General features: G+C 37.3%; 1 protein-coding gene, 2 long non-coding RNA genes and 2 pseudogenes across 8 annotated transcripts in view; 2 read left to right on the top strand and 3 right to left on the bottom strand.

Annotated features, from left to right (window-relative positions):
- LOC112743979 (subtilisin-like protease SBT1.1) overlaps window positions 1–755 on the bottom strand; it is a 3,286-nt gene extending 2,531 nt beyond the window's left edge. The window contains exons 1-2 of one of the 6 annotated variants that reach the window (XM_072214823.1): window positions 393–745; window positions 1–254 (exon numbers count right to left, since the gene is read on the bottom strand). The exon at window positions 1–254 is cut by the window's left edge and continues 715 nt beyond it. In XM_072214823.1, coding sequence (XP_072070924.1) covers window positions 1–249 — 249 coding nt within the window. In that variant the 5' untranslated portion in view covers window positions 250–254; window positions 393–745. The other 5 variants (XM_072214827.1, XM_072214825.1, XM_072214826.1 and 2 more) reach the window with 5 other exon arrangements.
- Window positions 756–17,706: 16,951 nt separating this feature from the next.
- Window positions 17,707–20,279, top strand: LOC112740594 (uncharacterized). Its single transcript, XR_003171243.3, has 4 exons — window positions 17,707–17,857; window positions 17,921–17,983; window positions 19,938–20,036; window positions 20,143–20,279. It is a non-coding gene; the product is annotated as an uncharacterized lncRNA (long non-coding RNA).
- Window positions 20,280–29,067: 8,788 nt separating this feature from the next.
- On the top strand, window positions 29,068–37,497 carry LOC112743978 (uncharacterized). Its single transcript, XR_003813730.2, has 4 exons — window positions 29,068–29,377; window positions 29,524–30,133; window positions 30,247–30,353; window positions 36,149–37,497. It is a non-coding gene; the product is annotated as an uncharacterized lncRNA (long non-coding RNA).
- Window positions 37,498–39,908: 2,411 nt separating this feature from the next.
- On the bottom strand, window positions 39,909–52,938 carry LOC112743123 (protein NRT1/ PTR FAMILY 5.4-like; annotated as a pseudogene).
- Window positions 52,939–57,832: 4,894 nt separating this feature from the next.
- On the bottom strand, window positions 57,833–105,721 carry LOC140178711 (protein NRT1/ PTR FAMILY 5.4-like; annotated as a pseudogene).
- Window positions 105,722–144,179: the final 38,458 nt, after the last annotated feature.

Below are 144,179 nucleotides of genomic sequence, written 5' to 3'. Positions count from 1 at the left end.
CATGTTGGTTTCATATACATAAAGAAGCTGAGGAGGTAGAATCTCTTGTTCTTGTTCTTCTTCTTGTGTTGAAGATTCAGAAATGAAATCAATGACCGATTCAAACCATGGTTTTGTGATGTCTTGAGAATGAATTGAAGCTCTAATTTTGGTTCTGTCCATGTGAACAATGTAGGTCTTTTGAACCATCATAGACATTGAATTTGTCACCATAAGGGCAAAGAATATGAAGAGTAATCTAGAAATCATGATGCCTGACAAGAAAAACAAAATCAAATACTTAGGCATAAGAACATATGATTTAGCACTTAGCACAAGAGCATGAGAAAAACTGTGGTATAAAGAATGCTAATAAGCACTGAAAAAGTTAGAAAGATATAGTGGAAACTCACGTAATACAGATGTCTTCGTATGAAGTTGATATTTAAAAATCGTTATATGATTTGACAAGTCAATTGCATGTGAGTTTACACCAAAGATTTAACTTTCTATATATATGCTTATTGCAACTAAGCAATAGAGATTACTACCTTTTCTTTGCTTTTGTTATACTCACGTTTGTAAACCCTGAATTAGATAATAATGATGTGAAAAACTTTATATGCATTACTGATCTAATATATAGAAACAACTTATGTTATGTATCTTCGGCAAATAGCATAAGTTTCTAAGAAAATCGATTTGTACCAAGATCTTGGAACATTATGATTAATTTTCAACACATAATAAATGAGCATGAACGTTGCTCACATGCAAAGTCTAATAGACTCTTGCATAAGAAGGAATAGTCATACTGGTATAATGAAAGCATTTATGCGCCTTAGTAGACTTTTTCAGCGCTTATTTTCTTAGTATATCTTTAATGTTATTTTCCAACTTTAGAGTATATATATGATATGATTACTAACAGGCAGCAACAAGTCTAACTGTCTAAGTGTCCATGTGCATTGGCTACTAAAAATAAATAGAAGTCTCTTTCTCCACTTCTACTGTTAGATCACTTTTTCCATTTTAGGAAACTTTGCTTGGGATTATTAGCAAGTCTTTCAAATCATTATGTAGAAAAATGTGTACTTTGTGCTTTGAAGCATTCCATTGGTTGAATTTTAAGTTTCGGCGATGAAATTATATGTTGGTTGAGAATATATATTCTATTGAAGGTTTGTGACAAAGCATCACATCAAACTTGTTATTATTATGTCATTGTTTTAAAGAGTTTAATTTTAATACACTGACCGTGAAAAACGTGTTATATAGTGGTGTAATCATAGTCATTCTCTTGAATGCTATTCACGCGGTCAATATAAAAAATAGTTATTTTTACTAATATATAGTGTTATGTGATTAAATACACATATAAAATAGTTTTACACTAATAGAGCAGCAAAATTAAATTCTTGTTTTAAATTGTGGAGCATATCATGTTATGCAGTCGTAATATTATAGATGCAAATGAAAATATTAGGAGGCTAATATTTTTAGTAAAAAAAAAATGAGAAATTGGTTAATATTGGCTTAAATACAAGACAATCACTTTACAATTACATTACTACACCACAATTACTCCATTGTTATATTCTTAAGCACGCATCTAATAAGTTAATTGTGTAACTTAATGGAAACAGATTATGATTACGTCTCAAGTCTCAACATAACAGACATTGCAATTGACCACCACAGATCAAAGTTTGAGTTACATAATTTTCACATTGCAACAAGTACAATATTCACAGTTGCAGCACAGCTATAACTACATTCATATGTAGCTAGCCGCAACAACAATGTTAAACAATAGCAAAATAACATTAAATATTTAAACGTTTAAGTCAAAAATTTGTTCGATTCAAACCTACTACAATTGTATTTTTCTTTATTGTTGTGTAATCCATACGGGTAAAACCTCCCCAACTTATGGTTGGAGCCTCTAACACTTAGCCCATAGGACACATGCATGTAATTAATGTAGTTATAGGAGGCTTTGAGAAAAATAAAATTGTGACCTTCTAAAGAGGTATAGTGTATTGATCGTACATCAATCAGTTGTGATACTCATAAAGGTACACACACCTAACCAATGGTACATATATTTAATTTATTATAATTATGTTATGTACATACCGAAATTCAATCATTAAATTAATTATTCGTATAAAATATATATTAAAATATAAAATATATATTAAAATAAATTAAATATAATATATATTTATAAAAAATATATAATAACTAATTTAATAACTAATTTTGTAAACATATAACATTTTTCGATTCATTATTGGACAGTATGGAAAGGTAATAACAGATGAAGCTGCTATGGTATGACGACCTTATTATTAACCTTTCCCACATTTATTTCAAAGTTTGTTGAGTCACGCGGGTGCTAATTTGTTTTAGTCCCAAGAAGGGTTGTGGGGCTAAATAGCTTTTGGATATTGGTATAGTATGGGTTGGAAGATAATGAATAAATAATAAATGGGAAGTTTGATGGTGGCATTAGTTTTGGTGGTTAAAAGTGGCATAAATTTGACCAACAAATAAAATATTTATATATGGCAAGAAAATTAAATCTAAAATAAAAATGATTCTCTCTCTCTTATAATTTTTTATGATTATTTTTATCAAAATAGTTTCTTATAATTATTTTCATAATTATAAAAAATAATTTCAAAAAAGTAACACCAAAATAATTTTATAATTATATTTATAATTATTATTTTATTATTATTATTTTTATTTTTGAAAAATAATTTTTATAATTATTTTTACTAAAATAATTTTTTATAATTATATTTATTTTTAATTATTTTTATTGTTATTATTTTTAGTAATTTTTAAAAATTAACACCAAAATTATTTTTTAATTATTTTTATTATTATTTTTATTTCTAAAAAATAATTTTTTATAATTATTTTTTTTATAATTTTGAAAAACTAACACCAAAATGATATTCTTCCTCTTGGTGTTAGTTTAAAAATAATCATAAAAAATTATAAGAGAAAGAATATTATTTTAGTTTTAGTTTCCAAAATTACAAAAAGAAAAAATAATTATAAAACAATTTATTTTGATAAAAAATAATAATAATAAAATAATTAAAAAATAAAAATAATTATAAAAAATCATTTTAGTAAAAATAATTATAAAAATAATTATAAGAAATTATTTTTATAATTACAAAAAAATTATAAAAAATTATTTTGATAAAAGTAATTATAAGAAATTATAAGAAAGAGAGAATTATTTTAGTTTTAGATTTAATTTTTTTGTCATATGTTAATATTTTATTTGTTGGTCAAATTTATGTCATCTTTAGCCACTAAAATCAATGCTACTATAGAACTTCCCATAATAAATATCTACAACGCTTTCTTTAATTTGTTCACTTATATACCTATCATTGATGATGTACATTATTGTAATTTCAAATGCCATTATTGCCAAAAAGCATTAGTACTATTTCTAGACATCAATTGATGTCAAAAAACTTCTATTTGTACTCTCAGTTTTTTATTTTAAATGAAATTAAAGAGCTGGACACAATTCAATACATATGCCGGTACTATTACTAACTTAAATACAAATATGAATCCGAAAAGACTGAATAAATGAAACCGAGTAAAGGACATTTGATTAAATTCATGTATATAATAAGCTAGTATTTATCATGTGTCCTAAAACTGCGTTTTTTTTAGAATATAATAAGATAAAATATTAAAAATAAGATATAAAAGATAAAAATATAATTCGGTGATAAATTAAAATAAATTATAAAAATTTAATTTGTTTTTATTTTTTATTTAAAAAAATTAAAAATAAAAATATAATAATAAAAAATATAATTATAAAAATTAATAAAAATAATAAAAAATAAAAAATAAATTATATCTTTTGTTAATGTTTTTGTGTTTTTTTTATCAGAATAGACACAAAATATATTAATTTAGTATTTCTAGACACAATGTATTTGTTTGAACTTTATTAAATTAATAAAAAAAGATCTTTTTACAATGAATTTTTTTTTAGCATATTTGGTAAATTTTTAGTAGTAAAAATAAAAATATTAGAAAAATAAAATTTTTTTTTGAAAAATTACAATTTACATTTTTTTTAAAAAAATTCTTTAAAAAAAATATTTTTTACATAATAAATAAACAAAAAGTACTTTTATATGGTTATACCCGAACATAATTGATAAATAAAAAAAAATCTTTTTACATGAGATATTCAATATATAAAATTATTTTTACCCTTTTACAAGATTTTTGAAAAAGATAACTTAAAAAAAGATTTTTTTTAAACGCTCACCCAAACAAGCTCAATATCTCTGTGTATAATTTTATATTTACGTGTCTTTGTTTGAGTGTTCTATCTCTATAAACAAATGTAACTTAAAAATACATGTTAAAGTTATAAAATAAAAAAAAATCATTAAAAATATAAAAAGTTAAAATTTTAATGTATTTATTTTGTATTTATTAAATAAAAATATTTAAAATTTTTTATTAATAATAAATTTATCATATATTCTCAAGCTACATATTAATTAAATTCATATAATAAAAGGATATTCAATTAATAATTAATTGAATTGCAAGGGAGTAATATGGTGTGGCCTTTATATAGTTGAAACGACATAAATAGTGGCCATCTTTATATCAGAGACATTCATTACTGTGGCGTACGACAAAAGCTACTATGTGTGTGTATGCAGCCTTATCCCGTGTGGGAACAAGATATTTTCACTCCAAAAATCTGTGAACATTGGTTCACCACTCTTCAAATATGAAGAGTAATTTCAGGGATAGGAAATGATTCCTTGATACTTTATAGCTCGATTTTTATTGTGTATTATGAGTTATAATTTAGGGTAATTTACCTAAATAAATAAATTAGGCAAAATATTTACTCAAATACACAAAACTGAATTATGTTACGTGTATGTACAAAAATTATTTCTATGTAATCCGTGGCAAGCAACTACGGTTTTTGATTTATACATAAACCGTGACTGCCAGAGACTAATTATAAGTATTCTTTGTTGTGTGTAAACCGTGGCAGGTTCCAACGGTTTACGAAGTGGACATGGAAGGCATAAACCGTGGCAGGTTCTCACGGTTTATGAAGAAGATGCAATGGTGATAAACCCTCGTGGGCTACGACAGTTTATGAAGGAGCAATTAGCGCCATAAAACCTTGTAGGTTCCCACAGCAGAAACGTAGCCCACCTACAATTTAATTGAAATGATGTCAAAACAAAGAATAACACATGATGTTCAACAATTTATGAACCGAAAATAATAAACCCTACCTGGATGCAAGAGAAAACCCGAATCCCTCAAACCCACTGGGCCTCAGAGTGGGAAACCTCCAGAAAATTCAAAACTGTAGCGGCCCAGCCAAGTTAACAACGTTTCTGTTTGTCCCACGACAAAGATATCTATACAACCAGGCCAGTGCAGCCGAGCCCCAGCTATATCTACCCAAGTCGTCCAACGATGCCAAATAAGGCAACCAGCGAAGGTGGACCCGGTTTGCATTCTTGTCCGCAAACAGCTGAGACGACAACAGCATCAGAATATAAGCACGTGCGTATATACGCACGGTCTCATCACTAGCATCTGCTGGGAGAACACGGAACCTCTCATGGAATCATGTGTAGCACACTGTCATCTGCTTTACTTTACTCTGTGGAGGTAACTCCCCAAACAACTCCCGGAACCACACCCATGCTGGTCTACCGTGTTCCATCAGATTCTCAAACTCAGTCAGGCACCCACTAACGGGCGCACCATCGATCGACAAACCCAGCTGATATGCCACATCTTGCAAAGTAATGGTGCACTCACCAAAGGGCATGTGGAAGGTGTGGGTCTCAGGACGCCACCGCTCAATAAATGCGCTAAGGAGAGGCTCATCAACCCAGAACCACTGACTGTTTAGCCTAGCCAAATGAAACAAGCCCGCGGTCTCCAGATACGGTATAATCCGGTCATGTAAGGGCATATTCTGTTGTCTCCTAACGGCGCTAATAACCCTACTAGGCTGCAAAATGTGGGTAACAAAATCCCTCAACATACAACCATTACTAATAACATCAAACATAATTTAAAAAAAATTATTATTGGTTTTATTGATTCTCTTATTATATTATTAACAATGCAACTACTAATACTATGCACTCATGTCTCATGATAACAATAAAAATAAAGTAATAAAATATTTTAACTAACAATAATCATAATAATAACAATATTTATATAAATACTATTAATCAGAATAACAATAAAAATAAACATAATAAAATATTTTTACTAACAATAACCCTAATAATATCAACATTTATATAAACAATATTAATAAGAACAACAATAAAAATAAAAGAAATAAAATATTTTTACTAACAATAACAATAATAATATCAATTTTTATATAAACAATAATATTTTTACTAACAATAACCATAATAATATCAATATTTATATAAATAATATTAATCAGAATAACAATAAAAATAAACATAATAAAATATTTTTACTAACAATAACCCTAATAATATCAATATTTATAATAATAATAATAATAATAATAATAATAATAATAATAACTAACCTCTTCGTCGATGTATCCTGCCACGTGAGCAACGCCATTTAGTCGGTACAACCGATTCTCACCCTCCATTGGCTCCACCACCCACTCCTCGTTCAAACCTTCAAAGCTTTTCCCAAATCCTCTCATCACAACAAGCTTCAGAATTTTTTTGGTGAGACAAATGATCCGTGAGGAGCTTCAGCGGATTATGTATTTATAGCCCCTAACACATAAACCGTGGGAGGCTACAGGGATTTCTGTTTATTGCGCAATCTTCATAAACCGCGGGAGGCTATAGGGTTTTACGTTTAATGCGTGTTCTTCATAAACCGTGGGAGCCTGCCACGGTTTACGCCTTCCATGCCCACTTCGTAAACCGTTGGAACCTGCCACGATTTACACACAACAAAAAAGACTCATAAACCGTCCCTGTCAGCCACGGTTTATGTATAAATCAGAAACCGTGGTTGCTTGCCACAGATTACATAGAAGTGATTTTTGCACATCCACATAACATGATTCAGTTTTGTGTATTTGGGTAAACATTTCATCAAGTTTATTTATTTGGGTAAATTGCCCTATAATTTAATTTTATTTATTTTTATTCTAAGTTTATAATAAACTATTTTAATAATTATTATTCTAATTTAATGACCAATAATTATAACATTAACTTTATTAATCAATCTTATACTTATAAAAATATTAATTTTTATATCTCAAAAGAAACCAGAAAATAAATTTTATTTCATGTTTAATATTTTATATTCATAAAATTATTATATACCTCTTTAATATATACTAATAATAATATATAATTATTTATTATTAAATTAAAGAATTAAATTATTATATTATTAATTAATAATCTTTTCTTAACTTAAAAACATTATAATTAAATAAATATACTTAAATTAAGGGATAAATACGTTAATCTCTTAAACACAATTTTTAAATTGAAATTTTATAATAAAATATTTTTTATTTTTTTTATAGAAAATATCGTGATTAGTTTATTTCAGATCATTATTTTGAGATTTTGTTTTATGATATATTGGTATGATTTTATTTTGATGTTTTTTTATTTTTCTTATACCTATAAACACATATTTTAGGAGCATACAATTATTAAAAGAATTATTTTTAATAATATTAAATCTTTTCAAAATTTTGTATATAAAATTATAAATAGAATAACTTTTAATTATGATTACAAATAATGAAAGAATTAATATATATATATATATATATATATATATATATATAAACAAAAAATTATGTTATCAGTATAACTAAATGTATAATTAATATATGATTATAAAATAAATAATATTTTAATTTAATATCAATTAAATTGATAATTAGGTTTATTATTGGAATGAATGTGGATGCAAAAAGATCAGAATTAATTAAAAATCATTTGTATTTTCACCATTTCTATGACACTTTTAAATTATTAATATTGAACAATTAAACTCTTTAATCAATTGGAACCTAATAATTTGGATCATAATAAGTGTAATTATAAACTCTTAAATAAAACTTTTCATTTGAATTTTGAGAATAAAAAAATGTTTGAAATAATACTAAATGTATATTAATATATTATATAATAAAATTAAAAGAACATGTATATTAATATATTAGTATGTGAACGGTAATATTTATATATGATTAAGGTTACGATGCGTGTATTAATATTTTAAATCAATTAATTGAAGTAGAGTATATGATTATATTATTAAAAGAAAGATAATATTTTAATTTATTATTAATTAAATTAAACGTAATTTATATAAATTAGGAAGATTTTCTGGTATGAAAGTGTACTTTTTATTTGAAAGAGCAGAATTCTATGTACGGTCCGATAATGAGTTTTAGTTTTATCGTCACGTGGTCGATAAAGGACTAAGAAGCCCATCAAAATAGGAAGTAAAAGACATTAAAAGCGGTAGCTTATAAGATTCTCCTAATATTAGCTCTAGCGAGTTGGGGTGGCTTAATAGACTGACAAAGCAGGAACAGTTAGAGCCCATTAAACTGCATGTCCAGTAGTGTAGATTGTGCAGGTATGATAAAACCATTCAGTGAACCAGTAAAACCTAAACCATTCCTCCCCAATTCTGAAGCCCAAACCCTCGAAACATTGCCAAACCCTAAGCCCTTATCACAGACATATTTTCCCAATTTTCCAATTCCTTTTCTTACACCAAATACTCCCTTAACCTAAAATAATAATAATAATAATAATAATAGTAATAATAATAATAACTTTCTTCGTTTTCCCCCTAAAACTTCAACTGTTCCGGTCCATTCGTTGCGCTATGTTCAATACTTAGTAATAGAACCGTTAAAATGGGCTAAATCTATCGGATCAGTCCGTTTATCTGTTTAAATGGGCGGGTTTGCCTCTAAAATTAAGTTCATTTAAATTTCGGGCTAAATGGGTTGAACCCGATTAATCTAAAAAAATGACGGGTTAAACGAGCTAGTCTGCGAACTAAACGGGTGGTCTGTTTAATTTTTTTTTACACTTTTTTTAAAAAAAGTAGCACTTTTAGCTAATATTTCTCCTGATCCGACCTGAAAATCCGACCAATCAACTAAAAAATATTATTTTTTAATGGTTTTTTTACCTAAAATTGGTATTTTTTGTCAAAATATTTTTCAAAAAATAAAATAAAATGATAAACGGGCTGACCCGTTTAACCCATCGGACTGACCATAAACGGTCTGGGTTAGAAAATTCTGGCCGACAAATAAAGCGGACTTAAACGGGCCAGCCCGTTTAACCCGTGGACTTAACGGACCGAGCCTAAATAGACCGAGTTAGCCCCTTTGACAGCCCTACTTAGTAGACGCTTTAAAGTATTTAAAAAAGTCAGAACTTTTTATTTATTTTAAATATTAGAATTTTAATTTTATTTTTACAAAAAATTAATTATTTAGAAATAGGTAATTTTATCATTTTTTAATGATATCAATATTCATTAGTTTATAAAAATTTGTTTTAAGATAAATAAAGTCAATATTAGTATTGGTTTGAATTGGTTTATTTCAATGAGAAAAGTACTTTTATAAAAAATAAAGTAATTTTAATAAGTTTTAAATATATTTTGATACATCTTTAAAAAAAATATTTTTATTAACAAAAGTAAATTAGTGGTTTTTTTTAAAAGCCAATGATACCTTACCTTAAAAAAAATCGGAAGCAAAACATGTTTAATACTTCAATTTTTTTTAATTTATCTAAATGTAAAATAATTTTTATCTAGTAAAATAATTTTTTTTTAAATAATAAAAAATTATGTTTTTTTTAAATCAATCCAACCTTACTCTTAATGTGTTTAATATAAAAATAAAATATTTACAAACTATGTATATTTCCTAAAACTTAATGCTTTAATTATATCTTTAAATTATATATCTTAATTTTGTGCTAAATAAATAACTACGTAATATTATAAATATGTATAGATAAATATATGTTTCAATTCATGTGTTTAGATTACTAACTAATTTTTATGCACTGTATGCAAAAGAATTTTATACGGTCCTCTAAATGTATGAATCTGATTAAATGATTGTATAAAAAATTTTTTATTATCAGTCCATTAAAATAATTTATTTTAAGATAATATTAATTTATTCAATAAACTGGTTGGACACAAACTATATTTATGGCATAAAATTAAAATTTAAAATTGAAGGTAGTATCAATTTGTTTGAAAAAAAAATATATAAAATACATTTGTATCTTATATAAAACCCAAAGCTTTTTGACAACCCTAATTGCGATAAACTACATGCTCCAAATCATTAATAAGAGATTAATGAATAACTCAAAAAATAGTATAAATATAATAAAAAATCATTCAACAACGTCAATAAATAGCCACTTTAATTTCCTTAATAATAATAAAAAAAAGCTTATCAAATCATGTATAAATCCTAAAGAATAAATTTTAACTTTATCCCTAATCATAAAACTTTTTTCATTTGATAAATGAATGACTTGATTATATTAGTATACAACTTCTAAAAAACTTAAATTAATATTAATGTGTTTAACGTAACAAAAGTGTTTTCGAACTAAATATAAATTTTAAAAAGAGTAAATATCATTTTTGGCCTCTGTCTATTTTGAAAATTGACTACACGCCCCCTAACCTTTATAAATTACCATATCGGCCCTTATTCATATACTCCGGGATACCAATTAGCCCTTGAGTGTGTTTCTCCGTTCAAAGTCGACGGAAAAAGCTGAGGTGTAACATTCAGCCTGTGACGTGGCGTTGTATCATCAAACGTGGAATACTCTGTGGGTATGTGGACAAATAAGCCCCTACACACTCAGCAAAGCGACGTCGTTTTGCTTGGAAGGCCTTTGGCTCGTTTGGGGTGAAATCCCATTCTCCCCATTTCTGAACCCTAACACTAGTGCCTGAAGCATGAGCGATCCAGAGCAATCTTCAACCTCTAACACATGCCGTGTCTGGAGGAAGAATATGGTGGGTTCGAGTAGCAATGCAAGTGAGGGTAAGAAGGCCAAGTTCTAACACCCTAAATGCAAGTGTGGCACCTAAGCAGTCATGCAACAGTCTGGGACAGCCAAGAACCCAGACCGAATCTTCCTGGGTTGTTCCAACTATGGCGTAAGTTTGCATCCATCTTCAGTTTATGTAATCAACTTCATATTATGTTTAACAAGTTGTATTCACTATAATGGCGATTGCAGATGGAGCAACGTCACTGCAACTTTTTTGTTTGGTTGGACGAACTGATTGCTAAATGTTTTGGGCATGAAGATGACAATGATGTTCAAGGAAGAATGATGATGCTGGAGAATAGACTGGAGCAACTGGAATTTAAGATTGAGGATGAATATGAAGGAAAATAAAAAAAATGTAGTAATACCCATGGTGTATTTGTTATGCTGGCAACGGTAATTGTGTTAACAGCAATTGTGTTTGTAGTATTTTAGGGTATATTGTGTTGCTGTAAGTGATGCATATACAAGGTTAAGAGTTGGGTTAATTTACTCTGTAATTGTAGATTCTAAATGAATTGAATGTGAATTTTTGTTTGTAATAATGCAAAGGCTGAACCCATGATAACTCTGCACAATGTTGTATAAGGTAAAAGCATAATGTTTATATTCATACTGCTAAGCACAAAGGCTATTACATATTGAGCTAAAATCATCAGCACATGTCTGAATTCACAAAACAAAAAACATGTTCTAGTAGTGTTAAGTGTATTACTTCTTATAACTTGAAAACCAAAAAACTTCACACCAAAATATTCATAACTATAACTACAATTATGTCATTTCTGAAATCTTGGTGGCCTAAACCCATATGTTGGCTTGAATCTCTGGGGTGCATTTAGGCCTGGTGTGGGGATGAACATGAAGGGAGTTGTGGCAGTCCCTGAGCCAGTTGCTCCTTCAGTTGGAAGTTGCTGCTGAGTTGATGGTTGTGAGAATGGGGTTGTTGCTTGCTGTAGAGGTGGCTGAATAATTGGGGCTGTGTCCTGCTGCATAGGTTGCTGAACTGTTGGGGCTGTGGCCTGCTGTTGAAGGTGTTGAACTGTAGGTGCTGGAGGTCTAGTTATTGCTTGCTTGGGTCTGAAATTTGGCCCGTGGTTGGGTGCAGTTGGGGTAGCAAGGTTTGAGGGCTTAGTGTTGTAGTCCACACCCTAAACCACATGAAAACAATTCAATTTGTTGTATATGCTCTTGGGCCAATTAATTTTATAGTCAAAGGGCATGAATCTGTAAAATAACATTACCTCTACTGGTGGTTGGGCAGAGTGTGAAGATTGAGTATCAACCCTTGTCTCTTGTTGGATTGATTCAAGTTGTTGTATATGCACCAGGATCAAACTTCCGTAGATCCTCCCAAGCAGCCTTGTTCACCTTCTTCACAAGTTCCATTGAGTCTTTGAATTCTCTCATTGTTGTGCTCTTAGCAGCCTTCCAAACTAGCTCTTTTGTGTGCTAAAGTGCTTAATGAAGTTTTTCCATATATGTAAGACACAATTCCTATGATGGGCTTGTGGCATTACCTCATGCAATGCCTTAGCCAACCCCTGCAATAACAATTCAGCCAACAGTTGAATTAACAAGTAAGTACAGAACACAAACCATATAACAAAAAGAAACACAAAGAAGGAAGTAATGTAACCTTCTGCTGGTCGGACATGAAGTTTCACCCATTGGCAGCCACAGGACCAAGATCATCGTGCAGGATTGAAAGAAACCATTTCCAGGAATCAGTGTTCTCAGCTTCAACTACAGCAAATGCTATTACAAAGAAACTATTATTGGCATCCTGCCCCACAGCTGACAAAAGATGACCACCAAAGTACCCTTTTAAGAAGCATCCATCCAATCTGATCAGAGGACGACAGCCCACCTTGAAGCCTTTCTTGCAAGCATCCAGTGAAATGTACAACCTATTGAACAGTGGACGACCCTCCGGTTGAGGAATTACATCAATCATACCAGTGGATCCAGGATTGCTTCTGTGAATTTCATTTAAGTAGTCATGCAGCTTTCCATACTGTTCTCGCTCCTTTCCAATTGCTTGCTCTCTAGCAGCTTTCAAGGCTCTGTATATCATCCTATAGTTTATATGGACATTATAGTCCTGTTTCATGTGCTCTAGTGCCTCTTTCGGAGTCATTAGAGGTTGAGTTACCAACCTTTTTACCAATTTACTTGTCACCCAAGCTCTATCAGCCATGTTACTGCTCAAATTCCTACCACAGTTGTGCTCTCCAATAAATGTCTTAATTTGAAAACTTAGACTCTGACTATTATGAGAGCAAAACACCAGCCATGGATAACCCTCCTCAGCACACCTTGCTTTAATCCTCTTTGGCTCATTCTTCAAATACATAAGCTCCTTTCCCTCATATACAAAGTAGTCCTTAAGTGCTTGCTTGAACATTGCCATGGTCTCAAAGTGTTGTCCAACCTGAAACTGAACCTCACCATACTCTGCATCCTCATTGAAATCAGGATATCTTGCCTTATGCTCCTCATCTGAGTCAGAAATTGGGGAGTTAAATGTCTCAGACTCATATTCATATGGCTTATCTAGGTTTGAGTCCAATTCCTCAGCCACTGGATCTGAGTTGGGCTTATCCCTTGCCTCATCATTTGGGTGAACCTCACCTGGCCCATTACCTTGATCTCCACTAGGCCCACTGTTTGGCTCATTGCTTGCTTCTTGTTGGGATAGAACATGTTTTTTTTTTCTTCTAACATACCTTTTTGCCTTCTTCTTCTTAGTCCTAGGAGACATGTCCTTATCAGCAAAACTACCAGGTGGCACATTCTTCTTCTTTTTAGGTGTCTGTTGTCTACCACAACTCTTCTTCCTAGCACCCTTTTGTCCAACATCCATTGCCTCTTTCATCCTCACACTAGGCTGCTTCTTCCTCACACTCTTCCTCTGTACATTAACTTCCTCATCACTACTACTACTATCAGATTCGAATTCAACTGGAGGGGATTTATAGGGTTCGTCTTCAGTTGTCTCATATCCGTCATCGGAAGAAGGTGAATCAACCTCAACAACATCAGGTCCATATACTGGTTGACTAACATCATGCTCAAAGTAAATAACCAGCGAATCCGACTCCACATTCTCCATCTTTTTATCACACATTTCATTGATTTTCTTATCTCCTTTAAGAACATGCAACCCATACTCTAAATCAAGGGCACTGCCATCATACCAATACATCTGTTTGTAACTTGTATACCCTAAACCCTTGAACATTTCCTCCAAATCCTTGAAATTAACATAATCTATGTCTAATGGAGGAAATGTCTCAACACTTCCGTCGCGGTAGTACAGTGCACCATCTTCATCCCGTTCAAACCAACCCCCATGATGAAAAATAGGGACTATTTCATATGACATCTATTAGAACAACAATGTGCAATAATTAACAAAAACATGCATTAGATAGCGACCAATCCAAATCATCATTAACAGAGACCAAGTTCAGTAAAAAAAAAATGGACCAACACAAGCTAACGAAGCTTCAAGATTAGATAGCGACCCTAACCTTTGTTGCGCCGTCAGTTCCTCCGTCTGCAGCACCGTCAACACCTCCCTGTTGGAAGTCTCTGTCAGCTTGCTTGGAGGGAAACGTTTCGTTCTCTTAGGGTTTCTTCGTAATTTTGAGGAGAGAACGAGGGTGATGTATGGTGATTGAGGTCTGCACAAGGGGGAGAATGGGATTTCACCCCAAACGAGCCAAAGGCCTTCCAAGCAAAACGACGTCGCTTTGCTGAGTGTGCAGGGACTTATTTGTCCACATGCCCACAGAGCATTCCACGTTTGATTATACAACGCCACGTCACAGGCTGAATGTTACACCTCAGCTATTTCCGTCGACCTTGAACGGAGAAACACACTCAAGGGCTAATTGGTCTCCCGGAGTATATGAATAAGGGCCAATATGGTAATTTATAAAAGTTAGGGGGCGTGTAGTCAATTTTCAAAATGGACAGGGACCGGAAATGGTATTTACTCTTTTAAAAAACTTAAAACTGTCATAAACCACGCGCTCTAAATTTATAGATATAATTCAAAAAATATAAATAATATCAATTTATTTAATATAACAAAAATGTTTACCAGCAAAATCTATGCAATAAAAATTAAATTTTTAAAAAGAATAAATTATGCACTTTCTATAAAGTAGGAAAAGGAGCAGTTTAAAATTAACTAAAATCATTATGGCTTTGTTAAATATTAAAACAAACAACCTTAAATCTGCGTTTTAAATACTAAAGTTTTAATTCTATCTTAAATTTTTTATTTATAAAAAGTATTAATATTAATATCTGATGTAATTTTTAAAACCAACTTATAACTTAAATGATAGTACATTACATATAAACTTATATTTGTATTAACGAAAAAAATGATCTAACAACAAATCAATTAGTGACAACAATGATATCTTTAATAGCTATTAACATAAATATCGAATATTTTTGAAGTAATGTCTAATATGTTAATATTAATAAACCTTAATTTGTTGGATAAAATAAATAATTTTATAATAACATAATATAAATATTAAACACAAAATTATGAAAATTGGTATTAATTTATACATCTTGAATATAAAATTTAGTAACTGTACCCTTATTAAATCCTCAAATTTTAACTCTATCTCAAAATATACTATAAAGTATATTAATTCTTAATAAATAAGTGATTCTATAATATTATAAGTTTAATTACTAAGAAATTGTTTAAGATAAAATCCAACGAATATTTGTTATATAAAAAATAATAATATAACGTTACACCTAAACCTTTAACCCTAATCATAAGTCTTTCACATTTAAATTTTTCTTGTAAATAATCAATTAAGTAATATTATGTACAACTTACAAAATGTATCAAAATAAAAACGATAACTATATAATAGTGTAGTTATAATTAAAAATAGTAATCATAATTACATATACATTGAATCTAAAGGGTACGTAAAAAAATAATAATCAATATATCTATTAGTTACTATATAATTATCTAAACAATACAAACAATGCATTTATTTTATTCATTAATTAAAAAGCTTACAAAGGACTAATTTCTATATCCATTTATTAATATAATTAACCAAAAAATATTAACTGTTTAATTTAATAATATAATAACTCAAATAAAATTAATTCAATTTAACATAAAAACGCCATACAATGCAAGTATAGTTTTTTGTCAAGTTTGCATTAAACGAGGTTCAACCTGAGATCTCTTAATAAAAAGAGAGGCATATACCATGGGAACTAAAGTTCATTGTCAATGCATTATTACTTTAAAACTAATCACAATAACATATTTTTTTGGGATAAGTACTTTTTTCGTTCCCAAGGTCTGGGTCAAAATCAAAATCATCCCTGATCTTTTTTTGTTATTAAAATCATCCCCAACGTTCAAAAACGCTTTAAAATCATCATTTTTTAAATTTTTGGACCAAAATACCCTCATCATCATCATTCTCCTCTTCACCTTCCTCACCCCACCACCTCCACTGCCACCATCACCACCACCACTACCACCACCACCACCACAAACACAAACACAAACACAAACACCACTCCCTCACTCTACTCCGGTAACCCCCCACCCCCCATCCCTCACCCACCCCCTCACCTCCTCACCGTAACCCCCCACTCCTCACCTCACCCTCCACCCCTCACCCACCCCCTCACTCCCTCACCCCTTCACCGTAACTTCCCACCCCTCACTGCCTCCCATCCCTCACCCCTCACACTACAAGAAAAATACCCATTCAGCCACACTTTTTTTAAGCTACATTTGAAAAGCGTAGCCTATTCATAGAATAGGCTACGCTTTTCTCCGTGTTGCCTTTTTATAAGAGAAAATGATACACAAATGCGGCATCATTTAAAAAGCGTAGCCTTAGGTATTATAGAAATCACTTATAAAGCGTAGCTGTAGGTTGATATCTATGGGTTCACTTTTTATATCAAAGAGAACGCTTTTAAAAAGTAACTTATTTATTATGTTTTGGGTGCGTTTTAAAAGTGATGCCTAATGTATGTATGGCAAATCCCTAACACTTAGTAAATTTTTTATTCCCCTTTCAATTTCCTCCAGAAGAACACACACCCACGAGACACTTTGCGCATAGCAAACCCTCTTCCCTCCAGAAGCACACCCTTTTGCCATTCTCACCTTCGCACATAACCCTCATCTTCGCCAACCCTTTCGCACACAACACACCCTCAAATAAACTCAGCAAAAATTTGCCCTCACCCAGTCACCCTCACTCACGCGACATACACCCTCATCCTCACTCCACCCACACACGAAAGAGGGAAGAAATCTGAAAGGGAGAACGGGAAGAAGAAGAAAAGTGAGGGAAGGAAGGAAAGGACGACGCCGGCTAAGGCTCTGCCGCCGTCGTTGTCGAGCGCCAGTGAGAGAAAGAGCTCGAGGAAAAGAGAAAACGCGATGGAGGAGAGAAGAAGGGGGTGCTTCGTCGCCACTGAAGCTCCATCGCCGTTTCTAGGGCTTGTTGCCATCGCCGTTCTGCCACCGTCGGGGCTGCTGTGCTGCCGCCGAGGAGCTCGAAGGGATGTCTCGCCGCCGTCGTGCTTTGTCGCCAAGCTGTTGCGTTGCCGCTCATCTCTTCTTCACCGTCGCCGCTCATCTCTTCTTCACCGTCGCCGCTCATCACCAACGTCGTATCCTCTGTCACCAGGTAAAATTCTCTGTTCTGTATCCTCCATTTTCGCTCATTCTCTAACTCGCTCTCACTTTTTAGTTCGAAAGTGGGTATGGTTTTGATAGTGATGATGAACTGCAACGGCTAATTAAGATAGAGAAGGTATGTATCAATTTTCAATTGGTTCTGTGAATTTTTGGGGGTTTTGGGTTCGAATTTTAGGTTTTCAATTAGTTTAGCATCTTAAGGAAAAGAGTAAAACCTCTCCCCGATCCCTAACCATTTACGAAATTGACCTGGCGCCCCCTCACCATTGAAAATTAACAACGCGGTCCTTAACCATTCTCTCTGTGTGACCAAAAGGACCCTCTTACCGGTACTTCCGGTTAAGAAGGTCCTTTCAATCACACGGAAAGAATGGATAAGGACCGTGTTGTTATTTTCTAATGGTGAGGGGACCGGGGAGGGATTTTACTTAAAATTGGAAAATAAATAAAAAAAGCATTGTTTTAAGTTTTGTATCTAATGCATTCTGCCATATTTTACATGTGGACGTAGAGCAAACAACATTAAATTTAATAGATAGTACGAAATCATTAACAATAAAACTTAACACAAAAGTGATAATTATTTGGGTTGATTAAGCATTATTATGTCTTGGATTTAGGATTTTAAGAACGACATGTATGTTCTATATTGTTGAACCTAAAAAAAAAAAGTTAGTTCAAGAGTATTATTTCATACACCTTTTTCTAAAAAAATTAAACTGCTTTTCTTATTAGTGGAATTAAATTCATCAACCATAATTTTAATAGTAGGGTTACACGTAGAGACTAAATATTCTTTTTAGATTTTTAGAAGTAATATTTGTTTTATCCAAATGTTCGTGATATGACGAATTAATTTTAATTTAATTTTACGTATTTTAATTTTGTTTATTTAGTTACTAATTGAAATTTTATGTCAGAGGATTTAGAGTTTTCTTTATTTAACCTTTTTTTCGATTTAATTTTCAAACCAGTGAACAAATTATATTGAGGTATTTCTTTCTTGTTGCATCAAGAAATTGAATAAAAAATCAACTGATTCTCTTTGTATTCAATTTCTTGATGCAACAAGAAAGAAATACCTCAATATAATTTGTTCACTGGTTTGAAAATTAAATCGAAGAAACTCACTCAACTTTAGGTTAAATAAAGAAAACTCTAAATCCTCTGAAATAAAATTCCAATTAGTAACTAAATAAACAAAATTAAAATACGTAAAATTAATTCGTCATATCACGAACATTTGAATGAAACAAATATCACTTCTAAAAATCTAAAAAGAATATTTAGTCTTTACATGTAACCCTACTATTAAAATATTTAGTCCCTAACCATCTAGAAAAGGACCTGGTGTCCTCTGACCATTAGAAAATAATAACACGGTCTTTATCCATTCTCTCATGTGATCGAAAGGACCCTCTTGTCGGTTTTCGGGTAAAAAGTAACCGGAAGTACCGGCAAGAGGGCCCTTTTGGTCACACGGAGGGAATGGTTAAGGACCGCGTTGTTAATTTCCAATGGTGAGGGGGCGCCAGGTCAATTTCGTAAATGGTTAGGGACCGGGGAGGGGTTTTACTCTAAGGAAAAATTAGTGAAAAGAACAGGTTTCACACTAAAATATTTTGATTTATGTCTTGGTTCATACGCATTCTTTGAACATAGTGGTTGCTTTCAATTTCTAGCTTCAAGTTATATTCCTCTTTGATGCTTTTCAAATGCTTTTTTTGGTTATTTTTCATAGATGCTTTGAATTTTAGTGATAATAGCCAATTAAAATGTGTCAAAAAATAACAGCAAATGGGAAAAAGGGAAAAACTTGGTCCTAGAATGTATAATACTGTTATTTGATGAAGCACACTGGAAATAAGAGTTTTATTAGCCGAGTTTGAGTCAATTACATTACATATGGATAAAAACAGCTGTATAAATTCTTTGCCTACGATTACTACTACAGTACTAATTTGATTCCACCAAAGCATCCAGAAATTTGATTCCTTGCCTACGATTATTACTACAGTACTAATTGTCAAGCATTTTTTGTGTTTTTGTTAATTTCTTTTTCTCCAAAGCGAGCTTGATGCAGCTGCCACCAAGCTGCAGAAGGTTTATAAGAGTTACCATACCAGAAGAAACTTGGCAGATTGTGCTGTGGTGGTGGAGGAACTATGGTTAGTTTTTCATGAAAACATGCCTTTTTTTGTTGGTGCGCCCTAGGTGTTTGATTAAATTTCTATCTTATACATGTAAATAATTAAATATTTTTGAATGATGAAGGTGGAAGGCATTGGATTTTGCTGCTCTTAAAAGGAGTTCAGTTTCATTCTTTGATGTGGAGAAACAAGAATCTGCTGTGTCAAGGTGGGCAAGGGCAAGAACAAGAGCAGCTAAGGTATGTTTTTTTCCAATTCATCATGATTAAATTCCAATATAAAAATCAGGCTGCAACTAACCCAACCAACAACACTAACTTCATCTAGTTCTCTTCTTAATCTTAATTAATTTGATGTGATGTTTTCTTATTATATATAGTTCTACATTCCTAGTAATCTTAGTGGAAAGTAATTAGCTGAAGTTGCTGATTTTTTGTTGAAAAGTGGTAGTTAATTACTGCACTAACCTAACTATATCAGCTTATAACTTTCGAGAGGTAAAATATCTATATAAAGGTATTGATGCTTTATTTGAATGTATTGATTTTTGTTTATCTATATAAAGACTTGTTTTTGTTTTTGAATGTTGGATGATCTGTTTTGTTATGGTAAGAAATATGCATGCTGAGATAGAGATAGGAAGCCTGCGCATTTTGTTAATAATGTTGCTGGTTTGATTTATGAGCTTATTGATTGTGTGCTCCTTCGGGTGATTTTGCACTTGAGCTGTTTGATAAAATGCGCAATAGGCTTATACATGTAAAATCCAAGTTTGTTAGAATGCAGAATTTATTGAAAGGCTAGAAGCCAAGTTTTATGATTGAATTAATTGATGATACATGCTAATGATTATTTGAGATGATGCTGGTCTATTTGTTATATATGATGCAGTAAATTGATGATAATATATGTGAATTGTTTGAGTGATTTGTGGCTGGATTGCTATGTTGAGTAATGCAGAAATTGTTGATTTCATATGAGTACGCTTAAATGTAAAAAGTGACAAAAAATAGTGATTTATTAATCCTGAATACTTGGAGCTGATTTAATCTTTCCAACAAGTTACAATAGGTAAAAGAAAGTTAGAATGCAAAGTTAGAGTGAGTGAAAAGCTAGGAATCAATTTTTGACCTCTCAAAACCCGAGGTTACATGTTGCAGAATTATGCAGTTTTGGGCAGCAATTTGTAAACAAAACTGGGAGCAATGTAGCCACTAAAAATGAGTGAAATTATTTTTTTATGAAACCTTAATATGTCTAAATTATTTTTCTAAAATTTCAGAATTTTTCGATGTGTGGTTTGGGAGATATGATTTTTAGAAAATGGTCATTTTCTGCAGAAATAATGCTGTACGAATTCTGGAACAGCAACTTCAAAACTATATATCTTAATACTCTGAAACTATTTGGAGGTGAAACTAAAGAGGAATAAAATATTAGGATGTCTAGTATTTTATGTCCAAATTTCAGGACAATTTGAATTTTATAGAGAAAGTTGTGTCTTCTGGAAGCAGGGCTGTTCACTGCTGCGACAGCACCCTTTTCTTAAAACAAAACCATATTTTGAGAGGCATAACTTTTTCTAGAGAAGTGAAAATGCTCTGGGACTTGAACTGGGTGAAAGATGGGTAAGTCTGGTTCAATCACACCAAACTTTAGGAGAATCCAACTAAAGATGGATTTTATATGATTTTTCTAAATTGGTTACTGCTTGCTGTTTTTCTAAAGTGTACTAAATCAGTAGCCGGTTTTTAAAAAATCATATAAAATTAAATTCTTAGAACGCAGTTGTAAATCCAAAACCAAAGTACACTTTAGGATTCCTATTTAAAATAAATAATAATATATTAGGATTTCTTTTGTCCTTTTTTTTATATGTATAATATATTAGGTATATGTATAATATGTTATGCCTCTTATATTTACATATGGTTAAGTTAATTGCTATGGCTAAAAATCATATGTTGTTGGCTTTATTGACACTTTAACACTTGAAGTTGTGTTGTTATGGCTGAAAATTGTTTGTGCAATTCTGGTTGTTGTAATTCTAGTTTTGTGCACTTCTCTTTACTAGAATTCTTGTATTTTTGCACTTTTAAATTTGTGCCTGGATTTGTGCATCTGTTTATCTTTGTCTATTACCCGTTTATCTGTTTATCTTTTCTCCTCTGCTTTTTCGCAAGACCCTTCATCATACCCTATCATCCTGGTGCTAGCTTCTGTTCCTGATGTTGCCATCACTAATCCAGTGTGCTGATACATGTGTAAAATTCTCCCTGTATCTGTGATTCCCTTATAGCATTGTATTCAGTTTTGTTTTGAATTTTTGAAATAGAAAACTAATTATGATTTTATGTATTATTCTTGACATTTTCTTTTTGTTCAATAATTTTCTGTTTGATTATGAGTTCTCACACTTCTCACATTCACAAGCTAAGCTAAATTGATATACATTGATATCACCGGGTCTTTCACCCTTCTGATTAATTTTTTTTTTACTTTGGCTCCCTAACTTTAATTATTTAACCATTTTTCTTGTTCTTATTCATCTTTTTCAGGCAGCTAACCTCTGTGAAAGGTTCGAGCAACGCAGACACGTGGTTCGTTTCTCATCCAACATTGCATTCTTTTTAATTAGTACTAAATTAAGACTTGAAATATGTTGCATTTGACTACTTCCTACTACAATACTTGTTATTTGTCATAGTGCGTACGTATTCTTAATTTGTATGTGTTGAATTATGAAATTGAAGTGATCAACGTGACAGGATTTGTTAAATGGCATTTGTGCTTCCAAGAAAAGCAATGCTTGATTTAAAATAAATGACATTTGTGCTTCCAAACTTCATTTGCAATTGCATTTTGCCATAGCTATTACTTACTTTCCTTTATTTAGTGAAGCTTTCATGGCCCAAGACATTGGTCAATAAGTGGTTCAATATCAAGTGCAAAACTAATAACTTTCAAGCAGATGAATAATATTATGTTGTATAAAAAATTATTAGAATATTATATATATATATATAGAAAATTAAAAAAAATAAAAAAAATAATAAGAGACCTAAGGCTACACTTATATAGAGTAGCTATGATTATACAGAAAATTAAAAAAAAAAAAGAGGGACCTAGGGCTATACTTATAAAAAGTAGCTATGGTATACAATGTGGCTACGCTTTACAAGTGATGTAGTAGCGTTGAAAAGCGTAGCCTATTCTGGAAGAATGAAAGATGAAAAGCGTAGCCTTTGGTCCTAGACAGCATCACTTGAAAAGCGTAGCCTATTCCCAAATGCCAAAAGCGTAGCCCTTGGTGCAGAAAAGCATAGCCTTTGAGAATAGGTAACGGGCGAATATGAATCACCCCAAAAAGCGTAGCCGTAGCCCAAAAAGCGTAGCCGTAGCCTAAGGCATCATTTTTTTTTCACTTTTGGCTACACTTTTCAAGTTTACCTGAATGGGTGTTTTTCTTGTAGTGTCACCTCACCCTCCACCCCTCACTGCCTTCCCCTTACCCACCCCCTCACCCTCTCACCGTAACCTCCCACCCCTCACTGCCTCCCTCCCACCCAGTGACGGACCCAGAAAAATTTAGCAGTGGGGGCAAAAATATAATAAAATTTAGGTACAAATAGTTTTTTTTTTTTACTTTTTACAATACTCAATAAGTTAAGGACTAATTCCTTGTGAATTTAAGTTTCACCGACAATGAATTGTTACACATACGAGATAGAATTTGAACCTTCAATACTTATTTAAGCGGACAACTAAGCTATCACTTGACCAATCCAAATTAGTTTAAACATATTTAAAATTTTAAATGAGAACTATCTATACATATTGATAAGAACTAAAAATATATATACAATCACTTATTATAATATTTAAAATAATAAAAATATAATTTCATACACACAGTATAATATTCAAAATAATGAAAGAAAATAATTTATAATGACTTTTTTAAACATGACTAAATATTATTTTTTATATATTTTTAAATAATTATTTTACTTTTTATTATTTCATATTTAATTATCAAATCTACTTATTATAGTCTTTATGGTATAAATAAATTTTTTAACTAAAATAATTACAATATATTAACATATAGATAATATATTTTTTTATCTTAAATAATTTTTAGAAAATTACTAATAATTTAAGTGATATTTAATTAAAAAACTAAATTTTAATTTAATTATTAATTAATTAACTAATATAATAAAGTTAATTATTACTATTTTTTGAGTTTATTTATTTATTTTTTATACTAAATTAAATTTAATAAAATATTTTTTTAACATAAAATACAAAAAAATTATTTATATTTTATTTTAAGATATATATATATATATACACGTGTAAGTATTAGTTTTTTTTTTTTTTAAAATTGTGGGGGCAAATGCCCCCTCTTCTATAAGCATGGGTCCATCCCTGCTCCCACCCCCTCACCCCACTTCCTCATACCCCTCTCTTCATGATCATCATCATTATCAACAGAAAATTCAGAAAATTCAAACAACATGTACAACAAATTTTACAATAAATTCAGTTCACAGGAGAAGAAGAAGAAAAAGAAGAAGAAGCAGTGGTGGGGTGGTGCGGTGCGGTGCGACCGGCGCAGCTCGTGGCTCCATGGGTGACGGCGTGAGGTGCGGATCTGGCGGCGAGGCGCGACGGAGCACGTATCGGGCTGAGCACAGCGCGACGGCGGTGCGACCGGACGGCGTGGAGTGCGGCCCCTTCCCCTCCGATTTTCTTCTCTGCCCCTCCCTTTTTCTCGCGGACTCCCCCCCTTTCTTTCTCTCTTCAGTCCTCACCCCCTTTTCTTCTTTTTTTTTTTTATTTATTTTATAATTATTTTATTTTATAATTTTTTAATAATAAAAGGTAATTTAGTAAAAAAAAATTAGAAGTAGAAAAGGACGATTTTATAACGTTTTGTAACGTTGAGGATGATTTTAATAACAAAAAAAGATCAAGGACGATTTTGATTTTGACCCCAGACCTTGGAGACGAAAAAAGTACTTATCCTTTTTTTTTCCAACTATTCTTTTAACAATGAAACTTTTGCTTCTCTGATCCACTACTCTCTCACTTATCAACTTTACCCAGTAAACCAATATTTCTTTTTTTGGTTTTCGACTTCCTTCCAAGCAAAAAAAAATTTGTTATTATCCAAGAGATAGAAGCTCACTTAGTCATTTTTTTAAAAAATTTGTATCAGCTATGCACATTAGCCACATAACCGTGCCTTAGCTCTGATTTTGCAGCCTCTAAACCTTTAGTTGCCCTCTATGTCTCTATGGGTAATCAACAAAGCATCCTCTAAATATAAGAGAACTATCTCTTCAACATTAAATAAAATTAGAGAGCATCTTAATATTTTTAAACAAATCACAGTCACTCATATTATTTTAATTTACATCTCAACGGACCACATGATTAGAATTTCAGACTTTCAATAAAGTAACTACCAGTCTACCATAATATACCTAAAAGTTTTCCTATAAATTATATTACAATCATACATAATTTCTTTTATATCAAAGAATCCAATTATTATTGTATCATAAATTGGGTAATGTTTGAGGTCACATATTTAGAAGATAATTCTAACAAGATAAAGTTTTGTAATGCATCTAAGAAATATAGTTCACAATTTTTTATACAATATATTAATGTCTTGATATATTTTTTATTTTTATCTATTAAATTTATCTCAATAATTAGAGAATTATTTTTTATTATATTTAATAATATATCATTAATTTTTAGCTGCTACTCAAAACCATATTATTATTATTAGGTTTAATTACTCTGTTGGTCCCTATAGTTTCGTGAAATTTTTAATTAGGTCCATATATTTTTTTTCTTTTTAATTGGGTCCCTGCACTATTTTTTTTTTCAATTAAGTCCCTCTTAGTAGTAATTGGTTTAATTTTATAGGGATCCAACTAAAAAAAAAAAAATTAGTATAGAGACCTAAATAAAAGAAAAAAAAAGTGTAGGACCCAATTAAAAAAAAATTGGTGCAAGGACTCAATTAAAAAGAAAAAAAGTATAGGGACCTAATTAAAAATTTCACGAAACTATAGGGACCAATAGAGTAATTAAACTTTATTATTATTATTATTAAAAAATATAAAATTATTTTATATAAATTAAATATGTTTATGATAAATTTTTTAAAAAATATATTTTAAACATAAATACAAAAAAAAAAAAAAAATTTCATACATTAATTACAATAGAAGATGTGCTACCTTAGTACCTTTAGCCAAAGAGTAATTTATAGGTCCAAAAACTTCCAATCAATTAAGTTTTACTTTTTACCATTTTTTTTAAATCCCGATCAGAAAGAAATTAAAGAAAAATAATAGAGGAATGCTAGGGAGCCAGCAATTTTTGGGATTTATAGCCATCAAATAGCCATCAATGAGATTTTTAATGATGTGAGATTAATGTGAGATTTCATCCAATGACTCACTCTTTTTTTATGGTTACATGCTCCCCTAAATTTTTCCAAAATAATATTGCCGCCCCGGGAGTTGTTTTTCCCATGCTTTTTCAGGGTAAGCTATTTTTGGATTGGTCTCTATAGGTGCTTTCTATTTTCATGCAAAGTTGTTCTGATTCCATAACTCTCCCCAATCCGATCCCCATCCCCAAATTAAAACAAATACTACTACTATGCATGCTAGGGATGTCAATGGGGCAGGGCGGGGGCGGGGGATGCCTCCCTGCTCCCCATCCCCGCCCTCAGATTTGCTCTCCATTCCCGCCCCATTTCCCACCGTGGAGGAATATTGCTCCCCATCCCCATTTCCACGGGGCCCCATTTCCCGCGGGGACCCCATTCCCCATCTACATAATAGTTTTAACTAATTATTAATTTTCATATGAATAGAGTTGTAAGTATCTATCTTATACAAAAACTGCAAGATTTTATACAAAAAGTCTAAATGATACGATGCTGACTTCTCTCGAAATAACGCAATAGGGGGACGCCACGACGAGTCAAAGGACAAAGCAGTGGACGAGGTAAGAGACGTGGCAATAGAGAGGAGAATGGACACGACGGCAGAGTTATGAAAAAGAACGCCGCAAACAGAAATTACGACGTGATAAGGGTGATGGCACGGTGAGGTGTGACGATTCGGTGAGAAGGGTGACGAGGGGGTGACTGCAGAGAGGTTAGATGGAATATGGACAGCCTTAGGGATCTCTAAATTGAAGAAGGGTTATGCAAATAAAGATTAGGAGTTTTGTGTTTCTATATATGTGTGTGTGAGAAATGACTAAAAAACATATATGAGAAATAAACTATTAAGAATAATTTAAGGAATTCATAAATTTCGGGGAATAGCGGGGACGGGGCGGGGATCCCTGCTCGGGTCCCCACGCCTGCTTCGGGGAAATTTTGTCCCCCATCCCCATCCCCGCGGAAAAAATTCTCCACAATCGGATCCCCATTCGGAACAGTCCCCGCAGGGATCCCCGCGTCTCGGGGAATTTTGCCATCCCTAATGCATGCCATCTCCATCTATCTCTATAAAACACTTTAATTTGAGTCTTCTTAGTACTTTTAATTTATTTATATTTTGTGGCTGCACCTAATACACATGCACCCACCTAGCTAGGCTTATGAATTATGATATATATCTGGGTTGTTGCTGTATCGTGTATATATAATTTCACTCAAGTAGTGTTACTGCTACGTACTGTACGTAATGCATATATTGTATATTATTTTATATCTATGAATTACAGTACTAGCTATTCCTGCATGAATTAAATAATTTGGTTAAGTGTATATATAAGCATGATGATCCAAGTAGTCTAAGTTGTTGTACATCATTGTTGTAGATTTTTTTCATCATAAAACCTATGTAGCTGTGTATTTTATAGGACATCATTTCCTTTCTCTTTCATATTAACACTCTAAGTTTGACCAAACCCCTTCCATCTTTTGACGCTCTTCAATTATTGCTCCATCCCTGAACAACTACGACAAAAATCTTTTACAATAATTACAACAAACTTAAATGCCAAACTTTTTTCCCCCAAAATAAATCTCACCTTTTCTTTGGGTTTTTAACTTTTTACGCATAAAAATTAAATTTAATTTTAAAATATTATCAATATAAAATAATTATATATATATATTTAATTATCTTACATTGATCATTTAAATAATCGTTCAAAATAATAAATATAATTAAACAAAAATTATACCATTCCTATACTAAAATTAAACTAAAAAAATTACTGCATAAAATAATAAAAATAAATAAAGAAAAAATATTTGGTATATTAATTTCATAGGCATGCTTTGGGATCTAACGAATAGGGGTGGCAACGGGGCGGGTAGGGGCGGATTTTTGCTCTACCCGACCCCGCCCCGCCCAACAGAAAACCCGCATCAAACCCGCCCCGCCCTACCCGTGGGTTGTAAAATATTAAACCCTAACCCGTCCCTGCGGGTACCCGCTCCGCCCCTACCCGCTCCTATAATTATTAAATCCAACAAATAAAATTAAATTTTAAAATTATATAACCACCATTTATATACATAATATAAATTAAAGTACAAATTTATATATGATATAATATTATTAATCATTTTACTAATTATTTTATATATGTTACGTATATTATATATTAAAAATATATATATTTACATATATATTATATATACCAGGACGGGTTCAACCTAAATCCGACTCCGCCCCACCCCACACAAGAACCCGCCCCGTTAAAACCCGCCTCGGTGCGGGGGCGGATAATTACCCGCTCCGAGCGGGTAGGGGCGGGTGAGTACCCGCGGATTCGGGTAGTGTTACCACCCCTACTAACGAATAAACTTTGATGAACCTAGCACTCTTTTTAGCATTCTAGGAGTCACTTTCAAACCATAGTACAGTCTTGTCTCCTTAATGGCCCTACTATGTGTTTTATTATATTTAATCTAATTGGAGCCAATTAAGAAAAGGTTGTAGGTCATTATCATCAGTCTATATAAACAGACTGTTCATTTGTTCAATGCAGTTTCTCTATTTGAGAATCTTTTTCCCCCTGTTGGTTTGTCAATTCCTTGTGGTCCTTATTACCTTACTGCGTCACACGCAATCACCCCCATTTCCCGGTCCTATATTTTCCCCAGATCTACCCTCACTCAACTCCCAATCCTTCACAAACACACACACTCGCTCCATCTCCAACCTCTGCTTCAGATCTACCTCAATGGGTGGGGAATTATGGTATGAATCATCACCGAAAAGGGTTCCAAGGAGGGTCTGGTTAAGGTTCCAAATCTCAATCGGCGTCCTCGTGGGTGGAAATCACACCTCCTCCAGGTTTTGCACTCGCTAATCATCTCTTCTTCTCCACTTTCCGGCTTTCAAATCTTTCAAGAACTCTTTCTTGTGTTCAGTCAATCAACCGAACTCCGAGCTTCCTTTTTTTTTTATTTAAATTTTTCTTTATTGGTGTTATACTCCAGATCCTGAAGGGGTCCATAGCGAGGCGCGTGTTCTTCCGCTCAATCATGCTCGCCTCCGCCATCTCGATCGTTTCTCTGCTCCGCGCCTTCTCCGCCTTCGACCTGCCTGACTTAGCTCCGGTGACACTGACCTACACCGACTGCGTCGCCGCAGGTTCCGAAATGCGTTTCGAAAACGCCACTCTCAGAGCCGCGTGCTCAGCACTTTCTGGAGCTCCTTCTACTGCGAGAAAGACGAAAACTTGACGGTCAACGTGGTCAACGACCTTATGAAGAAGCAACTGTTGGATTGCGGAGCCAAGAGCCTCTGCGTCGGAGAAGGTTCGGCGATGGCCGTCGCCGCCATGAAGCACATGGGATTCTCCAGCGTTACCGGTGTCCACAGGCACCGGTTCTTCTCCCTCAAGCAGAAGAAAATCGTGTACGTGCTCAATTATCAGGACTAAAAACTAAAACAAATATATACATTGCTTTTCTATTTACACTCCTATCCTTTCGTTGGTATTTCATTTTCACAAGAAACTGATGAGTGGGGTTTGTTTTCTGTGTTGAACAAGCGAGCCCACAAGCCATCTTCAAGGATCCATTCAGGAGGGGAGAGAATATTCTTGTAAGTCTTTTTTTTTTTCATTTTCTAAATAATGCTGGTTTCAATTATTGGGTCAACTTTTCATTAATCTTGTAGTTGAAAAATAAAATAAATAAAAATTGTATATTTTTAAGGTTATTTGTGATACATACACCCCAGCTGGAGAGCCAATCTCTACAAACAAGAGACACAATGCTGCCAAGATCTTCAGTCACCCTTATGTAGCCTCTAAAGAACCATGGTATATATAGTTTGCAATTTAATTTCCAGTATTTTTATTTTTAAATTTTGTTAAAAAAATAGATGTGAAAATAAAAATATTAATTTATTATTTTTACTAATTTTTTTTCACAAAATTTAAAAAACAAAAACTAAAAATGGCCTGAAATATTAAATTCCCATGCCACTTCATAAATATTTTCATTTTAAGTTCTTGAAACCCTTTTTAGATAGGAAAATTATAAGGTACATAGATATTTAATTTTAATGGCAAAAATAGGGACACTTAGTGTGTGTTTGGATTGTAGTTGGTCAAATTGGAGTTTGAATAAAAGTGATTTTATAGAATTGATTTTGGATAGAAGTAAGTTTGTGTCAACATGATTTATGTTTGGCAACTCTTTATCAAAATTGATTTTGATAAAATAAATATTGTTTAGATAATATTAGTTAAAATCACTTTTAGATAGATAATTACTTAAAAAGACATGACATTAAATTATAATATTATTTTTTTATACATGTTTAATTTTTTTTTATATTTTTTTCTTATATATTTTTTATATAGTATATTTTTAATACTCTTAGTACTCTTTTTTAGTACATTATAATTTTTAACTATCATTATTATTTATGATTAATTTTTTTATTTAATTTATTTTACCTAATAGGATCAATAAATTCTATTATAAAACGATAATAATAAATATAATATACAAAATTATAACTATAAAAATATATAATGTCAAATAAAAAATTAATAAAAAATATAAATAATAAATAATAAAAAAAGAGTTCATATAGAGAGGAATAATAAGAATTCTATAAATAATCTAATAACATGTATAAAGGATAAAGTTGGTAAAAAAAATAAATATTGAAGGTATTGGCTAAAAGTACGTTAGTGCAACGGAGAAGCTAGAAATGATTGCTTCTTGTAAACGTGATTTTATGAACAAAATCACTTCTGCGTTTCTAGAGAAGAAAATTAGCCAAAAATTTTTAAAAAACTCTAACGTGCTTTTTTTCTTCAAACGTGGTTACCAAACACACCCTTAGTTTTTTTCTAGTTTTTTTCTAGTGCAATGATAAGTAGCTTCACAAAGTATTAAATGGCTTAAAGTTTTACAGGAGTTAATTATCATTGCTAGTTCGTAGATTTGCTGACTTTCTCACATAGTAATAATCAATTTTTTTTCCTATTTCCGTGGGAGGTGGGAGGATCATAGTAATTAAACAACTTTAAATATTATTTGAGAGCCAATGAAAAACATTAAATTTTTTATACCAAAGATCAAAGTGTATTTTTTGTTTACAATTGCCATGCTATTTGTTATATGTAAAATTTTTTGCTTTGATATAACTTAAATAATTGTTTTAAAGATTATTTTTGAGGGAAAAAAACATTTGTTTTATCTCAGGATTTAACAAAAATTTTAGTTTTTTATCTTCATAAGGTAAATAAATTCAAATATTCAATTTTAATTTGAATATCTTAAATCATTTTAATTTTCTTATTTAAATATGCATAGCACATTTTTACCATTTAAATACTTTTTTTATTTAATTTCCTTAAATAATTTTTTATTATTAATTTTACATGAAAATATCATCAATTAAGTTTCTACCATTTTTTTTAATCCAAGGTTTTGAAAATTGAACCGGTCATCGAACCGCTCTAACTATTGGTTCATTGGTTTATAAGCTCAACTGATTCAACCGTGGCTGAAAAAATCGTTTTATAATAAAATAATAAATAAAATATAAATAAATACATTAAAACATAATTATAGTTTAATATAAACCTTAAAATGTTATCCAAATTAAAGTACTACATAAATCAGAATGTTATGATCGGATTCAAATACAAACTAAAAAGTCAAATAACAAAATAAGACAACCAAACATAAAATACCAACATCCAACACAAGATAGTGAAATAGGGATGAGGCGAAGGAGAATCTTTACTTCTTCTATGGATCTTTCATTCCTATTTCACTATCTTGTGTGATGTTCGCCGTTGTTCAATGCCAACTCTCCACATTCTTCATCAAACAAGCCACCACAATGCAACGTTCCATACTACTAAATTTCAAAATCCCTGCCGCATCACTTCAAGGAGCAATTGGAATTGTAATTCTCCTTTGTGTTCCAATCTACGACTGTGTTTTCGTCCCCATTACTAGAAAATTCATCGGCCAACGTTTCGGCATAATGTTTTGTCAAAGAATCGGAGCCGGCCTTATTCTGTCCGCACCAAACATGGTTGTCTCGAATTTTGTAGAGACCAAAAGAATTGGAGTCTGTATTCAACGTAATCTTATGGAGAATTCGAAGCCGACGTGCCAATAAGTATACGGTGGCTTCTGCCACAATATGTTATTAATGGCACGTCGGATGCGTTAACAGTGATAGGATTTCAAGAATTGTACTACAATTAGATGCCCGGAGGGAATGAGAAGTTTGGGAGCGGCAGCACTCTCCGTTGTTTTTGGACTCGGAAGTTTTGTTAACAATGGGATTATAGTTGTTGTGGTTGCAATCAACTTAAGATTTGGGGATAAATGGTTGCAAAACAATCTGAATAAGGCTCATTTTCATCACTTTTACTATGTGCACTTGTTTATACACAAAAGCATTAGAAATGCGCACATAAATACATAGGTTGATAGCACTTAACCCAACAAGAACCCAATAAAAGTGATGAAGATGAGCCTTATTCAGATTGTTTTGCAACCATTTATCCCCAAATCTTGAGCTGATTGCAACCACAACAACTATAATCTCATTGTTAACAAAACTTCGGAGTCCAAAAAACGGAGAGTGCCGCCGCTCCCAAACTTCGCATTCCCTCCGGCATCTGATTGTAGTACAATTCTTAATCCTATCACTGTTAACACATCCGACGTGACATTAATAACATATTGTGGCAAAAGCCACCAAATACTTATTGGCACGTCGGTTTCGGATTCTCCATAAGATTATGTTGAATACAGACTCCAATTTTTTTGGTCTCTACAAAACCCAAGACAACCATGTTTGGTACGGACAGAATAAGGCCGACTCCGATTCTTTGACAAAACGTTATGCCGGAACGTTGGCCGGTGAATTTTCTAGCAATGGGGACGAAAGCTCGGTCGTAGATTGGAACACAAAAGAGAATTACGATTCCAACGACTCCTTGAAATGATGCGGCTGAAATTTTGAAATTTGGTGGTATGGAACGTTGCATTGTGGTAGCTTGTTTGATGAAGAATGTGAAGAGTTGGCATTGAACAACGACGAACATCACACAAGATAATGAAATAGAGATGAGGCTAAGGAGAATCTTTACTTCTTTTACTTGATTTATTGTGCATAGCCTCCATGGATCTTTCACGTTGCTTGAAGCTTCATCTTTGTCCATCATCATTGCCTTGTCCAGAAATCTATCATAATGATTTCAATTGTTACGATGAAATGATGGTGAAAACTTAGGTGCAGTAGTGAAACTAATAGTTGAGAGTCGTTAAATAATTTGACTGAACGGTTTTCAAACCGTCAATTTCACGTAGTGAATTAAATTTAGGTGCAATAATAAAATTAAAGTTGATAGTTGATAATCGTTAAATGATAATTTAATCAAATTTATCAAATTATCTAACAATTTTTACTATCAACTTTTAAAATGAAAATGTACTACTCACATGAAAAATTTTTTATACAAAAATATCATTAAAAATAGACATATGCATTAATATATTTGACTAAAAATAATTAATATTTATATATATACTAATTAAAAATTATTAAATAAAAATTTAATTAAATATATAAATTATTTAATGATTATTGATTATCATCTTTATATTCGAGTCACTTTGACTTAAATTATTTAATATAATACTTATACATTTCTTACCTAATATTTTTATATAAAAGCATTTCATAGTATAAGTTATGAAATGAAAGAAGATTAATTCTATTGGTAACTACTTGTAACTTCCCATGATGGTTCTCTAAAGAGGCTGATATTGTCAACAAAACCATTCTCTGCATGCATGCAATTCAAGAATAATAAGAATTAAATTAATAATTCTAAGAAGGTAATAATTTAAAATTATTTTTTTTAATTCAATATCTATAATTTTATACATGTAACATGTATAATTATATATTTATTACTTCTAAAATAGTAAAAATTGAGAGATTTTAATTATTTTATGCAAATTTACTGATCGAACTTACCACTAGAATTTACTTAAAAATTTATTTATATCATAGTTAATAAACGAATTTAATCTCCTTTAGACAATGAATGTGCTTTTAGTCGGAAAAAAAATAGAGAGCAACACTCCTTAAAAGTTAACTTGCTATTAAAAATAAAAATAAAATATAAAATAAAACATCCTAGACTTTATATTCTAAATCATAAATCCTCGATTTAAACCATTGATATAAAATATAATAAATAAAAAAATGAATATTATCACTCCTTTTTTGATAATGCCGCTTTCTTTTTTTAGAAAATATATAATATAAAAAAATCACATTTGGAGTTTTGGATTGACATTAAAAAAGAGAATAGAATTATCATTTTTTAAATAAAAAGTTAAAATTTATTTAATAAACAAATAGTACAACACCCCTTTTATTCAATAAAAAACATTTTAAGATAAACAGTATGAATAATTTAAACTTAAAAGTATGTGCATAATAAATTTGAGGAAAAGTAGTTACCTGACTTCAAAAGTGATAAGAACAAATATAATTTGTATATATAATATAAAAATTGATTTACCAAAAGACAAATGAGAAGAGAGGATGATAGTGGTGAAGCGATCAAGATATGAATCAGCAATGAAGCTACCAAACAAAGGGAAGAGTAACAAAACTCCATTCCAAGTGTTTATATTTTTTGTAGCTTCACTTAGAGACTCATCAAGTTCATTTGTTAATCCTGTTATAGCAAATGACTCTGCAAATTTGACAACTGTTGCAATATATATTCCACACACAAATTATTTCTTATTGCATTGTAAATTAATAGTAACTATAAACTCTTATTATTTTATAATAACTGTTTAAAAAAATATATAAATTTTTGAGACTAGTAGAAGTTTATTATGTAATTAAAAAATTACCCTAAAATTTTTTTATAACTAGAATTAATACTAGATTTTTTTTTAAAAGATTTACAAAGTCTCATCATAATATATGATTAAATTAAGGGTATATAAATGGAAAAAATATTTTGAAATTTAAAAAAAAAAATGATCAAACAGAGTGTCTCTTATCTTCAAACTCATGAAACTAAATGTAAGAAAAAACAAAATATAGTGAAACAAGAAAATGAGAATTATTAAATTTGTGTATAATAATAAACTTACAAGTGATGAAGATGGCAGCAGGCCATCCACCCTTTTTTGTGGTTTTGGAATTCTTACTGTCATCCATAGATTTATGCAAGTAATGAACATTGGAGGGTGTTATATATTATATACAAGTGGGTGGTGAAAATTGACGTGATATATAAAATTTGGTGAAATATGAAAGTGAATAATATGATGAAAGTGAAGAATAATAGAAAACCTACCTAATTATGCAATAAGAACCAAATAGATGCCTTGAAAAAGCATTTCCTATATAAGAATTTTCTTCTTCTTTTAGGTATGAATAATAAGTGTACGTATTTGGAATTTACCATAATAATAATGTTCCGATCGAATACGCTTTTTATTTATTTAATTTCGATGGTTTACATCTCACATTTCATTATGGCATGTATTATATGTATGTGTTGATTACATCTTTTTCTATGTCATGGGGTGTCCGAAGTTGACCAAAAATGAGGCTTAGATAACAATGTCACAGAAGAGTGAAGACATCATTGTCTCCAACATCAAAAGAACCCTTGCCAACTGATGCGCCCCATCTATGTTTAATTTAGGAGATTTTATCACTATTTTTCTACATTTATTCACTAAAATAGCATAGTTTTGTATATTCTCCTTAATTTGAGTTTAAGTGTGAAAACATGCTTTTTAGGCTCTTAATTTGTTAATTTTAATTCACCTTTGATTCCACTAGATGCCTTGATGTGTTTGTTAATGATTTCAGGTTGAAAAAGCTAGGAATGGATCAAAGGAGTGAAGAAGAAAGCATGCAAAGTGGAGAAATCATGGAAAATAAGGATTTGGGATGCATTCATTGACGCGCACGCGCACGCGTAGCAGACGCCACGCGTGAAATGTGAGGTCGCCAGGCAACGCGTACGTGTGGAACGCAAATTGCCAAGCGACGCGTACGCGTGACCCACGCGTACGTGTCGACGCTCGCACGTCGGTGTTTTTGGGTGACAAATTTCTAATCCCAACACTTTTGCATTTCATTTTTATTTGCATTTTATTTTTAGATCTTTTAGGATCTTTTGTTGCATTTTCTTATTTTTGCATATATATACATAATAAGCTTAGCCAAAATAATGAAAATTTTCAAGATTTCTATCTATAGGGCATTGACATTCCAATTGATTTGAGTAAAAATCTTTTATTGAACTTGCTTGAATTATATATTGTGGAACATGTTTTGAGCTAAGAACACAAACATGTGAGTTTTGAGCCTAATTGCGTGGTTACATCTTATAACCACTTATCTTTCTTCTTGTGTGCATTAATCTCTTTCTATGATTGTAATTTTTGATTTGTTTGATTCTTTATGTCCATTATTTTGTGTAGACATGCATTTGTATGATTGAGGTCATCATTTTATTTAGCCCACTTACCTAAATAGCTTACCTTTCATCAACCATTGTTAGCCAACTTTGAGCCTATGATAAACCCACTTGTTTTTAATTTTAGCACATTACAAGCCTTGAAGCAAAAAACAATAAATGTCCTTTATTTGGATCTTTGATTAGCTTAGGCTAGTGAGTGTGTATCATTCAAATGTGGGGAAACTTGGGATATTGGTTGAGGGGAAAAAAAAAAGAAGAAAAGTGGGTGTGTTGTAATTTTTGTTGAAAATATAGGTAATTGGGTATATACTCATGCGTTAATTAAATGTAAAACTATATGCATTGATGCTTTTGTTTGTACTTTATTGTAAAAAGAAAAAAAAATGAAATGAGAAAATAAAAGGAAAAAAATATATATATCAAAAGAAAAAAAATATAGAAAAAGAAAGAAAAAGAAAAGAAAAAAAATAAAAAGGGGACAAAATGCTCCAAAGTGAAGCTCAATAATAATTAATGCATATGAGTTGTGATAAGAAAAAAATGCATGAGTATGTGAAAAAGTGAAGAATGGGTAGTTAGGTTAGCTTTGAATTTGTATAGGTTGCTATATAGGTTATGTGAGAAGTTTAAGCTTATCAAAGATTCAAATTTCAAGCTCACTTGACCATATACCTCTTACCTTGACCCTAACCCCATTACAACCTATGAAAAGACCTCATGATAATTGTATGCATGCATGAAATAATTGTTAATTGTTAGATGAAAAACAAATCTTGGAAAGCATGATTAAGGGAGAATTGAGAGAATCGACCCTATACACTTGAGCGATTAGAGCGGATACACATCCGGTGAGGGTTCGATTGCTCAATTACATGTTTTCACCTACAATCATCACTTTTCTTGCAAGTTTGCAAAAATCTTTAATAACTCAATTCAATTGTGGTTTGGCTTGGTTGATAATACCTTTAGCCCTTATGCTTATATTGGTTTTCTTGAGAATTGATTTATTTTGACCAAGTAATTGCATTCATTTAGATAGTTGCATTTAGATAGTTTACATTGAATAAATAATAATACCCTGTGTTTCTCTCTTGATTAAGTATGAGGACATGTTTGGTTTAAGTGTGGGGAGATTTGATGCGCTACTATTTGGTGGTGCATTCTATGCTTAATTTAGGGGATTTTATCACCCTTTTCCCCCATTTATTCACCAAATAGCATGGTTTTGTATATTCTCCTTAATTTGAGTTTAAGTGTGAAAACATGTTTTTTCGGTCCTTAATTGTTTAATTTTAATTTACCTTTGATTTTACTAGATGCGTTGATGTGTTTGTTAGTGATTTCAGGTTGAAAAGGTTAGGAATGGATCAAAGGAGTGAAGAGGAAAGCATGCAAAGTGGAGAAATCATGGAAAATAAGGATTTGGGATGCATTCATCGACGCGCACGCGTGGAATGTGAGGTCGCCAGGCGACGCGTACGCGTACATGACGCGTACGCGTGGAAAGCAAATTGCCAAGTGACGCGTACCCACGCGTATGCGTCGACGCTCGCACGTGACTTCATTAAAGTGAAACCGCTGGGGGCGAATTCTGGGCTTCCTAGGCCCAAATCCAACTCAATTCTGAGCCTATTATATGCAGAAATCAAGAGGAGTCAAAAGGGAGGGAAGTCATAATTGAATTTGGAGGGAATGCTTTAGTTAGTTTTTAGAGAGAGAGAGAGAAGCTCTCTCTTCTCTCTTGAATTATGATTAGGTTAGATTAGGATTTTTTAGATCTAGGTTAATTTCATGCTTTGATTTACTTTTCCTTTATAAATTCTTGTTCCGCTACCTTCTCTTTCTTAGATTAGTGATTTAGTTCTTGTAATTCTTTACTTTTATGTTGATGCACTCATGCTCTTCTATTTTCCTTTAATGTAATTTTATGTTTGATTTCTTTTATTGTTGATTTGCTTTATTGTTGTTAATTTCCTTGCAATTAGTAGTTGTAGATTTATATCTCTTGTAATTTGATTTTACTTTCCTTTTATGCCTTCTAAGTGTTTGTCAAAATGCTTGGAAGGATGATAGAGTAGATTTTTCTCCTCTAGGCTTTGGTTGAGTAATTAGAGACTGTTGAGTTATCAAACTCTTTTGTTGATTGATAATTGAAAGTTGCTAGTTGATTTGAATTCCACTAACTCTAGTCTTTCCTTATGAGTTGAATAGGACTTAGAGGATTTAGTCTGATTTATCCACTTGACTTACCTTCATATCTAGAGGTTGACTAAGTAGGAGTAATGGACAATTCTAAATCACAATTGATGATGATAATGAGGATAGGGCTTCTAGTTCTCATACCTTGAATTAAATTGAATGATTTTTTTTTTCAATATTCTGATACGGACGCCGAAACGTCATTTGAGTTACTAATTTTGACGATATTAACAACTCTACTATATCGACATAATCTAGATCGATTCATTAATATTAGTGAGGTTAACAATTTCAATATGATAAAAATAGTTATAAATCCATCTTAGTTATAAAAATATAAACTAGATCTTTTACTACTCCTAAGAGAACCTAAAAAATAAATACAAAACTTATATTATATTTAAATCAATTTCACTTCATAAACAAAAAGGATAAATATATATTTATAGTAATGAAAAGATGAAAGCTTTTATAACTTATATAATACAAAATTAATATATAACACAAATTTCATATATTAAATAATAGAAGACTTATATTTCAATTCCTTATTATAATTAATTAATATACTTAACCTATTAACTCAAATTGCTCCTATATTCGACACTCTTAAATGTCCTAATAACTCATCTAAATAACAAAAGCCAAACACCATTACTGATCTTACACATGCACCTTTTTGTAGATAAAACTACTAGAGACCAATAAATAAACACCTAAGCTTAGAGCACTTAACCCATCCAACACCCAATAAAAGTAATCAAGGTGTGCCTTATTCAAATTGTTTCCCACCAACCATTTCCCCCCTCTTTTTGAAGTTATTTCCACCACAATATCAATAATAGCATTGCCAACAAAATTTCCAACCCCTAAAATGCTTAAAAACCCAGCGGCGCCGGCGCTTCTCATCGCCTCCGACATTTGAGTATAGAACAATTCTTGAAGTCGAACCACCGCAAACGCATCGGTGACGCCGAGAATAGCATATTGAGTTAGTAACCACCATATACTCATCGGTGAAAAGCCTTCAATAGTATTATAATTATTCTTGTGTTTGTTAGCCGTATTTACTCTTTTGCTCTCCACGAGTGCCAAGACAACCATACAAAGTGTGGAACAAAAAAGACCAATTCCAATCCTTTGTAAAACCGTTATGCTGGATTGATGTCCGGTGAATTTCCGGACAATTGGAACGAAGACTCGGTCGTAAAATGCGACGGCAAAAAGAATTATAACTCCGACAACGCCTTGAAGTGATGCCGGAGGAATTTAAAAGTTTGGTCCGATGGAACGGTTCATTGTGCTACCTTGCTTCACAAAAAATGTTCCTAGTTGACATTACAACTACGAACATCAAACAACTTAGCCATATAGGAATTAAACGAAGGACAAGCTTCACTTCTTCAACTTGATTTAATGTGCACAACCTCCATGGATCTCTTGTGTTCTTGGCAACATCATGCTCATCAATGATCATTGCCTTGTCCAAAAATCTGTCAATAAAAGAAAAAAAAAAAAAGAAAACCTACAAATCATATTTGTTCATACCAACTCTAATAATACACATTGGATATGGTAAAAACTTAGGTACAGTCAACTTCATGTGAAGTTGATAGTTGAAAGCTGTTAGATGAAAATTTAGTCAAATCAGTCAAATCATTTAATAGCTCTTAGATATCAACTTCACGTGAAATCGACTGCACTTGAATTTTCACAATTGGATATATAGTCATATTAGAGCTATTTCAAAAAGAGTACATTATTGCAATATTACTATATATTTTATTTCCTATGAAATAAGATTTAAGTTTTTTTTTAAGTTTGATTTTTTTTAAAAATATTTTATTTCGTTTTATTTTTGTCTTTAGTTACATTTTTTTTAATATCACTTTTTATTTATTATTATTTTTTATTTCTCTTATTATTTTTTGCAAATTTCACTCTCAAAACAATATAATTACTATTGCAATTACTACAATTACGATTGTTGCTGTTACCTAAAAGAAGATGATAATAAAAAAAAAAGTTTAGCTAATATGTTTCTTTAAAACACATGATAAGGTTATCAATAATAAAATATTTTAAATTTTGGGCCTTCTTTTTTGTACCTTTTCATTCCAAGGAAGAAGAATACTATTGCTATGGCCCACATCCCAGGTAGGAGCCCAATGCCCAAAGTCCATCCAAAATTGTCCTGCAAATAAACCATGAAGAAAACGGAGGAAATGCATGCAACAACTATGACCAAATGCCACCAATTGAAGAATGAAGTCTTTGCATTTCTTTGATCTTCTGTTTCTTCATCAAACTGATCAGCAGCAAAGGTTTGAACACATGGCTTGTGGCCGCCGTCGCCGACGGACAAGACATAAAGAGATATGAAGAACAGGGCCTCATGCTTCATTACTGACACTGATAGTGTTAAGACTGTTAACAAAATCATGCCCTGCATCCATGCATATATATGTGATATTTATGATATCAATCATGTTAGGTATATATTAAATTCAGTCACTAAAATTAGTTATTAATATAAAATATATATTGAAATACAAATATACATTAAAAATAAATTAATAATATATGTATTCATAGTTTATACACAATTATATTAAGGTTTAATTATTCTGTCAATCCCATAGTTTCACTGAATTTTCAATTAGGTTCTTATACTTTTTTTTCGATTGATTGAGTCTTTATACCATATCAGGTTTTATAATTAAGTCTCTATTGTGATAAAAATGTTAGAATTAACGGAATATTCTGTTAAGCAAAACGAATATGCCTAATACTTGACTGAATATTCTATATAGTTTAATAGAATATTTCATTAATTTTAACATTTTTTTTTACAGTAGAGACTTAGCTACAAAATCTGATATGATATAAGGACTTAATTAAAAAAAAAAACTTAATTAAAAATTTGATAAAATTATAAAGACCAACAAAATAATTAATCCTTACATTAATAACTAATTTTGATATAGAAATAGTATTTATATATTTTTCTCAATTATGCTACTATACACTCTTTATATTAGATACTGTCTTGTCTTGTCATTGGTATTTTTTTTAACATCCAACATACACACATTTACTTTGCTTTGTTAAGCGTTAACTAAAATAAAATTTAAATACATAATTAACTAATAACAATTGTATTTTTATACGAGTATCAAAAATGTTTGATATCTAATATATTATTATATTTTATTAATTTGATTTAAGTTTTATTACGTATTGATATGTTAATAAAAATAAATATTTTTTATATTCACTAATCTTTCAAAAAAAAAAAACATATACAATGTATTTTATACTAAATTCATCAATTTTTCGTATTCAAAAATATATTTATTTTTTTTACTATAATAAACAAATAAAAATTTAATAAAAATATTTTATATTAAATTTAACTTTTTTAACAAATTCGTAATTCAATTAAATGTATCGATATAATATATTTTGTGTGTGTATCTGTCAAGAATTTAGTTTCTAGATAATATTAGTATTTTATATTAATATATGTTTTTGACCACGTTCGGTATATCGTTGAACATTATTATAATATGCTATAATAATATTTTTCTTTTATAAGAAAAATATTACCTACCATTGCAATTTATTATCTATTATTTTTAAATAGTATTTAATGTATTTATTTATATAATAAATATGTTGCGGCCCAGCCCATCTGGTCGATATCACTGCACCTTCGGATCCGGGCAACCGCTTTGCGGGGTGCTCCACACCCGGACCTTGACCTGAACATCCCGTAGGAGCCAGCTCGCCTGGTGACGGCTAGTAGAAGGAAACTTTGCGGAAGGTGGGTCTCTGACCATGAGGGGCCCACCTCTGACACGGTATATATGGGGAGGGTCCTACCCCTCCCCAAAGGTACGTCACTACAACTTTTCACTTTTTTCCACCTGCTCACCACACTGACTTGGGCGTCGGAGGGTCTTTGCAGGTGGCACCCCCCTCAACGCATCAAGTGCTCGCAAGGTCGTCAGCTCGAACTATCCATTCCCAGGACTCAGACCAAGGCAGGACCCATCTTCACATCTGAACCGTCCGGTAACCCGACGAACCGAACATTGGCGCCGTCTGTAGGGACCTATGGATTTTGTTCTGGTTCCTAATGGGGCTGACGCCGGAGCCGGGCATGGAGGGGAAGGAGTAGATCTCAGAAGCAGTAGGGTAGCTGCTGGAGCCACCACTCGTGAGGGCACCAGGTCCCCCCCGCGGCGACCTGAGGGACGCCCCTTTAGAGGAACAGACAGTGATAGCGCCAGAATAATACAAGAGCTGCGCCATAGGGTGCAAAACCTGGAGTGAGAAGTGGCCAACCGTAAAAGTCGTCAGAGGAGAGAGGAGTCTCTGAGGAAGTCACTCTAGGCGCACCCCGACCCCCCGGTCAGAATCAGAAAGCTTGGAAAGCAGAGAGGTACCAAGGAGGCGACGAGATCCCCTGGTCTATACCCGGTCACCGACAATAGATACCGAAGACGAAGACTGGAAGGCCGGCAGGGAACGAAGAAGAAGGAGCCGACCACAACAAAAACATCACGCGGAAGGGGCAAGGAGAAGCCGGCCTAACAGGGAGCGCAGTAGGGGAAGACCGAGACGAATCCGGCAACCAGTGATCATGGGGGCGACCCCCTTCCACCACTCGGTCCTTGGAGTTCGGCTGCCAAAGCACTTCGACAAGCCGACTGACATGAGGTATGATGGTACCCAGGATCCCCAGGAACACCTAATAGCATTCGAGGCCAGGATGAACCTGGAAGGGGTAGCCGATGAAGTAAGGTGCCGCCCTTTCCCGGTAACCCTGGCTGGACCAGTGATCCGATGGTTTAACGCCCTCCCCCAGGGCTCCATAACCGCGTTCGCCGATATCAGCCGCGCCTTCCTGGTCCAGTTCACCACGCCTATCGCAAAAGTGAAACACCCGATTAATCTGCTAGGGGTAAATCAACGAGCCGGCGAGCCAACTAGGAAGTACCTGGACAGATTCAATGACGAGTGCCTGGAAATTGACGGCCTAACCGATTCAGTGGCCAGTTTGTGCCTAACCAACGGGCTGCTAAATGAGTATTTCAGAAAACAACTTACCACCAAGCCTGTCTGGATGATGCAAGAGATTCAGAGTGTGGCTAGAGAATACATCAATGATGAAGAAGTGAGTCGGGTCATGGCAGCTAATAAACGGCAGCACGCATACTCTAATGCCCACCCACCGGGTGGTGGGGAAAGGGCCAAGGAACACTCCAGAGACGGGGTATTGGCCAAGACCTCAAAACCCTTCCCCCGTGTTGGGAAGTTCACCAACTACACTCCCCTGGCGGCTCCAATCGTCAAGGTCTATCAGCAGATCGCCAACAAGGACATCTTGTCGAAGCCCCGACAACTCAAGTACAGGACAGGAGGAAACCAGAACCTCTATTGCGATTATCACAAGGGTTATGGCCACAAAACCCAAGACTATTTTGACCTGAAAGACACCCTGGAGCAGGCCATTCGAGAAGGAAAGTTAGCTGAGTTCTCCCACCTTATAAGGGAACCAAGGAGGAGGGACCGGTCAGTAGAGGACAAAAGCTGTGCCGTAAGACAAAGACGGGAACCCGAAGAGGATAACGAGCGCGGTCTCATGGTGGTAAACGTGGTGATTGGGAGAGACGTCCCTCTCAGATCGAAATCGGCTAGCAAGAAGGACGCCAAGGTCTTGGCTATGACCTCTGGCCCCGCACCGACCTCCCGGCGGGTACCCTCGATATCCTTCGGCCCCGAAGATCAATGGTTTGATGAGGTGGAAGAGAACCCACCAATGGTGATCACGGCCCGGGTGGGCAACGGCCTAGTAAAACGGATCCTGGTGGACACGGGAGCCGACTCCAATATCATATTCCGCAATGTATTTGATGCCCTGCGCCTACGGGATACCGACTTGAAGGGTCATCAACACGGCGTGGTAGGCCTAGGCGATAACTTCATCAAGCTAGATGGTGTAGTTTTCCTCCCGGTCTCCATTGGCGGAGGCAGGTGGAAGAAGTCGCTAATGGCGGAGTTCGTTGTCTTAAGGGACTCCACGGCCTACAACCTCATCCTAGGAAGAAAAACCATCAACGACTTTGGGGCGGTGATTTGCACCAAGTTATTGGTAATGAAGTTTGTAGCTGATAATGGATCAGTGGGGACCATCAGGGGTGACCTGGAGATGGCAGTCGCATGCGACAACGCCAGCCTCTCCCTGAGGAAGAAATCTAAAGAAGCATCCGGTGTCTTCCTTGCCAACCTGGACGCCAGGGTTGATGACAAACCTAGGCCGGAACCAGAGGGAGATCTTGAAAAATTTAGGGTCGGCGACTCAGAGGACGAGTTTACCTTTGTGAACAGGAATCTACCCCATGACTGGAAAGAACCCCTGATAGAAATGATCAGAGCCAACGGCGACTTGTTCGCCTGGACTCCGGCTGACATGCCGGGTATAGCCCTCAATTCATGTCGCACCAGCTGGCCGTGAGGCTGGAGGCGAGCCAGTAGCTCAAAGGAGGAGAAAGATGTCCCAAGAAAGGGTGGAAGAGGTGGCCAAACAGACGGCCAGCCTACTGGAAGCGGGCTTCATCCAGGAACTGGACTATTCAACGTGGTTGGCAAATGTGGTCCTCGTTAAAAAAACCAATGGAAAATGGAGAATGTGCGTAGATTACTCCGACCTCAACAAGGCATGTCCCAAGGATTCCTTCCCCTTACCCAACATCGACGTTCTTGTTGACGCGGCGGCAGGTTACCGGTATCTGAGCTTCATGGATGCCTATTCTGGGTACAATCAGATACCGATGCACCGGCCAGATGAAGAGAAAACGGCGTTCATAACGCCAGGAGGGACATACTGCTACAAGGTGATGCCGTTCGGGCTGAAGAATGCGGGGGCCACATACCAAAGGCTGATGAACAAGGCCTTCAGGGACCTCATCGGCAAGACGGTAGAGGTATACGTGGATGATATCTTGGTCAAGACCGCCAGGCCCGAGGCCCTCTAAAGTGACTTAGAAAGCGTCTTCGCGTCTCTTCGCCAACACGGAATGAGGCTCAATCCGCTGAAGTGTGCCTTCGCTGTCGAAGTCGGAAAATTCCTAGGGTTGATGATAACGCAACGAGGGGTGGAGGCCAACCCGAAAAAGTGTGAGGCAATCCTACAGATGAAGAGCCGGGGAAGTGTAAAAGATGACCAAAGGTTAGCAGGTAGACTCACCGCACTGTCCCGTTTCCTCGGCGCGTCGGCGGCTAAAGCTCTACCTTTCTTTAACCTAATGAAGAAGGGGATCGTGTTTGAGTGGACACCGAAATGTGAAGAGGCTTTCAAACAATTCAAAGAGATAATCTCGGCGCCACCTGTTCTAGCGAGGCCTAAGAACAGAGAAGCGCTGTACTTGTATCTGGCAGTAACCGACGAGGCCTTGGCGGCGGTCTTGGTGCGAGAAGAGGGGAAAACCCAGCAGCCAATATATTTTGTGAGTAAAGCACTACAAGGAGCGGAGCTAAGGTATAGCAAGCTGGAGAAAGTGGCATATGCGCTCCTGACATCGTCGCGCAGGTTGCGGCAGTACTTTCAAGGACACCAAGTAATCGTCAGAACGGATCAGGCAATCCGACAAGTACTGTAGAAACCCGACCTGGTAGGTAGAATGATGACTTGAGCTATTGAGCTCTCCTAGTATGACTTACAGTATGAACCCAGGCACGCGATCAAGGCTCAAGCCATGGCTGACTTCCTGGTAGAAGTGACAGGAGACCCCGCCGGGACCCCGAACACACGGTGGAAGCTTCATGTTGACGGAGCATCTAACCAAACGTTCGGAGGGGCAGGAATCATCTTGGAGAACCCGACTGGAGTTGTATATGAGCAGCCCATCAAATTCGATTTCCCGGTCTCTAACAATCAAGCAGAGTATGAAGCCTTACTGGGAGGCCTAGCGCTGGCAAGAGAGGTCGGAGCGACCAGAGTGGAGATGTGCAACGACTCACAGGTCATAACTTCCCAGATTAATGGGACCTACCAGGCCAGAGACTCACTGTTACCGAAGTATCTGGGGAAAGTCAAAGAATTGAGCAAGCAATTCGAGGAGGTCACGATCCAGCACGTTTCGAGAGAACGGAAAACACGGGCGGATCTCCTGTCCAAGCTAGCGAGCACAAAACCAGGGACTGGCAACCGATCTCTGATTCAAGGTTTGATAAAAGAACCAGCAGTGGTCCTATAGCTGACCCAGTCAGAACCCTCTTGGATGGACCCGATCATCGACTTCCTGGAAAAAGTCGAGCTCCCCAGTGACGAGAAGGTGGCCAAAACAATAAGACGAGAAGCGGCCAAGTATGCAATCATACAGGGCCAGTTGTTTAAGAAGGGGCTTAGCCAACCCCTGCTGAAATGCCTGCACCCCAACCAAATGGAGTATGTCCTCTGGGAAGTCCATGAAGAATGCTGCAGTCACCACATCGGAGGGAAGGCCTTAGCTAGGAAGCTCATCAGAGCCGGGTACTACTGGCCCTCCATGATGGCAGATTCTAAGGAATTCATAAGAAGGTGCAAGAGATGCCAGAAAAATTCTAGCTTTCACAAAGTGCCAGCAACCAAACTCAGCTTCTTCACGACTTCCCGACCTTTCTCACAATGGGGAATTGACCTATTAGGACCCTTCCCAGTCGGGCCAGGACAAGTCAAGTACCTGATACTGGCGATTGACTACTATACAAAGTGGATAGAGGCAGAGCCACTGGCCAGCATATCCTCAACGAACTGTCGAAAGTTTATATGGAGACAGATAATAGCAAGATTCGGCATCTCAGAAGCTATCATCTCGGACAACGGGACGCAGTTCGCCGATAAAAAATTTGGAGAATTCCTTGCCAGTTTGGGGGTAAAACAAAAGTTTTTGTCAGTAGAGCATCCCCAGACCAATGGATAAGTGGAGGCTGCGAACAAGATCATCCTGCAGGGCCTCAAGAAGCGACTCGACCAGAAGAAGGGAGCGTGGGCGGATGAACTGGCCTCGGTTCTCTGGTCTTACCGCACAACCCAACAATCCGCCACCGGGGAAACGCCCTTCCGACTCACGTATGGGGTAGAGGCAATAATACCCGTGGAAGTCGGGGAGCTGAGCCCACGACTACTCTTAGGGGTAGTCAAAGAGGCCGTGGAAAAGGACTTGGTGGATGAAGCAAGGGAGATGACCCATCTATCAGAGATGGCGCTAAAACAAAGAATGGCCCTGTGCTACAATGCCAAGGTGCTCAAAAGAGAGTTCGAATAGGACGACTTGGTCTTAAGACGCAACGATGTTGGGCCGCCGACGACAGGGCAAGGAAAACTGGCGGCAAACTGGGAAGGCCCTTATAGGGTTAAGGAAGTGCTCGGCAGCGGCGCGTATAAATTAGAACGGCTGGACGACAAAGAAATACCCAAGACATGGAACGTGGTTAACCTAAAGAGATTCTACCCCTAGCAGCTGAGGCACGCCATATGAGTAAGATTCCTACCAGTTTAACCACACCAGTAAGATTTGCATTACTGTATGTGAGATCATTAGACTTACGATAATTGTTTATGCTACCTTTAGTTATAAGCTTGTTTATGTCATCTTTAATTGTTGCCTATACTATCTTCGCCCCGTGTTTACGTTATTCAGATTTATCATACGTCGTTGATTTTTCGAAATTTATCAAAACGGAAAACCGGGATTGATCACCCCAATAACCTAGAACATTAAAAAACAATCAGGCGACTCCTACGACTACCAAACGATGCGCTTAGCGACCAATAAAACGGTAAGAGACATTGACGATAGACAAGTCATTAATTACATATATGCCAAAAACGGCAACCAAGTTCACCACAACTATCTTAATACACTAAACGGCAGTCAACTAGCCAAAAGTATATAAAATCTATATATTACAAAAAACGAAGTTCAAAGGCAAGACCAAATCACTTCTTCGGGATGTCGACAATTTTTCCATCCTTGATGGTTTTGAAGACGCTAACAGCTGAGGTGTCGAAGTCGGGAGCCAACAGCTTCACCTGAGCCTTGAGGGCCTCCTCAGTCATCAAGATGGCGCTCTTCCCTTGCTTGACAGTCTCTTTGTACTTTCTCATCAGTTCGGTCGCCTCATTCTTAGCCGCAGTTGCCGAGGCCAGGGCCTCATCATGCTCCTTTTCGACCTCTTTTACCTTGCCCTGAGCGGAGTTGAGCTGACTCTCCATGGTCATCTCCCTCTCGGTAAGCCGGGCAACGGCGACATCAGAAGTCTTAACCTTCTCCGTAGCAGTAGCCAGCAGCTCCTGAGCAGTTGCCAATTGCTTCCGAAGTAACTCCACCTCGGCCTTGTACTTGTTATTTGCTTCAACAGAAGATTCAAGTCTATTCTGCAAAGAATACGTTCCCGCCAGGGTAAACTCCGCCTTCCTTGCTATCGCGGCTCCCCGGAGCAACGTGCGATACATCCATCTTGCCTACCCCGGAAGATCCCCACCATGGAGGAAGTCCTCTGTGCCCGGGAGCAATTGGGAATCGATAAAGTTTCCGGTATCAAAATTCTTCTCCATCACGGTAAGAGCTCCCTCCGGGCTAGAAGACGGTTTCCTTTTCCTGGGATTATCCACTATTATCACATCCGGGTTCTCAACCTCGATCTCTGGCTGAGGTTTCGGTCCACCACTAGTACCGATTACCTCACCATGAGAAGGTTGGGACTGAGCCCCAGCGCTTGCGGTATCCTGAGGAGGATTCTCTTGATTATCTGCGGCTTGGTGGTCAGAAGCCGTCTCCTCCTCGATGTCGTTATTGAGAAAGGTGTTAAATAAAGCTTCAAGACCAACTTGCTCGCCAGCCATCGACACTGGTAAAGAGCACGAAAGCTCGTTAGCTAAAAAAAAAAGAAGAAGAGAAGGGAAACTCACGTATATAATTCCTAGATACATTTTGGTCACCCATGAGAAGATGGGGGTTAACATTATTCTTCCCAAACACTGCTAACAACACGTCGGCAACCCGTTTATTCTCTGGAGATAGCCCTTTATATGTGACTTTAATAAAAGCGTTCGCCCCTGCCCCAAAACTCCAATAGGTCGGGATGCGACGCACCCACTCCAGCGTCAGCCAAAATGGGTGATGACCCTCTAAAGGGCGAACTTTGAAATACCTATCTTTGAACCCATGGTAGGAGTCCTCAAACAACCCAAAAATCCTCCGACCCTTGGCAGATCAGAAAGACATGAAGCCTTTCTTCGCCTTCCCCTCTTTAGAGGGATTCGTCAAAGTAAAAAAAAAAACAAGAAAACCTCAACGGAGACCGGCAACTCCAAGTACTCACAAACCATCTCGAAGACGCAGATCGAAGCCCAACTGTTCGGATGCAACTGGGACAACGCCACGTCACACCAATTGAGTAGCGCCATTTGAAAGGGAGAGAAGGGAATGCAAACTCCCACTTGAGTAAACATTACCTTATAGAACCAGATCCAGTCGGCAACTCAGGGGTGGTGCAGGTTTATTTGATAAATCCGCTCATGTGGGGCGGGGACAAAGACCTCGTAATGGGACTCCTCGTCAGTCCCACCACACAGGTACTCAGCTTGCCGGAACTCAGTGAGCTCCTCTAGATCCGTTTGATTGGGAGAATCCTTCACATCCGAAGTCACCTAGGCGTACCGGTCGTAAGCTGCTCTCGCAGCTGGTGCCCGTGCAACATGACGCTGGGCCATACCTACAGTGGGGGCACCACCCGGTTAGACTAAGAGATCGGGAGATCGGCACCATAACCAGAAAGCTACAGTCTACCGATCAAAAACTAACAATTTAGCTAAACTTGAGCCTACGCAAGACAAAGCCTAAAAGACCAACACCCTAGAATGGTAACCCCCTAATACATCTACCTAACGCTAATAGTATCTACTACGCAATCCAGCTTAGAAGAACAACACACACGCACGGAAATGGCACAATTACAAAGAAAAACTAAACAAGATGAAGAAGAGGAAATGAAACATACCTGGATAATTGCGTTGGAACGAAGGAGCCGAAAGGATTAAAAAGGCTGGAGAGAGAAAGGGAGACTGCAGCGGCAAATTGGAACCAGCAAGGAGAGTGATGAGGGGATGCGATGGTAGCAAAATGAAAACCAAATGATGAATAAAGGAAACTGAGGGGATAACTGATGCATGAAGAGGCGCGAAAGACAGGGGTAAAACAGTCATTGCGCGCGAGGTTTTGAATTTCCCATTATGAGCATTTAATGCTCGGCGCGAGAAACGAGGCGAGAAGCGGAGCACCCCTGCAACGAACAAGCCCACGCGCCCAGGAAACGCGCCCCTGTCACGATCAGTCAACCAACCGACACCTCATGTGAAGAGGAGCAGAACGCACCACCTACGGCACTCGCGGCCCCAACTGGCGCGTTGGGAGCACTGTTGCGGCCCAGCCCATCTGGCCGATATCACCGCACCTTCGGATCCGGGCAACCGCTCTGCGGGGCGCCCTGCACCCGGACCTTGACCCGAGCATCCCACAGGAGCCAGCTCGCCTGGTGATAGCTAGGGGAAACTTCGCGGAAGGTGGGTCTCTGACCATGAGGGGCCCACCTCTGAGACGGTATATATGGGAGGGTCCTACCCCTCCCCAAAGGTACGTCACTACAACTTTCTACTTTTTTTCACCTGCTCACCACACTGACTTGGGCGTCGGAGGGTCTTTGCAGGTGGCACCCCCCTCAACGCATCAAGTGCTCGCAAGGTCGTCAGCTCGAACTATCCGTTCCCAGGACTCAGACCAAGGCAGGACCCATCTTCACATCTGAACCGTCCGGTAACCCGATGAACCGAACAAAATACAATTATTTTTCTTACTAAAAAATATAATTTGTTTTATGGTATTTATTATTACATTTTGAATTAAAAGAAACAAATTTAATTCTTGACGTGTTTTTGACTTTTTTTTTTTGTACAAAATAACATATTATTAATCGTATGTAAAAAACTAAATTGTGAAGATATTATTCATTAAATGTTACCTTGAATTTATTTGATTTTTAAGAAATTTATGCATGGATTATTATCTTTCTTTCATCTCTTTATTATTATTATTATTATTATTATTATTATTATTATTGATAATTTGTTACATGATCCTATGCTACATCTCGTTTTGTGTCTAGAATTGCGCAAGAATATTTGAAGTGAATCATGTTATTATGGTAATGATGAAACCATAATTATCTTAAAAGGCGATGGAAATTTGAATAATCATACTTAGATGTATATTAAAATTAATTATTAGTATAAAATATATATTAAAAATAAATTAAATTATATATAATTATATATAAATTAAATATATAATAACTAATTTTTAGTGTGCAACATAATAATTTTAAAATTTAAAAGATTGACGAATAATAAAAAAAAATTAAGGACTCTCTTAAAAGATAAAACGAAAATACGTACAATAAAGAAATTGAAGGAGGAGATAACGATGGTATTGAAGCGGCCGAAATAAAAATCGGCGAGAAAGCCACCAAGTAAAGGGAAGAGGGAGGAAAACTCAATCTATGTGTTCACATTCTTTGTTGCATCTACTACTGACTTTTTAAGCTCTTTTGCTATGTATGTTATCAAATTTGCAGACGACAAACCCATCGAAATAAATCACTCCACAAATTTCACACCTATCCATACTACAAATACCCATAAAATTATTTATTCTAAAAGTTTAAAATAATAAAAAATATAAATAGTTATATTTTTTATACATTTTTTAATTATGTAAAATATATAAATAATTATATTTCTACTATGTATAATTATTAAAAATATAATAATTTATAATTTTTATTAATTTAAATTTTTAAAAAATACTAATTTTATGAAATGATATCACTTTATTACTAAAAAATTTAGAGTCTAATTTTTATTATTCCTAAGAGAGAAAAAAAATATCATTGTATTTCTCTATCTTTGAGTCTTTATATTTTTGTCTCCAAATACAAATAATTAAATACAAGTTTTTTAAAGAAAAAAGAAGAAAAGAAAAGCTCACATGTGATGAAGATGGCAGCATGCTGATGCGTGAGCATCTTATCTATCTTTTCCTTGTGAATTTGCATTTGAATTGTTAAGTTTAATCAAAATTTAAATATCTTTTGGCCACTATGGGTGCTACTTTGAGTTATGCACAATTCTATTTATTTCAGGTAGCATTCAGATGGATTTGACGGAGTTTTGTAGCAGAAAAGAAAGAAAGCGAATGATGCTGTTAATCCTGACCTCCTTGCACTCAAATAGGAATAACTCGAGTTACAGAGATCCAATTGACGTGATTCTAGCGGCGTTAGAAAGCTAACTTATAGGGCTTTCCAACGATATATAATAATGCACACTTCTTCTCCAGCAACCTCTGTCTCCTCCACGTTGAACTTGGCCCCTGCCAAGTTCAGCGTGGAACTTGAAAGCTCCCAGGGAAGCACACGCCACATCCCACGCTGAACTTGGGAAAAGCCAAGTTGAGCGTGGACTCAAGGGGACATGCTAAAAACCACACTGCCTTCTCCACACTGAACTTGGAAAAAGCCAAGTTCAACGTGGATCCTCAATATCAAAGTGGTCCCCAGGCTTTCATACAAGCTGCGCATGAAAACAAATTAATTTTGATTAAATTTATATTTTATTTTAAAATAGGAAAAGATATTATTTTAGTTTTAGGAAATATATTTTACATTAATTATTATTAGATATAAAAGGGAAAAGAATCAGCCCTTCGGGCTCTCTCTTCTCTTGAACCTCATTCCGCAATTTACAATTTACCAGAATCCTTATTTTCTCTCTGAACCATGAGCAACTAAACCTTCATTGTTAAGGTTAGGAGCTCTATCTATTGTATGGATTGATACTATTATTTTTCTATTTTAATTCATGTATTGATTTCTATTTCAAGAATTATTTTCGTTCTTTATCTTATGAATTTGGGTGGAACTGAAGTATGACCCTTGTTCTAATTGAGTTCTTGTATAACTTGGAAAAGCTCTTTACTTGAACAACAGCTTGAAAACAATTTCTCCTAAACTTCTAATTATCTGGACTTAACGGGACACGTGACATATAATCCTTTTATATTTGGGTAATTAGAGTTTCTGTGGCACATAAACTAGAATTGAACTTCATCCTCTAATTAGAATTAAGTGACCAAGGAATTGGCAGTTGATGAAAATTAGAGTAGACTAAGAAGGTCTAAGAAATTAGGGCTTAGTCATATATAGTTTACCATGAATTGAATCTTGCATGATTAAAATAGTTAGTAAGAAAAGTCAATCCGGAAAATAGATATCTCTGAAGTCTTAACTGTTTTTCCGTATATTATTCTTATCAATTTACTGCTTGCTGTTTTAATTTCTGAATTACTGTTTAATGCTTTTGAATACTAAAACACTCTTTTCTGTTTGTCTGACTAAGCCAATCACTCAACCATTGTTGCTTGATCCATCAATCCTTGTGGGATCGACCCTCACTCACATGAGGTATTACTTGGTACGACTCGGTGCACTTGCCAGTTAGTTTGTGGTTATAAATTTCGCATCACATGCCAGCTACCCCTTTTGGTGGTTTCAGCGGGGATATTGCTGCCGTCGTTGGCCACGGTGGTGCCCTTAGTCTAGGCCATAACTATCACATTAAGCAATACAGTGTGTAGTATTATTTAGACTGTGATTTTATTAATCTTAAGAAAAAAGACAGATAGATCCCTGACTTTTTAAATTTTTGACAAATACATCCCTAACAAAATTTAAATACAAAAAAGTCCCCGACTTTAACAAACGGAGGACAATTTAGTTCTTCCGTCTATTTGCCTCTCATACACCAAACGGAACTGGCTGACGTGGCTGAAACGGTGTCTAGGTGTCCGTTACGGTGCCACGCTGGAAGGGGAATAAAGTTCGAAGGACAAATAAGTCCTTGACGTCATTTTGCAAATAAAGTTCGAAGGACAAATAGGTCCTTGAGAATTTAGTTTATTATACTTCTATTATGCTTCTATTATGAGAATTTAGTTTATAAAATTATGCTTGTATTTTGAAATCTAGTTAAGTTGTTGTATTCTGTAATTTAAATTATTTGTATTAAAATTGCAGAAATTGGGCTTGTTCTGTGTCTACTTTTTTTTTCTTAAATTGCATTAGTTCAGTTTTAGTGCATTTGTGTATTATATTAGAATTTGTTAAATTACATTAGTTCAGTTTTCATCATACTAGTGGTATTAGTTAGCATCAGTTCATTTATGCATCAAATTAGCATTAGTCCATTTGTGCATCATTCATGTATTAAGTTAGGATTAGTGCATTTGTGTATTATATTAGAACTAATATTTTTATCCATAATAACATTACGAGAATAATTTTTTTTTAAAATTATAGTTCACTTTGTTCTAACAGTATAAATTATGCATGACACAAAAGATTTATAAAATCAAACTACTTTTACAAAAAAGTCGTAAGTTGACAAAAGTCTCTGGCTAAGAAGATCAAGATATCTGCAGAAAAAAATTAAATAATAAGATTTTTAGTTATTATTTTTATATGAAAAGTCTAATTTTTTATTAGTAATTAATTTTAACATTCGTTATCTAAAATTTAAAAATAATTTAATGTGTATACTTTTACATTTAAAATATTTTAATTGTAAAAAAAATATCAGATGACATATTTTGATTTGTCAAATTACTAATATAAAATATAATTATATATAGAGTAAAAATAGTAGAGAGAAATAGAAAAATGGAGAGAGGTAGATGAGAGAATTTAGGAAAGGAATTTATTAATTTTGAAAAAAAATATTTTCTCTAAATTTTAATAAGAGTGTCATGTGACACATTTGATTATTAAATTAGATAGTAATATATAATACATAATATAGGTATATTTCAATTAGATATTAATATGTGATACATATAGAAGCATAATGAACTAAATTCTCAATGACCTATTTATCCTTCGAACTTTATTTGCAAAATGATGTCAAGGACTTATTTGTCCTTTGAACTTTATTCCCCTTCCAGCGTGGCACCGTAACGGACACTTGGACACCATTTCAGTCACGTCAGCCAGTTCCGTTTAGTGTATGAGAGGCAAATAGACGGAAAGACTAAATTGTCCTCCGTTTGTTAAAGTCAGAGATTTTTTTATATTTAAATTTTGTCAGGGATGTATTTGTCAAAAATTTAAAAAGTTAAGAACCTATCTGTCTTTTTCCCTTAATCTTATGTAAAGCTATTCTATTTATATCTTCAAGTATCGAAAAAAGAAAATTCTATTTATATTATCAATCTCAATTTGTACGAAAGAGCATAAATTGAATAATTTTTGCTTAAAAAGATACAAGTGGGTTGCAGAATCCATTGATGATATAAATTGATGAAAAACAAATAAATTTTTTTCATCACATAAAAATAACAAAATACCGGATCAGCAACTTTTCAATGACTAATTAATGCTAAATTTAAATGTGTTTGTACAAGTATATATTTTAAGGAAAAAAATATCATAATAATAGTATATTACATGGTCATTAAATTAATGACGATTAGTAATATATTTAGGATTGTAAAGACTTAATTTGGTCCTTTAAATTTTAGAGTCTTTTAAAATTAATTCTGTGACCTAGTTTAGTCATTTAATTTTATTTGACCTAAAAGATTTTTTTAAATTTAATTGTAATTCAGTCTCACACTGAATTAATTACATATACATTTTTATCTTATTTTTTATGTTAGTTTGTTCTACAATAAAATCTAGTTTTACAAATAAATAAAATTCAACATCAATTTAATATCTCACTAAATAGAATAAAAACTTAATTTAGGTCTTCAAATTTTATAAACCACTCCATTTGATTTCTCAATTTATTCTATTAAATTTAACGTTGTAATTCATTATAGTTTTCAAACACTATTTTGTGACATCATTGTGAGGTGTGAATGATTGAGGAATTATTTAATAGGCTTAACTATCATCAATTTCATATAAATATAGTTTTGCGTGAGTCTTCATTATGTAATAATGAGATAGTTTAAAGTCCAAAATTTAGATATTTTTCTCTCTCTCCAGTTTATAGTGAGGAGGAAATATATATATATATATATATATATATATATAGACAAATAATTCTTCTATTTTTATAATATTAAAGAACAATAATCTAATCTTTTTGTATCTTGTTCTAAAATTCTATATTTTACATGACTATTTTAAAGACTAAAATTTATTTTTAATCTTAGTCTGGGTTCAAATAAAATAAATAATAAGAAAAAAAATATGTTTTATTGTATAAAAAAAAAAAAAAATTCTAGAAGGGCAAATGCTTACTCTGCCCCACTAGAAACAGAGGAAATGCTTAATATGGTTTACAAAAAAAATATTTAATTGTCTTCACAAGAAAAAAATAAAATAAAAATACTTATTTATTTATTTTTTTCTACAAAATATATGAGCCTTTTTTCAGTACTATCCAACATTACAAACACATTGATACTAATTCAGGTTGACTACACTGAATTAGGGTTAAAAACCTTTTTGTAAACAAAACTCTTGGCAATTCATAAATAAACACAAAGATTAAGAACACTTAATTCAACTAGTAACCAATAAAAATAATCCAAATGTGCCTTATTTAGATTATTCCCAAACCATTTTCACCAATTTTTGAAGTGATTGCCACCATAATAACAATAATAGCATTACTAAAAAAGCTTCCAACACCATAGAGAGTAATGTAACAGCCCAGACCACCCGCTAGTACGATATTGTTCGCTTTAGTACATAAGGCCTTACGGTTTTATCTTTGACGATAGGAATGATAGCTGAAACCCCCTACACTCACTCGTCAAAACACGTCATACGAGGGAGACGTATCCACACCCTTATAAGGCATGCTTCGTTCCCCTCCCCAACCGATGTGGGACCTTACAATCCACCCCCCAAGGGAGCCCAGTGCCCTCGCTGGCACATCGATCCAGGCTCCGGCTCTGATACCATCTGTAACAGCCCAGACCACCCGCTAGCACGATATTGTCCGCTTTGGCACACAAGGCCTCACGGTTTTGCCTTTGACGATAGGGATGATAGCCAAATCTCCCCACACTCACTCGTCAAAACGCGTCATGCTAGGGAGAGGTATCCACACCCTTATAAGGTATGTGACGAGAGAATTATTGCCGGTTAGGAATCAATCAAAATAAGAATCAATTCGTTGGTAGCATAGTCCAAACTAACAATGAATTCTCAAGATCAAATATTAAATCAAATACAAAATAACCGAGAGTAATTAACTCCCGGGTCGTCTTCCCTAGGAGTTGCAATGAAATGTCATGTCATTGGCTATAAGAGAGCATGGGATGGCAAGAGAAGCAAGTAATATAAATGGCAAGAAATTAAATGAGCATGCAAGGAATTGAAGTCAAAGCAATAAGAAACAATGAAAATAGAAATTAAGTGCTAAAAGGGGCTCTTGGTGAGAATTGGAAAATTTAGGATTCCTATCCTAGTTATGGACCATAAACATGGCAATTGTGTGGAATTAATCCCAATTAGTCAATCCTACTTGAGAATTAGTCAAAAGGGCATAATTGATCTCAATCCATAAGTCCTAGTCAACTCATTAGTTACTTAGTGAAAGACTAGCGTTAATGGAAACCAAACCAATTAACCATTCTCACATAATGCGGAATGGACATCCACAACTCAATTCCACCCAAACACCCAATTTCTCAACCAAGAGTGCGAAAACTAAACATGCAAGGAATTAAGAGGAAAGCAATAAAAGTCAAAGCAATTAAAGCAAGAAAAGGAAACTTCAAATGTAAGAAACCTCTTGGCATGTAATTGAGAGCTAAGGTTACCTATCCTAGCCATTAATCACAAACATATGATGATTATGAAGAGTTAATCCTACTTAGTCAACCTTACATCGAAGATAAGTCAAATATGCATAGTTAATTTCAATCCATAAGTCCTATGAAAACACTAAGGATCACATAGAGTCAATGGAAACCAAATCAACTAACTACTCTAATGTATCAAATAAGAATGGACATCAATGACTCAAGGATTACCAAAGTAATCAATTTCAAGCCAAGAGTGTAGAAAAACTAAGTGAAAACTAAGCCAAGCATTTTATCAAATACTTGGTGTACATGAAAATAAAATGATATTAAATTGTATTAAAAATAAAATCTAAAATACCAAAAGCAAGAAAATGACAATAACAACTAAAGAAAGCAATAAATGACATGAAAACATAAATTTGTATTAATTAGAACTAAAATAACAAAAGTGTTCATAACATGAAAATTGACATAAAAGAAAAAATAACAAAAGAGATGAAGAAGATAAAGACAAGAAAGTATAGAAACATAAATGAAACTATACTAAAACAAGAATTAAAGTGCTGAAATTAAAAGGAAACTAAGCTAAAAACCCTAATGCTAGAGAGAGGGGGGGGGGGAGCTTCTTTCTCTAGAAACTAGAGAAAACATCATAAAAACTAAACCTAATTGCCCCCTTCATTCAGCTTCACTTTGGCCTCATATAGCTTCAGAAATGAGTTGAACTGGGTTCTGGAGGCCCAAAAAATTGCCCCAGCGATTTGCATTAATGAGCTCATGTGATTCGGGCCACGCGTATGCGTCGCCTGGCAAAAATCCATCCACGCGTACGCGTGGGTCACGCGTACGCATCGCTCGCAAATCCCTCTTGTGCGTACGCACGCATACTTGTGCTTACGCACGGGTGCTGGAACTTCCAAACTCCATTTCTTCATGGTTTCTTCCCTTTTGCATGCTCTTTTCCTCACTTTTTCAACCCATACTTGCCTTGGAAACCTGAAATCACTTAACAAATATATCAAGGCACCAAATGGAATTAAAGTGAATTAAAATTGACTAAATTAAGCACAAAAGAGCATATTTTCACTTTCAAGCACAATTTAGGAGGAAATCTCAAAAGCATGCTATTTAGATGAATAAATGTGGGTTTATGTGATGAAATTCACTCAAATCAAATCAAAATATATTGTAAAATATGGAGTCATCAATTTTTTCACACTTAAACCAAGCATGTCCTCATGCTAAACACAACCAAAGGAGATGAATGAAGGGGAAATAATTTGTTTAATGCAACTACCTACATGCATGCAACTATACTAAATGCTATCTATATATGTCTACAATATGCTTCCTATTGAGTTTGGTAAAAACAAACAAAAGAATCTCAATCAATCCAAAGTAAAAACTTAGGGCCAAGACAAAGCAAATATAACAATATGATCAATGTCCAAAAGATTCGATTTGAAATTTCCAAAATTAAGTTCAACAACTTGCAAGAAGATACAAGATAAGCAATGAAAACATAGAATTGAGCGATTGAACCCCTCACAAGATGTGTTTACACTCTAGCCGCTTAGTGTTTAGGGCTTAATCACTCAATGCTCCTTTAATCATATTTCTCAAAGATTTGCAAGTCGTCTAACAATCAACTAATATTTGATGAATGAATGCAAATATCATGAGGACTTTTGTGGGTTGTAATGGGGCTTAGGTAAGGGTAGGATTCATATGGTTAAGTGGGCTAATAGATTGGATCTTTGATTAGCTCAAGCATCCCATCTAATCCTATATATCATCCTATATTCATAATAAAACAATCCTAACTACCCCTTTATCCTTTTCTCACATTCACTCATGCATTTTCTTTTCAATTCAACCACATATTCATCTCTTATTTTCATTATTCTTATTTGTTTATTTATATATATATTTTTTCTTTTCTTTTCTTTTTCTCTCTTCTTTTTTATTTATTTATTTATATTGACAAAGAGGAGATGCATATGCTTCTAAGTAATGAATGCATGAGTATTTTCCCACTTTTTCAAATATTTTCAATGAACACCCAAAACACTAACTACCAATGTTTTCCACAAATTCCCCCCACACTTGATTAACACACACACACAAACTCAAGCTAATCAAAGATACAACCAATGGGCATAATGGTTTTTTCACTTAGGGTGAATGATGTGCTTATAATGAGAACAAAGGGGAATTAAAGGCTCAAAAAGTGGTTTACAAAGATAGATGCAAGGGTTGGCCATATGGGTTAGTGAGCTAGACAAAGATGGCCTCAATCATACTAAATGCAATCCAAAACAACAAATATAGGACAATATAGACTAAAGCAAATCTAAGATCACAATCATAAAAGGAGTCTATAACACACAAGAACAAAATTTGTGTTTGAAAATATGCAACCACACAATTTAAGCTCAAATCTCACTTGGTATTTGTTCAAGCTCTTTTCTATGTTCCATAAAAATACTTCAAGCAATTTCAAAAATACGTTTTCAAATCTAATCAATGGAATGTCCAAAAAGAGATTTGTTGAAAATTCTTTGTTGTTTTACAAAAAACTTATTTACTCTACCATGCAAATGCCAATATTTACTACCATAACACTATAAGCACTACGGAAATATATACAAACAAATCAAACCAAGTGCAAATAAGAACAAAAATGGAAAAAATTGAAGAAAAAGGAACAAAAAAGTAGAATGTTGCAAAGTGTCTGAGAAAATAAATTTTACCCCCCTTGAAGTTAGCGATCCTCCCCCACACTTAAAAAATGCATGGTCCTCTATGCATGCACACAATCCGAAGGATGAAGGGCTTTGAGGCTCCACCTTTAGCGGGTGGGCTCCGGTTGCTTTGTAGACAAAGAAATAACAATTAAGGAAAGGTAAGATGTGTGTGGTATGATAAAAGGCAATGCCTGTATTCTAAATGTGCGCACAATGTAAGACCCAAAACCTTTGAAAAGTCTTATTATGATCAAGTCTCAAATCATATGGTTAATTTCAGAAATTATTTTATTAAAGGTAATTAAGGCAAGTTTTGATTTATTGAACTTGAGATAAGTTATGATTATTATTCAATTTTATAATTATTGGATTATTTTCTATATTTAAAGTATAAGGTTGATGGTTATGAAATAATAAGGATTTTATATGATTTGGATTAGATAAGTAATATTTTAAATATTATTACTGCTATTTTGGAAAATGAAGAAATTAAGTATATTATTTCTAATTTTTAGATTTGGGCATTTTATTGAAAATAATTTGTGAAATTGATGAGAAAATAGTATTTTCTATATATAATTAGTGTTGGATTTAATTTGGGTTTCAATTATTATATTATTCCCAATTTTATGTGAAATTACCCAATCACCCCTAACCCTAAGTTTCAAAATAAAACCCTAGCTCCCTCAAACCCACGCAGCTGCAGCTGCTGCCCCTCTCTACCCTAAACACACACACTCAGCCATATGAAGAAGGAAGAAAACAGAATTTGAGAGAAGAGGCAGAGGAGGGGTGAATCAGAAACACGACCCACACCCACGAGACATTGTTGGCCGAACGGAGGAGAGGGGAGATGAGGAAACACGGCGCTGGCGGGGCTTGCATCATGGAGGATGAGTGAGCAGGAAACAAACACGAGAGGGAGAGGGTCGCGCCGCCACGGTCGTCCAGGAGAAACGCCGGAGGAGAAGTTGCTGCGCTGCCCAGAACCGCTGCCGTCTTCGCGGGGCTTGGGTTGCTGCGGTTGCTCCTCGCCGTGAAGCCCGTCGCCATCGCGCCTTCTGCGATCAGCCTCGCCGTTCTGCTTTCCGTCAAGTCCATCCCGCTGCTGATGTCGCCGAACCAGGCAGAGGAAGAGGGAGACTCTGTCGCATCGTCACCGCGCCGGGCCGCCGCACGTGAGGAGCCGGGCTGTCGCTGCCTTTCCCGTCGCAGAGGAGAGAGCCCAGAGGAGAGATAGAGGTCGCGTGATGTTGAGGGTGGGAGATGCGGGCCAGTGGTGCGTGCAGGAACGCGACCCACTGCGCAGAGCTACCGCCGCCGTTTCTGCCGCCGGCAAGCCTCGGTTAGCACCGCCGAAGCTTTTGCCCGTTTCTGTCGCCGGAGAACCCCGCTGCCATTGCCAGAGAACTCTTCCGGTAAGGGTTTTAATTGAGGTTTCTGACTTTTTGGATTTCGAGAAGGTTTTAATGCTACGCGATTTTTATAGTTGATCCATCGGAGCTTCTGGCCGCCGCCGGAGCTGTTGCCGGGCTCGTTCAAAATCGCAGCTGCTTCGTTTCGCTAGTTTAGTAAGTATTTATGTTTCAAAAGCCTCGCGTTAGTATTCTGTTGTGTTCAGTTAATGAATATGAGTTTTGATAACATGGGGTTGAGTCTTGATTATTGTATTTTGTGATTAGTGTTGCTATAGTTATTACGAAAGTGGCTGGGAGCTGAGGTTTTGGTTGCCGTCAGTTTGGGTTGAGACAAAAAGGACTCTGTGAGGCGTTTGGGTTATGGAATTGCGTTTTGAGGTAGGGGCGCTTTCCAAAAATTATATTTTATATATTGGAATTATTACATATGGATACTGATGTGAGAGAATGTGTATTTGGTGATTGTATCGGCCTTATGTATGGTTTGATTTGCCTCGGTTGATTATGAACGTCTGTTGATTGAATTGTTGTGTGGTTTTGTGAAACGAAATGCTTTTGAAGTTGATTCTTTTAAAGCTTTGAGATCGAGTTTAATCCGTTGGAAATTGATTTGAGTTGAATGGATTTATTTAAGAATGTGAAAAATAGAATACACTCTTGAATTCAGCCTGGTTTGCTTTAAATGATCTGGTTTGATAAATGACTGTTGCTGAACCGTTTCTTTAAAGCTTTAGAAATGAGTTGATTCGGCTGATAACGATTTGGTTTTTGAAAACAGTTTTCTTGAAATATGGAATTGAGATGACTGTTGGATTTTTGGCTTGCCTTGGACTGATTTTTGAAATTTGGGCTGTTGAAAGGGATTGTGGAATGGTTTCGTTGGGACCCCAACCGGGTGGCAAAGTCCAAGTTTTAGGGGAGGTACTGCCAAAATTTCTATAAAATCCGAGTCTTTATTGAAAGGTTGTTTGGAAAAATGATGAGTTAAAGACTTCTACTATTTTATTTGAATTATCAAGAAAATGATGATTCATGCTTTTGAAATGAATTATTAAAGAGAAAATTGTGATTTAGTCTTGCTTCTTAAGAAAAGCATTGTATCTCTTTTGGGAGGACGTTATTTAGATGAAACTTATGTTTTAAAGCTGTTTTAAGTATGACAAGGGCTATGCCTTTGAATTTGACTTGAGGGTTTCAATTAGAGGAGTTTCAATGACTTTGAAAGAACTTGAATGTCTATTGACAAGTTTCATTTTGAAATATTTTGAGAAAGGTTTTAAGTACTCTTTGAATTCTGAATCCTTGCAAGACTAAAACAATTTTGAACAGTTGAAACGCTTTAGAATTTATCATGGGGGTTGAAGCTGGTTTTGCCTAAGTAAAGGAAACGGTTTTGAAAGAAGTAACTGATTACGTGACTCGGTTTGGCTTAGATCCTATTTTATTACTCAAATATAGAAGCCAAGGTTTTTAATGATTTTAAATGAATTTGGCGAAATGAGTTATGCTATTCTCCCCTAAGGACTTGAGACTCTGCCAAGGAACTTTTATTATAAAATCCCATTGTTGAATGGGTGATTTTGAATATTTCAAAGAGATCTTAAACTTGCCATGGTTATGGAAGTTTTGGAAAGAGGATGCCGAGAGTGGCATTGTTTTCAAAGGGGAACTTACTTTAAGTAAAAGTGGCTAATGAGCCTAAGATGATTTGAGAAATGAGATCTTTAAAGCCAAGGCTAAAAAGAGTTGAAACTTGATTTCAAAGTGAAATGAATTAAGAAACAGATTTATGGCTTAAATGCTGATTTCATGAATTTGATGATTTTGAATGATGGAAGTGCTGTTTTATTATGGGCCGGAATGGCTGTGTATGATTATGAACATTGGCTGGTTCTGAATTGAACCGTGAGCCGGATGGCTGAGATGGATGTTGATCTATGGCTGAGAACGAATGCATATATGCTGAGATATTGATAATTGTGATCTTGCACTTCTACTATCAGAGATGAGGGTTTCCCTGGAAGGAAGCAGTGGCTAGCCACCACGTGCTCCAGGTTGAGACTCGAAGCTCTTTTGACCCTATGTCGTAAGTGTGGCCGGGCACTGTGAAAGCCCCGGATGAGCTCGCACCCGTAAATATTCACCAGTGAGGGTGATGGATATGGATCATGGTTATGATCAAGTTTATGATGGGTATAACTCGAGTTGGGGATGCATGACAGAGGGACAGTCCAATGGTTAGCTACCAGGACTTGTCGGGTTGGCTCTATAACCGACAGATGATATCATCAGCCACTAGGGACAGGCATGCATCATATGCATCTATGTGACATTGTTTGGGTGTGCATATTGTACTTGGTTTGCCTATGTGATTAACTGCTAATTGTTCTACTTGCTGTAACTGTTTGTTTGTGCTTAAACTTCCTATCTGTGTTTGCAACTGAGACTCTGTTGGATTGTGGTGATTTGGTTGATGGTTGGATTGTTTGGGCCTAGGGCCGTGGTTGAATTGAGATGGACCGATGATTGGTTTCGGTTTTGTGTTTCTGGTTTAGAATAAAATATGACAGGCTATTTTGATTCCGCATAGATAATCCGTTTTGAAAGGCTTTTGAGTTTTTGAGAATTGAACGGTTCTTCTTTCAGAAAAGATTTTCAGACTTTACCTTTATTTTAAACCGTTGTTTTTGAAAAGGAGGCATAAGACGGTTATTAATCACTAGTACGGTTTATCTTCACGTATCCTATTACAGTAATTCCCAAAAATCCTCTACTGAGAATCCTTTCGAGGATGATGTTCTCACCCCCCCACATTTTCCCCCTTTCAGGATATGGGCGCAGAAGTCACGAAGAGTTTATTTAGTTATTGAAATGCTCTGTATTGCTTTAGTTATTGTTTATTGTACCCTCGCCTTTATCTTGATATATTCTGTAAGAGGGATAGGAATTGTATTGGTTAATGCTTGTAATAATATTTATATATATGTAGGTATATATATATGGATGTACTCTTTATGAGTTTTGTAAGTTGTATGGTATCTATAGATGTATGTTATCGGATGAAAGTATTTTTAGGAGCGGTTTCACGGTTTAAAGTTTTAAACAGGCTCATATTTTAATATTAAATAGTATAAGTGTCGTCGTAATGTCCGAGCTATCAGAGTAGTGCAGCCGGAAGCGTGAGCTTTGGTAGTTAGGGTGTTACACACAATTTAGAACACAACACATTGATCGGGTAAAACAATAACCACAAAAGCAAAAGAAATAGCATGTTCCTCAATTAAGTTGTCTAGGTTGCAAGTGATGAATAAGCAACAACTAAGATACAACAACCTAGGTAACCATAACTAAAGTGAATTGAGTATTTGAGCTATTGGAATTGAAATTGTGCAAGTGAAAGCGCAACAATTAATAGAAAGTGGTACAATTAACAATAACCAATTCAATGATGAAAAGAGACTACTTATTCACCCTTAGGAATAATGAAATAATCACATGTATAAGGTGCTTGTCACAAAAAGTGACAAGTCTTGATAAGAATCAAGTCAAGTCGACTAAAAAAAATGCAAAGCATTAACAAGGAACAAATACCTTGTTATGTGATTATATTCACTAAAAACCATGCTGAATAAATAGTTCAACTCAATTCACTAAATTCATTATTCACTTATAAAAATTTCACCTAATACGCAACATGTAAATGTGCAAATCCAATTAGGTGTTAGTAATTTAAGGCAAAGTATAAGTGCATTGATGAAATTTAATCAAGAAGCAACCCAATCAAATAACAAGCGAACACTTGCAACTTATTCAATTAACAAACAACTAAACTAAGAATAATATAATTACTAAAATGAAAATGAAATGCAAACAAAATAAAGTAAAGCAAGCAGAGAAGAGGGTAAAAGTAAGATAAGAGAGATGGAAGGAAGAAGGAGAGAAAAAGTAGAGAGAAGAGAAGAAAAGAAGTATAGGGGGTGAAAACAGGGGTGTGCATACGCATAAAGGGATGTGCCCCCGCCCAGGTCAACGACGCATATGTGTCGTGGACGCGTGCGCGTGGTGTTGTGGAAATGTAAGGCGACGCGTGCGCATGGGTCACGCGTACGCGTCGATGGGAAAAAATTAAAAGGTTGTGCGTTCGCACTATGCGTGCTAACGCCGCGACCAGAGGCCTTGTTTTGAGGTGTGCGTGGGTACAGGGCTGTGCCCACGCACAGAAAGCCATTTTTTTTAACATGGAGCATCAAAATTGCCAGCTATCACGATGTTTGTACGTACACACACAGGTCCGTGCGCACGCACAAGGCGCAAAAAGAGGGGGATGCGGACGCACAAGGTGTGCTAACGCTCCCAACAGAAGGTGCATAAGCTGGTGTGCGATCTCACAGGTGGGTGTGAGCGCACAGAATGCGAAACTTAGGGTTGTGTGCGTACGCACAGGTGTGTGCGCACGCACATGCTCTGTTTTTATCAAAAAAATTTTAATGCTCTAAGGCTGGACTTGACATCCAAAATAGCTTTTTAACCCTAAAACATATTATTCATCAAAAACACATAATCTAAACTAAAATTTAAGCAAATTAAGCTTGAAATTAAACTAACTTAAACTATCTACAAGAGACAAAATGCAATAAATTGAAACTATGCACAAAGAGAGGGTTAGAAAGGAGTTACCAAACACTTTTATTTAATGTCTTTAAGTTAGAAAATTGGGAGAACCCTTGCTATGGTGGCTTGTGCTTGACTTCCCCACCAATGCTAGAATGTCCAATGTCCTCCGGGATCCCAATCCTAACCATAAAAAAGACAACCAACAAGCAAGCTATTTACGTATTTACAATAGCAAAAAATATACACCATTGCAACTCCCGGCAACGACACCAAATTTGACGAGAGAATTATTGCTGGTTAGGAATCAATCAAAATAAGAATCAATTTGTTGGTAGCATAGTCCAAACCAACAATGAATTCTCAAGATCAAATATTAAATCAAATACAGAATAACCGAGAGTAATTAACTCCCGGGTCGTCTTTCCAAGGAGTTGCAATAAAATGTCATATCATTGCTATGAGAGAGCATGGGATGGCAAGAGAAGTAAGTAATGTAAATGGAAAGAAATTAAATAGCATGCAAGGAATTGAAGTCAAAGCAATAAGAAACAATGAAAAAGGAAATTAATTGCTAAAAAGGGCTCTTGGTGAGAATTGAGGAATTTAGGATTCCTATCCAAGTTATAGACCACAAACATGGCAATTGTGTGGAATTAATCCCAATTAGTCAATCTTACTTGCGAATTAGTCAAAAGGACATAATTGATCTCAATCCATAAGTCCTAGTCAACTGATGAGCGGATAATTTATATGCTTTTTGGCACTGTTTTTAGGTAGTTTTTAGTATGTTTTAGTTACTTTTTATTATATTTTTATTAGTTTTTAATTAAAAATCACATTTATGGACTTTACTATGAGTTTGTGTATTTTTCTGTGATTTCAGGTATTTTCTGGCTGAAATTGAGGGACTTGAGCAAAAATCTGATTCAGAGGCTGAAAAAGGACTGCAGATGCTGTTGGATTCTGACCACCCTGTACTCAAAGTGGATTTTCCTGAGCTACAGAAGCCCAATTGGTGCGCTCTCAATTGCGTTGGAAAGTAGACATCTTGGGCTTTCCATCAATATATAATAGTCCATAGTTTGCCCGAGATTTGATGGCCCAAATTGGCGTCAAAACGCCGGTCAGAGACCCTTTTCTGGCGTTAAACGCCAGAATTGGCACAAAAGCTGGAGTTAAACGCCCAAACTGGCACAAGAACTGGCGTTTAACTCCAAGAGAAGCCTATGCACGTGGAAGCTTCAATGCTCAGCCCAAGCACACACCAAGTGGGCCCGGAAGTGGATTTCTACATCATTTACTCATTTCTGTAAACCCTAGGCTACTAGTTCATTATAAATAGGACCTTTAGCTATTGTATTTTGATATCTCTGGACGCTTAGTCCTTAGACCATGGAGGCTGGCCTCACGGCCATGCCTAGACCTTTTGTTCTTATGTATTTTCCACGGTGGAGTTTCTACACCTCATAGATTAAGGTGTGGAGCTCTGCTGTTCCTCATAAATCAATGCAATTACTACTGTTTTCTATTCAATTCAAGCTTATTCTTATTCTAAGATATTCATTCGCACCCAAGAACATGATGAATGTGATGATTAAGTGACACTCATCACCATTCTCACCTATGAACACGTGCCTGACAAACACTTTCGTTCTACATAAAAACAAGCTTGAATGCATATCTCTTGGATATCTAATACAGGGGACCGAGTCCGAGATATTAGAGTCTTCGTTGTGTAAGCTAGATCAATTGGCAGCATTCTTGAGATCCGGAACGTCTAAACCTTGTCTGTGGTATTCTGAGTAGGATCTGGGATGGAATGATTGTGACGAGCTTCAAACTCACGAGTGTTGGGCGTAGTGACATACGCAAAAGGATCAATGGATCCTATTCCGACATGATCGAGAACCGACAGATGATTAGCCGTGCGGTGACAGCGCATTTTGGATCATTTTCACTGAGAGGATGGACGGTAGCCATTGACAACGGTGATCCCCCAACATACAGCTTACCATGGAAAGGAGTATGAATGATTGGATGAAGGCAATAGGAAAGCAGAGATTCAGAAAGAACAAAGCATCTCCATTCGCTTATCTGAAATTCCTACCAATGAATTGCATAAGTATCTTTATCCTATCTTATGTTTTATTTTAATTATCAATTCTCCATAATCATTTGAATCCGCCTGATTGAGATTTACAAGATGACCATAGCTTGCTTCAAGCCGACAATGTCCGTGGGATCGACCCTTACTCACGTAAGGTATTACTTGGACGACCCAGTGCATTTGCTGGTTAGCTACACGAAGTTGTGTGAAAAGTGTGCGATCACGATTTCGTGTACCAAGTTTTTGGTGCCGTTGCTGGGGATTGTTCGAGTTTGGACAACTGACGGTTCATCTTGTTGGTCAAATTAGGTAATTTTATTTTATTTTCGAAAAAAAATTTTCAAAAAAAAATTTATTATATATTTTTCTTCAAAATTTTTAAGAATGAATTCTAGAGTTTTATAATGATCTGCTAAAGCTTAGCTGGCCATGTCTAGTGTTTTGGACCAAAGCTTTCACCGATAGCTTGGTTCGCTAGTAAGCCATGTCTAATTCCTGAACCGGAGTTTTAGACTAATATTGTACGATTCCTGGAATTCTCATTAAGAATTTGAATTCCTTATTTTCTTTTTCCAAATAATTTTCGAAAAAAATACAAAAGTTTTTTATAAAATCATAAATATTTTGTGCTTCTTGTTCGAGTCTAGTGTCACATTTTAAGTTTGGTGTCTTGCATATTTCTATCTTTCTTGCATTTTTCGAATACATAGGCATTATGTTATTCATTGATCTTCAAGTTGTTCTTGATGATTTTCTTTGTCTGATCTTTAAATTCTCTTGTTTTGTGTCTTTTGTTGTTTTTCATATGCATTCTCAATTTGTCAGTGTCTCTAATATGAAAATTTCAAAGTTTGGTGTCTTGCATGCATTGTTTATTTGATCTTAGTTTTTCATGATTAGTTTCATTTTGTTGTTGTTCTCTCTCACCATTAAAAATTCAAAAAATTTTCAAAATTGTGTCTTTTCAAGTCAATAATACAGAGAATTGAAGATTTAGAACATACAGCAGTGGAATTACAGAGAAAAAGCTGGGCGTTCAAAACGCCCAGTGAGGAAGGAAATCTGGCGTTTAAACGCCAGCCAGGTACCCTGGTTGGGCGTTAAATGCCCAAAAGGGTAGTATTTTGGGCGTTAAACGCCAGAATGGATACCATTCTAGGCGTTTAACGCCAGGATGGCACAGGAGGGGAGATTTTGTTTTTAATTCAAATCTTTTTCAAATTTTCATCATTTTTTCAAAATCAAATCTTTTTAAATTATTCAATCATATCTTTTTAAATCATATCTTCTCAATAATATCTTCTCAATCACATCTTTTTCAAAATAATTTTCAATCATATCTTTTTGGTTGCCAATTTCAAAATCTCTTTCAAAATCACTTAACTACTTTCTCAATTTTAATTTTCGAAAACCATCAACCACTTTTTCAAAATTCCTTTTTATTTCAAAATCTTTTTAAATTTATTTTCGAAAATTCTCTCCCCCTTCTCACCTCCTTCTATTTAAAGACTAACACTCCTCCTCTATTAGCAATTCGAATTCTCTCTCTCTCTCTCTATAAGTTCGAATTCTCCTCTCTCTACCTCCTCCTTCTATTCTTCCTTTCCTCTGACACCTCAAGGAATCTCTATACTGTGACATAGAGGATTCCATACTTTCTTGTTCTCTTCTCTTTCATATGAGTAGGAACAAAGACAAAGGCATTCTTGTTGAAGCTAATCCTGAACTTGAAAGGACCTTGAAGAGAAAGCTAAGAGAAGCTAAAGCACAACTCTCTGGAGAGGACCTAACAGAAATTTTCGGAAAAGAAGAAGACATGGCAGCCGAAAATGACAACAATGCCAACAACGCAAAGAAGATGCTTGGTGACTTCATTGCACCTTCTTCTGAATTCTGTGGAAGAAGCATCTCCATTCCTGCCATTGGAGCAAATAACTTTGAGCTTAAGCCTCAATTAGTTTCTCTAATGCAGCAGAATTGCAAGTATCATGGACTTCCATTGGAAGATCCTCATCAGTTTTTAGCTGAATTGTTGCAAATCTATGACACTGATAAGACCCATGGGGTTGACCCCGAGGTCTACAGACTTATGCTCTTCCCTTTTGCTGTAAGAGACAGAGCTAGGACATGGTTGGACTCACAACCTAAAGAAAGCCTGAACTCTTGGGAAAAGTTAGTCAATGCCTTCTTGGCAAAGTTCTTTCCACCTCAAAAATTGAGTAATCTTAGAGTGGAAGTCCAGACCTTCAGACAGAAAGAAGGCGAATCCCTCTATGAAGCTTGGGAAAGATACAAGCAATTGATCAGAAGGTGTCCTTCTGGCATGCTTTCAGAATGGAGCATCATATGTATCTTCTATAATGGTCTGTCTGAACTGTTCAAGATGTCATTGGACAACTCTGCAGGTGGTTCTCTTCGTCTGAAGAAGACGCCTGAAGAAGCCCAGGAACTCATTGAAATGGTCACAAATAACCAATTCATGTACACTTCTGAAAGGAATCCTGTGAATAATAGGACAACTCAGAAGAAAGGAGTTCTTGAGGTTGACACTCTGAATGCCATATTGGCTCAGAACAAAATATTGACTCAGTAAGTCAATATGATTTTTCAGAGTCTGTTTGGCATGCAAGCAGCAATAGGCAGTACTAAAGAAGCTTCCTCTGAAGAAGAAGCTTACGATCCTGAGAACCCCTTAATGGAAGAGGTGAATTACATGGGAGAACCCTATCAACACCTATAATCCTTCATGGAGAAATCATCCAAATCTCTCATGGAAGTACCAACAGAAACCTCAACAAGGTTTCAACAACAATAATGGTGAAAGAAATAGGTTTGGCAGTAGCAAACCTTTTCCATCATCTTCTCAGCAACAAACAGAGAACTCTGAGCAGAATCATTCTGGCTTAGCAACCATAGTCTCTGATCTATCTAAGGCCACACTAAGTTTCATGAATGAAACAAGATCCTCCATTAGAAATTTGGAGGCACAAGTGGGTCAGCTGAGCAAGAGAATTACTGAAAATCCTCCTAGTACTCTCCCAAGCAATACAAAAGAAAACCCAAAAAGAGAGTGTAAGGCCATAACTAAGACCAACATGGCCGAACCTAGAGAGAGTGATGCGGACGTGAGTCCCAGTGAGACAAACCTCATGGGACATCCTCTGGGCAGAAGGGAGTTCCCTTTTGAGGAACCATGAGAATCTGAGGCTCATACATAGACCATAGAGATTCCATTAAACCTACTTCTGCCATTCATGAGCTCTGATGAATACTCTTCCTCTGAAGAGGATGAAGATGTTACTGAAGAGCAAGTTGCTAAATACCTTGGAGAAATCATGAAGCTAAATGCCAAGTTACTTGGTAATGAGACTTGGGAGACCTCCATTACTCATCAAAGAACTAAATGATCTGGCTCAACTGAAATTACCTCAGAAGAGACAGAATCCTGGAAAGTTCTCAATACCTTGTACCATAGGCACCATGACCTTTGAGAAGGCTCTGTGTGACCTGGGGTCAAGTATAAACCTCATGCCACTCTCTGTAATGGAGAAACTGGGGACCCTTAAGGTACAAGTTGCAAGAATCTCACTGGAGATGGCAGACAATTCAAGGAAACAGGCTTATGGAATTGTAGAGGATGTCCTGGTGAAGGTTGAAGGCCTTTACATCCCTGCTGACTTTATAATCCTGGACACTGGGAAGAATAGGGATGAAACCATCATCCTTGGCAGACCCTTCCTAGCCACAGCAAAAGCTGTGATTGATGTTGACAGAGGAGAGTTGGTCCTTCAAGTGAATGAGGACTACCTTGTGTTCAAGGTTCAAGGGTCTCCTTCTGTACACATGGAGAATAAGCATGAAAGGCTTTTCTCACTACAGAGTCAAACAGAACCCCCACATTCAAACTCTAAGTTTGGTGTTGGGAGGCCCCAACCATGCTCTGAATCTTTGTGAGGCTCCATGAGAGATCACTGTCAAGCTACTGACACTAAAGAAGCGCTTGTTGGGAGGCAACCCAATGTTATTTAATCATATTTATTTATTTTCCATTACTATTTTATGTTTTCTTTATGTTAATGATCATGTGGAGTCACAAAAACAATTGAAAAAGCAAAAATAGAATGAAAAACAACATTAAAAATAGCACATTCTGGAGGAGGAACTCACTGGCGTTTAAACGTCAGTAAGGGTAGCAGAATGGGTGTTAAACGCCCAGTCTGACACCATTCTGGGCGTTTAACGCCAGAAAGGGACACAAAGCTGGCGTTTAACGCCAGAAAATGGAGAAAAGCTTGCGTTTAACGCCAGAAAGGGGAGAAAAGTTGGCATTAAACGCCAGAAATGGGCAGCAACCTGGCATTTAACGCCAGGATTGGCACTCAAAAGGGCGTTTACACGCCAACATGGTGCAGGGATGAGAAGTCCTTGACACCTCAGGATCTGTGGACCCCACAGGATCCCCACCTACCTCAACTCTCTCTCTCTTCTTCACACCTTTCCATAACACTCTTCCCCACCCACCATGACCAATCACCTCAATACCTCTTCCCCAAAAATCCCTCACCTATCAAATCCTACTCTCTTCTCTATAATCTCTTCACCAATCCACATCCATCCATCATAAAATCCCACCTACCTCACCATTCAAATTCAAATCACTTCCCTCCCAAACCCACCCACACATACACGAAACCTACCCTCTCTTTCCACCCCTATATAAACCCCTCTTCATTCTTCATTTCCACATATCACAAACACTACCTCTCCTCCTTGGCCAAACCACTAAACCCCCTCCATCTCCCTCAATTCTTCTTCTTCTACTCTTTTCTTTCTTCTTTTGCTCGAGGACGAGCAACCATTCTAAGTTTGGTGTGGGAAAAGCTAAAGCTTTTTGTTTTCCATAACCACTAATGGCATCTAAGGCCGGAGAAACCTCTAGAAAGAGGAAAGGAAGGCAATTGCTTCCACCTCTGAGTCATGGGAGATGGAGAGATTCATCTCAAAGGTGCATCAAGACCACTTCTATGAAGTTGTGGCCAAGAAGAAGGTGATCCCCGAGGTCCCCTTCAAGCTTAAAAAGAGTGAATATCCAGAGATCTGACATGAGATTCGAAGAAGAGGTTGGGAAATTATCACCAACCCCATTCAACAAGTCGGGATCTTAATGGTTCAAGAGTTCTATGCCAATGCATGGATCACCAAAAACCATGATCAAAGTGTGAACCCGGACCCAAAGAATTGGCTTACAATGGTCCGGGGGAAATACTTAGATTTCAGTCTGGAAAATGTAAGGTTGGCATTCAACTTGCCAATGATGCAAGGAGATGCACGCCCTTACACTAGAAGGGTCAACTTTGATCAAAGGTTGGACCAAGTCCTTATGGACATTTGTGTGGAAGGCGCTCAATGGAAGAGAGATTTAAGAGGGAAGCCGGTTCAACTAAGAAGGCTTGACCTCAAGCCAGTGGCTAGGGGATGGTTGGAGTTCATCCAACGATTCAATCATTCCTACTAGCAACCGGTCTGAAGTTACTGTAGATCGGACTATCATGATCCATAGCATCATGATTGGAGAGGAAGTAGAAGTTCATGAGGTTATATCCCTAGAACTCTATAAGGTGGCGGACAAGTCCTCTACTTTGGCAAGGTTAGCCTTCTCTCATCTCATTTGTCACCTCTGCAATTCAGTTGGAATTGACATAGAGGAAGACATCTTCATTGATGAGGACAAGCCCATCACTAAGAAAAGGATGGAGCAAACAAGAGAGCCCACTCATGGACCTCAATAAGAGCATGAGAAAATTCTTCATCATGAAATTCCTGAGATGCCTCAAGGAATGCACTTTCCTCCAGAAAACTATTGGGAGCAAATTAACACCTCTTTAGGAGAATTAAGTTCCAATATGGGACAACTAAGGGTGGAGCACCAAGAGCATTCCATCCTCCTTCATGAGATTAGAAAAGACCAAAGAGCCATGAGGGAGGAGCAACAAAGGCAAGGAAGAGACATTGAGGAGCTCAAGCACTCCATAAGATCTTCAAGAGGAAGAACAAGCTGCCATCACTAAGGTGGACCCGTTCTTTAATTTCCTTGTTCTTATTTTTCTGTTTTTCGAAAATTATGCTTTATGTTTTATTTATGTTTGTGTCTTATTACATGATCACTAGTGTCTACGTGTCTATACCTTAAAGCTATGAATGTCCTATGAATCCTTCACCTTTCTTAAATGAAAAATGTCTTAATTGAAAAAGAACAAGAAGTACATGAATTTTGAATTTTAAAATAGTTTAATTATTTTGATGTGGTGGCAATATTTTTTTGTTTTCTGAATGAATGATTGAACAATGCATATTTTTGATAGTGAAGTTTATGAATGTTAAAATTGTTGGCTCTTGAAAGAATAATGAAAAAGGAAAAATGTTATTGATAATTTGAAAATCATAAAATTGATTCTTGAAGCAAGAAAAAACAGTGAAAAAAAATGGCGAAAAAGAAAAAAATAATAATAAAAGAAAAAGAAAAAGCAAGCAGAAAAAGCCAATAACCCTTTAAACCAAAAGGCAAGGGTAAAAAGGACCCAAGGCTTTGAGCATTAATGGATAGGAGGGCTCACAGGAATAATATCCTGGCCTAAGCGGCTAAACCAAGCTGTCCCTAACCATGTGCTTGTGGTGTGAAGGTGTCAAGTGAAAAGCTTGAGACTGAGCGGTTAAAGTCGTGGTCCAAAGTAAAAAGAGTGTGCTTAAGAGCTCTGGACACCTCTAATTGGGGACTCTAGCAAAGCTGAGTCACAATCTGAAAAGGTTTACCCAATTATGTGTCTGTGGCATTTATGTATCCGGTGGTAATACTGGAAAACAAAATGCTTAGGGTCACGGCCAAGACTCATAAAGTAACTGTGTTCAAGAATCAACATACTGAACTATGAGAATCAATAACACTATCTGAATTCTGAGTTCTTATAGATGCCAATCATTCTGAACTTCAAAGGATAAAGTGAGATGCCAAAACTGTTCAGAAGCAAAAAGCTAAAAGCCCCGCTCATCTAATTAAGACTGATCTTCATAGATGTTTTCGGAATTTATTGTATATTCTCTTCTTTTTATCCTATTTTGTTTTTAGTTGCTTGGGGACAGGCAACAATTTAAGTTTGGTGTTGTGATGAGCGGATAATTTATACGCTTTTTGGCACTATTTTTAGGTAGTTTTTAGTATATTTTAGATACTTTTTATTATATTTTTATTAGTTTTTAATTAAAAATCACATTTCTAGATTTTACTATGAGTTTGTGTGTTTTTCTGTGATTTCAGGTATTTTCTGGCTGAAATTGAGGGACTTGAGCAAAAATCTGATTCAGAGGCTGAAAAAGGACTGCAGATGCTGTTGGATTCTAACCTCCCTACACTCAAAGTGGATTTTCTTGAGCTACAGAAGCCCAATTGGCGCGCTCTCAATTGCGTTAGAAAGTAGACATCTTGGGCTTTCCAGCAATATATAATAGTCCATACTTTGCTCGAGATTTGATGGCCCAAATTGGCGTCAAAACGCCGATTAGAGACCCCCTTTTCTGGTGTTAAACGCCAGAACTGGCACAAAAGCTGGAGTTAAACGCCCAAACTGGCACCAGAACTGGCGTTTAACTCCAAGAGAAGGCTATGCACGTGAAAGCTTCAATGCTCAGCTCAAGCACACACCAAGTGGGCCCGGAAGTGGATTTCTACATCATTTACTCATTTCTGTGAACCCTAGGCTACTAGTTCATTATAAATAGGACCTTTAGCTATTGTATTTTGATATCTCTGGACGCTTAGTCCTTAGACCATGGAGGCTGGCCTCACGGCCATGCCTAGACCTTTTGTTCTTATGTATTTTCCATGGTGGAGTTTATACACCTTATAGATTGAGGTGTGGAGCTCTGCTGTTCCTCATGAATCAATGCAATTACTACTATTTTCTATTCAATTCAAGCTTATTCTTGTTCTAAGATATTCATTCGCACCCAAGAACATGATGAATGTGATGATCAAGTGACACTCATCACCATTCTCACCTATGAACACGTGCCTGACAAACACTTCCGTTCTACATGAAAACAAGCTTGAATGCATATCTCTTGGATATCTAATACAGGGGACCGAGTCTGAGATATTAGAGTCTTCGTGGTATAAGCTAGATCAATTGGCAGCATTCTTGAGATCCGAAACGTCTAAACCTTGTCTGTGGTATTCTGAGTAGGATCTGGGATGGAATGACTGTGATGAGCTTCAAACTCGCGAGTGTTGGGCGTAGTGATAGATGCAAAAGGATCAATGGATCCTATTCCGACATGATCAAAAACTGACAGATGATTAGTCGTGCGGTGACAGCGCATTTTGGACCATTTTCACTGAGAGGACGGACAGTAGCCATTGACAACGGTGATCCCCCAACATACAGCTTGCCATGGAAAGGAGTATGAATGATTGGATGAAGGAAATAGGAAAGCAGAGATTCAGAAGGAACAAAGCATCTCTATTCGCTTATCTGAAATTCTTACCAATGAATTGCATAAGTGATAAGTATCTCTATCCTATCTTATGTTTTATTTTAATTATCAATTCTCCATAACCATTTGAATTCACCTGAATGAGATTTATAAGATGACCATAGCTTGCTTCAAGCCGACAATCTTCATGGGATCGACCCTTACTCACGTAAGGTATTACTTGGACGACCCAGTGCACTTGCTGGTCAGCTGAACGAAGTTGTGTGAAAAGTGTGCGATCACAATTTCGTGTACCATCAACTCACTAATTACTTAGTGAAAGACTAGCGTCAATGGAAACAAAACCAATTAACCATTCTCACATAATGTGGAATGGACATCCACAACTCAATTCCACCCAAACACCCAATTTCTCAACCAAGAGTGCGAAAACTAAACATGCAAGGAATTAAGAGGAAAGCAATAAAAGTCAAAGCAATTAAAGCAAGAAAAGGAAACTTCAAATGCAAGAAACCTCTTGGCATGTAATTGAGAGCTAAGGTTACCTATCCTAGCCATTGACCACAAACATATGATGATTATGAAGAGTTAATCCTACTTAGTCAACCTTATATCGAAGATAAGTCAAATAGGCATAGTTAATTTCAATCCATAAGTCCTATGAAAACACTAAGGATCACATAGAGTCAATTGAAACCAAATCAACTAACTACTCTAATGTATCAAACAAGAATGGACATCAATGACTCAAGGATCACCAAAGTCATCAATTTCAAGCCAAGAGTGTAGAAAAACTAAGTGAAAACTAAGCCAAGCATTTTATCAAACACTTGGTGTGCATGAAAATAAAATGAAATTAAATTGCATTAAAAATAAAATCTAAAATACCAAAAGCAAAAAAATGACAATAACAACTAAAAAAAGCAATAAATGACATGGAAATATAAATTTGCATTAATTAGAACTAAAATAACAAAAGTGTTCATAACATGAAAATTGACATAAAAGAGAAAGTAACAAAAGAGATGAAGAAGATAAAGACAAGAAAGCATAGAAACATAAATGAAACTACACTAAAGCAAGAATTAAAGTGCTGAAATAAAAGGAAACTAAGCTAAAAACCCTAATTCTAGAGAGAGGGGGGGGAGCTTCTCTCTCTAGAAACTAGAGAAAACATCATAAAAACTAAACCTAATTGCCCCCCTTCATTCAGCTTCACTTTGGCCTCATATAGCTTCAGAAATGAGTTGGACTGGGTTCTGGAGGCCCAAAAAATCGCCCCCAGTGATTTGCATTAATGAGCTCACGTGATTCAGGCCACGCGTACGCATGGGTCACGTGTACGCGTCGCCTGGAAAAAATCCATCCACGCGTACACGTGGGTCACGCGTACGCGTTGCTCGCAAATCGTTCTTGTGCGTACGCATGCATACTTGTGCGTACATGATGCACCACTATTTCGTGGTACATCTTGTGCTTAATTGAGTGGGTTTTATCTACTATTCTTACATTCATTCATGTAAATTGCATGTTTTACACTTTCCTTCCTGATTTTGTGCTATAATTGAAAACATGCTTCTTTGGCCTTAAATTTGCTATGTTTAATCCTCTCTTATTACCATTTCATGCCTTGATATGTGTGTTAAGTGATTTCAGGGTTTATAGGATATGAATGGCTTAGAGGATGGAAAGGAAGCATGCAAAATTGGAAGGAATACAAGAAATTGAAGGAATTGCTAAAGCTGTCCAGCCTGACCTCTTCGTATTAAATCGACCATAACTTGAGCTACGGAGGTTTAAATGAGGCAGTTTTAGTTGCGTTGAAAATCTAACATCCGGGGCTTCGCAACGATATATAATTTGTCATGGTTTCCCCGAAGATAGGTGACGCACATGCGTGGATCACGCGCACGCGTGACCTGGAGAAAATTCAATCCACGCGTACGCGTGTACGACGCGTACACGTGATTTTGCCGCGTGCTGGACATATCAGAAATCACTGGGGCAATTTCTGGGCTATTTTTGACACAGTTTTTGGCTCAAAAAACACAGATTAGAGGCTACAGAGTGGGAAAATCTATCCATTCATTCATACACACTCTCCATTATTCAGAATTTAGGTTTGAGATGTAGTTTTCTAGAGAGAGAGGCTCTCTCCTCTCTCTTAGGTTTTAGGATTAGGATTTCTTCTTCTTCATTCCAGGTTCAATGTTTCTTTAATTTCAATTTCTCTTCTACTTCTATTTATTCTGTGAATTTAGTTTGTTTATTTTCCCAATTTGATTTATGAACTCCATGTTAGATTTGATTTTCTTTATTTAATGCAATTTGAGGTATTTCAGATTTATGATTGCTTTCTTCTATTTATGATATAAATAATTTAGATTTTTCCCTTTTTTGCTTTGGTTGAGTAATTGGTGAAACTTGAGTTATCAAACTCCTTGTTGATTGAAAATTAGAATTTGCTGATTGATTTGGATCCCTCTAAAGCTAGTCTTTCCATAGGAGTTGACTAGGACTTGAGGAATCCCATTGATTAGTCCACTTGACTTTTCTTTATTTAGTAAGGGTTAACTAAGTGGGAGCAATAAACAATTCTCATCACAATTAATAAGGATAACTAGGATAGGATTTCTAGTTCTCATACCTTGCTAAGAGCTTTATTAGTTATTAATTTAATTCTTGCAATTTACTTTTCTTGTTCCTTATTCAAAAAAAACCCCCCAAAAAAGATACTTTTCCATAACCAATAATAAATACACCTCCCTGCAATTCCTTGAGAGACGACCCCAGGTTTAAATACTTCGGTTATCAATTTTATTGGGTTTGCTTTAGTGACAACCAAAACTTTTGTACAAAAGGATTCTTTGTTGGTTTAGAAACTATACTTACAACGGGAATTTATTTTGTGAATTCTTTACTAGCAGAAATCATTCGTCAAAATGGCGCCGTTGCTGGGGAATTGCAAACATGTGCCTTATTATTGGTTATTGTAAATATTTGCTTTTTCGTTTCTTTGTTAGTGTTTCTAGTTTTAGGAGTTTATTTTCATTAATTTTTATTAGTTTTTATTTTCTTTAGCTACTATGAATTTTCATCCCTCTGGTTTTAAGTTTGGTTCCAATGTTGTTGTAAGGAATGGAAGCTATAATGAGAACAGGCATCAAGGTTGGAGGAATCAAAGATGGGAGGAGCCACAAGGATTTGATCAACCCTCTTGGCAACAACCCATCCAATGCGTTATAACCAACAACCATTTTATGATGCATACCAGGACAATAGTTATGGTGGACCTTTTTGTGACAACCAACCTCCACCAAATTACTATGGTCAAGAGCCATTCCGAGGTGCGTATCAAGATGATGGATATGGTGGACCCCCTTGTAGTTACTAACAAGCCCCACCATATGCTTATGAACCACCTCCTCAACACAGCTTTGAACCACCACACTCACAAGCCTCCTACTACCAAACACCCTCACATAATCCTAACCCTTATCCACCCTATCAACCACCCTATGAACCATATATAGAACCACCCCACTTCCAACCCAGCTACTCCCAGGAACCACCACCTCCTTATACACCATGTCCATATCTATGGATCCAAGAGCCATATGATCCTAATCATGCAATCAGAGCGCAACAAGAATCGAAAGATCATCTCAAGGATTCAGTGGATCAATTTTATGCAACTCTTCATTAACTAAAGCAAGCAATAAACCGACTAGCCTCCCGACGTTCAAACACTCAAGGAACCCCCATGGCTTCATGTGGAGAATCTACTGAAGAACGCAGCACGAAGAAGATGCTAGAAACTCCAGTGGACAGTGAGCAGCATGACTTTGTATTGGAACAATTGGAGGAAGCCGTAATCGTTGAAGAGGAAGAAGTGGTCGAAGACTTAGGAGATGCAGAACGTCCATGGGAACCTCAAGTCACAGAACCCCCTTCTAAGGAGTTTGAATTTGATGTTGAATAGGGTGTACAACCTCCAAGGCATATCATGGTTGAAGACTTTGAAGGGGATGATCAAGAGATGGATTCAATCATTGATGAATTCTTATCTACATTTGAATCCTCTCCCATTGGACTTAACATGGAGATTAAAGAAGAAGAAGCACAACCTCCCATGCCCTTGGTGAACAATGAAGAAGAGATCGAATTGGAAAAAAGCTACCAAGAGGAAGAGGTTGATATTGAAAAAGCTTGCAAAGAGGTGGAAGTTGTCAAAGAAGAGCCCAAGGGAATGGAGCTGGAAATCACCTTGCCAAGGTTGTTGGAGACCTCTCCCCTAAAGCCATCACCATCTATCCCTTCATTCAAGTGGGTAAATCTCTCATCTCTAAGCCTAATTAGCTCATTTGAATATGCTTTGCTTGAGACGGATGGGCAACTTAGAGCTCTTTGTGGCTATAAGAGCAAGCTGGAGATGGTTAGTGGTAGGAATTGTCATGAAAGGTTCAATATGGTTGTATGCTCCAAGTTGAAATGCGAAGGTTGGTGTAGAGCTCGATTGAATGGGTCTAGGATGTTGTTTGGCCGCTACAGTGAGAATTCAGATTGCTTGCCACCCGGTTGGAACAATGATGATCACCATGAAGACGGGTGCAAAAGCAAGGTTTGGGACCCCGGAATTCATTCCAAAAATCAACACTTTTGGGGCCTTGTCACTTACTTTAGATTGCTTGACGGCTGTATGCGCCTAGTTTGGGACCCCAGAGGCTATTGGAAGTACAAACATTGGTGGGGATTCCGGGATGAGTTCAAGCACAAGCCACCATGACAAGGAGCTCGCCAAACGTCCAACTTAAGGACTTTAACTAAAAGTGCTAGGTGGGAGATAACCCATCATGGTATGATCGTTCTTTTTCAGTCTTAGTTTTATTTTACTTTGTTTTCTTCTTAGTTTTATTTTATCCTATTTTTATTAGTGCTCATTCATCATATCAGTATCTGCATTAAAAAAAAACGGGGGGCACATGACGAGCAAGCGTCGCTGACGCGTACGCGTCATATGTGTGCGTGAAAAATAAATATTGAACAGAGAGTTGCGCGGGAGTGGCGCCGGAAGTGTGCGTTGCAAACAGACCTGATCACGCGCACGCGACCAAGACGCGTGCGCGTTGTTTGCAATTTTGGCACTCCACGCGTACCCGTCGAGCACGCGTACGCGTGGATGAGGAAATCGGTGTAAATGGAGGTATGGGCAGAGAGTTCTGATGGTGTGGGGCTGGTACTGTTCTAGAGGCACAAAATCACCCCACGCGTACGCGTCCCTGACGCGTGCGCGTCATTTCGCTTTCAGACCACCCACGCGAATGCGTGGCGCGACGCTTACGCGTCGAACGGCCAACCCAGTTTTCACGCGTACGCGTGATGCACGCGTATGCGTCACGCCCCGTCTTTCATTCCCCTTCCCCATTCTTCTCTCCTTTCTTATTCTTTCTTCCTCCTTTCTTACTTTCTTCTTCTTCATTACTTCTCATCCTTATTCTCTTTCATTCTAATTTTTCTATTGCATTTACATACTTTCATTCATTATATTTTAATTTTATGAATATTTTTATTTTCTTTTCTAAATCTCTTATTTTACCATTGGTGTTAAACGTTCTTATTCAACTGTTGCATCTTTTCTTACATTACTCTGGTGCTTCATGACTTGTTTTATTCTGATTGGGTAATATTCTTTATCTGTCAATGCTAATCTTTTATGATACTTGTATTATTTTTGCATTGACATGAATTTATATTGTCTTTCATTACCTACTATCTCTTCTCCATTGTTGCAATATTTGCACTATTAATATGCCATTTGCTTTTACTGTTTTCTCACTCACATGTTGTAGCTACCATGTAATTGAGACCCTCATTATTTGCCATTAACCCACCCAAGTTCTAATTGTTTCCTTATCTTTGTTTCTGGGTTATTCTTTTTCTTTTTCCTCTTCTTTCAGGATGGCCACCGAGAAGGGAAAGGAAAAGCTTCTGAATGGGGAGATAAACAAACCCATATGCGCATTCTTTTGAGAAAGAGCAGCAGTTGTAGCTCACAACACCCGTTCACTTGCACATCTTAGCATGCACCGAGGACAGTGCAATCTTTAAGTGTGGGGAGGTCGATACCGACTTCTGTGGGTTAGTTACTTCCTTTCTCAACACCAATGTTTAATTTGTTAGTTGTTGCATTTGCATGTTTGATGTTGTGTATATTTTACCACTACTTGGTTGAAGTAATATTTTCTTTTTTTCAAGAAACTTTTTATAGCATTTCACTAATTTGAATAAAATTTTTGTTAAACTTGTTGGAAGAAATTTTATTTTGGAACATGGTTTAGAGCTCGAACACACAAAACCAGTGAGATTTTGAGCCTAATTGATTGGTTGCATCTTATCAACCAATATTTTATTTTTAGTGTGTGTTGTTCTCTCTAAAATTGTGATCTTTGTCTTGCTTAATTCTATATTTTCATTATTTGATGTATGCATACACTTACATGATTGAGGCCTTATTTCACTAAGCTTACATACCCATATGGCCTTACCTTTCATTATCCCTTGCAAACCAATTTTGAGCCTATTTTACCCCTTTGTTCTTTACTTTAGCACATCATTAACTCTAAGCGGAAAACAATAATGTCCTTAATTTGAATCCTTGGTTAGCTTGGACTAGTGAGGGTGCTCACAAATTAAGTGTGGGGAAATTGGGATTGAAAATATTTAGTTTGAGAAGTGGGTGTTGTAAATTCTTGAGAAAATGTGAAAAAGAATGTTGAGGACATGTTTATGCATTCAATACCTTAATCATATGCATTGAAAAAAAAACATAAAACAAAAGAAAAAAATAATAATAAAATACAAAAAAAAAAGAGAAAAAGAAAAGAAAAAGAGCAAACAATAAAAAGGGGACAAAATGCCCCAAAGTAAATGATAGCAATGCATATGAGTTGTACTCAAATTCGGAGGCATGAATATGTGAAAAATATAGTTGATGGGTAGTTAGATTTTATATTCTGATTACATGGATTGTCTTAAGTTAGGTGAGAAGTTTAGGTTAATTAAGGATTCAGATTTTAGTCTACTTAACCAAATACAATCCTACCTTGACCCTAACCCCATTACAACCCTTAAAAGACCTCTTGATATGTGTATTTCGTGCATTAAATTTTTGTTGATTGTTAGATGAAGAGCAAGTCTTGGAAAGCAAGATTAGTAGAGAATTGAGAGATCGAACCTTAAACACCTGAGCGATTAGAGTGCATACACTTCCAGTGAGGGTTCGATGCTCGATTCTTTGTTCCCGGCTTTCACGAGCTATTTTCTTTTGCAAGTTTACTTGTACCTTATTTTATGATTTGAATTAGTGAGATCCAGTTCATATTTCTTCTTGAAGGATTTGTTTACTTTTGACCAAGCAGGTAGAAACATTTTGCATGTAGTTGCATTCATATAGATAGGTTGCATTTCATACTTTCTACCATTCCTCTTCACTCTTATAGTTTCTCTTGAGCTTAGCATGAGGACATGCTAATGTTTAAGTGTGGGGAGATTTGATGCACCACTATTTCGTGGTACATCTTGTGCTTAATTGAGTGGGTTTTATCCACTATTCTCACATTTATTCATGTAAATTGCATGTTTTACACTTTCCTTCCAGATTTTGTGCTATGAGTGAAAACATACTTCTTTGGCCTTAAATTTTGCTATGTTTAATCCTCTCTTATTACCATTCAATGCCTTGATATGTGTGTTAAGTGATTTCAGGGTTTATAGGGCAGGAATGGCTTAGAGGATGGAAAGGAAGCATGCAAAAGTGGAAGGAATACAAGAAATTGAAGGAATTGCAAAAGCTGTCCAGCCTGACCTCTTTGTACTAAATCGACCATAACTTGAGCTACAGAGGTCCAAATGAGATGGTTCTAGTTGTGTTGGAAAGCTAACATCCGGGGCTTCGCAACGGTATATAATTTGTCATAGTTGTTCTGAAGATAGACGACGCGCACGCGTGGATCACGCGCACGTGTGGATCACGCGCACGCGTGACTTGGAGAAAATTTAATCCACGCGTACGCGTGACTTTGCCGCGTGCTGGACATATCAGAAATTGCTGGGGGCGATTTCTGGGCTGTTTTTGACCCAGTTTTTGGCCCAGAAAACACAGATTAGAGGCTACAGAGTGGGAGAATCCATCCATTCATTCATACACACTCTCCATCATTCAGAATTTAGGTTTGAGATGTAGTTTTCTAGAGAGAGAGGCTCTCTCCTCTCTCTTAGGTTTTAGGATTAGGATTTCTTCTTCTTTATTCCAGGTTCAATGTTTCTTTAATTTCAGTTTCTTTTCTACTTCTATTTATTCTATGACTTTAGTTTGTTTATTTTCCCAATTTGATTTATGAACTCCATGTTAGATTTGATTTTTTTATTTAATGCAATTTGAGGTATTTCAGATTTATGATTGCTTTCTTCTATTTATGATATAAATAATTTAGATTTTTTCCCTTTTGGCTTTGGTTGAGTAATTGGTGACACTTGAGTTATCAAACTCCTTGTTGATTGAAAATTGGAATTTGCTGATTGATTTGGATCCCTCTAAAGCTAGTCTTTCCATAGGAGTTGACTAAGTGGGAGCAATAAACAATTCTCATCACAATTGATAAGGATAACTAGGATAGGATTTCCAGTTCTCATACCTTGCCAAGAGCTTTATTAGTTATTAATTTAATTCTTGCAATTTACTTTTCTTGTTCCTTATTCAAAAAAACCTCCAAAAAAAAAGATACTTTTCCATAACCAATAATAAATACACCTCCCTGTAATTCCTTGAGAGATGACCCCAGGTTTAAATACTTCGGTTATCAATTTTATTGGATTTGCTTTAGTGACAACCAAAACTTTTGTACGAAAGGATTCTTTGTTGGTTTAGAAACTATACTTACAACGGGAATTTATTTTGTGAATTCTTTACTAGCAGAAATCTGTTCGTCAGTACGCACGGGTGCTGGAACTTCCAAACTCCATTTCTTCATGGTTTCTTCCCTTTTGCATGCTCTTTTCCTCACTTCTTCAACCCATACTTGCCTTGAAAACCTGAAATCACTTAACAAATACATCAAGGCACCAAATGGGATAAAAGTGAATTAAAATTGAATAAATTAAGCACAAAAGAGCATGTTTTCACTTTCAAGCACAATTTAGGAAGAAATTCCAAAAGCATGCTATTTAGATGAATAAATGTGGGTTTATGTGATGAAATCCACTCAAATCAAACCAAAATATATCATAAAATATGGACTCATCAGCATGCTTCGTTCCCCTCCCCAACCGATGTGGGACCTTACAATAATGTAAAACCCGGTTAATCAGTGAATGTAAAACCCGGTTAATTAATGACTAATTAACCCATAAATTAGAATTTATTCTAGAAAGCCAAAAAATGTGATTTTTAGGGCTTAATATGATAGAAGAGACTAAAAAGAGAATTTTGATACCGATTTTAAAGGAATCGGCCCAAGATTGAACCGAACGGGCCGAACCGGGCCAACCGGACCTATATTGGGCCCTTGGCTCAACCAAACAAAACCTAAAACCCTCAATTCAGCACTCTCTCTCTCTTCTCTAAACCTCACTCACACTGAAAAAGGAAAATGGGAGGGGAAGAACACTCTTCCAAAGTTCCAACTCTCATTTGATCTTCAAACCAGCATAACTTTTGATCCAGAGCTCCGATTGCCGCACCGTTTGCAGCCACGCGTTCACCGCGACAAGCTCTGCAAAACCCACTATTTTTTTCTTGAGGAACCAACTAGCTTAAAGGAGAAGAGTAATCTTGTCTCCTTGATCCTTGGGTGTGGTAGTATGTGTGTGAATATAGAAGCTTGATTGAGATATTGGAAAGCTTGGAAGAGGGCTTTGGTGTACTAAAACTATGTTCTTGGAGGTGTTGAAGCTTGGTGAGCTTGTGATAAAGTGATTTGGAGGTGTTCCGGGTTAAGCCAAAAAGTGACTAAGGTATGGTCTCGGTTTTCTGTATCTAAAATGTAATGTGGTGTGAAAACTTAGGCTAGAGGCCCTAAGATAGGGATTGAATTGTTGATGTTGTTGAATGGTTGAGGAATATTGTGTGGTCATATATGTGATTATGAATATTGATGTTTGATGGTATAAGGCTTGAGAGTTATGCATGTTTTGATATATGCTTGATGATTGGTTGAGGTTGAATTATGAGTGAACCCATGTTGATAGTGAGAATGATATTGATTGTATGTAATGATGGTTGATTGGGAATGGTATTATTGGAATTTGGGATGAGAAAATATATATATAACATGACATTGTGTTTGAAGGTGAGTTATTTGATTTAGATTGGTTAAAGTGGTGGATTGGTGGTTGTGAATTGATAAAAATGTAAACTTATGAGTTGAGGAGGCTTGAGGTTGATTTTTGGTATGCTTTCGTTGATTTTAAAAAGGGTTGGAATTGGTTTGTTTTGAAAATGGAACCTTAAGGTTTGTATGAAAATATGGTTTTTGGGCATACTTTGATGGAGCATAACTTGGACTCCAGATCCCCGATTTGTGTCTAACTTATTTAGAAATGAAATTGGATCCGAGATGTTTATGCCGTTCGAACAACGGGTGAAAAATGATTTAAAACGGAGAAGTTATGCTAGTCAGAAGATTGGGGTTTGAAACTGTGAATTCTGCAGCTTTTGACTTAGTAAAATTTTTGGCAGAACGCACTCCCACGCGTATGCGTAGCCGATGCACACGCGTTGTTTTCAAATGTTCACTACCCATGAGTGTGCCTTACTGACGCGTATGCGTCGATGAGCTAAATCAATTGTCCAGCCAAAACTCCCGAGAGTTGTGCGGGAATTGTGCTGGTTTTGTGCGTGGCAGACGCACAGGCGTCACTTTGCTTTTCTTCCATCCACGCGTGCGCGTGGGGGACGCGTACGCGTCACTGTATCTTGTTGCCTTCCATGCGTGAGCATGGGCAACGCGCACGCGTGACCCTGTTTTCACCCCGAGGTTGATTTTTGAGTTTTTAAAGCCAAATTTCAGACTTCTAAGCCTCCGATCTCACCCTTTATATCTTAAAACTTTATGATATGCCTAGCAATGGGAAGGGCTAGGAAATGTGGTAACTTGTTGGTGAAGAAAGAGGACAATTAATAATCAATCATGATCAAAGATGATTGTATGAGATACGGAGGATGGTGGTGGAAGTGCTTTATATGCCATGAGCCGAAGGGCTGTAATTGTTAAGAAATTGGCTGGTTATGGATTGAATGATGAGCCGAATGGCTGAATTATTGCCGAATTATGGCTGAGCCATTATTGAATTATGGCTGAGTATGATTGCATATATGCGTATTGAATGAAATGTGAATGTTGCACTTCCACTATCTGAGATACGAGTTTCCCTGGGAGAAAGCAGTGGCTAGCCACCATGTGCTCCAGGTGGAGACTCGATACTCTGTTGACCCTATGTCGTAAGTATGGCCGGACACTGTGAAAGTTCCGGATGAGCTCGCCCCCGTGAATATACACCAGTGAGGGTGTTGGATATGAATTATGATTTATGTTGTGAATAACTCGAGTTGGGATGCACGACAGAGGGACAGTCCAATGGTAAGCTACTAGGACTTGTCAGGTTGGCTTTATAACCGACAGATGAGACTCATCAGCCATTAGGACAGGCATACATCATATGCATATTATGTGAATTGTTTGGAATTGCCTAATTGACTGCATATTACTTGCTAATTGTTTAAATGCCGTATCTGTTTCCTATTTGTATATCTCCTTGTCTGATATAATTGTGTTTGCCATATTATCTTACTGTTGGTGGTTGGAAGGTTTGAAGAATTTGGAAAGGGAAGTATTAGTTAGACTGAAGATCTTTAGTCAGTTGCCATTTATGGATTAGTCTATTTATAAGCTTTGATTTATCTGTTGGAAGTTCTAGGATTGCCTTCGGCTTTCTCAGGACATTACATGTTAGATATGTGGGCACTGTTACCATACTGAGAACCTCCGGTTCTCACCCATGCGGATTTTGTGGTTTTCAGATCCAGGATGTGAGGCTCCTCGCTGAGGCATGCTGGAGGCTTCTGGACTAGCGAAGATCCTTGATTCTCGGGGCTTTATTTTGTCTTTATGTAAATAGTTACTATCTCCAATAAATAAATGTATATCTTTACTGTTTGACTCCTCTTAGAGGTTGTTTTGGAGAACAGGTTTTGGTAGTTTGTCCTTGGGGTTTCCCTTGGATTTCTTACTTTATGTTTATATATATATGTATGTATGTATACTTTATGCTTGGACCGGTTACCTTCACAAACCGGGTCTTGAGTTTTGATATTCGTATGTTTGGCACTCTCTTGTTTTGGTTTCTCGTAGTCTAACCTTTATCTGTTTCGTTACGTTATCAATCGGAGTGTTGCGCTTTTCAATTTAACGATTTTGTTTTATCCCTTTTCTTCAAAGGCACCTAGTTATAAACATTTTTCACAATACTATATGTTCTAAATTTTATTTTTAGAGATCGTAATACCTTGCTACATCTGTCTTATGACTTAAGCATAAGGCTCTATGTGGTAGGGTGTTACATTATGGTATTAGAGTAGTTCGTTCCTGTAAAGCCTAAGGGACGGACTGACTATGCTTCTGTGCATTCTCTGTATGTGTGTTATGTGCTATTAGGATATCTAATCGTTATAACTGGCATAAACGTTTATGAGCATGCATTTGGGACTTTGAAGCACTAGACTTCCGATATTGAGACTGATCAACTTGATATCTATTGTTTGGTGTGTATAGGAACCAGATGGCACCTCGTGGATGCGGTTGAGGTTGTGGGAGAGGTCGTACTAGTGCTCGTGAGCCGGTGGTCGACCCAAATGACCCGGTAAACTTTATGGCGGTGTTGGAGAACATGGCTGCTGCTATGCAGGCCACTGCTACGGCTCTTGGGCAACAGATGAACAATAATGGCAATGGCGACGGTGGAGCTCAGGGCCAGATGACACTAGCAACCTTCTTAAAGGTTAATCCACCCAAGTTCAAGGGAACTACCAAACCGACTGAAGCCGATACCTGGTTTCAGGCTTTGGAGCGAGCACTGCAAGCACAGTTGGTACCTGAAGAGCAGTCTGTTGAGTTTGCTACCTATCTACTCACTAGGGAAGCATCGCATTGGTGGCAGGAAACCCGACGTCTTCTGTAGCAGGATGATGACCCTATCACTTGGGATGCCTTCCAGGTGGAATTCTATAAGAAGTACTTTTCGAATTCTGCTAGGACGGCCAAGGAACTGTAGTTACTGCAGTTGAAGCAGGGTGCTATGTCCGTATCTAAGTATACAGACAAGTTTGAGGAGCTATTTAGGTTTTCTCGCATGTGTCAAGTAGCTCCGGGAGACTTCAAGGAATGGAGGTGCATTAAGTATGAAGGAGGGCTTCGGAGCAATATCTTTATCTCAGTGGGACCAATGGAGATCAGAACTTTTTTCAGAGTTGGTGAATAAGAGTAGGGTTGCTGAAGAGTGTGTGAAAAAGGTAGCTGCAGAGAGAGGAAGCCATAGGGGGCCATTTCCACAGAACCAAGGGAAGAGCTTTGCTCCTAGAGGTCTGCCTTTCAAGCAGGGAGGATCTTTCAAGAGGCCCAACAACAACTCCCAAGGGAAAAGGTTTGGGAAGTAACCCCAGAATGAGCAAGCTTGTGCTTGGTGCGGGAGTCACCATCCGGGAGCCCCGTGCAAGGCCAGATAGGGCTTGTGCTATTCTTGTAGTAAGGCGGGGCATAGAGCCTCAAACTGTCTAGAGAAGTAGAAGCAAGGTGCAGGGAGAGCACAGTAGCCTGGTCGGATGTTCACCACCTCAGCTGTGGGTGCCGAGGGATCCGAGACACTCATCCGAGGTAACTGTAAAATGGCTGGTCAAATTTTAAATGCTTTATTTGATTTGGGAGCAACACATTCATTCATTGCATTCGAAAAGGCTAGTGAGTTAGGATTGAAGATTGTAGTTTTAGGTTATGACCTAAAGGTGTATAATGCCACCCATGAAGCCACGGTAACTAGGCTAGGATGTCCGCAAGTTTCATTTAGGGTCAAGCAATGTGATTTTGTCCATGATTTGATCTTCTTGCCGATGATCAATCTTGATCTTATCTTGGGTTTGGACTGGTTATCTAAGAACCATGTTATGGTCGACTGTTTTGCAAAATCGGTGTACTTTATGCCGGAAGATACAGAAGGGCCGGTTGTGTTGAATAGTTATTACCTGAACTCTATGATGGTGAATTATTTTGGGACTGAATGTCAGGGTATCTTGTTAACCATGGGTGTTTTGGGTGATGATCAGAGCTTGGAGCAAATTCCGGTTGTGTGTGAGTTTCCAGAGTTATTTTTCGATGATATTGATGAATTTTCACCTAACCAAGAGGTGGAGTTTGCTATTGAGTTGGTGCCTGGGGCTGGACCAATCTTGAGTGCTCTTTATAGGATGTCACCACTAGAGATGGCCGAGCTAAAGTCTCAGCTAGAGGATCTGTTGGGTAAGAACTTCATCCGACCAAGTGTTTCTCCATAGGGAGCGCCAGTGTTACTGGTAAAGAAGAAAGATAGGAGTATGCGGCTCTGTGTTGATTACAGGCAGCTGAACAAGGTCACAATAATGAATAAGTACCTACTGCCAAGGATTGACGATCTCATGGATCAGTTACAAGGAGATGGGGTTTTCTTCAAAATCGATTTGCGATCCGATTATCACCAGATAAGGGTGAGGGGTAAGGACATCCCTAAGACCGCCTTCAGAACTCGTTATGGTCATTACGAATACACTGTAATGTCTTTTGGGTTGACAAACACCCCTGCAGTGTTTATGGATTATATGAACAGAGTTTTTCATCCGTTTCTGAATAAATTCGTTGTTGTCTTCATTGACGACGTACTGATTTATTCCAAGACTGAAGAGGAGCATGCAGAACACTTGAGGACCGTGTTGCAGATACTGAAGGAAAAGAAACTCTATGCGAAACTGTCTAAATGTGAATTCTGGAAGAGTGAGGTGAAGTTTCTGGGTCACGTGGTGAGTAAACAGAGGATAGCTGTAGATCCTTCTAAGGTGAAAGTAGTAATGGATTGGGGGCGACCAACCTCAGTAACTGAGATAAGGAGTTTTCTGGGCTTAGCTGGCTACTACTGGAGATTTATCAAGGGCTTTTCGCAAATAGCCTTGCCATTGACAAGGTTAACCCACAAGGATGCGCCGTTTGTTTGGACTCCTGAGTGTGAGGAGAGCTTTCAAGCGTTGAAGCGAAATTTGACCACCGCGCCTGTGTTTGTGTTACCTGAGCCGAACCAACCATTTGATGTGTACTGTGATGCCTCACTAAAGGGTCTAGGGTGCGTGTTGATGTAGCATCGTAATGTGGTGGCCTATACCTCACGACAGTTGAGACCTCATGAAGTTAACTACCCTACGCACAATTTGGAGCTTGCTGCGGTTGAGTTTGCGCTAAAGGTGTGGAGGCATTACCTCTATGAGGTTAAGTTCCAAGTTTTTTCTGATCACAAGAGCTTGAAATATCTATTTGATCAGAAAGAACTTAATATGCGGCAGGGGAGGTGGATGAAATTACTGAAAGACTACGACTTTGAGTTGAATTACAATCCGGGAAAAGCGAATGTAGTAGCGGATGCATTAAGTCAGAATTCGTTGTATGCTGCTTGGATGATGCTTTGAGAAGAAGAGTTTCTCCAGGCATTCGAGAGTCTGAAGATTGGTGTTCAAGAAGTGTCTGGAACTTTGTGCTTGAGTCAATTATAGATCTCAAGTGACTTTAAATCCGAGCTCCTAAAGGCTCATCAAAACGATGACGTGTTACCGAAGGTGTTGCCAGCTATTGAGCATGAAAAATGGTGGAGAGTGTCAGAGGATCAAGATGGGCTACGGAGATTCAAGGGAAGGATCATAGTGCCGGACGTTGGCACTTTGCGGCAAAATATCTTAAAGGAAGCACACAAAAGCGGATTCCCTATCCACCCGGGGAGTACTAGGATATACCATGATTTAAAGGCGATGTTCTGGTGGCCGGGTATGAAGAATGATGTGGCGGAATATGTTTTAAAGTGTTTAACCTGTCAAAAATTAAAGATCGAACACCAGAGACCTTCCGGGACGTTGCAACCTTTAGAAGTTCCATAATGGAAATGGGAGAGCATTGTGATGGACTTTGTGTCGGGATTGCCAAAGACTAGAGCCGGTTTTGATGCTGTCTGGGTGATTGTGGACCGACTGACGAAGTCGGCTCATTTTCTACCCATTTGAATGAATTACACCCTTGAGGAACTAGCACGGTTGTACATAAAGGAGATTGTGAGACTTCATGGTGTGCATACCACTATAGTTTTTGATAGAGATCCTCATTTCACTTCAAGGTTCTGGGGTGCATTTCAGAAAGCTTTCGGAATCCGATTAAGCTTGAGTACGTTTTACCATCCTCAAATAGATGGTCAATTCGAGAGGACGATCCAAACACTAGAAGATATGTTGAGGGCTTGTGTTTTGGACCAACCGGTGAGTTGGGATCGGTATATGCCATTAGTAGAGTTTGCATACAATAATAGCTACCATGCGAGCATCGGAATGGCTCCATATGAGGCTTTGTACGGGAGGAAGTGTCAATCTCCGCTATGTTAGTATGAAGTTAGGGAGAAAAGCTTGTTGTTGCCAGAGATGATAGCTGAGACCACCGAACAAGTTAAGAAAATCTGAGATAGGATACTCACTGCGCAGAATTGTTAGAAAAGTTACGCCGATCAGAGGCGGAAGCCCTTAGAATTTGAGGAAGGAGACCATGTTTTCCTTAAGGTTACTCCAACCACAGGAGTAGGTAGGGCAATTAAAGCGAAGAAGTTGAATCCTCGCTACATCGGTCCATTTCAGATCTTGGAGAGGGTTGGACTAATATCATATCGGATGGCTCTACCACGCCACCTTTCGAACCTGCACGACGTATTTCACGTGTCGCAGCTTCGGAAGTATACTCCTGATGCTAGCCATGTGTTAGAACCTGAATCAGTTCAGTTAAGAGAAGATTTGACGCTTCCAGTGACTCCGATCAGAATTGATGATATGAGTATCAAACGGTTGCGTGGAAAAGAGGTTTCGTTAGTCAAAGTGGTATGGAGTCGATTCGGTGTTGAGGAGCACACTTGGAAACTTGAGTCGGAGATGCGAACTGACTATCCGCACTTATTCTCAGGAAATTGAATTCGAATTTTGTAGGCAAAATTTCCAATTAGGTGGGTAGAATATAAAACCCAGTTAATTAGTGAGTGTAAAACCCAGTTAATTAATGACTAATTAACCCATAAATTAGAATTTATTCTAGAAAGCCAAAAAATGTGATTTTTATGGCTTAATATGATAAAGGAGACTAAAACAAGAATTTCGATACCAATTTTAAAGGAATCAACCCAAGATTGGACCAAACGGGCCAAACCGGACCAACCGAACCCATATTGGGCCCTTGGCCCAACCAAACAAAACCTAAAATCCTCAATTCAGCACTCTCTCTCTCTCTCTCTCCTCTCTAAACCTCACTCACGCTGAAAAAGGAAAATGGGAGGGGAAGAACACTCTTCCAAAGTTCCAACTCTCATTTGATCTTCAAACCACCATAACTTTTGATCCGGAGCTTTGATTGCCGCACCGTTTGCGGCCACGCGTTCACTGCGACGAGCTCTACAAAACCCACCATTTTGTTTTGAAGGACCTAACTAGCTTAAAGGAGAAGAGAAATCTTGTCTTCTTGATCCTTGGGTGTGGTAGTGTGTTTGTGAATATGGAAGCTTGATTGAGGTTTTGGAAAGCTTGGAAGAGGGCTTTGGTGTGCTAAAAATATGTTCTTGGAGGTGTTGAAGCTCGGTGAGCTTGTGAAAAAGTGATTTGGAGGTGTTCTGGGTTAAGCGGAAAAGCGGCTAAGGTATGGTCTCGGTTTCCTGTATCTAAAATGTAATGTGGTGTGAAAACTTAGGCTAGAGGCCCTAAGATAGGGATTGAATTATTGATGCTGTTGAATGGTTGAGGAATATTGTGTGGTCATATATGTGATTATGAATATTGATGTTTGATTGTATGAGGCTTGAGAGTTATGCATGTTTTGATATATGCTTGATGATTGGTTGAGGTTGAATTGTGAGTGAACCCATGTTGATGGTGAGGATGATATTGATTGTATGTAATGATGGTTGATTGGGAATAGTATTATTGGGACTTGGGATGAGGAAATATATATATATATATATATATATATATATATATATATATATATATATATATATATATATATATATATATATAACATGACATTGTGTTTGAAAGTGAGTTATTTGATTTAGATTGATTAAAGTGGTGGATTGGTGGTTAGGAATTGATAAAAATGTTAACTTATGAGTTGAGGAGGCTTGAGGTTGATTGTTGGTATGCTTTCGTTGATTTTAAAAAGGGTTGGAATTGGTTTGTTTTGAAAATGGCACCTTGTGATTTTGTACGAAAATGTGATTTTTGGGCATACTTTGATGGAGCATAACTTGGACTCCGGATCCCCGATTTGTGTCAAACTTGTTTAGAAATGAAATTGGTTCCGGGATGTTTATGCCGTTCAAAGAACGGGTGAAAAATGATTTGAAACGGAGAAGTTATGCCTGTCGCTTCGAAACTGTGAATTCTGCAGCGTTTGACTTAGTAAAATTTTTTGGCAGAACGCACTCCCACGCGTATGCGTGGCCAACGCGAACGCGATATTTTCAAATGTTCACTACCCATGCGTGCGCCTGGCTGACACGTACGCGTCGATGAGTACGCATCACTGTATCTTGCTGCCTTCTACGCGTGCGCATGGGCGACGCGCACGCGTGACCCTGTATTCACCCTAAGGTTGATTTTTGAGTTTTAAAGCCAAATTTTAGACGTCTAAGTCTCCGATCTCACCCTTTATGTCTTAAAACTTTATGATATGCCTAGCAATGGGAAGGGTTAGGAAATGTGGTAACTTGTGGGTGAAGAAATGGGAGAATTAATGATCAATGATGATCAAAGATGATTGTATGAGATACGGAAGATGGTGGTGGAAGTGCTTTATAGGCCATGAGCCGAAGGGCTGTAATTGTTAATAAATTGGCTGGTTATGGATTGAATTATGAGCCGAATGGCTGAATTATTGCCGAATTATGGCTGAGCCATTATTGAATTATGGCTGAGTATGATTGCATATATGCGTATTGAATGAAATGTGAATGTTGCACTTCCACTATCTGAGATACGAGTTTCCCTGGGAGAAAGCAGTGGCTAGCCACCATGTGCTCTAGGTGGAGACTCGGTACTCTGCTGACCCTATGTCGTAAGTGTGGCCGGACACTGTGAAAGTTCCGGATGAGCTCGCCCCCGTGAATATACACCAGTGAAGGTGTTGGATATGAATTATGATTTATGTTGTGAATAACTCGAGTTGGGGATGCACGACAGAGTGACAGTCCAATGGTTAGCTACCAGGACTTGTCGGGTTGGCTTTATAGCCGACATATGAGACTCATCAGCCATTAGGACAGGCATACATCATATGCATATTATGTGAATTGTTTGGAATTGCCTAATTGACTGCATATTACTTGCTAATTGTCTAAATGTCGTATCTGTTTCCTATTTGAATATCTCCTTGTCTGATATAATTGTGTTTGCCATATTATCTTACTGCAGGTGGTTGTAAGGTCTGAAGGATTTGGAAAGGGAAGTATTAGTTAGACTGAAGATCTTTAGTCAGTTGCCATTTATGGATTAGTCTATTTATAAGCTTTGATTTATCTATTGGAAGTTCTAGGATTGCCTTCGGCTTTCCCAGGACATTACATGTTAGATATGTGGGCACTGTTACCATACTGAGAACCTCCGGTTCTCACCCATGCGGATTTTGTGATTTTCAGATGCAGGACATGTGGCTCCTCGCTGAGGCATGCTGGAGGCTTCTGGATTAGCGAAGATCCTTGATTCTCGAGGCTTTATTTTGGCTTTATGTAGATAGTTACTATCTCCACTAAATAAATGTATATATATACTGGTTGACTCCTCTTAGAGGTTGTTTTGGAGAACAGATTTTGGTAGTTTGTCCTTGGGGTTTCCCTTGGGTTTCTTACTTTATGTTTATATATATATATATATATATATATATATATATATATTATGCTCGGACCGGTTACCTTCGCAAACCGGGTCTTGAGTTTTGATATTCGTATCTTTGACACTCTCTTGTTTTGGTTTCGCGTAGTCTAACCTTTATCTGTTTCTTTATGTTATCGATCGGAGTGTTGCGCTTTTCAATTTAACGGTTTTGTTTTATCCCTTTTCTTCAAAGGCTCCTAGTTATAAACATTTTTCACAATACTATATGTACTAAATTTTATTTTTAGAGGTTGTAATACCTCGCCACCTCTGTCTTATGACTTAAGCATAAGGCTCTGTGTGGTAGAGAATGCTGCAGCTCCCAAACTTCTCAATCCCTCCGGCATTTGATCATAAAACAATTCTTGAAGTCCAATAATTGTGAAAACTTCAGAAGTTCCAAAAAGAATATACTGAGGTAGCAACTACCAGATACTGATCGGTAAAATCGAATTCGGATCGTCGATGAGATTATGTTGTTTAGCAACACCAATCCTTTTGGCCTCTACGAGTGCCGAGACAATCATGTCTAGTATAGATAAAAATAGACCGACACCAATCTTTTGTAATAACGTAATACCAGAGTGATGCTTTGTGAACTTTCTGGCGACTGACACGAAAACTCGGTCGTAGACAGGAATTTCACAGAGCATTACAATTCCAACAAACCCTAGAAGTGTTGCTGAAGGGATTTTGAACTTCGATCCTATGTGACGTTGCATTGTGCTACCTTGCTTGGCGAAGAATGTGACTTGTTGGCTTTGGACAACAAAAAACATGACACAACATAGCCATATAGGAATGGGGCGAAGGACAAGCTTTACTTCTTCAACTTTAGTAACTGAACATAGCCTTCATGGATTTCTACTCTTGCTTGAAGCATCATTCTCATCGATCATCATTGCCTTGTTCAAAAATCTATAGTATATAGTTTTCAATTTTTGCCATCAAAAGAAAATAATTTTGAATCGTATTTAACCAGCTAATAATTTAGAATGGTTATTTGTTAAAATATTTCTTGAAAGATTGCGTATTTGTCAATTTAGTTGTTAAAAAATCAAACTCCTTAAACTAATTATTGAAAAATACAACAAAAAACTAACTTAGTCGTTCTGCTAATTGATGGAAGGACCAATCTGATTTAAAGTTGTATCTTCAAAATTATTTGAAACATTTAATTGTTCAAGGATTAAATTACCGTCCACTTAATTTTTCAAAAATTATTTTGACTATTAGCCCAATTTAAAGAAAATATATACTTCTTCCATTTTAAAATAAGCGTCGCTTTCACTTTTTATTAGTTTATTAAAAAATAAATGTATCTAAATAAGCTCTTTGTCTAAATACACCAACTTTTCAATGAATCTCAAAAGTAAAAAGCGATACTTATTTTAAAACGAAGAGAGTATGAAAAAAGTTAATAAAAACTCACTTGAGGTGATGAGTGTGTTCCAAAGTAGGAAGTGGATGATGGTCATCATCAAGACCATAATAACACAAAGAAGTGTCATGGGTTGGTAACTGGTTTGGGCGCCATTTGAGAGATGCAGCAACAAGAACTTGGGCCATTGTAGCGAAGGGACTCCCTTCAGGGTTTTCCCTTTTATACCTTTTTTTCCAATAAAAATCACTACTATTGGCACTATCCACACCCTTACTGGCAACCCTAGTCCTACAGTCCACCCAATATTGTCCTACATGATATACGAAAATAATAGTTAAGATATCAATATACGTTGTTATAAACAGTTTAATTAAATATGTTAAATTATTTTAAATAAAAATATTTTCATGTAAATATTCATTATATTTTTTTATTTTTATCAGATGTTATAATCTACACATATATAGAGGGTAAAATATATTTTTTAACTTTCATATGTATGATTTTCTTTAAAAATACTCCTAATGTTTAATTTTATTTAATTTTATCAATAACATTTTTTATTTATATCTAAAATGCCTTTGGACGTTAACTTTGTTTAACACATTAAGGACAAAATTGAAAATGTTAATGAATATAGTTTTGACATAAATAAAAAATTTTAGAAACAAAATTCAATAAAATTAAATATTAAAGATATTTCTTAAAAAAATTGCACACAATAGGAACAAAGAAAAACATATTTTACTCTGTTAAAAGCAAACTTTTGTAATCTCTATTTTCCGTCTCTTTTTCAATTTATTCTTTTTATAGATATGCACGTATAACTTTTGTTAAACTAACCACATCGAGCCGACTACCTTTAAATGGTGAAATTTATATATAACTTTTAACCATTAAATTATAATTGATTCTGAATTTCTATATTAATACATAATTTTAAATTAACTAACAAAAAATATGGAGCCATAAAGAATGAAATTACCTGTACATAAACAATAAAGAAGACGGCAGAAGAGTTGGCAAGTACTACGACCAAATACGAATAATTAAAGAAAGAGCTCTTGGCTTCCTTTGCTCCTCCTTCTCTTCATCAAACTGATCCGCCGCAAAAGGTTGAACACACGACTTAATTCCGCCATCTCCGATGGAGATCACATAAAGTGCTACGAAAAAGAGCTTATCATGCTTCAAAATGGACACTGAAAATGTCATGAAAGTCATGCCTGCTAACATCAAGTTATTGTTAAATCACCTTTTTTAATGTATATTTTGTATTTCAATGTGAATTTTATACTGTAGTTAATTTTGATATACATATAACAAAAAATTATATCCAATTTATAAGCGTAACTTCAAAAATATTAAGTGTATAATGAAATCAACTGTCAGTAGTGTATTTGTATATAAATACATGTATAGTTTAATTCATTTGTAATGTATGTTTTGTATTTCAATATGTATTTTATACTGATAGCTGATTTTAATGACTGATTTTAATGTATACTTAATATGATTATATCCAATTACATTGATTAAAAAATTTATAAAATAAAAAAATGACGATAACAAATACCAAAAAAAATTCTATAACTTCTTTTTGGATGATTAACATGTAATGAATACCCATCAAATATAATAAAAGTTAAATAAAAATAAAAAAAATTAAGGATTATATGTTTAGAACTACTTAAGTTGATTAAGTAGGTAGGCATTAACTATATAAAACTATAGCGCAGAGGTATGAACGATATAAGTTATAATCACACCATAATTAAATTAGAAAAATAAAATTAATAAAGAAAATAATCAATTATAAATAATAAAAATAAAAAATATTAAAAAGATTTAGATATGATGGAGTTGAAATTTATAAATTATGTACCAAGAGATAAAGAGTTAAATATCAAATTCGTCCCTGAAAGATACCTCGATCTCCATATTAGTCCCCGAAAGATAAAGTTAATCAAAAGAATCCCCGAAAGTTACCCGAGTTAATCACGTTTGTCCTTCCGTCAACTCCGTCGGTGACCTGGCTAACGTCTGCTGAGGTGTGTCGTTAGCTTCCAACGTGGAGGAGGCCAACGTGTCATAACGTATTGCTGACAAGGTAAGTTTGGAAAAATAGTTCAAATCAGTCCCTAATTGTTTGAAACCTAATCCTAATTTCGATGATAAATACGTTGCCTTCAGCAATAAAAGGGCCATATGCCTGGGTTAGTGTTGAAATTGCTGGTTTGGGGTGAAGATGGAGGCAGGAAATGGAGGCCATGGAGGTGGTGTGTCGTTCTTCTCGAACGGCAGTAACGGTTCCAGCGCTTAAATGCGAACCAGGAGGAAAACCCATGAGGAATCATGTTTCTACGGGTTGAAGGCTACGTTGAGAAAATCTGGGACAGTAGAGAACCCAGATAGACTATTCCGTGCATGTCCAAGATACCGGGTGAGTGTTGTGTAAGAAGTTAAAGGTTTTCCATGTTGTTTTGTGCTTTGGGGTTTTATTCAGATTTTTCTTTTCTGATTCTTGAATTTGCAGAAGGGCAGTCACTGCAATTACTTTAAGTGGGTTGACGATGATGAGTATGAAGTGGTGGGCGAAGGTGGAACAAAGAAAGATTACAGGGCTGGGCTGCAGGTTGAAAGTGACTATGATGAATGGAGGTTGAAGGTGGCATGGAGACTGGGCAGTTTGGAAGCTGAAGTAAAATCATTGAAAATGTTAATAGTTTTCCTGTTTGTGGTAGTAGTCCTTAATGTAATGGTTTGTTGTTTGTTATCTAGTTCCAAGTAAAACAAAATGTGTTGATATGTCATGCTGTAATGAGAGTAATTTGTTGAATGAGAATAGATGTTGCATTTGGTTATTTAAGATTAAGACTACACAATCCAATTTAAAGGTTCCAAACCAATTCGAATCACTATTACAGGAAGATATACTAAGGAATGAACAAAATCAGTAGTCAAAGTACTCTTAAACATTGAGTTGCCATGGAAGGCTAGTTGTCACATTGTCTTAAGGAGCAAAATAAAAAGGTTTTACATGAGAATACAAACCACAGCAAAGAATGCTAGACAAAATAAAAGGGCATTGTACAACTTTCAATTACATAGATAACCAAAATGTTGATAATGGAAATTCAATTGCCCTGTGCAAAAAAACATAAAGTATCCTCACACAAAAACAAATTCAACCAGAATACATTTCAACACCAATCAAAGTCATTTATCAGTCTTTCTTGGGGGCTTGAAGCCTAGAGTAGGAACGAAGGTCATAAAGTTGGCAAGCTTCTTAGCAGTGGCTGAACTAGTCCCCTTGATTGTCTCAGCAGAGATAGCGAAAAGCCTGATATTCAAAATAGTTTCCACTTGGACAGTTATGATAGAGGTGAGCTTCTGATTCATCCATTCCACCGACCAAGAGGCCAACCCCATAAGGACGTTTCCATGACCGCTGGGTGCAAACCTGCCATTAAAATTGCATCACAAGAGAAGGAGCTCTTATAATAAATTCAGCAAATACTTCTTTCTTTCATACATCAAATTTGTAGATATTTACAAAATAGACATTATACATGCCTTAATATGCATAGAGATGCATATATCTTCAACACCCCACCACATATCTTCAAAGTAAAGCCAGGTAAACATAGAGTTGCATGACATAGATGTTGCCCCATTCAAGATTTCCTCTCACTCCATTAATATGTTGCATAGATTCAATGAGCTATTCAAACTTCAGACAGATTGTGGACCAATGGCCTCTCACAAACCAAATTAGAGGAAGCACATCTAGTTAATGACTATAACTCACCACAAGGCACACTAGGTGAACTGATTCCCCCATCATAGCTAAATAGCTTTCCCATTACATTAGCATCAAAGACACCAAAGAAGATTGTTAGTTTTTGCATGCAGCTAACTAGTCATTTCACATTTAAGAGCTCAGCTCAATAGCCTCCAAACAGAATAAGAAAAGATTGACAACATTTCAAAATGCACATCCCATAACTACAAGCAGCATAACCACAACATCTCATATTTAACACTATAGCAATCAGTACCAGTTTAAAGAAACTTTTTGTTTTTAACACTCAATACCACTGCAAAAGGTAATAAATACTTAAAAGAACGGACTTTGAACATATATGATAATAGCTGATGCCATATACAATCATCCTTTCATCATAGCCAATTTTAGCACCATAACCGAGATGACTAAACCACACTACAAAACCCTCAATTCATCATAAAAGAGAACTTCCACACTTCATCACTACTCACAGTTACAAATAACACCACAAACCTAAAAACCAATCAATTCCACCGCAATTAACATAATCAACAATTATAGGACTGTCAAATTTGACAATTCAAATTAATAAAAAAACACCAAAACTTCATATGCAGATCCAAACATTTCAAAACACAAAATAAATCCTAGCACAGCAATTGCACGATCCAAGAACCAAAACAGTAACAAAAAATCGAAAACCCTAAACCTTGATACCTGAGCCTTGTCAGCGAGCTGAACCACGAGTCGTCCAACGGGAAGAGGAGACTGGTAGGTATAGGAATAGTTGATGCATTCGTTGCGCATGTAGCGCGAGAGAACGCGGCCGTCGGCGGTGAGTCTGGCAATGGCAACGCCGATGTGGTCATCAACTTTGAAGATCTTCTTCTGGTGAGAAGAGAGCTCGGAGTTGGCCTTGTTTTGAATCCACTCTGCGTACAAAACGACGCCGAATCATGACTATCTGGGCATCCACTCAAAACGGCGTCGTTTTCCTTCTCGGCCAGCGTGGCAGTTAACGTCACACATCAGCAGACGTTAGCCAAGTCATCAAGCGAATTGACGGAAGGACGAACCTGATTCAGTCGTGTATTTTTCAAGGACTCTTTTGATTAACTTTATTTTTCGGGGACTAATATGGAGATCGAGGTATCTTTCAGGGACGAATTTGAGTATTAACTCAAGAGATAAATGATGGAGGATATAGTGACAGTTTTGAAGCGACCAATGTAAGAATTAGCAATAAAAACACCAAGCAAAGGGAAGATGGACAAAATAAAAACCCAAGTGTTTATGTTTTTTGTTGCTTCAATTAGAGTTTCTTGAAGCTCACTTGTTAAGTATGTGATCAAATTTGATGACAACCCTATAAAGACAAATTGTTGTGCAAATTCAACACCTACAAAAAATAAAAAATAAAATAAAAATAATTATTATATATAAAGAAGAAGAAAAAAAGTTGAAAGAATACAATCATTTAATTTGTTACAAAATATTGTAATATTGCGTATGTTTGAGACGTTAATTTTTCGTGTAGTGATTATAGTTTAACTGTCAAAAACTTAGATCATAAGAGATTTTATATTATTATCTTATTATATATAATAATTATGACATTTCAAGGTTCAATGATCTATGATGACATCCAAAACCTAATAATCAAACTTAAACATTTAATCCTTTGACAAAGACAAAAAAAATCAAAATTTTTAAACATCAATGAGGTGAAATACTCACTGATAATGAACCTTGCAGCATGCCAGCCACCTTTCATGGTTTTAGGGTGGCGTTGGAGGAGGTGCTTTCTTGTGTCACTGTTGGAACTTCTTTCCATAATATATAATGGCCAAATTAATAGAAGAAGAAAAAAACAAAGAAGAGAAAATATATTTACTATACAGTATATTTATAGTAGTTAATACTATATAGACACAAACCGAAGACAATAAATTAATGTAGCCTTAGTTTGGAAACCAATTTCACTGGATAACTAATTAGGGGGCAGTTAATTAGTAATTTTTTTATCGAATATAAATTTAAATTATTATGAGAAACATTTAAAATTTAATAAAAAAAATATAAAATCAAATAACAACAAATATTTAAAATAATTGTAAAATTATTTTATAAAATAAAACGTCTAAAACATAAGGAAAAAAAACTCAAAATTAACGTAGCCAGATGCAAGGTAGGAATCAAAGAGTTCAATCAAAAATCACAATCCAAAAACTTATTAAATGAAATGCAGAATGTTTGTTTCAGCAAGAAATAACAATCAACATGCCTTAAAAGGGTTGAAAAGAGTTAGTGTAAAACGGAGGAAGAAGTTAGGGAGTCAATGAAGTCAAGAGTTAAAAAGGTAAGTTAAAAGCAGTGGCATGGTATTGTAGTTTTTGGCTAACAGAAGTTCACAAGATTGAAGAACAAGCAACTCACATTCAAGCAAGGAATGCAGATTATTGATGATAAATCAGGTAAAGAAAGCACAAGGATCCATAAAATCATCAATAATGCAATTCAATGAAGAGGGGAACCAATTGGAATAGAAATGCTGGCCCAGCATCTCATGAAATGGCTTTCATGTAAACCATTTAAGTCACAATGTCAAAAGCATAAAAGTCAATTCATGAGTGGAAGTTAAGTAAAACAATGTTTCAAAAAAATTGGGTAGCATTTCGACAGTAAAAAGAAAGTTCCCGGAAAATCAAACAACAGAATAATTAATGCACGCAACAGCAATTTCAAACAGCAATTAGCAGCTTATATGAACTGCAGAACAAGTTGTACCAAACCATCAAGTAATATGGCAGTGGGCAGAAATTTGAATCAATATAAAATCAAGGAAAACTAGCAACCAAAGCAACAGCAGAACACTAAGGTAATCAACAATCTAGAACAGCTGAGTTTAAGGATACAAGTGCGGAATTAAAATGGAAAAATTGAAATGGAGCACTTGATGAAGTAAGGGAAATTTCAGAAAAGCAGCAACAGGAATCATGCAATAAGCTAGCATTGTTAATTAGCACATGAATATTGATATAAGGCAATAGTATGAAGAACAAGGTAACTCATGTGACTTAGACATTAGAAAACAGAAGAGAGTAGCAGGCTAGGCCTAAACTCAGTTTAGCAGTTTGGATTTCTTATGAAAGCAGTAGCCATGACAAGCATTAAAATCATATATAAATTCAGAAGAATGTGATAATTGAGCTAATCCAAAACAGCAATAGGCAGGTATATGCAATTAGCTTAGCCTCATCAAATTCAGGAAGTAAGCAATATCAAGAGATATGTATTCAAGGAAGTAAATTCACTGAATTAATAATGAAGATCAACTTGCAACAAGAATCGAATGAACAATCCAATTATCAAGTAATCAAATCGACTCAGATGGATTATTCTAGTTTAGCACAAAAGCAAACAATGAAAGATGACATAGCATCAGTAATAATTCAGCACAGGGCACAGCATATCTAAGTAATTCAAACAGCAAGGCAATTGTGAAAATCAGAGAATGCAATTAGCAGGAACGGAGCACTTATCAGACCTAAATCCTCTAACCACAACCTAGCTACCTAACCACCTAGAATCCACTAACGACGTGCAATTCTAACTATCCTTATTTGAACAAAAAGTAAATATGCAAACTGACTTAAGTGAACAGAAAATGAAATGGAAATGCAGGGTTGGAGATATGGAAACCTGGGGAAGAGATGGTACTAGAATCGGAAAGAAAGGGGAAGAGGAGTGGCACAGTGGCGAGGTGGTGGTGGCTCGGCGGCGCTGCGGCTGTCTGCGGTGGCTTGGTGAGGACAGGGGGTTGAGAAGGGAAATAAGGAGGAGAAGAGAAGAAAGAAGGAGGGGGAAGGAGGGCGGTGTTGGTGGCGGTCCTGGCTTCACCGGTAGTGGCCGTGGTGGTGGCTGGTGGTAGTTGGGTTTCGAGAGGGAAGGAATAAGGAGAAGAAGAGATGAAGAAAGGAGGTAGAGTGAACGGTGGGCGGCGGCGGTCTGGGGCTGCCGGCGGTGGCGTCAGTGAGAGGCTGGTGGTGGTGAGTGGTGGTAATGGAGGTTTGGAGTGAGAAGAGAAGGGAACGTTGGAGAAGAGGGGAGAAAAAGCATGCGAAGGGGGCTAGGGTTATCGTGTCAGGGGTTATAAAAATTTAAATCCACGCGTACGCGTGGATCACGCTTGGGCGTGTATGGAAAAATAAGTCGACGCGATAGCGTCGAAGACGCGAACGCGTGAATGAGGGTAAGTGCAGATGAAGCGTACGCGTGAAGCACGCACACGCGTCGGCCGAAATTGTGTGAAACGCACGCTTCCAGCGACGTTTTGGCCCAACTCTCTGTTCAAAGTGAAGCGGCTAGGTGTGACATGCGACGCGTGCGCGTCGCTGATGTGCACGCGTGGTGTGCAATGATTAAAATTGACACGTACGCGTCAGGGACGCGTGCGCGTGGCTCGAATCGTGCCTCTAGCACACAGCCGCACGATTCCGTCACAACTTTCCGTTCGTTGGATGGAAGCACCGAATTGATATTGACGCCCACGCGTGGCCGACGGGCACGCGTGGGGTGGCTCTTTTTGTTTTTATGCAGTATGCAGAATGTAAAATGGAGATGTTGATGCAAATGTTATGAATGACACCAGGGAAAATAGAATAAAATAAAACTAGGAATAAAACAAAACAAAATAAAACTAAGATTGAAAAAAAAATGATCATACCATGGTGGGTTGTCTCCCACCTAGCACTTTTAGTTAAAGTCATTAAGTTGGACATTTGGTGAGCTCTCTGTCATGGTGGCTTATGTTTGAAATCATCCAGAAATCTCCACCAATGTTTGCAATTCCAATGGCCTCCGGGGTCCCAAACTAGGCATGTAAATCCTTCGATCAAGTCAAAGCAGGTGATCAGGCTCCAGGAGTGTTGATTATCAGAATGAATTCCAGGATCCCAAACCTTACTTCTGTACTCGTCTTCGCCTTGATCTATATTGTTCCAATCGGGCGGTACGAAATCTAAATTCTCACTGAGGTACCCAAACATCTTCTGAGACCCATTCAATCGAGATCTACACCAACCTTTGCATTTAAACTTTGAGCTTTCAACCATATTGAACTTTGCATGACAACTCCAACCACTAACCATCTCCCTCTTACTCTTAAAGCCACAAAGAGCTCTAAGTTGCCCATCCGTCTCAAGCAAGGCATATTCAAGTGGGCTAATTAAGCTTAGAGATGAAAGATTTACCCACTTGAATGAAGGAATGGATGGTGATGGCTTTGGGGGAGAAGTCTCCAACAACTTTGGCAAGGTGATTTCAAGCTCCATTCCCTTGTGCTCTCCCTTGACATCCTCCACCTCTTTACAACCTTCTTCAACTTCAACCTCTTCCTCTTGGCAGATTTCTTTCAATTCGATCTCTTCTTCATTATTCACCAAGGGCATGGGAGGTTGTGCTTCTTCTTCTTTAATCTCCATGTCAAGTCCAATGGGAGAGGATTCAATGTAGATAAGAATTCATCAATGATTGAATCCATCTCTTGATCATTCCCTTCAAAGTCTTCAACCATGATATGCCTTGGAGGTTGTACACCCTCCTCAACGTCAAATTCAAACTCCTTAGAAGGGTGCTCTATGACTGGGCTCTCCCATGGACGTTCCGCATCTCCTAAGTCTTCGACCACTTCTTCCTCTTCAATGATTACGGCTTTCTCCAATTGTTCCAATACAAAGTCCTGCTGCTTACTGTCCACCAGAGTTTCTAGCTTCTCCTTCATACTGCGTTCTTCAGTAGATTCTCCACATGAAGCCGTGGGAGTTCTTTGAGTGTCCGAACGTTGGGAAGCTAATCGATTCATTAACTCGCATAAGGCGGCCGCAAAATTTAGCACACTCTTATTCATCTCTTCTTGCCCTTGAAGAATAGCACTAAGGGCGTTGTTATCCAATGGAGGTTGGGGTGGATAGGAGGGTTCATTATTTTGGAGAAATGGTTCATAGTAGGAAAGTGGTTCTTCTTGATAAGGATATGGAGATGGTGAATATTGAGGTGGTGGTTCTGGGTGTGGTTCATATGGTGGTTGGTGTGGTGGATAAGGATTAGGATCATATGGAGGTGAATGGTGGAAAGGGGCTTGTGAGTATGGTGGTTCAGAGTTATGTTGAGGAGGTGGTTCATAAGCATATAGTGGGGCTTGTTGGTAACTACAAGGGGGTCCACCATATCTATTATTTCGGTACGCACCTCGGAATGGCTCTTGACCATAGTAATTTGGTGGAGGTTGGTTGTCACGAAAAGGTCCACCATAACTATTGTCTTGGTATGCATCATAGAATGGTTGTCGGTTATAGCACATTGGAGGGGGGTTGTTGCCAAGAGGGTTGATCAAATCCTTGTGGCTCCTCCCATCTTTGATTCTTCCAACCTTGATGCCTGTTCTCATTATAGCTTCCATTCCTTACAACAACATTGGAACCAAACTTAAAGCCAGAGGAGTGAGAATTCATAGTAGCAGAAGAAATAAAAACTAATAGAAATTAATGAAAATAAACTCCTAAAACTAGAAACACTAACAAAGAAACGAAAAAGCAAATATTTACAATAACCAATAATAAGGCACACGTTTGCAATTTCCCGGCAACGGCGCCATTTTGACGAATGGATTTCTGCTAGTAAAGAATTCTCAATAAATAAATTCTCATTGCTACTATAGTTTTTAAACCAACAGAGAATCCTTTCGTACAAAAACTTGTTTGTCACTAAAGAAAACCTAATAAAATTTATAACCGAAGTATTTAAACCTCGGGTCGTCTCTCAAGGAATTGCAGGGAGGTATGATTTATTATTGGTTATGAGATTGTATCTTTTTGGGATTTTTTTGAATAAGGAACAAGAAAAATAAATTGCAAGAAAGTAAATTAATAATTAAGAAAACTCTTAGCAAGAGATGAAAACTGGACGTCCTATCCTAGTTATCCTTATTAGTTGGGATGAGAATTGTTCATTGCTCCCACTTAGTTAACCCTTACTAAATAAAGGAAAGTCAAGTAGACCAATCAATGGGATTCCTCAAATCTTAGTCAACTCCTGAAGAAAGACTAGCTTTAGAGGGATCCAAATCAATCAGCAAATTTCAATTATCAATCAACAAGGGAGTTTAATAACTTAAGTGTCTCCAATTAATCAATTCAAGCTAAGAATGTAAAAAACTAAATTAAAATCATAAATATGAAATACATCAAATTGTAGTAAATAAAGAATTCAAATCTAACATGGAGTTCATAAATCAAATTGGGAAAATAAACAAATTAAAGTCATAGAATAAATAAAAGTAGAAGAGAAACTAAATTAAAGGGAAATTGAACTGGATTGGAGGAGAAGTAAACCTAACCTAAGAGAAATCCCAAATCCTAAAACCTAATAGAGAGGAGAGAGCCTCTCTCTCCAGAAAAAACTACATCTAAAACCTAAAATTGTGAATAATGAATGAATGTCCATGATTTCCCCATTCTGCAACCTCTATTCTGTGTTCCCGGGCTTGGAATTGGGCTGAAAAGGAGCCCAGAAATCGCCCCAGCGCTTTCTGCAACTTTCTGCACGTGGCGTCTGTCATGCGTGCGCGTCATTTGGTGATTTTCCTTGTCACGCGTGCGCGTCAGTCACGCGTATGCGTCGCTCGTCTTTAGCGCTAGGCACGCGTACGCATCACCCATGCGTGCGCGTCGCTGCCCGTTTCTCAAATACTTCATTTTTCTCGTTCCTTCCACTTTTGCATGTTTTCTTTCCATCCTCTAAGTCATTCCTGCCCTATAAAGCCTGAAAATACTTAACACACAGATCACGACATCGAATGGTAATAAAGGATAATTAAAATTAACAGTTTTAAGGCCTAGGAAACATGTTTTCACCTATATCACAGGACTAGGAAGGAATTGTAAAAATCATGCAAATTATATGAATAAGTGAGCAAAGGATTGATAAAAACCAGTCAAATGAGCACAAGATAAACCATAAAATAGTAGTTTATCATATCCTTAGTTTGGAAATATGCGTAAAAAAGAGGATATATTATTAGAGTTTAATTTTGAAGCGCTAACAGTATAAAATATTTTACACAGTCGTGTAATTACATCCGTTATTTTGAATGATTATTCACGCGGTCAATGTGAAAGGTAATTATTTTTACTGATGTGGCGTTATGTAATTAGATACACATGTAAAACTATTTTACACTGATAGTGTATTAAAATTAAATTCATATTATTATTAATTTATCTAAGGATTCTCTAAATTAAATATTTTTCTTTATGAGGATAAGGTCAAGGATTTATGTTTTGGACAAATAAATGGTGTTCTTGTATGGATACTTGAAGGAGGAGCTCGGCTCCTGGAAATTGTCGCCGAGTTGTTATATGCGGTGCCGACCTTTGAGCTTTGGGAAAGTCCGAGCTTCACTCCGAGGGGATGTCCAATTGCGTAGAGTGTGAGCAAGAAACAAGGGGGGTGTACCTACAAAGGCACTCCGAAACTTAACTTAGTATTGAGAATTCAATGTGTTCTTTAAGGGTCAGATATCATACCTTTATAGGTGGGATAGGATAGGTCGGTTATGCTTGCTATTAGTCATCTGTATTGAAGAGTGGTTATTAAAGTTTAATGCATGGTCGGACGATTTTATTCCAAAAATGCAGTCCGTTGTGTTTGATCATAACGTACGTCGCCGAGTTATGAGGTGTGGAGCCGAGTTAATGACCATAATGCCGAGTTATGAGGTCGGATTGGTAACGGCTGGATCATAGCCCCAAGCTTAGCCTGGGAATGTGTTTAATGAAACAGGTTGAGCTTTTAATGAATCATAAGTCGGCTGCTGAGTAGCTCGACTACTGGTTTTGCCATGCAGCCCCCAGTTCAATTTGCTTTATTAAACATTTGTTAATGTGAAGTAGTGGTATAATTAGGAGAGAGAAAAAATTAAATACACGTGTCAGAGCGTGCGTGTTTCCAATGACCTTCACTCTTTTTGATGTAATTGATGTGATTAATGGTAGTGGAATCGAGAAGTTGATTAAATGTGGTAAAACAGTTTGGAATCCTGAAGGTTTTTGAGTTTGGTGATGCGAGGTGGCCGAATTGCATAGGGTTAGGAACTTTGATTATCAAAATGGGACTGGCGTTGTGAGTATAGTCCTAACCCAACAAGTTGGCCATCAATCAAATTGGAAATTCACAAGATGTGTCACAATTCAAAACCAATTCAAAACCGAGAGTATTTGACTTCCGAGTCGTCTCCCAAGGAGTACTTTAGAACAATGAGTGTGCAATTCCGGTTGTAGTGATCAAGGGGTTGTCAATGAAAAAATGAACATATAAAGCTATAAAAGAACATGCAAAATTGTAATGATTAAACTAATGAAGAAATTAAAGAACCGACTATGTAATATAAACAAGTAAAGTATAAAAGAGATTAACATAGAAGTGTATGAAGAATTGAAAGCATAGAAAGAGGCTTGGCTTGGAGTGATCTAAGGGTCCTTTCCTTGTTGGAACCACAACTATGACAATTATGATGGATTAGTCTCACTTGATTAACCCTCACATCGGAAGGTAAGTTAAATGAGCATAAATGTTCTTAACCCACAAATCCTAACTTGCTTGCTAATTGCCTTAGCAACAAATTAGCGTTAGTGGGAACAAGAACAATTAACAATCCAAGAATTGAAACTAAATGTTGGACATTCCAACTCTAGGAACCCAATTGCTCACTTTACCCAAGTCAAGAGCCAAAATTTTAGCCTAAAATCATGTTTGACATTTTGTCAAACACTTGGTGGGCAAAAACCTTAAACATGGAAAAAATGAGAAAAGACTTGAAACTAAAAGCAACAATTGATCTCAATCAACAAGAATAACATAAGAAAGCATGAAATGAATATCAAACATCAAATTCATCAACAAGAAATTGAAATTGCAAGAGAGAAGCAAAATTGAACTATAACTTGAATTAGAAGAAAGAGTAATGACAATGTAACTATAAAGAGTAATAATAAGAGAATAGTTACAATGAAAGCTAGCAAAATCCAAGATCAAAAAATGGAAATGGCACTTGAATGTAAAACCTTAATATAAACCCTAATAGAGATGATAAAAAACTTAAAGAAAAACTAAACTAAAAACTTCCTACCACTACTCTTAAACTATCCTAATGATATGCTCTCCTCTTTCCTTCATTTCCCCTCCAATATGAGCCAAAAGACTTCAGAAATAGGCCTCCAAAGCCCCCCAAATCCCGTCCTGTGCGTACGCACAAGTAGCTGTGCGTACGCACACTAGGCGATGCCTGGTTGGACGCGCGACGTGCTCGAAATGATCCATGCGCTCTGATTGGGAAGCTGTGCGTACGCACGAGTAGCTGTGTGATGAGCGGATATTCTATACGCTTTTTGGGGTTAATTTCATATAGTTTTGAGTATGTTCTAGTTAGTTTTTAGTCAATTTTCATTAGTTTTTAGGAAAAATCCATATTTCTGGACTTTACTATGAGTTGTGTGTTTTTCTGTAATTTCAGGTATTTTTCTGGCTGAAATTGAAGGAGCTGAGCAAAAATCTGATTCAGGCTGAAAAAGGACTGCTGATGCTGTTGGATTCTGACCTCCCTGCACTCAAAGTGGATTTTCTGGAGCTACAGACTTCGAAATGGCATGATTTCAATTGCGTTGGAAAGTAGACATCCAGGGCTTTCCAGAAATATATAATAGTCCATACTTTGCACAAGGATAGACGATGTAAACTGGCGTTCAACGCCAGTTCTCTGCCCAATTCTGGCGTCCTGCGCCAGAAAAGGATCAAAAGCTGGAGTTGAACGCCCAAACTGGCATAAAAACTGGCGTTCAACTCCACAAATGGCCTCTGCACGTGAATTGCTTAAGTCTCAGCCCAGCACACACCAAGTGGGCCCCAGAAGTGGATCTCTGCATCATCCATCATAGTTTACTCATATTTTGTAACCCTAGGCTACTAGTTTAGTATTTAAACAACTTTTAGAGACTTATTTTGCATCTCATGACATTTTAGATCTGAACTTTGTATTCTCTGACGGCATGAGTCTCTAAACCCTATTGTTGGGGGTGAGGAGCTCTGCTGTGTCTCGATGAATTAATGCAAGTATTTCTGTTTTCCATTCAAACACGCTTGTTCCTATCTAAGATGTTCATTCGCGCTTAACTGTGATGGAGGTGATGATCCATGACACTCATCACCTTCCTCAAACCATGAACGTGTGCCTGACAACCACCTCCGTTCTATATCCGATTGAATGAGTATCTCTTAGATTCCTTAATCGGAATCTCCGTGGTATAAGCTAGAACTGATGGCGGCATTCCTGAGAATCCGGAAAGTCTAAACCTTGTCTGTGGTATTCCGAGTAGGATTCAATGATCGAATGACTGTGACGAGCTTCAAACTCGCGAGTGCTGGGCGTTAGTGACAGACGCAAAAGGATGAAGAATCCTATTCCAGTATGATCGAGAACCGACAGATGATTAGCCGTGCTGTGACAGAGCATGTGAGCATATTCTTCACTGAGAGGATGGGATGTAGCCATTGACGACGGTGATCCCCTACATACAGCTTGCCATAGGAGGACGTGCGTGCGTGAATCAGAAGACAGAGGAAAGCAGAGATTCAGAAGACAAAGCATCTCCAAAACTCCAACATATTCTCCATTACTGCATAACAAGTAACCTTTAATCCATGCTCTCTTGTTTATTCGCAATTCACTTGATAAATATAATTGACTTCCTAACTAAGATTTACAGGATAACCATAGATTGCTTCAAACCAACAATCTCCGTGGGATTCGACCCTTACTCACGTAAGGTATTACTTGGACGACCCAGTGCACTTGCTGGTTAGTGGTACGAGTTGTGAAAAGTGTGATTCACAATTTGTGCACCAAGTTTTTGGCGCCGTTGCCGGGGATTGTTCGTGTTTGAACAATGATGGTTTATTTTGTTGCTTAGATTAGGAAAAATTTTTCTTTTTTGGTTTAGAGTCTTTTATTATTTATCCCTTGTTAAAACACTTTAAATTTATAGCTCAATTAGTTAGAACGTGGTGTTTATGTTCATGGTAATTGGCTATCATATTTTTAAAATCTTTTTCAAAAATATTTTTTTATTAAATCCTGTGCCAAACTTTAAGTTTGGTGTTTTCTTGTTGATTTTTCAAAAAAAAAAAATCAAAAATTTCTTTTGGTTTTCTAAAAAATTTTAAGTTTGGTGTTCTTCCCTAGTGTTCTTGAGTTTTTCTTGTGTCTTGATCTTAAAATTTTTAAGTTTGGTGTTCCTTGGTGTTTTCCCTCCAAAAATTTTCGAAAAATAAGGAGCATTAGATCTAAAAATTTTAAATCCTGTGCTATCTTTTTGTTTCTCCCTTTTCCCTTAAACATCCAAAAATATCTTTTCCCTCTATTTTTAAAGCATCTTTTTCGAAAATCAATTTTAAAAAAATCATATCTTTTTCAAAACTTCCTAACCACTTTCTCTCTCCTCAATTTTTCGAAAATCTTCACCCACTTTTATTTATTTTTATTTTATGTTCGAAATAAATAAATAAAAAAAAACATAAATAATATTTTCTCTATTTTACATCATCTCCCTTTCTCCATTATGGACCTAAGCGGAAATGAACAGTCCAGGAGGACTCTGGGGTCATATTCTAACCCCTCTACTGCTTCATATGGGAGTAGTATCTGCATACCCTCCATTGGAGTCAGTAGTTTTGAGTTGAATCCTCAGCTCATTATCATGGTGCAGCAAAATTGCCAGTATTCTGGTCTTCCACAGGAAGAACCTACAGAGTTTCTGGCACAGTTTCTACAGATTGCTGACACAGTACATGATAAAGAAATAGATCAGGATGTCTACAGACTGTTACTGTTTCCATTTGCTGTAAAAGATCAAGCTAAGAGGTGGTTGAATAACCAACCTAAGGCCAGCATAAGGACATGGAAGCAGCTAACAGAAAAATTCCTGAATCAATACTTTCCCCCAAAGCGGATGACACAGCTAAGGCTAGACATCCAAGGCTTTAAACAAGGAGATAATGAATCTCTTTGTGATGCCTGGGAGAGATACAGAGAGATGCTAAGAAAATGCCCCTCTGAAATGTTTTCAGAGTGGGTTCAGTTAGACATCTTCTATTATGGGCTTGCTGAAGGAGCTCAGATGTCTCTAGATTACTCAGCTGGTGGATCTATCCACATGAGAAAGACAATTGAAGAGGCTCAAGAGCTCATTGATACAGTTGCCAAGAATCAGCATCTGTACCTAAGCAGTGACCCTTCCTTGAAAGAAGAGGTTAAAATAGCAACTGCTGAACTCAGTCCTGCAAAACAAGCTGCTGAATTCAATCAGCAATTGGACTTTCTAACTAAGCAGCTAGCCGAATTCAAAGATAGACTACAAGAGACAAGGATGGCTAATATACATATGGATGAACAGTTTAGGCAAACAAAGCAGCAGCTGTCAAGACAAATAACAGAAGAATGCCAAGCAGTTCAATTAAGAAGTGAGAAAACATTAAATACCCCACCTCAAGGCAGCAAAAAGCCAAGAAATGAGCAAACCACCCAAAATTCACCTGAGGACAGTAAGAGCCCAGGGAAAAATAATTCTGGCACTAAAACGCCAGAAAATTGGTGGAAGGCTGGCGCTGAACGCCAGACCATGCCCAAAACTAGCGTTCAACGCCAGAAACAAGGCAAAACTGGCGTTCAATGCCAGAAATGGGCAAGGATCTGGCGTTGAACGCCCAACTTGGGCAAGATCTGGCGCTGAACGCCCAAAATGGGCACAATTCTGGCGTTCAGACGCCAGGAACAGACAAGGAGTTGGCGTCTAACGTCACTCCAGTTTCTAAGTTTGGCACTCAATTGCCAGTGAGGGATCAAACACACACAAATGCTGATAACAACCCCTCTAAAAAGGCTTCTTCAACCACTTCTGTAGGCAATAAACCTGCAGCAACTAAGGTAGAAGAATATAAAGCCAAGATACCTTATCCTCAAAAACTCCGGAAAGAGGAGCAGGATAAGCAATTTACTCGCTTTGCAGATTATCTCAAGACTCTTGAAATAAAGATTCCATTTGCAGAGGCACTTGAGCAAATACCTTCTTATGCCAAGTTCATGAAAGAGATCTTGAGTCATAAGAAGGATTGGAGAGAAACAGAAAGAGTTCTCCTCACTGAAGAATGCAGTGCAGTCATTCTGAAAAGCTTTCCTGAAAAGCTTAAAGACCCCGGGAGCTTTCTGATACCATGCATATTGGAAGATAATTGTACCAAGACAGCTTTATGCGATCTTGGGGCAAGCATCAACCTAATACATGTATCCACTATTAGAAAGCTTGGTTTAACTGAAGAAGTTAAACCAACCCGGATATGTCTTCAACTTGCTGATAGCTCCACTAAATACCCATCAGGCGTGATTGAAGACATGATTGTCAGGGTTGGGCCATTCGCCTTTCCCACTGACTTTGTTGTGCTGGAAATGGAGGAGCACAAGAGTGCTACTCTCATTCTAGGAAGACCCTTCCTAGCAACTGGACGATCCCTTATTGACGTCCAACAGGGGGAAATAACCCTGAGAGTCAATGATGATGAGTTCAAGTTGAACGCTGTCAAAGCCATGCAGCATCCAGACACATCAACAGACTGCATGAAAGTTGATCTTATTGACTCCTTGGTAGAAGAGATCAACATGGCTGAGAGTCTCGAATCAGAGTTGGAAGACATCTTTAAAGATGTTCAGCCTGATTTGGAGGATTCAGAGGACATGAAAGAGCCTCTGAAATTTCTTCTGAAAGAGGAAAAACCTCCTAAACCCGAGCTCAAGCCATTACCACCATCCTTGAAATATGCATTTCTAGGAGAAGGTGATACTTTTCCAGTGATCATAAGCTCTGCTTTAAATTCACAGGAAGAAGAAGCACTTATTCAAGTGCTAAGGACACACAAGACAGCTCTTGGGTGGTCCATAGGTGACCTTAAGGGCATAAGCCCAGCTAGATGCATGCACAAAATCCTATTGGAGGATAATGCCAAGCCAGTGGTTCAACCACAGAGGCGGCTAAATCCAGCCATGAAGGAAGTGGTGCAGAAAGAGGTCACCAAATTACTAGAGGCTGGGATTATTTATCCTATTTCTGATAGCCCCTGGGTGAGCCCTGTCCAAGTCGTCCCAAAAAAGGGAGGCATGACAGTGATTCATAATGAAAAGAATGAACTGGTTCCTACAAGAACAGTTACAGGATGGCACATGTGTATTGACTACAGAAGACTCAATACAGCCACCAGAAAGGATCATTTTCCTTTACCATTCATAGACCAGATGCTAGAAAGACTGGCAGGTCATGAGTATTACTACTTTTTGGATGGCTACTCAGGCTATAACCAGATTGCAGTGGATCCCTAGGATCAAGAGAAAACAGCATTCACATGTCCATCTGGAGTGTTTGCTTATAGAAGGATGCCATTCGGGCTGTGTAATGCACCTGCAACCTTCCAGAGATGCATGCTCTCTATTTTCTCTGACATGGTGGAAAAATTTCTGGAAGTTTTCATGGATGACTTCTCAGTATATGGAGACTCATTCAGCTCCTGTCTTGATCACCTAAAACTTGTTCTGAAGAGATGCCAAGAGACCAACCTAGTTTTAAACTGGGAAAAATGTCACTTCATGGTGACTGAGGGGATTGTCCTTGGGCATAAAATCTCTAACAAGGGAATAGAGGTGGATCAAGAAAAAATAGAGGTAATTGAAAAATTACCACCACCTGCCAATGTTAAGGCAATCAAAAGCTTTCTGGGGCATGCAGGATTCTATAGAAGGTTTATAAAGGATTTTTCAAAAATCGCAAAACCTCTAAGCAATCTGCTAGCTGCTGACACGCCATTTATGTTTGACACAGAGTGCCTGCAGGCGTTTGAAACGCTGAAAGCTAAGCTGGTCACAGCACCAGTTATTTCTGCACCAGACTGGACATTACCATTTGAGCTAATGTGTGATGCCAGTGATCACGCCATTGGTGCAGTGTTGGGACAGAGGCATGACAAGCTTCTGCATGTCATTTATTATGCTAGTCACGTTTTAAATGACGCCCAGAAAAATTACACAACCACAGAAAAAGAATTACTTGCAGTGGTTTACGCCATTGACAAGTTCAGATCATACTTAGTAGGATCAAAAGTGATTGTGTATACTGACCATGCTGCTCTTAAATATCTACTCACAAAGCAGGATTCAAAACCCAGGCTCATCAGATGGGTGTTGCTTCTGCAAGAGTTTGATATAGAAATAAGAGACAGAAAAGGGACAGAGAACCAAGTGGCTGATCATCTGTCCCGGATAGAGCCAGCAGAAGGGACGCCCCTCCCCTCTCTTGAGATCTCTAAGACTTTTCCGGATGAGCATTTATTTGCCATTCAGGAAGCACCATGGTTTGCCGATATTTCAAACTATAAAGCTGCAAGGTTCATACCCAAGGAGTACAACAGGATACAAAAAAAGAAATTAATCACTGATGCAAAGTACTACTTGTGGGATGAACCTTATCTCTTTAAGAGATGTGCAGACGGAATAATCCGTAGGTGTGTGCCTAAAGAAGAAGCACAGAAGATCCTATGGCACTGCCATGGATCTCAATATGGAGGCCATTTCGGAGGTGAGCGGACAGCCACCAAGGCCCTCCAATGTGGCTTCTATTGGCCCACACTCTATAAAGATTCCCGAGAGTTTGTACATAACTGTGATAGTTGCCAAAGAGCTGGTAATCTGCCTCATGGTTACACCATGCCTCAACAAGGAATCTTGGAAATTGAGTTGTTTGATGTATGGGGAATTGACTTCATGGGACCTTTCCCACCATCATACTCAAACACTTATATTCTGGTGGCAGTTGACTATGTATCAAAATGGGTTGAGGCCATTGCCACACCCACCAATGATACTAAAACAGTGCTGAAGTTCCTCCAGAAACATATCTTTAGCAGGTTTGGTGTCCCGAGAGTACTAATTAGTGATGGGGGCACTCACTTCTGCAATAAACAGCTTTACTCTGCCATGGTTCGGTATGGAATTCGCCATAAGATGGCTACTCCATATCATCCACAAACTAATGGGCAAGCTGAAGTCTCTAACAGAGAATTAAAGAGAATCCTGGAACGGACAGTAAATACCCGTAGAAAGGATTGGTCACGGAGCTTGGATGATGCTCTATGGGCTTACAGAACAGCATTCAAGACCCCTATAGGGACCTCTCCATACCAACTCGTGTATGGTAAGGCATGTCACCTGCCCGTAGAACTGGAACATAAGGCCTACTGGGCAACCAGATTCCTAAACTTTGATGCCAAATTAGTAGGAGAAAAACGATTGCTCCAGCTAAATGAGCTAGAGGAATTCAGATTCACAGCTTTCGAAAATGCCAAGCTTTATAAAGAAAAATAAAAAAAGTGGCATGACAGAAAGCTGTCATCTAGAATCTTTGAACCAGGACAGAAGGTTCTGTTGTTTAACTCTAGACTCAGGCTATTCCCCGGGAAACTGAAATCCCGGTGGAGGGGACCATACGTGATTACAAGTGTATCACCATATGGTTATGTGGAGCTTCAAGATATTGATTCTGATAAGAAGTTCATTGTCAATGGACAGAGAATCAAGCATTATCTTGAAGGCAACATTGAGCAAGAATGCTCAAGGCTGAAGCTAGATTAAAAGCTCAGCAAGGTCCAGCTAAGGACATTAAAGAAGCGCTTGTTGGGAGGCAACCCAACTTTTATTTATTTTCATGGTTTTTCATGTTTTATTGGGTTCATGATCATGTGAAGTCACAAAATAAATATTAAAAATTGAAAACGGAATCAAAAACAGCAGAAGAAAAATCACACCCTGGAGGAAGCACATGTCTGGCGTTCAACGCCAGAACAGAGCATGGTTCTGGCGCTGAACGCCCAGAACAAGCATGGTTCTGGCGTTCAACGCCAGAAATGGCTAGTAAATGGGCGTTGAACGCCCAAAATGGGCACCAACCTGGCGCTGAACGCCCAGAGTTGTGTGCAAGGGCATTTTGCATGCCTAAATTGGTGCAGGGATGTAAATGCCTTGACACCTCAAGATCTGTGGACCTCACAGGATCATTTCAAGATCTGTGGACCCCACAGGATCCCCTCCTTCCCTCCTCATAATCCTAGTTTTTTTTTCCACATCTTCTTCTTCATCTATTCCTTCTTCTTTTGCTCGAGGGCGAGCAACATTCTAAATTTGGTGTGGTAAAACAATTATGTGAAGGATCTATAGCTCAGTAGTAGAACATGTGGCTGCAAATCAAGAGATCCCTGAGATACCTCAGGGGATGCACTTCCCTCCACATAATTATTGGAAGCAACTGAGGATAGAAATACCAAAAATCACTAGGAATCAAGCCACAAAGGCAAGGAAGAGACATAAAAGAGCTTAAGAACATCATTGGTTCCTCAAGAAGGAAATGCCATCATCACTAAGGTGGACTCGTTCCTTGTTCTTACTTTCTCTGTTTTTCGTTTTCTCTATGTTAAGTGCTTATCTATGTTTGTGTCTTCATTACATGATCATTAGTAGTAATTAGTGTCTATTTTGATTTTATCCCCAATTAAGTTATAGTCTATTTTTCTCATCATCATCAAACATGAATAAAATAGTAGATCTTTTGAATAAGAGGCAATAAAATTTCGAGTTTTTAATAAGAAAAATTCTAATTAGTAACATGTGGTGGCAATGCTTTATGTCTTCTGAATGAATGCTTGAACAGTGCATATGTCTTTTGAATTTGTTGTTTAAGACTGTTAAATATGTTGGCTCTTGAAAGAATGATGAACATGAGACATGTTATTGATAATCTGAAAAATCATAAAAATGATTCTTGAAGCAAGAAAAAGCAGCAAAGAACAAAGCTTGCAGAAAAAAATATATATATAATAAAATAGGCGAAAAAAAAAAACAAAAATTAGAAAGAAAAAGAAAAAGCAAGCAGAAAAATCCAAAAGCTCTTAAAACCAAGAGGCAAGAGCAAAAAGCCAATAACCCTTAAAACCAAAAGGCAAGGGCAAATAAAAAGGATCCCAAGGCTTTGAGCATCAGTGGATAGGAGGGCCTAAAGGAATAAAATCCTGGTATAAGCGGCTAAACCAAGGTGTCCCTAACCATGTGCTTGTGGCGTGTAGGTGTCAAGTGAGAACTTGAGACTGAGCGGTTAAAGTCAAGGTCCAAAGCAAAAAGAAGAGTGTGCTTAAGAATCCTGGACACCTCTAATTGGGGGCTTTAGCAAAGTTGAGCCACAATTTGAAAAGGTTCACCCAATTATGTGTCTGTGGCATTTATGTATCCGGTGGTAATACTGGAAAACAAAGTGCTTAGGGCCACGGCCAAGACTCATAAAATAGCTGTGTTCAAGAATCATCACACTGAAATAGGAGAATCAATAACACTATCTGAATTTTAAGTTCCTACAGATGCCAATCACTCTGAGCTTCAATGGATAAAGTGAGATGCCAAAACTGTTCAGAAGCAAAAAGCTACTAGTCCCGCTCATCTAATTAGAATCTGAGCTTCACTCAAAAACTCTGAGATATTATTGCTTCTCAACCTATTAGTCTTCTATTTTATTTGTCTAGTTGCTTGAGGACAAGCAACAGTTTAAGTTTGGTGTTGTGATGAGCGGATATTCTATACGCTTTTTGGGGTTAATTTCATATAGTTTTGAGTATGTTCTAGTTAGTTTTTAGTCTATTTTCATTAGTTTTTAGGAAAAATCCATATTTCTGGATTTTACTATGAGTTGTGTGTTTTTCTGTAATTTCAGGTATTTTTCTGGCTGAAATTGAAGGAGCTGAGCAAAAATCTGATTCAGGCTGAAAAAGGACTGCTGATGCTATTGGATTCTGACCTCCCTGCACTCAAAGTAAATTTTCTGGAGCTACAAACTTCGAAATGGCATGCTTTCAATTGCGTTGGAAAGTAGACATCCAGGGCTTTCCAGCAATATATAATAGTCCATACTTTGCACAAGGATAGACGACGTAAACTGGCGTTCAACGCCAGTTCTCTGCCCAATTCTGGCGTCCTGCGCCAGAAAAGGATCAAAAGCTGGAGTTGAACGCCCAAACTGGCATAAAAACTGGCGTTCAACTCCACAAATGGCCTCTGCACGTGAATTGCTTAAGTCTCAGCCCAGTACACACCAAGTGGGCCCCAGAAGTGGATCTCTGCATCATCCATCATAGTTTACTCATATTTTGTAACCCTAGGCTACTAGTTTAGTATTTAAACAACTTTTAGAGACTTATTTTGCATCTCATGACATTTTAGATCTGAACTTTGTATTCTCTGACGGCATGAGTCTCTAAACCCTATTGTTGGGGGTGAGGAGCTCTGCTGTGTCTCGATGAATTAATGCAAGTATTTCTGTTTTCCATTCAAACACGCTTGTTCCTATCTAAGATGTTCATTCGCGCTTAACTGTGATGGAGGTGATGATCCGTGACACTCATCACCTTCCTCAAACCATGAACGTGTGCCTGACAACCACCTCCGTTCTATATCCGATTGAATGAGTATCTCTTAGATTCCTTAATCGGAATCTCCGTGGTATAAGCTAGAACTGATGGCGGCATTCCTGAGAATCCGGAAAGTCTAAACCTTGTCTGTGGTATTCCGAGTAGGATTCAATGATCGAATGACTGTGACGAGCTTCAAACTCGCGAGTGCTGGGCGTTAGTGACAGACGCAAAAGGATGAAGAATCCTATTCCAGTATGATCGAGAACCGACAGATGATTAGCCGTGCTGTGACAGAGCATGTGAGCATATTCTTCACTGAGAGGATGGGATGTAGCCATTGACGATGATGATCCCCTACATACAGCTTGCCATAGGAGGACGTGCGTGCGTGAATCAGAAGACAGAGGAAAGCAGAGATTCAGAAGACAAAGCATCTCCAAAACTCCAACATATTCTCCATTACTGCATAACAAGTAACCTTTAATCCATGCTCTCTTGTTTATTCGCAATTCACTTGATAAATATAATTGACTTCCTAACTAAGATTTACAGGATAACCATAGATTGCTTCAAACCAACAATCTCCGTGGGATTCGACCCTTACTCACGTAAGGTATTACTTGGACGACCCAGTGCACTTGCTGGTTAGTGGTACGAGTTGTGAAAAGTGTGATTCACAATTTGTGCATCACTGTGCGCACGCACACGTCTCTGAACTCATCTCCTTTGATTCTTCATGTTTTCTCCACTTTGTATGCTCTTCTTCCATTTTCTCCAACCCATTCCTACCTTATACACCTGAAATCACTCACAAACAACCTCAAGGCATCGAATGGAAGGCAAATGGAATAAAATAGATTAAATTAGGCACAGAAGAGCATATCTTCATAATCAAGCGCATTTGGGAGGAAAGTTCAGAAGCATGCTATTCAAGGGAATAAGTGCAAGTTTATGTGATGAAAATCCATTCAATTCTAACCAAAAATCATCAACAAATATGGATTCATCAATTCTCCCACACTTAAACACTAGCATGTCCTCATGCTAAACACACGCAAAGGAGATAGATGAAAGGAAAAATGACTTATGCTATATACTACTTAAATGCATGCAGCTATCCTAAGGCTAATCACCAATATGTACTATGATGAGAGTTGGTAGAAACAAACCATGAATTTTCATTCCAAAGAATTGAATTGAAGTTATCAAAACTATCCAATTAAATAACTTGCAAGAAGATACAATATGAGGCATAAGAACATAAAATTGAGCGATCGAACCCCTCATCGGATATGTATCCACTCAATTCGCTCAGTGTTTAGGGTTTAACCACTCAATTCTCCTTTTATCATGCTTTTCAAAGATTTTCAAGTCATCTAACAATCAACTAGTATTTAATGCATGAATAACAAATATCATAAGGTCTTTAGAGGGATGTAAGCGGGTTAGGGTTTAGGTAGGATGAAATATGGTTAAGTGGACTTAAAGAATTAGTTCTTTGATTAGCTTAAGTATCCACCTAATTCTACATCACCTATGTACACATAACAATACAACCCTTCTACCCATTTTCTTTCTTCTATCTCACCTTACTCATGCATTTTCTTTTCAAACATGGCATATACATCCTTTATTTACTCTTTTATTTCATACTTTGTTATGCACAAGGGTTTTTTTTTTAATTTTGAACTATGAATGCATATGTTTTAATTATTGAAATGCATGAGCATTACCTAATTGCCGAAAAATTTTCCACAAAGAGTTCATGCCTTTATCAACAATGCTTCCCAAAATTCCCCCACACTTAGAATTTACATACTAATCCACCCAAGTTAATCAAAGAGTAATTTAGGAACATCAATGGTTTTTCGCTTAAGGGAAATAATGTGCTATCATCAGAACAAAAGGGAATCCATAGGTTCAAAGGGGTTCACAAGGGTGAATGCAAGGGTTGGCCATATAGGTTAGTGAGTTTATCATCAAATATGGCCTTAATCATGCTAAATGCATCCAAACACAAATACAGGACATAAAGAATCATGCAAATCAATGATCACAATAAAAAAGGAGTATAATCACACACAAGAACAACATTATGGCTGAAAAGTGCAACCATTTATTAAAGCTCAAATCTCACAAGGTATGTTGTTCTTGCTCTTTTCCATGTTCTACTAACAAAATACTCCAAGCAAGTTGGTAAACGCAATTTTTCTTCAATTCAATCAATGGTATGCCCCTAGAAAAGGTTTCATAGAAATTCCTTGGTGTTTTACCAACTTATTCATTCTATCATGCAACATGCAAGCATTAACTACCATCTAACTATGAACTATAAAGAGATATTCACAAACAATTCAACTAAGATGTAATGAAAATAAAGCTACTAAAATTCATAAAAAAGTACTAAAAAGAGTATTGCAAAGTGATTTGAGAAAAGAAATTTTCACCCCCCACGCAAAGTCGATCCTCCCCCACACTTAGTTCGTGCACGGTCCTCCGTGCTTGCTTCGGATCCGGGAGAATGAGAACTTCGGGACCACCTTCAGTTGGTGGTATCGGGGATGGGTTAGTCACCATCATCATACTCCTCCCCAGCTAGCTCGGATGAAGCTCTAGGAATTGGGCCTGGGTCTCTTCCTTCCAGCTTTGCCGCTATCCACTCAAAATGCTTCTGCTCCAATTGTTCCATGTGGTGGATATCGTGCAAGATATCCCGGAATAGATCCGGAAGAGGACAAAGAAAAGGTATAGCATTTGATGAAGTTGCTAGGCTTGATGGTGGTGCTGTGGGTGTCTTCCTCTTGGAGGGTGTCATGGTTGTTGATCTTTCCAAATCTCCCCTCGGAATGAATTTGTTGCCTCTAGAAAACTCGAACATGATATCCATCGGTTGCCTCTCTACCCCCGCTGCGTTTGCTAAGCGCATCACCATCGATGGAAATGGAATGCTGATATTCTTCTTCTCAACCAATTTCCAAATCGATTTGCACAATAAAGGTAAGATGGCTATATGCTTCCCTTGCATAATAGCCCACAGTAGCAAAGCAGTTCTAAATCTCACATGGGTAGTGTGGGTGCTCGGGATGATGTAGTCCGCCACAATCTGATGCCATATACGAGCTTCAGCATTCAAATCAGAGTATGCAATACTAGTGGGAATAGAATTCCTCCCTTTACCATACTCCCAAGATGCACCAGGACGGTCTATTCTCTCAAGAATGGGAGTCAGAGATACTCTTCCTTTGAAGACATCCACTTTTATCTTTGCATATTCATCCTTCTCAAGTGAAATGTGGGGGATGTTCAGAATAGCTTCTAGAGCTTAATTGGATGTATCTAACATCTTTCCCCAGAGGAAAACTAACATCGCTTCCCAAGCTTGGTAGTTCGCATAGAATTCCCGCACCATAGTCTCATTTACTTCAATGGGTTCTCGCTCGAGAAATTCCCAATGAAGCGAGGCAATCCTTTGGTGAATAGTCGGCTTGTATTGGCTTGGAACCTTCAACGGCCGCTCCCAATAGATTGTATGTTTCTCAATAGCCTCGTATTGAGAGTCGGCTCTTCGGTTAACCAAGGTATTCGGTCTATCACCTTGGCGATTCCGCCAAATATCAGGAGAGCGAGCGGTAGTTTGCTCAATCGGCAAAGTAACCAGTGCCTTACCCTTCTTTCTCATCCTGAAAATACAAATATAAGAATTTCGAGATCATAGGGCAACAATAAAGTAAAATCATTGAGGAAGCACTAACAAGGTTAAAAGAAGCTTATAGAAATAGTGTGATTCACGAAAACACGGTGTGTATATTCCAAATGATGCGCGTGGGTGGAACGTACACACCGGCCAGATATCATGGCAATCACACCCTAAAGGCAATTCACAGCTCAAAGCTTCATGACTTAGTGCTTAAGTTGCAAATATAAAACAGAGAAATGCAAGCAACTTCAAGCAAGCACCATAAGGGAATTGTCAATTGTTCACCCTCAAGAAGTGGTAATCACACATACAATGTTCTTAATTGGAAGCCAAAAGATATTTGATCAAGAAATCATCTAAAGTTGAACAGTTGTAGAGTGATTGCCGAATCCAAATTCTAAGATGAACAATGTCAATTGAGTCATATACAACACAATGCATTTACAACCAAAATTGCGTATTGACAATCAAGGAAATGCATTGGTGAATTCACTTAATCACCATCAAAAGTCATAATAGAAGTTGCACAATTCATACAATATGCCTAACAAGAGATAAATTTAACACATATGATGGCCAAGTCATATGAATCAAACAAAATGTTCATTGAGGCATTTTATCGAACATGTGGTATGCAATGTGCAAGTTCATCACAATTAAGCTCACACTTGATCATAACCAATCCAACAATCAAGCAACAACACTTTGCAATACAAAGAAACAACAAAGAAAGCAACTAATTTAATCTAAGCAACATAAAAAAAATGAAAACAATTGCAAAAATATTAGCATAAGTAGAAAGGAAAAACAAGAACCTAAGATATAGAGGTTGAGAAGAACAAGAACTAGGGAGGAACAATGACACTTCTTATAGCCACTGCGAAATCACCGTGGTTGGGTTCGCCGGAAAAAGAAACACTGGAAGAGAGAACTCACCGGTGGTGAATAGAGAAAAGAGAAGGGAAAGAAAGAAAGAGAGAAAAGAGAAGAGAAGTAAGAGAAAGAAAGAGAGAGGTCGCCGGCGGTAGGCTGACGGTGGCGGTGGCCGGCGGAGCTGGGCAGAGAAGAGAGAGAGAGGGCAGCTAAGAAGAAAAGAAGAAAAGAGAGGGACTGCCTCTCAACAGGGCAGGTTGCCCTATTAACGCCCAGAATGCAATGTGTGCGGGCGCACAGAGAGCGCATCTTAGAAGGGTGCGAACGCACACAGCGTGCGATCGCTACGACCAGAGAGGTTGCATGAAGACGTGCGGATGCACAAAGACGTGCGACCGCACAGACAGGCTTCTCTTTTTTTTTTTTACTTGAGGACAGAGTCATGTGTGTGTGCGCACACAGGTCCGTGCGCACGCACAGAGGCCAAAAATGGGGGAGGCTGAGCACGCACACAAGCTGTTCCCTCGCTCTGACCAGAGGGGTCTGTAATAGGTGTGCGGGCGCACACGTCTGTACGGCCACAGAGGTGAATTATGGAAGGGAACGTGTGCATATGCATGCTGCTGTGCACACGCACAAATCAGAGAAAACAGGGCAGCGCGCACGCACAAGCTGTGCTAGTACTGTGACCAGAGGGCATATCAAGATATGTGCGGATGCACAAGGTTGTACGACTGCACAGATGGCAAAAAATACAGTTTTGTGTGCACGCACAGCTGGGTGCGTCCGCACAGATGCCCTGTTTTAGAAAATTCTTTTCTCTTCGAAACTAAGGTTCCTACCCTTAGCATATCAACATACCAACCCCAAATCATTCAAACAAGCAAAATTTCATAGTCCACAAGTAACTTAACTTATTCAACTCAAAATCATCAAACAAAACCTAAGCTAATCATTATATCACAAGAAAGCAAATAATTCAAAAAGCTATAAACAAGAGATAAAAGTGGAACAATGTTACCATGGTGGGGTGTCTATCACCAAGCACTTTGGTTTAGAGTCCTAAGTTGGACTTGCATGGCTTCATTGGTCACTTAGAAACTTCTCCAAGGAGGAAAATCTCCAACTCCTTGGCATTCTTGGGTTGAGTGTGATCCTTTGGTCGGCCATTTCAGTGTGCAGTGATGATTGGGAGATCTCCACGGGTATCTTTGCGTCTAAACCGTAGACTAGTCAGAAGGGTGTTTCCTTTGTGGTTGAGTGAATGGTGGTATTGTATCCCCATATGATCTCTGGGATAAGTTCGGCCCAGAGGCCTTTTGCATCATCCAGTTTCTTTCTTAGAGCATGTAGTATTACTTTATTTGCAGCCTCTGCTAACCCGTTTGTCTGTGGGTGCTCTACTGATGAAAAATATTGTTTGATTTTTAAGTCATACAAAAAGGATGTGAACTTAAGGTCGGCAAACTAGCGACCATTATCTGTGATAATGTGCCGAGGTATGCCGAATCGACAAATAATATATTTCCATACAAAAGAAAGCATTTGTTGTGATGTAATCTTAGGTAGAGGCTGGGCCTCTATCCATTTTGAAAAATAATCAATTCCTACAACCAGGAATTTTACCTACCCTGCTGCTGTCGGGAAGGGGCCGAGGATATCTATACCCCATTGGTTGAAGGGCCAGCTTACCTCAGAACAGTGTAAGAGTTCGGCTCGGAGATGTGTGATCGGGCTGTGTTTCTGGCAATTGTCACAACTTTTGACTTTTATTTTACAATCTTGTTGTAGCGTCGGCCAATATAATCCAGCTCTGAGGATCTTTGAAGACAGGCTTCGGGCTCCGAGGTGTGTACCACAGATACCTTCATGTGCTTCGACAAGCGCAAGCTCGGCTTCTGTTCTGCAAAGACACTTTAGTAAAGGACGAGAGAATCCTCGTTTATATAGGAAATTATTATAAATTGTAAAGAAGGAGGCTTGTCGGCAAAAGTGTCGAATGTTTTCGACGTTGCCCGACAAGATTCCCATCCAAAGATAGTTTATGTATGGAGTTCTCCAATCTGCATCCTGTGTTACACTTAAAACATCTTTTAATTCTATGCTAGGTTTAATTAAGGTAGATCGGTAAAGGGAGGAATTATTTATTTGTGTGCTGGCAAGCTTAGAAAGTATGTCAGCTCGGCCATTGCTCTCCCGAGGTATATGTTCAATTTGACATTTATGAAATTTTGAAAGTTAAGTTTGAACAATTGCTAGGTATTTGGATAATAAAGGGTCTTTTACCTGGTACAACTAATTTACTTGCTGAACAATTAACAGGGAATCACAGTATACCTTAAGCTCGTCTATATTGAGATCGGAAGCTAGTCTGAGGCCGGCAATAAGGGCTTCATACTCACTCTAGTTGTTGCTTGACTTAAAGGAAAAGTGAAGCGATTGTTCAATGACATTACCATTTCCATCATCGAGTATGATCCCGGCGCCACACCCTTGTGGGTTAGAGGAGCCGTCTACATATAGAGACCATTCTGGTGGACTTTCAGCGATGTCCAGTACTATGAATTCGGCAATAAAATTGGCCAGAATTTGGATTTTATTGACGATTGCCCCTGATATCTGATGTCAAATTCGGAAAGTTAACCGACCATTTTACTAGTCGGCCAGCCAGTTCCGGTTTCTGAAGGACTTGTCGCAGAGGATGATCTGTCCGAACATGGATGACATGACTCTGGAAGTATGGCCAAAGTCTTCTAGCCAAGAAGACTAGGGCCAGAGCGAGCTTTTCAATGCTCGGATATCAAAGTTCAGCATTCTGTAATGTTTTGCTGGTAAAATAAATCGGCAACTGCTGCTTTTGCCTTTCTGCAATAAGAGCGAAACTTATAGCCCAGTTAGTCACAGATAAGTATAAGAATAGTGGTTCCCCTTGAAGAGGAGTTTGTAAAATTGGTGGTTTTGAAAGAGTGTTTTTTATGGTTGTGAACGCTTGTTCACATTCATCAGTCCATTGGAATGATCTTTTCTTTTTTAAAGTTTGAAAAAAACATGAAGACTTAGAAGCTACACATGGCAAAAATCTAGAGAGTGCAGCAAGTCTCCCTGTCAACCGCTGGACTTCTTTGATAGTTTGTTGGCTGGCCATATCCAAGACAGCTCGACCCTTTTCTAGATTCGCCTCAATACCTCGGTTAGTGAGCATGAAGCCGAGGAATTTACCACTTTGCACGCCAAATGCGTATTTCTCGGGGTTTAGCCGCAGATTTCTGCGAGGTCATCAAGGTGGCTATTGCCGATCTTTGTTTTGGCAACCATGTCATCAACGTAGACCTCAATAAGTTGCACCTGCATTCTTAAGACTAAACGGCATGACTTTATAACAATAGTTTCCATATTCAGTAATAAAAGCTGTCTTATTTTGATCGGATGGATGCATTTGGATCTGGTTATAGCCAGAGTATGCATCCATAAAGCTAAGTTTTTCGTAACTAGAGGTATTATCAACTAAGTAATCATTAGATGGCAAAGGATAAGAATCTTTGGGGCATGCTTTGTTGAGATCGGTGAAATCAACACACATGCACCATTTACCGTTATGTTTTTTCACCATGACGACATTTGCCAGCCATGTTGTGAATCTGATTTCCTGGATGAAGCCGGCGTTGATGAGCTTCTTGGTTTCCTCCAGAGAGGCTTGCTTGCGGTCATGGCCGAAGTTCCGCTTTTTCTGTGCTATAGGTTGGACAGACGGATCTAATGCCAGTTTGTGGGATATGATGGATGAATCGATGCCTGGCATATCAGCTGGGGTCCAAGAAAATAGGTTTGCATTTTGTTGTAAAAATGCTTGGAATTAGGCCTTCTCTTCTGAGCTTAATGTGGAGCCGACATAAGTGAACTTGTCCGAGCTATCTGTGAAATAGATTTTGTGTAAGTCTTCTGTCGGTGTTGGTCATTCAAGGATTCCTGCCCTGGGATCAAGGTTGGCTAGGGCTGGTAGGTCCTCTTGGTTGCCGATGTTGTTCACATGAGCCTGTATGTTTTGGTTAGGTCTTTTAAAACTGTTGTTGTATTATTCTCTGGCCTCTCGTGTAAAACTCGGTTAATTAATGAATAATTAATCCATAAATTAGAATTTTATTTAGAGGGTTAAAAAGGTAATTTTTATGGCTTAATATGATAGAGGAAATTAAAACGAGAATTTTGATACCAATTTTAAATAAATCGGTCCAAGATTGGACCGAACGGACCAAACCAGGCCAACGGGACCCATATTGGGCCCTTGGCCCAACCAAACAAAACCTAAAACCCTAAAAAAGCACTCTCTCTCCCCTCTAAACCCTCAAACACGCTGAACTTGTGAGGAAATGGGGGAAGAACACTTTTCCAAGGTTCTAACTCTCATTTGATCTTCAAACTAGCATAACTTTTGATCCGGAGCTCCGATTGCTGCACTGTTTGCTGCCACACGTTCACCATGACAAGCTCTATAAAACCCACTACTTTGTTCTTGAGATAAGCCACGATTTTTGCTCAGTTCCTCAGCCCTTAAATTTGAATTTTTGGGAAAAAATGTTGAGATTTTGGCCTCTTTGATGTTATAGGATCCAACTAGCTTGAAGGAGAGGCTTAATCTTGTCTCCTTGGTCCTTAGGTATGGTAAGATTCTCAATCCTAATGGAATTTGTTTGTTTATGATGTTTGGGTATTGAGTTGTTGTGTTTGGATGTGATAATTGTGGCTTAGGTAGTGTGTATGTGAATCTTGAAGCTTGATTGAGGTCTTGGAGAGCTTGGAATAAACTCTTGTGTGCTAAAAATCTGTTCTTGGAGGTGTTGAAGCTTTGAGAGCTTGTGGATAAGTGATTTGGAGGTGTTCCGGGTTAAGTGGAAAAGCGGCTAAGGTATGGTCTCGGTCTCCTGTATCTAAAATGTAATGTGGTATGAAAACTTAGGCTAGAGGCCCTAAGATAGGATTTGAATAGTTGATGTTGTTGAATGGTTGAGATAAATTGTGTGGTTATGTATGTGATTAATAACTATTGATGTTTTGATGGTATGATGCATGAGGGATATGCATGTTTTAATACATGCTTAATGATTGGTTGAGGTTGAGTTGTGGGTGAAGCCATGTTGATGGTGAGGATGATATTGATTGTATGCATTGATGGTTGATTGGAATTGTTATTAGTGGAAATTGGGATGATAAAAGATATATGACATGATATTGTATTTAAAGTTGAGTTATTTGGTTGAGATTGGTTAAAATGATGGATTGGTGGGTTATGATTTTGATAGAAATGCTAACATATTAGTTGAGGATGCTTGAGGTTGATTTTTGGTATGTTTTGGTTGGTTTTGAAAAGGGTTGAAATTGGTTGTTTTGAAAATGGAACTTTGTGGTTTTGTATGAAAATGTGGTTTTTGGACTTAATTTGGCAGAGCATATCTTGGTCTCTGGATCCCCGATTTGTGCCAAACTTGTTTAGAAATGAAATTGGATCCGATATGTTAATGCCGTTCGAAGAACGGATGGAAAATTACTTTAAACAAAAAAGTTATGCCCGTCAGAAGATTGGGGTTTGAAACTGGAATTCTGTAGTTTTTTTTAACTTAGTAAAATTTTTGGCAGATTGTACACCCACGCGTACGCGTAACCGACATGCACGCGTCGCTACCAAATTTTCACTACTCCATGCGTGCGCTTGGCCGACGCATACGCGTCGATGTGCTGATTCAGGTGCCCAGCAAAAACTCCCGAGAGTTGTGCAGGTATTGTGCGGGTTTTGTGCGAAGAGCACAAAACGCACCCACGCGTACATGTGGCTGACGCGTAGGCGTCACTTTTCTTTTCTCCCATCCACGCATGCGCGTGGGCGGCGCGTACGCGTCACTGTAACTTTTCTGCTTCCCACGTGTATGCGTGGGCGACGTGCACGCGGTACCCTGTTTTCACCCTAAAGTTGATTTTTGAGTTTTCAAAGCCAAATTTCAGACTTCTAAGCCTCCGATCTCACAAGGGGAAAATTAATGATGAATGATGATCAAAGATTATTGTATGAGATACGGAGGATGATTGTGAAAGTGCTTTATATGCCATGAGCCAAAGGGCTGTGATTGTTAATGAATTGGCTGGTTATGGATTGTATTATGAGCCAAATGGCTGAGATATTGCCAAATTATGGCTGAGTATGATTGTATATATGTGTATTGAATGAAATGTGAATGTTGCACTTTCACTATCTGAGATACGAGTTTCCCTGGGTGAAAGCAGTGGCTAGCCACCACGTGTTCTAGGTAGAGACTCGATACTCTGCTGACCCTATGTCGTAAGTATGGCCGGACACTGTGAAAGTTCCGGATGAGCTCGCCCCCTTGAATAAACACCAGTGTGGGTGTTGTGAATATGTATTGATGATTATGATTGAGTATAGCTCGAGTTGGGGATGCACGACAGAGGGACAATCCAATGGTTAGCTACCAGGACTTGTGGGGTTGGCTTTATAACCGACAGATAAGACTCATCAGCCACTAGGACAGGCATACATCATATGCATTATATGTGAATTGTTTGGAATGCCTAATTGACTGCATAATACTTGCTAATTATATAAATGTTGTATCTGCTTCCTATTTGTGCATTTTCTTATTGATATAATTGTGTTTGCAATATCAAATTACTGATGGCGGTTGGGAGGTCTGCAGGATTTGGAAAGGGGAGTGTTAGTTAGATTGAAGATCTTTAGTCAGTTGCCATTTATGGTTTAGTCTATTTATAAGCTTTTGATTTTACCTGTTGGAAGTTCTAGGATTACCTTCAGCTTTCCCAGGACATTACATGTTAGATATGTGGGCACTGTTACCATACTGAGAACCTCCGGTTCTCACCATGCGGATTTTGTGGATTTCAGATGCAGGCCGTGAGGCTTCTCGCTGAGGCATGCTGGAGACTTCTGAATTGGCAAAGATCCTTGGTTCTCGGGAATTTATTTTGGTTTTATGTAGATACTTATTATCTCCACTAAATAAATATATATACTGTTGATTCCTCTTAGAGGTTGTTTTGGAGAACAAGTTTTGGTAGTTTGTCCTTGGAGTTTCCCTTGGGTTTCTTACTTTATGTTTATATATATCTATACTTTATGCTCGGACCAGTTATCTTCACAAACCGGGTCTTGAGTTTTGATATCCGTATGTTTGGCAGTCTCTTGTTATGGTTTCGCGTTAGTCTATGCTTTATCTATTTCGTTACGTTATCGATCGGAGTGTTGCGCTTTTCGATTTAACAGTTTTGTTCTACCCCTTTTTCTTCAAAGGCTTCTAGTTATAAACATTTTTTTTACACTACTATATGTATAAAATTTTATTTCTAGAAGTTGTAATACCTCGCCACCTCTGTCTTATGACTTAGGCATAAGGCTCTGTATGGTAGGGTGTTACATCTCGGGCATCACTGGGAATAGTTGCAATTGTGTTATCCTGCAAAGGGAACTTATCATAGAGATGAATTGTAGAAACAATGGTGCCGAACCTATTTAAGAAAGGTCGGCCAAGTATCAAATTGTAAGGACTAAAACAGTCAACAACTCACTGAGTGTGGTTTGTAACCACACAGAGCCCATAACCGGGACTCTCTCACCTGAGAAACCAACCAGGTCTCCAGTGGAAGGTTGGAGGACGTTGCTGCTCAGTTTCATCTTCTGAAATGTGGAGTAAAAGAGAACATCGGCGCTACTCCCGGGGTCCAATAAGACCTTTTTGACCAGGAGATCTCCGAGCTGTAGGAAAATCATGACAGGGTCGTATATATTTGTTACGTTGGTGTTATGGTCGGCTGTCTGGAATGTTATCTGAGGAAAGTGTGGAGGTGTTTACTGTTGAGTTTGATCGGCTTCTATGGAAAGAATAGCTCGGTAAGATCGCTTTCTTGCCGAGCTTGTGGCTCCTCCACCTGCAAAACCTCCGGAAATACAGTTAATAATACGTCTTGGTTGGTCGGGATGATTGTGTTCGGTCGATCTTTATCTCGGCCATGCTGTGTTGCCGAGCTTTGGTCACCAGAGGGGGGGTGCTCGTCGTTGTATGTGGTCGTCGATATACTTGTCGAGGTGACCTTGCCGAGGTAACCACTCCAGAAGGTCTTTGGCGATGACACACTCGTCAGTAGTGTGTCCGTGCTTTTGGTGGAAAGAGCAGTATTTTGATATGTCTGCGCCTTTTGAATTTGGGTAGCTGCCGGCTTTTCTTGGCGGCTTGATTAACTTTGAATTTAAGATCTCCTTGATGATGTCGTCACGTTTGGTGTTGAACTGAGTGTAAGAGTCATATCGCGGAGTTGGTTTGAAGTTCTTCTGTTGTCTTGAGTTTTGTCGTCGTCTCTGTGTTGTGGTTTCCCTGTTTTCTGAGCTTGTCGGATTTCTTCGATGTCAATCTGACCTTTTGCTTTTTCACGGAACTCGGCCATAGTTTTAGGTTTGGCTACAGCAATGGTCTCCTGGAATTTTCCTGGCCGTAGTCCGCTTTTTATTGCGTGCAGTTCCACCTCGGGATGGAGATTGGGTATACTCGTGGCATCCTTTGTGAAGCGCGTCATGTAATCTCTAAGGCTTTCGTGCTAGCCCTGTTTGATTGTGTTCAGGTAATCGGAGTCGTGTAGGTAAATGGCCGATCCGGCAAAGTGCTCCTCAAAGGGCTTTGATAGGTCTCGAAAGCGAGAAATAGAACCTGTAGGCAAAGAGCAAAACCAATCAAGTGCAGGACCATCTAAGTAAGATGGAAGACAACGACATAAAACTTTATCAGATGCACCGTTTACTATCATTATGGAGGTGAACTTTTTGATGTATTTCTTCGGATCACCTAGCCCATCATAGGGGGTTAGTGTGGTCGGCAGAGTGAACCTCCTAGGTAACACAAAATTCATCACCTCGGTCGTGAATGGTCCAGGGGAGCTTTCTAGGTTGTCATCCTCGTCTTCTGGCCGAGCTTCCTCATTATGCTCGGGTTGCTCTTCTTCGTGCCAAGCAGTTTCTGAAAGGACTCTGAAGAAAAAATTAAGAGAAGCTAAAATACAACAATCCAGAGATAACCTTTCAGAAATTTTCGAACAGGCAGAGGAGATGGCAGCCGAAAATAATAATAATGCAAGGAGGATGCTTGGTGACTTTACTGCACCTAATTCCAATTTACATGGAAGAAGCATCTCCATTCCTGCCATTGGAGCAAACAACTTTGAGCTGAAACCTCAATTAGTTTCTCTGATGCAGTAGAACTGCAAGTTTTATGGACTTCCATCTGAAGATCCTTTTCAGTTCTTGATTGAATTCTTGCAGATATGTGATACAATTAAGACTAATGGAATAGATCCTGAAGTCTACAGGCTCATGCTTTTCCCTTTTGCTGTAAGAGACAGAGCTAGATTATGGTTGGATTCTCAACCCAAAGACAGCCTGAACTCTTGGGATAAGCTGGTCACGGCTTTCTTAGCCAAGTACTTTCCTCCTCAAAAGCTGAGCAAGCTTAGAGCGGATGTTCAAACCTTCAGACAGAAAGAAGGTGAATCTCTCTATGAAGCTTGGGAAAGATACAAACAGTTGACCAAAAAGTGTCCTTCTGACATGCTTTCAGAATGGACCATCCTGGATATATTCTATGATGGTCTGTCTGAGTTATCTAAGATGTCATTGGACACCTCTGCAGGTGGATCCATTCACCTAAAGAAAACGCCTGCAGAAGCTCAAGAACTCATTGACATGGTTGCTAATAACCAGTTCATGTACACTTCTGAAAGGAATCCTGTGAGTAATGGGACGCCTATGAAGAAGGGAGTTCTTGAGGTTGATACTCTGAATGCTATATTGGCTCAGAATAAAATATTGACTCAGCAAGTCAATATGATCTCTCAGAGTCTGCATGGAATGCAAGCTGCATCCAACAGTACTCAAGAGGCATCTTCTGAAGAAGAAGCCTATGATCCTGAGAACCCTGCAATAGCAGAGGTGAATTACTTAGGTGAACCTTATGGAAACACCTATAACTCAACATGGAGAAATCATCCAAATTTCTCATGGAAGGATCAGAAGCCTCAACAAGGCTTTAACAATGGTGGAAGAAATAGGTTTAGCAATAGCAAACCTTTTCCATCATCAACTCAGCAACAGACAGAGAACTCTGGACAAAACGCTTCTAATTTAGCAAATCTAGTCTCTGATCTATCTAAGGCCACTGTAAGTTTCATGAATGAAACAAGGTCTTCCATTAAAAATATGGAAGCACAAGTGGGCCAGCTGAGTAAAAGGATCACTGAAATCCCTCCTAGTACTCTCCCAAGCAATACAGAAGAGAACCCAAAAGGAGAGTGCAAGGCCATTGACATAAGCGCCATGGCCGAACCTGTGAGGAGAGGAGAGGACGTGAATCCCAAGGAGGAAGACCTTCTGGGACGTCCAGTGATCAATAAGGAGCTTCCCTCTGAGGAACCAAAGGACTCTGAGGCTCATCTAGAGACCATAGAGATTCCATTGAACCTCCTTATGCCCTTCATGAGCTCTGATGAGTATTCCTCTTCTGAAGAGAATGAGGATGTTACTGAAGAGCAAACTGCCAAATTTCTTGGTGCAATCATGAAGCTAAATGCCAAATTATTTGGCATTGATGCTTGGGAAGTTGAACCTCCCTTGTTCATCAATGAACTAAGTGATCTGGATCAACTGACATTGCCTCAGAAGAGACAGGATCCTGGAAAGTTCATAATCCCTTGTACCATAGGCACCATGATCTTCAAGGCTCTATGTGACCTTGGTTCAGGAATAAACCTCATGCCCCTCTCTGTAATAGAGAAACTGGGAATCATTGGGGTGCAAGCTGCTAAAATCTCACTAGAGATGGCAGACAGCTCAAGAAAACAGGCTTATGGACAAGTAGAAGATGTATTAGTAAAGGTTGAGGGCCTTTACATACCTACTGATTTCATAGTCCTGGATACTGAAAAGGAAGAGGATGAATCCATCATCCTAGGAAGACCTTTCCTGGCCACAGTAAGAGCTGTGATTGATGTTGACAGAGGTGAAATAGTCCTTCAATGGAATGAGAACTCCCTTGTGTTTACAACTCAAGGATCTCCCTCTGCAACCATGGAGAGGAAGCAGAAAAAGCTTCTCTCCAAGCAGAGTCAACCCAAGCCCCCACAGTCAAACTCTAAGTTTAGTGTTGGGAGGCCACAACCAAACTCTAAGTTTGGTGTTGAACTCCCATATCCAAACTCTAAGTTTGGTGTTGGAGAGTCTCAACAAAGCTCTGCACATCTGTGAGGCTCCATGAGAGCCCACTGTCAAGCTATTGACATTAAAGAAGCGCTTGTTGGGAGGCAACCCAATGTTTATCTAATTCTTATTTTTATTGTTTTCCATGTTTTCTTAGGTTCATGATCATGTGGAGTCACAAAATAAACAAAAAAATCAAAAACGGAATCAAAAACAGCAGAAGAAAAATCACACCCTGGAGGAGCATCTGTCTGGCGTTCAAACGCCAGAACAGAGCATAGTTCTAGCGCTGAACGCCCAGAATGGGAGCATCCTGGCGCTGAACGCCCAGAACAAGCATGGTTCTGGCGTTCAACGCCAGAAATGGCAGCAAATGGGCGTTGAACGCCCAAAATGGACACCAACCTGGCGCTGAACGCCCAGAGTTGTGTGCAAGGGCATTTTGCATGCCTAAATTGGTGCAGGGATGTAAATGCCTTGACACATCAAGATCTGTGGACCTCACAGGATCACCTCAGGATCTGTGGACCCCACAGGATCCCCACCTACCTCATCATCTCTCTTCCCATTCATGATCGTCCCTTCTGTTTTCCATTGACCACTCACATCCATACACCCACTACCTTCAAAATTCAACATCTCTCTCCCACCCAATCCCACCCATATGGCCGAATACACACTCCCATCCATCTCCTCCATATCTTCTTCAGTCTTTCTTCTTTTGCTCGAGGGCGAGCAACATTCTAAGTTTGGTGTGGTAAAAGCATAGCTTTTTTGTTTTTTTTCCATAACCATTGATGGCACCTAAGGCCAGAGAAGCCTCTAGAAAGAGGAAAGGGAAGACAAAAGCTTCCATCAAGGGTCTATAGCTCAGTGGTAGAACATTTGACTGCAAATCAAGAGATCCCTGAGATACCTCAGGGGATACATTTTCTTCCACACAATTATTGGAAGCAACTAAGGGTGGAACATCAAAAGCACTCCATCATCCTTCATGAAATCAGAGAAGATCTAAAAGCAATGAAGGAGGAGCAGCAAAGACAAGGAAGAGACATAGAAGAGCTCAAGGACATCACTAAGGTGGACTCATTCCTTGTTCTTACTTTCTCTGTTTTTCGTTTTCTATGTTATGTGCTTATCTATGTTTGTGTCTTCATTACATGATCATTAGTAGTTAGTAACTTTGTCTTAAAGTTATAAATGTCCTATGAATCCATCACCTCTCTTAAATGAAAAATGTTTTAATTCAAAAGAACAAGAAGTACATGAGTTTCGAATTTATCCTTGAACTTAGCTCAATTATATTGATGTGGTGACAATGCTTCTTGTTTTCTGAATGAATGCTTGAACAGTGCATATGTCTTTTGAAGTTGTTGTTTAAGAATGTTAAATATGTTGGCTCTTGAAAGAATGATGACTAGGAGACATGTTATTTGATAATCTGAAAAATCATAAAAATGATTCTTGAAGCAAGAAAAAGCAGCAAAGAACAAAGCTTGCAGAAAAAAAAAAAGGGGGCGAAAAAAAAATAGAAAAAAATAGAAAGAAAAAGAAAAAGCAAGCAGAAAAAGCCAATAACCCTTAAAACCAAAAGGCAAGGGCAAATAAAAAGGATCCCAAGGCTTTGAGCATCAGTGGATAGGAGGGCCTAAAGGAATAAAATCCTGGTCTAAGCGGCTAAACCAAGCTGTCCCTAACCATGTGCTTGTGGCGTGTAGGTGTCAAGTGAAAACTTGAGACTGAGCGGTTAAAGTCAAGGTCCAAAGCAAAAACAAAGAGTGTGCTTAAGAACCCTGGACACCTCTAATTAGGGACTTTAGCAAAGCTGAGTCACAATCTGAAAAGGTTCACCCAATTATGTGTCTGTGGCATTTATGTATCTGGTGGTAATACTGGAAAACAAAGTGCTTAGGGCCACGGCCAAGACTCATAAAGAAGCTGTGTTCAAGAATCATCATACTGAACTAGGAGAGTCAATAACACTATTCGAATTCTGAAGTTCCTATAGATACCAATCTATAAGTCCCGCTCATATGATTGAAGCTATGTTTCATTGATAGTTTGGAATTTATAGTATATTCTCTTCTTTTTATCCTATTTGATTTTCAGTTGCTTGGGGACAAGCAACAATTTAAGTTTGGTGTTGTGATGAGCGGATAATTTATACGCTTTTTGACATTGTTTTTAGTATGTTTTTAGTAGGATATAGTTACTTTTAGGGATGTTTTCCTTAGTTTTTATGTTAAATTCACATTTCTGGACTTTACTATGAGTTTGTGTGTTTTTCTGTGATTTCAGGTATTTTCTGACTGAAATTGAGGGACTTGAGCAGAAATCAGATTCAGAGGTTGAAAAAAGGACTGCTGATGCTGTTGGATTCTGACCTCCCTGATTTTCTGGAGCTACAGAACTCGAAATGGCGCGCTTCCAATTTCGTTGGAAAGTAGACATCCAGGGCTTTCCAGCAATGTATAATAGTCCATACTTTGGCCAAGAATAGACGACGTAAACTGGCGTTCAACGCCAGCCTTCTGCCCAAATCTGGCGTCCAGCGCCAGAAAAGGATCCAAAACCAGAGTTGAACGCCCAAACTGGCACAGAAACTGGCGTTCAACTCCACAAATGGCCTCTGCACGTGCTACACTTAAGCTCAGCCCAAACACACACCAAGTGGGCCCCGGAAGTGGATTTATGCATCAATTACTTACTCATGTAAACCCTAGTAGCTAGTTTATTATAAATAGGACCTCTTACTATTGTATTAGGCATCCGGGATGGTATTTTGATCCTGTGATCACGTTTTGGGGGCTGGCCATCTCGGCCATGCCTGGACCTTTCACTTATGTATTTTCAACGGTAGAGTTTCTACACTCCATAGATTAAGGTGTGGAGCTCTGCTGTTCCTCAAAGATTAATGCAAAGTACTACTGTTTTCTATTCAATTCTTCTTATTTCTCTTCTAAGATATCCATTCACACCCAAGAACGTGATGAAGGTGATGATTATGTGTGACGCTCATCATCCTTCTCCCTTATGAACGCGTGCCTGACAAACACTTCTGTTCTACATGAATTAAGCTAGAATGAATATCTCTTAGATCTCCTAACCAGAATCTTCGTGGCGTAAGCTAGAATGATGGAGGCATTCAAGAGAATCCGGAAAGTCTAAACCTTGTCTGTGGTATTCCGAGTAGGATTCAATGATTGAATGACTGTGACGAGCTTCAAACTCGCGATTGCTGGGCGTTAGTGACAGACGCAAAAGGAGGGTGAATCCTATTCCAGCATGATCGGGAACCGACAGATGAATAGCCGTGCCGTGACAGGGTGCGTGAGCATATTATTCACTGAGAGGAGGGGATGTAGCCACTGACAACGGTGATGCCCTTGCATACAGCCAGCCATGGAAAGGAGTAAGACTGATTGGATGAAGATAGCAGGAAAGCAGAGGTTCAGAGGAACGAAAAGCATCTCCATTCGCTTATCTGAAATCCCTGCCAATGAATTACATAAGTATCTCTATCCTTACTTTATGTTTTATTCACATGATATATTGTAACCCATATGAGTCAACTTAACTGAGATTTGCAAGGTGACCATAGCTTGCTTCATACCAACAATCTCCGTGGGATTCGACCCTTACTCACGTAAGGTATTACTTGGACGACCCAGTGCACTTGCTGGTTAGTTGTATCGAAGTTGTGACAATTATGAATTAAGATCAAAGCACCAAGCTTTGGAGCCATTACCAGGGATTGTTCGAGCCTGGACATCACAATTTCGTGCACCAAGTTTTTGGCGCCGT

Source organism: Arachis hypogaea, chromosome 14 (assembly GCF_003086295.3).
Source record: "Arachis hypogaea cultivar Tifrunner chromosome 14, arahy.Tifrunner.gnm2.J5K5, whole genome shotgun sequence".
NCBI lineage: Eukaryota > Viridiplantae > Streptophyta > Magnoliopsida > Fabales > Fabaceae > Arachis > Arachis hypogaea.
Note: the sequence above shows the minus strand (reverse complement) of the source record. Positions and strands in the feature narration are given on the sequence as shown.